The sequence below is a fragment of the Mus caroli genome, unplaced genomic scaffold, assembly GCF_978045245.1.
Source record: "Mus caroli unplaced genomic scaffold, Mus_caroli_1 scaffold_12, whole genome shotgun sequence".
NCBI lineage: Eukaryota > Metazoa > Chordata > Mammalia > Rodentia > Muridae > Mus > Mus caroli.
Genome location: NW_028227267.1, coordinates 80333461 through 80477639, shown reverse-complemented (window position 1 = coordinate 80477639; position 144179 = coordinate 80333461). Strand labels below are relative to the sequence as shown.

Here is a 144179-nt window from a genome sequence, read left to right as displayed (position 1 = left end):
ACAAGTTACTTATTATTTAACAAGTTAGAATGGAGGAGCTAGAGAAAAGACCAACGGATCTGAAGGGGTTTGCAGCCCTGTAAGAGGAACAACAATATGAACCAACCAGTACCACCAGAGCTCCCAGGGACTAAACCACCAACCAAAGAATACACATAGAGAGACCCATGGCTCCAGCTGCATATGTAGCAGAGGATTGCCTTGTGGGACATCAATGAGAAGAGAGGCCCTTGGCCTTGTGAAGACTCCATGCCCCAGAGTAGGGGAATGCAAGAACAGGGAAGTGGGAGTGGGTGAGTTAGTGAGAAGGGGGAGGGGGATTGGACGGGGAGAGGGTTGGAGGGGAAATGATGAAAAGGGATAAAATTTGAAATGTATATAAAGAAAATATCTAATAAAAGAAAAAAGAGAAAAAACAGAATGAACGTGCCAATTAAAAAATATATTTGAAATATTTACCACATTTTGTTATTATTACTCTTATTTTTTACAATCCAGTCATTGCCTTGCTCCTGATCCTCCCTCCCACAGTTAATCATCCTACTCCTCCTCCCCTGTCTCCAAGAGGATGCCCCTGGCCAGTCTCCCTCCAGGCCTCCCCACTTCCTGGGACCTCAAGTGTCTTGAGGGTTAGGCACATCTCCCAGAGCAGCCAGACCTGACAGTTCTGTTCTATACATGTGTTGAAGGCCTTGGACCAACTCATGTATACTGCCTGGTTGGTAGGTCGTGTCTGAGAGATCTCAGGGGTCTGGATTAGTTTAGACTGCTGGTCTTCCTATGAGGTTGCCCTCCTCCTCAGCTTCTTCCAGACTTTTCCTAATTCAAGCATAGGGTTCCCCTACTTTACTACATTGGTTGGGTGAAAGTGTCTGCATCTGTCACAGACAGCTGCTGATTGAGCCTCTCAGAGGACAGCCATGCTAGACTCTTTTCTGTAAGTACACCATAGCATCCGTAATATTGTCAGACCTTGGAGCTTCCGCTTGAGTTGGATCCCAAATTGGGCCAGTCTCTTCTCCAGTTTTGTCCTTGTAGTTCTTTTAGACAGCAACAATTTTTTTTTTCTTTTTTTTCGAGACAGGGTTTCTCTGTATAGCCCTGGCTGTCCTGGAACTCACTTTGTAAACCAGGCTGGCCTCGAACTCAGAAATCCGCCTGCCTCTGCCTCCTAGACAGCAACAATTTTGAGACAGTTTTTTACGCTGGGATGGCAACCCTATGTCTCCACTTGAAGCCCTGTATTTCTACTGCAATCTTTTAAAAGTATGATTAAATATGTAACAATGGAAGCCTGTTTTAAAATTAATGGAAGGCTGAGTTTTTCATGAGTTAAGACTTTGATAGAGATGCATTCCTGAGGTGGGAGTGGGTAGGTGGGAGGGGGAGCATCCTCATAGAAGCAGGGAGAGGGGGAATGGGATAGGGGTTTGTGGAGGGGAAACCGGGAAAAGGGATAACATTTGAAATGTAAATAAATAAAATATCCAATAAAACTAACACAAAACAAAACAGAAATAATCCCTACTCATAAAGTTTGAAGGGTGGCCATGTGTTGCAAATGGAAAGTGAATTTCAAAGAGTAAAAATTCAAATTCTAAAACTTGGGAATAATTATTGTTATGGATCTTTACAGCTATTTTGAAATCAGTCCACCTTCTTCATGTGGAATATCTTTTAAAAGTTTCAATTACATTTTTTTTGGATATTGATTCAAACATGATAGGAAAAGTAGGTAACGATACATTATTATGAAAGTCTGAAAAATTACTTAGACTTATAAACACGTTCTATAGCCATTAATATTACCTTAATTTTTATAGCTTGTTTACAAACTTACAACTAGCTTAAATATTAAACGGAATAACATATATATAAATATATTGTGAATACAGCCTCTAAAATTTGGTAGAGAACAATATTTAACATTTTCATTTGCATTCACATGTTTGTACTACTTAATAGATGTGGGTGCAAACTAGATGAGCTGTCTAGAAAGCTCAGCAGTAGAACTATGTGGCTGCAAAGTGTAAGAGCTGTTAACTTTTTATTTGGTTTTATTCATGACCACCTGTTGTAAGTACTTGCTACCTGCACCACGGTTGCTAAAATTTGGAGCACCATATGTGAACTGTATGTGAAGAAATTAAAACCTGGTGAACAAATGGGAACGATGGTATTAATGCTAAAGTTTCTTTTCTTTCCAAGTCTTTGGAAAAAACAATGAAACTCTATTTGAGTTGTATATGCCAGATATCATGGATTCTCAAACCACAGCCTTATCAAAAGTAGTGATAATGGAAATACATGCAAAACTGAATTAAGTTCATTTGTGAAAAGATTGATATTTAAACCCTCACTGACTCCAAACTTTAAATCAATTACAACTTCTGGAAAAGTTCTTTTAAATTGTTGCTTTACATCTTTTGATGAATTACTTCTCTCACATCAAGTACAAGAACCTTGAAGGATCCTGTAATATTCGATATCAAAATACAAATGCAGGCATTCTTATCAAATGCTCCCACATCATGTTCCAGTACTAAGCTGTACCTGATCTGCCTTCTGGGGTTCAGAAGTCTACAGAGGAGATGAAATAGTTTGAATTCTGCCATTGTCTGGCCTTAATCTCTGGAGAATTTACTCTGCAAAGGTTCACATGCTTTAAATATCTTCACTTGTGATGGTGAGACTTCCAAGATTATAACTTCTCTCATAGGGGCCTTGGGTTTCCTATGATGTCATATATACCTATACAGCATACACAGACACACAGACACACACACACACACACACACACACACACACACACACACACACATACACATACACATACACATACACATACACATACACATACACATACATATACATATACATATACATATACATATACATATACATATATATATACAGATGGATGAATAACTCCCTCTTTTTTGTTGTCCTCAGTGACTTCAAAAACTGTAAAAGCTAAGGCTATTTGGGTGAATGCCACGAAACTTTTCCTCCTGGCAACATAATAACTGGTTTATTTCAAAAGGAGAATAAGAAAACCTCTCATAGAAATATAGAAATAAGAAATATAGAAATATAGAATTAAGCTCTTCCAGAATTAGTTCCCATTCTGTAATCTGTTTCAGTGTCCTAAAGGCATGTCTGACAGAGTAAATCATCCTGTCCCTTGATGTGCTTACCTTGAGTGAAAAAAATTCTGTCTAATAGCCAATTACCTCTATAGATTTTCTTTTTTGATCTTATCATTTTAATATATTGTATCTTCTGTCTACTTTCCCCTGAAAGCCATCATGTCTTGCTCAGAGTTTAGTTATGAATAACTCCATCTAAAAACTGCCTGCCAATTTCTAACTGAAAGTGATCTTGCAAAGAATAATTTCAAGATTTATTTTACTTTCTTGCAGTGGGCGTATATGTGTATACCTATGTGTATGTGAGCATACACGTATATGCACACATATGAATGCACCGATTCCTGCTGTAGCTGAGGATACAGGTGCTTGTGAGCTCCCTGAAAGCTCTATTTGGGAAGGATCTCAAGCCCTCAACAGAGGCAGTGGGCATTCTTATCTACAAACCCATTTCTCCAGCCTCTGAAATAATTTGTAATTTTTTCCCTTGTGACCTCTCAGATCATAATGAGTAATTTTAGTTTGATATCACTTGTATATGTGTAAATCAGTTGTATATGTGAAATCAGATATTTTGCATATATGGATGACATGTTTTGAAAATGCTTGGCCCAGGGAGTGAAGCAATTAGGTATGGCCTTTTTAGAGTAGGTATGGCATTTTTTAAAGGAAGTGAGTCACTGTGGCACTAGGTTTTGAGATTCTCCTCCTAGCTGCCTGGAAGACAATAGTCTGCTCCTGGCTTTCTTTGGACAAAGATGTAGAAATTCTCAGATCTTCTAATTGCCACACCAATTGGACACTTCCATGCTTCCTGCCTTGATGATAATGGACTGAATTTGTAAGCCAGCTCCAATTAAATGTCCTTTTGTAAGAGTTTCTTTGGCCATGGGATCTCTTCACAGCAATGAAAATCCTAACTAAGAAGATACAGATATAGATACAGAAATAGAGATATAGATAGAGCTATGTGTAATCATTGTATACATAGGATTGAAATCTGTAGGATTTCACATCCAATAATTTAGAATATTTATTTAACTTTAGGTATATTATGAATAATTAATTAATACAAACAAGAACAGATATTCATAAAAGTGTATAACATTTAAACAAAAATACTCTTATTCTTTCTATAACGTATTTGAAGCATCCTGATAATTTATACAACCTAAAGCTTAATTTTTATTTCTTTTTCTGGAAAGGTCTGGTAAATAACATGAGTTTAAAGGGAAGTGATAAAAATAATAAATTGTACAGTTAGTATATACCAGTGGCCGAATTGTTATTCTACCTTAGACATCATACCATCTCAATTCAAAGGGGATTATATTTATCAAAGGAAAATAATTTATTTATAGCTGATCCTTATTTTTATTGAATAAAATATTTGCCATTTTATGAGAGGAAATGTAATGCACAACAGGGAGACAAGTTTATGCTGTAGGACATGATGATATTCCACATGAAGGACTGCAAAATTCCTGTGATGATACTGGTGTAGGAAAAGTCTGATAAGACACACAGTAATAACTTCAGTCTCTTGTTTTAATTTCAATATAACAAATTAACTTAGCAAAAGAAAGAAGCAACTGTAGCCTTCTGTCTCAAAAATCAGCAATTCATTTGGTAGAACTAACTCCCAGGAAGTTGATAACATTATTGAAAATTGGCTTTGGGACTCCCTACCATCTCTGTTTTTCTTAATAATTGTTGCAAACTGTCTTCTCATATCTTCAAGAATATTTGGTCAGGATGCATACTCATTAATAAATACTACTATAATATTAAGTTTGCTAGGTGAAAATTTCCCAAGGTTACATGGTGTATCTTGTACTAATATAAGACAGAACAGCTGATATGACATAGCACATGCGTTTCATCTCAGTGCTTGGAAGGTAGAGCCAGGCAGATCTCTATGTGTTTAAGGTCAGCCTGCTCTACAGAGCTCCAGGAAAACTAAGGTTTTGATGAGAAACACTGTCTTGAAAAATATAAACAAATAACAAACAAACAAAAAGACCAACAGAAGATGGAAATCTCAGAAATCAATAGAGTGTTAAACAAATAATGATACTCATTACAGATTTCTTTATTAAAACTTTCTACTTGTATTAACAGGCAATACTTTGTTGCTGCTATTTTAAATTAATTTTTATTTACAAAATCCATTTTTGTCAAAATATGCTGATACATTAACATGAATTTATTACTGCTATTTTAAAATTAAATATATTTTATACAAACTTAGTAATTTAGATTTTAGTAGTGAATACACATATCTATATTCCTCATGTACTTCAAGTTGACTGGAGGTTTTACTAGGTAGAGGTATCTAAAAAGCTCCAAAGAGTAAACCCATCAGGATCACTGGGATACCCTGAATGCTCACTAGTAATATGTAAATTTCAGGTGATATTTACTTTTATTGAGGCCCGTAGAATATTTATGCTCCATTTCAAAATACTAGCTATGCATACTCATTTGAGACAACCTGTTACCACAAGTTTATTGTGGTATAGCAGAAAAAGTTGGCCAAGGCAGGAATATCCCTTTCCCTGGATTAATGCACCTACTCGGTGCAGAACAGCAGAACCCGGCTCTTCTCTGATTGTGAATGCAGCTAATGACTTGCCGTGTTGTAGGCTCTGTACTTTAAAAGTGGAGCAGGCAGCAGATGGAACCCCATGTGTTAGAAACCAATCTCTGAATGCTGAAGGTTTTTTCTGTTCTGAAAAGATCACTATAATTACATACACTATTTTGGTTAGTTCTCAGGATGAAAAAAAAATCCAAGTATGTCAAAAAGTACTTCTAATTTTATTTCATTATTAAAACACACGATATTCCTGAAGAAACCTGACCCCATTAATGACATTAAGCAATTGGAATTTTTATGCCTCAGCTTTTCAACTGAACTAATGTACTAAGCTCAATAAAATACAAATATTTAGCTGAGTTACTTCAATGATTATTCATTGTAAGCTTGGTGAAAATGGCCTTTGAACTGCCCAGATTGAGAAAAAAATCAAAATAATACAGAAACTGAGTACAGTAGATAAAAAAGCTAAGCAAAAATGTGTTAGAAGATATGTTTATAAAACCATGTAAATGTTGAAACTTTAAAAAATATGATTAGCACATTTTCAGCTCAATATTTTTATTTATTTTAGTACATTTTTAAAGCAATGTACATAAACTGCCAATATTTTGTTGGGTGCAATTTGTCTAAAACTTAAAATAACAAAATAAGTAGTTGATATATTTTCTCAAAGCTCTCAAGAGAAAAATGGATAATCAGAATATGGTATATAAACACAATGGAATAGTATTCAACTATAATGGAATGTGAAGTCATGAAATGAGCAGGTACATGGGTGGACCTACAAATATTATAGTGAGTGAGGAAATGCAGACTCCAAAAGACAAAGAACACATGTTTTTTCTCCTCTTCCCAGTGCCATGTCTCAGGTAACATGGAAACATAAAATACAAAAAGACCACATGTAGGGGCGAGGCTTGACAACAGAATGGCAGCATATAGGTGATAGGAATTAAACAGGAGAATGAGAAGAAATCTTCAACCGAGGAATAGCGATGAAGTTCAAAGAAGAAGGAGGGGAGAGGAGGGACAAATAACACCAAAGTTTTATGATAAAGCCTCAACAGATCATATTAATTTATATTTACAGTATTTATGTGCATATATATTTACACACATATAAATATGTATATATATCATGTATATATACAATGCGCATAGAAAATTACATATCCATATATAGTCATTTAAATGAAAGGCATTAAAGGCATTTGGGCTGAAAATGTAACAATGTTCTCTAAAGGAACCATAGGTTAATTTTTAAAAAAAAGAAAGAAAGAAACAAACAAACAAACAAAAACCCAAATTCAGTACCAGGAAAAATAAAAATAAAAAAGAACAAAAATCATCCCTTGAATGTTTATTTTACACTACAATCAGCTAATGACTCCCGGCAAGAGGAGATTCACCCTTTCCCAAGGATAAGCCCTTTTACTGATTGTCCAATACAAAGTGGTCAGCCATGAAATAATATACAGAAAACAACAAAAGAGGACTTCTTGACTAATCAGGTTGTAGTTATACATGGTTGTGCTTGTGCATACATATAGTAGACACATACACACATGTATTAATGTAAATATGTAACAATAATAATCAAAGTGCTCTAACCTTGAGAGTGTGGTGGAGACATGGGAGAAATTGAGAGAAGTTAGCTGGGAGGGTATAAGACAGGAAAGAAATAGAAGAAAGTGTAATTCTATTTATTCTTAAAGTTGTTACACTGATGTTTTAAGTGTTCGTATTTATACCAGTAAAGATGCATGTTTCCTTGTTATGTGCAATTTGATTTTAGAAGCAATTTCTCAGTAACATAAGTTAATTATGCATTTAATATTTCTAAGAAAAGTGATTTGGAAATGACATATGATTTTATTGTATCTGCTTTAACAGAGGAAAAAGTCAAATGCGGTATTTCTGAATTGTTCTTTTTTGTCTGATAATATAAAATAAATGAATCTTTTTAAAATGAAAATTAATTATATATCTACATATATCTACATACATGTTTGTGTATGTTATTTTGTGAATAAGTTTTATTGGACTAACTATAAACTGTTATATATCAATGTTGTAAAACATGCATTAGTCACACTCTAACTTCTAACTCTTTGCAATTTAATGTCTATGTTTACTTTTTGCTCTAAACTGTGTTGATACACACACACACACACACACACACACACACACACACACACACATATATATAGAGAGAGAGGGGGGAGAGAGAGAGGGAGGGAGGGAGGGAGGAAGGGAGGGAGAGAGAGAGAGGGGAGGTCTTGCATATGCAGTTTTATGCTTTGAAGATGGTTTTATTGGAGACTTGGGAAGTTTTGAGATGGCATATGGAATTGGGTGTATAATTAGTAGAGGAAGCTGTGACAAGTCTGCTTTACATTAAGAGTGCTATTATCCCACTCAGTGTTTTTGTGTTCATATGCTAGTCAACAAGATGTGAGATGTGCTCAGAAGAGGAAAGTAAATCTCTCATCATATGAGCCAATTATGAGAGGTGTTTTATTGAAATAAACAAAAGAATTTGAAAACCCATTGAACTATACTTGGTGATATTTCCTCTACAATCCTGAAAATTCAAGAAGAGGTTTGCCTGATTAAATGAATTAGAAACTCCAGTTTATTTAGCCTGCATATAGGGAATTCAATAACTTTACTAACTGAAAGAAATGTTTTCTCTCTTCATTAGAATTTGAAAATGCTGAGTTGTTGAATATTATAGCCATCTATGAACAATCAAAAGGCAACTGAAAATCCAAGTACATGGGGATAAGACATAGCAAAGATTTTGAAGAACAAAGAAAAAATGTTTTTAAAATTGTCAGTTTTTAAATGTTGAGGAAAATTTTGCATATTTATAAATGTAAACATATTATCCACTGAATATCATTTGTTTGTCTTATTTCAAGAGATTTGTTATGTTTCTTATGTTTATTGAATTACTTTGCTAGAAAAACCTTATAAACTTTCTATATTTCCCTCCTAGAAATTAGAAGATAGTTTAAAAGAAAGACAGTAATCAGAAACTATTTACTTTCTTCCTTTTTGTATAAAGATAGAGTTTAATATTTAATATTATATTTCAGAGAACATATAAGTGCACAAATCTCTAATATATGTGTGTAAATATATATTCGTAAATATATGTGTGTTCATGTTTATGTAACGAGAGAGAGGGTGGTGGTAAGAGAAACACAGAACCATCAGAGTATAGAGATACAGAGACTCAAAGAAACAGAGATACAGAAGCAGAGAGAGACTAGATGCACGATGGAGCTATATCTCAGGGAAAGCTGACAGACTTTATCAGACAGTTTGTTCAAAATACTGTTTGGAGGTCAACTTCTGTTTTTAGCATCACTGGTTTACTTATTTAACAAGCTGAGACAGACCCACGGCACAGAGAGTATTCTCATTCATATAATCAAAGCCTACAATAACATGTGATCCACAATGACATGTAGAATTTTATGGAAACAGATTTGCAAAAGTAACTTTTATTTGCTAGATGTAATTGTCATCACAGAGAGTTGCCACTGAATAAACTTTCCTGCCCTTTCTAGTTTTTTTCTGAGCCCTAAGTGGCTGGTTCAACGGAGCTGCTATGGCTCAAACCTCTTCTCCAAGCTGACTAATTAAAACTGTTTTCTTCAGCTTCTCACTGAATTGCTCTACTTGGAAAGGCTGCCTTCGTTTTCCACTAACTGAACTGCACTGACTGCATCCAACTGATCCCAACTGCACTCACTGAACTGCCCCCATCCCTGACTCACTCTGTGCTGCTGGTAAGTAACCACTCTTCCCTGTCTTTCCTTATGAATCTTGGGCATATCCTACCTCTGACTCATTTTGTCAATATTTCTTTGATTCATCATTCTGTCTGCCCCTCAATTAGATGTTAGATTCAAATATGGCTTTTTCCTTCAGCAAACTATCTTTACCTTTATTGTACTAAGGGTGTACTCTAGTTGGAGAGATGAAGGAACATCACTTTAGAAGGATCACATAGACCTAGAAAGATTTTGGATGGGATCCTTACCACAGCATCCAAATTGCTGGATTAAAATTCCTCTACACAAATTGATGAAGCAGAGAGATAACATGAATATGATAAAAGAGCATAATACTCAGAGTTAAATGTATCGCTGCCCAGCTCAGTCCCACATGATTGATGAAACATGCCTTTATAGGATACCCTACACACTTGGCAAAATATCCCAACAAAATCTTTCACTCATTAGTTATTTATTTCATTCTTTAAAAAGTGAACTTGTGAGTCTTGTAAGCTTTATCAGGTACTTTGCCCTCCTTTTATTATCATCCATGGTCTTATATCAGTGCATCTTCCTTCCAAGGATGAGAAACTACCCACCACTAGCCTTAAATTTCTGCCATAAAGTAGTTTTAAGAATTCTTGACCACTGAGTGTTCATAGAGATTTCTGGTATTATAAAATATGGTCAGTAAGATGAAGTTTATATATATGTGTACACATTGATATATATATCAATATGAATAGCCAGTCATGTTTTGTGAGGTAAGTAAAGGCTCTGGGATGGGATTTCATTGTTCAACAACAGTAAAAATAGTAAAGCATACATGCTACTGTGAATTTTATTTGATATCATATTGTGTCATGTAAGGTTCTTGTATTGTCTTCCTGCTATAAGGCAACACAAACTAAAATCTTTTTATTTATATCAGTATCATCTGTACTGATCTATTATCTATCATCCATCTATCTGTACTCTATTTTTATCTATCTATCTATCTATCTATCTATCTATCTATCTATCTATCTATCTATCCATCTATCATCTATGTATCATATATCTACCCATCACCCATCATACCCGGGTATACATACCTTTACATGCATATTTTAGTAAACTTCTACAGTACTATGTTTTCAAATCTATTTTTCCAAGGATTTCAGTATTTGTTGTTGCCTTCCATTCTTCCTTCTCTGCCATGATCTCCCATTTTTCTTTTCATTTTACTCTTCCTGATTTATTATTTAACATTTCTTCTGCATTTATCCTGTATTTGTCTTCTTCTCTGAGAATTATGCACCTAATGTCAGCTTACTAATTTGCAGAGTACTTAGGTACATCAATTAAAAAAATACCATATTAATGGTGTGTCAGCTTAAATACACCAGTTGTATCTTTGTTAAGGATACAAAGCTAGCACTGAAATATAAGAAAACAAACAAACAAACAGACAAACAGGTGTTTCTGTTTTTCTGGATCTGATTCACTCTAATATATGGTACAGTTTCTCCCTTAGCCACGAGACTGTATGTCACACTGGAAAATGAGAAAATGTTTCTAACATATTGGACTGGGTAAACCTTTAGGACATCTTATTGATTGACAACTTATGTTGTGGTGCCCTGCTCATTGTGGGAGGTGCCACCCAGGACTGATGGTCTTTGGTGGTATAAAAAAAAATTCAGCCTAAGAAAAAGCTATGGAAAGAAGCCAGTAAGCAATGTCCCACCACCATCTCTACATCAACTCTTGTCTCCAGATTTCCTGTCCTGAATTGTCTAGGTCATAGATTCTAACATGGAATTGTAAGCTAAAATAAACTATTTTTCCCTAAAGTGGATTAGTCATAGTGTTTTATCACAGCAATTGAACCTCAAACAAGACACAAATGTAAATTAAGCTTTTGCTCTCTTACTTTATCTTGCTCTTTCTTCCCTTCCCTCATATCTCCCAGTGCTCATGGCTGGTCTCTATTAATCTACTCCTCTATTTCTTGTCTCTCTTTCTCTTCTCTTCTCTTCTCTTCTCTTCTCTTCTCTTCTCTTCTCTTCTCTTCTCTTCTCTTCTCTTCTCTTCTCTTCTCTTCTCTTCTCTCCTCTGCCTTCCCCTCCCCTCCCCTCCCCTCCCCTCCCCTCCCCTCCCCTCCCCTCCCCTCCCCTCCCCTCCCCTCCCTTCCCCTCCCCTCTCATTCTCTTCCCTTCTTTCCTTCCCCTCCCCTCTCCTCTTCTCTCTCTCTCTTTCTGCCTTTTTCTGACTCTATTAAACTCTGAACTCCCCTCCCCATGCCCTTAATACACTCTATTCTATATATTTTTTTTAAAATAAAAAAAAACATATATTCAACATTTTATTAAAGAACAATGAAAAAATGATGTAATTAAGTTCCTAAGGTCTCATTATAAAATTTTTTTTTATTTCTTTCTTTTCTTTATTTCTTTATTTGGGGAAGGGGGTTATTTGGCTTATCTTGAATCACATACACAGCACATTTATAATATTGTTGTTGTCTTCACATCACCACCAAATTTCAAAGTCCTCTAAGTCCATTTTAATTTTTACAGCTTTATTATTTGATTATACTTGAGCTTTTAGGTGTCTTGTCAAGCTATTAATGTATGCTCTCTCTAGTTTCTTTTTGAAGGCACTCAGAACTATGAGTTTTGCTCTTATAAATGCTTTCATTGTGTCCCATAAATTTGGGTATGTTGTGGATTCATTTTCATTAAACTTCAAAAAGTCCTTAATTTCTTTCTTTATTCCTTCCTTGACCAAGGTATCATTGAGAAGAGTGCTGTTCAGTTTTCACATCAATGTTGGATTTCTATTATATATTTTGTTATTGAAGATCAGCGTTAGTCCATGGTGATCTGATAGGATGCATGGGACAATTTCAATATTTTTGTATATGTTGAGGCTTGTTTTGTGACCAATTATGTGGTGAATCTTGGAGAAGGTACGATGAGGTATATCCTTTTGTTTTAGGATAAAATGTTTTGTAGATATCTGTTAAGTCCATTTGTTTCATCACTTCTGTTAGTTTCACTGTGTCCCTGTTTAGTTTCTGTTTCCATGATCTGTCCATTGGTGAAAGTGGTGTGTTGAAGTCTCCCACTATTATTGTGTGAGGTGCAATGTGTGCTTTGAGCTTAACTAAAGTTTCTTTAATGAATGTGGCTGCCCTTGTATTTGGAGCATAGATATTCAGAATTGAGAGTTCCTCTTGGAAGATTTTAACTTTGATGAGTATGAAGTACCCCTCCTTGTCTTTTTTGATGACTTTAGGTTGGAAGTAGATTTTATTCTATATTAGAATGGCTACTCCAGCTTGTTTCTTCAGACCATTTGCTTGGAAAATTGTTTTTCAACCTTTCATTCTGAGGTAGTTTCTATCTTTTTCCCTGAGATGAGTTTCTTGTAAGCAGCAAAATGTTGGGTCCTGTTTGTGTAGCCAGTCTGTTAGTCTATATCTTTTTATTGGGGAATTGAGTCCATTGATATTGAGAGATATTAAGGAAAAGTAATTGTTGCTTCCTATTATTTTTGTTGTTAAAGTTGGCATTCTGTTCTTGTGGCTGTCTTCTTTTAGGTTTGTTGAGGGATTACCTTCTTGCTTTTTCCATCCTTGTATTGTTTTTTTTTTCCTTTGAAGGGCTGGATTCGTGGAAAGGTAATGTATGAATTTGGTTCTGTTGTGGAATACTTTGGTTTCTCCATCTACAGTAATTGAAAGTTTTGCTGGTTATAGTAGCCTGGGCTGGCATTTGTGTTCTCTTCGTGTATGTATAACATCTGTCCAGGCTCTTTTGGCTTTCATAGTCTCTGGTGAAAAATCTGGTGTAATTCTGATAGGCTTGCCTTTATATGTTACTTGACCTTTTTCTCTTACTGCTTTTAATAATCTATCTTTATTTAGTGCATTTGTTGTTCTGATTATTATGTGTCGGGTGGAATTTCTTTTCTGGTCCAGTCTATTTGGAGTTTGTAGGTTTCTTGTATGTTCATGGGCATCTCTTTCATTAGGTTTGGGAAGTTTTCTTCTATAATTTTGTTGAAGATATTTGCTGAACCTTTGAGTTGAAAATCTTCATTCTCATCTACTACTATTATCCGTAGGTTTGGTCTTCTCATTGTTTCCTGGATTTCCTGGATGTTTTGAGTTAGGATCTTTTTGCATTTTGCATTTTCTGTGATTGTTGTGCCAATGTTCTCTATGGAATCTTCTGCACCTTAGATTCTCTCTTCCATCTCTTGCATTCTGTTGTTGATGCTCATATCTATGGTTCCAGATTTCTTTCCTAGGGTTTCTATCTCTAGTGTTGCCTCACTTTGGGTTTTCTTTATTGTGTCTACTTCCCTTTTTAGGTCTTGGATGATTTTATTCAATTCCATCACCTGTTTGGTCGTATTTTCCTGCAATTCTTTAAGGGATTTTTGTGCTTCCTCTTTAAGGTCTTCTACCTGTTTAGCAGTGTTCTCCTGTATTTCTTTAAGCGAGTTATTAAATTCCATCTTGGTGTCCTATAACATCATCATGAGATATGCTTTTAAATCCTGGTCTAGCTTTTCGGGTGTGTTAGGGTACCCTGGACTGGGCGAAGTGGGAGTGCTGGGTTCTGATGATGGTGAATGGTCTTTGTTTCTGTTAGTAAGATTCGTGATTTTGCCTTTTGCCATCTGGTAATCTCTGGAGTTAGTTGTTATAGTTGTCTCTGGTTAGAGATTGTTCCTCTGGTAATTCTGTTAGCCTCTATCAGCATACATGGGAGACTAGCTCTCTCCTCTGAGTTTCAGTGGTCATAGCACTCTCTGCAGGCAAACTCTCCTCTTACAGGGAAGGTGCAAAGATATCTGGCATTTGGAACTGCCTCCTGGTAGAAGATGAAGGCCTGAAATAGGGCCTGTCCCAGAAGCTGTTAACTTCTATAGTCCACACTCTCACCTGAGCAGACTAGTCTCAGAGGGATCTGGGAACCAAGATGGCACCCCCAGGTGCTCTGGCAAAGCCCTCCTGGGTGGGGTGGACACCTCTCCTCTGGCAGGGAAGGTGCCCTGATGTCTGGAGCCCGAAATGGGGTCTGCCTCAGAAGCTGTCCTCTAGGGACCTTGGGGGTGTCCTCTGACTCCGTGCCCAAGATGGCCCGGTGTGATGAGGACTGGAAGGGATTTGTGACCCTGGTCAGGCTGGCTTTTCTGCTTCCCTAATGTTGTCTCAGGTCCAGCATGATTAGATTGGAACAGAAGTTGTGGTCCTCTCACAGGAGGTCCAAAGATCATGTGGAGAGTCCATTAGGGGACCTTGGGGTTGTCCGCTGACTCCCCACCCAAGGTGACCCAGTGCTGGCACCACCTGGAAGGGATTTGTCAACCCTGGAGGTTTTTGAGACCCAAGGGAGGTCTGGTGGTGTAGGAGGGGGACATACTCTTGGAGACTGGGGTGGGGCATGGGGTTCAGGGGAGGTATGAGATGAGGAATAGAGGGTGGACCTGGATAGGGATTAAGATTGGACTGTAAAAAAAGGATTATCTAATCAATAAAAAGGAATATGACCTCTAGAAGAGTGATTCTGAGAGGATAGGAAGATTGGATGTTAAGAGTATAAAAGGAAGTTTCATAACAGAAATAAAACCAAACGTTTAGATGGAAAGAACAACTTCTGGTCTTCTGAAAGATGTACAATGATTACTGTATTCGATGGTGACTTGGAAGATTAGAGCTTGAAGGAACTGAATATAGAGGGGTATTAATGAAATAAAATTATTCACTATAAGTAAATAAGTATATGTTTTATAAATGTGCTGAAAATTCCATTAATGTCTATAATTACTACATACAAGTAAAACAAACAAACAAACAAAAAGAAATCACAAGGTTTTATACAAATCTATGACCAATAAATATGTTAATTCACCAGTCAAAACTCTCTTTTCTTTCTTTTCTTTTTTTTTTTTTTTCAAAAAGTAACAATTTTTTGAGAAGCCTCCTGGCTGATTTCCAAATTGGCTGTACTCGTATTCATTTAAAGCAATTAGGGATGTATATATGTCATTTGTATTCCTAAGATGACTATTCCAACTGGAGTGATGTGTATTTAAAGTAGTAATTTAATTTACATTCCACTGGCACCAAATGGTGCTGAAAATTCTTTGTATTTCTTAGCAAGTCTGTTCAAATTGTTGATGGTGATTTTTGTTTGTTTTTGTTTTGTTTGAGTTGTTATTTTCCTGCTGTTTTGTTTTTCCTTTTTCCCCTTCCTTTCCTTCAATTTTGTTTTTAGTTAAGATAGATAGCTGCCCGAGGGAAGCAGAAACCTGCCTGAGTAGGGCCACAGGCCTTATCCGGCTGGATCAGAACCCGGGGTAGCTAGAGCGCAGGGTCACCTGACACCCGCCAGTTACCCACGACCCCCGCCACAGGATTTTGAGACTGCTGGTGAGTGGAACACAGCTTCTGCTCCAGTCCAATCACGCGGGAACTGAGACTGCTTTGGTTGGGGAGGGAGAAATCCGGCCTACATAGGGCCACAAGCCTCTTCCGGTCAGAAAAGCACTGGGGCAGCTAGGGCACAGGGTCTGCTGACACTCGCCAGCTACCCACAACACCCGCCACAGGATCTTAAGACTTCTGGTGAGTGGAACACAGCTTCTGCTCCAATCCAATTGCGCGCGGGACCAGAGACTGCATTAGTTAGGGAAGCAGAAAACCGGCCTGAGTAGGACCACAGGCCTCTTCCGGCTGGACCAGCACAGGGGTACCACCAGCTACCCACGACCCCCGCCACAGGATTTTGAGACTGCTGGTGAGTGGAACACAGCTTCTGCTCCAATCTTTAAACAGTGACAACGACAACAACTAACCCCAGAGATTACCAGATGGCGAAAGGTAAACGTAATAATCTTACTAACAGAAACCAAGACCACTCACCATCATCAGAACCCAGCACTCCCACTTCGCCAAGGCCAGGGCACCCCAACACACCGGAAAAGCTACACACGGATCTAAAAGCATATCTCCTGATGATGGTAGAGGACTTCAAGAAGGAATTTAATAACACACTTAAAGAAATACAAAGGAACACTGGTAAACAGGTAGAAGACATTAAAGAGGAAGCACAAAAATCCCTTAAAGAATTGCAGGAGAACACTGCTAAAGAGTTACAAATCCTTAAAGAAAAACAGGATAACCTAATCAAACAGGTAGAAGTCCTTACAGAAAAACAGGAAAACACATCCAAACAGATGATGGAAATGAACAAAACCATACTAGACCTAAAAAGGGAAGTAGACACAATAAAGAAAACCCAAAATGAGGCAACACTGGAGATAGAAAACTTAGGAAAGAAATCTGGAACCATAGATACCAGCATCAGCAACAGAATACAAGAGATGGAAGAGAGAATCTCAGGTGCAGAAGATTCCATAGAGAACATCGGCACAACAATCAAGGAAAATGTAAAATGCAAAAAGATCCTAACTCAAAACATCCAAGAAATAAAGGACACAATGAGAAGACCAAACCTACGGATAATAGGAGTGGATGAGAATGAAGATTTTCAACTCAAAGGACCAGCAAACATCTTCAACAAAATTATAGAAGAAAACTTCCCAAATCTAAAGAAAGAGATGCCCATGAACATACAAGAAGCCTACAGAACTCCAAATAGACTGGACCAGAAAAGAAATACCTCCCGACACATAATAATCAGAACAACAAATGCTCTAAATAAAGATAGAATACTAAAAGCAGTAAGAGAAAAAGGCCAAGTAACATATAAAGGCAAACCTATCAGAATTACACCAGATTTTTCACCAGAGACTATGAAAGCCAGAAGATCCTGGACAGATGTTATACAGACAATAAAAGAACACAAATTCCAGCCCAGGCTACTATACCCAGCCAAACTCTGAATTAACATAGATGGAGAAACCAAAGCATTCCACGACAAAACCAAATTCACACATTATCTCTCCACCAATCCAGCCCTTCAAAGGATAATAACAGAAAAAAACAAATACAAGGACAGGAACCACGCCCTAGAAACAACAAGAAGGTAATCCCTCAACAAACCTAAAAGAAGACAGCCACAAGAACAGAATGCCAACTTTAACAACAAAAATAACAAGAAACAACAATTACTTTTCCTTAATATCTCTTAATATCAATGGACTCAACTCCCCGATAAAAAGACATAGACTAACAAACTGGCTACACAAACAAGACCCAACATTTTGCTGCTTACAGGAAACTCATCTCAGAGAAAAAGATAGACACTACCTCAGAATGAAAGGCTGGAAAACAATTTTCCAAGCAAATGGTATGAAGAAACAAGCTGGAGTAGCCATTCTAATATCTGATAAGATTGACTTCCAACCCAAAGTCATTAAAAAAGACAGGGAGGGACACTTCATACTCATGAAAGGTAAAATCCTCCAAGAGGAACTATCAATCCTGAATATCTATGCTCCAAATACAAAGGCAGGCACATTCATTAAAGAAACTTTAGTAAATCTCAAAGCACACATTGCACCTCATACAATAATAGTGGGAGACTTCAACACACCACTTTCACCAATGGACAGATCATGGAAACAGAAACTAAACAGGGACACAGAGAAACTAAGAGAAATTATGAATCAAATGGATCTGGCAGATATCTACAGAACATTCTATCCTAAAACAAAAGGATATACCTTCTTCTCAGCACCTCATGGTACCTTCTCCAAAATTGACCACATAATTGGTCACAAAACAGGCCTCAACAGATACAAAAATATTGAAATTGTCCCATACATCCTATCAGATCACCATGGACTAAAGCTGATCTTCAATAACAAAATAAATAATAGAAAGCCAACCTTCACGTGGAAACTGAACAACACTCTTCTCAATGATACCTTTGTCGAGGAAGGAATAAAGAAAGAAATTAAGGACTTTTTAGAGTTCAATGAAAATGAAGCCACAACATACCCAAACTTATGGGACGCAATGAAAGCATTTCTAAGAGGAAAACTCATAGCTCTGAGTGCCTCCAAAAGGAAACTAGAGAGAGGACACATTAGCAGCTTGACAACATACCTAAAAGCACTAGAACAAAAGAAAGCAAATTCACCCAAGAGGAGTAGACAGCAGGAAATAATCAAACTCAGGGGTGAAATCAACCAAGTGGAAACAAGAAAAACTATTCAAAGAATCAACCAATCAAGGAGCTGGTTCTTTGAGAAAATCAACAAGATAGATAAACCCTTAGCCAGACTCACTAGAGGGCACAGGGAAAGCATCCTAATTAACAAAATCAGAAATGAAAAAGAAGACATAACAACAGATCCTGAAGACATCCAAAACACCATCAGATCCTTCTACCAAAGGCTATACTCAACAAAACTGGAGAACCTGGATGAAATGGAGAAGTTCCTAGACAGATACCAGGTACCAAAGTTGAATTAAGATCAGGTTAATGATCTAAACAGCCCTATATCCCCCAAAGAAATAGAAGCAGTCATTAATAGTCTCCCAACTAAAAAAAGCCCAGGACCAGATTGGTTTAGTGCAGAGTTCTATCAGACCTTCAAAGAAGATCTAATCGCAGTTCTTCACAAACTATTCCACAAAATAGAAACAGAAGGTACTCTACCCAACTTATTCTATGAAGCCACAATTACTCTGATACCTAAACCACAAAAAGACCCAACAAAGATAGAAAACTTCAGACCAATATCCCTTATGAATATTGATGCAAAAATCTTCAATAAAGTTCTTGCTAACCGAATCCAAGAACACATCAAAACAATCATCCATCCTGACCAAGTAGGTTTCATCCCAGGGATGCAGGGATGGTTCAATATACGGAAATCCATCAACGTAATCCAGTATATAAACAAACTCAAAGACAAAAACCACATGGTCATCTCGTTAGATGCGGAAAAAGCATTTGACAAGATCCAACACCCATTCATGATAAAAGTCTTGGAAAGATCAGGAATTCAAGGCCCATACCTAAACATGATAAAAGCAATCTACAACAAACCAGTAGCCAACATCAAAGTAAATTGTGAGAAGCTTGAAGCAATCCCTCTAAAATCAGGGACTAGACAAGGCTGTCCACTTTCTCCATACCTATTCAATATAGTACTTGAAGTCCTAGCCAGAGCAATTCGACAACAAAAGGAGATCAAAGGGATACAAATTGGAAAAGATGAAGTCAAAATATCACTTTTTGCAGATGATATGATAGTATATATAAGTGACCCTAAAAATTCCACCAGAGAACTCCTAAGCCTGATAAACAGCTTCGGTGAAGTAGCTGGATATAAAATTAACTCAAACAAATCAATGGCCTTTCTCTACACAAAGAATAAACAGGCTGAGAAAGAAATTAGGGAAACAACACCCTTCTCAATAGTCACAAATAATATAAAATATCTTGGCGTGACTCTAACTAAGGAAGTGAAAGATCTGTATAATAAAAACTTCAAGTCTCTGAAGAAAGAAATTATAGATCTCAGAAGATGGAAAGATCTCCCATGCTCATGGATTGGCAGGATCAACATTGTAAAAATGGCTATCTTGCCAAAAGCAATCTACAGATTCAATGCAATCCCCATCAAAATTCCAAATCAATTCTTCAACGAATTAGAAAGTGCAATCTGCAAATTCATCTGGAATAACAAAAAACCTAGGATAGCAAAAACTCTTCTCAAGGATAAAGGAACCTCTGGTGGAATCACCATGCCTGACCTAAAGCTCTACTACAGAGCAATTGTGATAAAAACTGCATGGTACTGGTATAGTGACAGACAAATAGACCAATGGAATAGAATTGAAGACCCAGAAATGAACCCACACACCTACGGTCACTTGATCTTCGACAAGGGAGCTAAAAACATCCAGTGGAAGAAAGACAGCATTTTCAACAAATGGTGCTGGCACAACTGGTTGTTAACATGTAGAAGAATGCGAATCGATCCATTCCTATCTCCTTGTACTAAGGTCAAGTCTAAGTGGATCAAGGAACTTCACATAAAACCAGAGACACTGAAACTTATAGAGGAGAAAGTGGGGAAAAGCCTTGAAGATATGGGCACAGGGGAAAAATTCCTGAATAGAACAGTAATGGCTTGTGCTGTAAGATCGAGAATTGACAAGTGGGACCTCATGAAACTACAAAGCTTCTGCAAGGCTAAAGACACCATCAATAAGACAAAAAAACCACCAACAGATTGGGAAAGGATCTTCACCTATCCTAAATCAGATAAGGGACTAATATCCAATATATATAAAGAACTCAAGAAGGTGAACTCCAGAAAGTCAAATAACCCCATTAAAAAATGGGGCTCAGAACTGAACAAAGAATTCTCACCTGAGGAATACCGAATGGCAGAGAAGCACCTGAAAAAATGTTCAACATCCTTAATCATCAGGGAAATGCAAATCAAAACAACCCTGAGATTCCACCTCACACCAGTCAGAATGGCTAAGATCAAAAATTCAGGTGACAGCAGATGCTGGCGAGGATGTGGAGAAAGAGGAACACTCCTCCATTGTTGGTGGGATTGCAATCTTGTACAACCACTCTGGAAATCAGTCTGGCGGTTCCTCAGAAAATTGGACATAGTACTACAGGAGGATCCAGCAATACCTCTCCTGGGCATATATCCAGAAGATGTCCCAACCGGTAAAAAGGACACATGCTCCACTATGTTCATAGCAGCCCTATTTATAATAGCCAGAAGCTGGAAAGAACCCAGATGTCCCTCAACAGAGGAATGGATACAGAAATTATGGTACATTTACACAATGGAGTACTACTCAGCTATTAAAAAGAATGAATTTATGACATTCCTAGCCAAATGGATGGACCTGGAGGGCATCATCTTGAGTGAAGTAACACAATCACAAAAGAACTCACTCAATATGTATTCACTGATAAGTGGATATTAGCCCAAATCTTAGGATACCCAAGATATAAGATACAATTTGCTAAACGCATGAAACTCAAGAAGAATGAAGACCAAAGTGTGGACACTGTGCCCCTTCTTAGAATTTGGAACAAATCACCCAGGGAAGGAGTTACAGAGACAAAGTTCGTAGCTGTGATGAAAGGATGGACCATTTAGAGACTGCCGTATCCAGGGATCCATCCCATAATCAGCTTCTAAACGCTGACAACATTGCATACACTAGTAAGATTTTGCTGAAAGGACCCAAATATAGCTGTCTCTTGTGAGATGATGCCGGGGCCTAGCAAACACAGGAGTGGATGTTCACAGTCAGCTATTGGATGTATCACAGGGCTCCCAATGGAGAAGCTAGAGAAAGTACCCAAGGAGCTAAAGGGATCTTCAACCCTATTGTTGGAACAACATGATGTACTAACCAGAACCCCGGAGCTCTTGTCTCTAGCTGCATATGTATTGAAAGATGGCCTAGTCAGCCATCACTGGAAAGAGAGGCCCATTGGACTTGCAAACTTAATATGCCCCAATATAGGGGAATGCCAGGGCCAAAAGAATGGGAATGGGTGGGTAGGGAATTGGGGGGCGCTATGGGGGACTTTTGGGATAGCATTGGAAATGTAATTGAGGAAAATATGTAATAAAAATATTAAAAATCAAAAAAAAAGATAGATAGCTGCCCAAGATTTTCTCCCAATTTGTTAGTTGCTTTCTTTCTCAATTCATCCCTTTGTTTTCTGTACAGAAGCTTTTTATTTATGAGACGCTACCTGTAGATTACTTAAAGACCCACTAGTGTTTATGGAGGAACGTGCAGTCAAAGAGTGTTTCTCTTTATAGTACTTTATGAATGCTTGAAGTGTCAATCAATGTCACACCAACTTTGATCCAGTTCATGCTGTGTGAATATAACCTGAAGGACTGAACATCATGTGCAACTATCATTGACCACTTTGATGTGAAGAAAATGCAAGTGCAAGTCATATTTTTAAAGCTATTTATTATATTTGCTCCCACAAAGGCACAGTATTAATGTTTTATCATTCACCACTTTACTCTGATTAATTACATATGTTTATGTAGCCACATTTTTTTCAACTGTGCAACTCATAAAATAAAATCAGTATTTGTTTTAAAATGCATTGTAAAAAAAACCTTAAATATTGAGTATATAAATGAAATACTTCATTCTTTCTTACCAAATTTTACACCATGCAGTGTAATATATGATAGTCATCTCATCATAAATTGGAGATATAAATGATTAAAACAAAGCAAGTGACCCTAAAAATTCCACCAGAGAACTCCTAAGCCTGATAAACAGCTTCAATGAAGTAGCTGGATATAAAATTAACTCAAACAAGTCAATGGCCTTTCTGTACACAAAGGATAAACAGGCTGAGAAAGAAATTAGGAAAACAACACCCTTCTCAATAGCCACAAATAATATAAAATACCTTGGTGTGATTCTAACAAAGGAAGTAAAAAATCTGTATGATAAGAACTTCAAGTCTCTGAAGAAAGAAAGTAAAGAAGATCTCAGAAGATGGGTAGATCTCCCATGCTCATGGATTGGCAGGATCAATATAGTAAAAATGGCTATCTTGCCAAAAGCAATCTACAGATTCAATGCAATCCCCATCAAAATTCCAACTCAATAAATAAACCTGGAAATAAATCTGGTGGTTTTTCAGAAAATTGGACATAGTACTGCCTGAGGACCCAGCTATGCCACTCCTGGGCATACACTCAGATGTTCCAAAATGTAATAAGGACACATGCTCTACTATGTTCATAGTAACCTTATTTATATTAGCCAGAAGCTGGAAAGAACCGAGATGTCCTTAAACAGTGGAATGGATACAGAAAACATCATACATTTACACAATGGAGTAGTACTCAGCAGTTAAAAACAGTGAATTCATGAAATTCTTAATCAAATGGATGGAATTAGAAAATACTATCCTGGGTGAGGTAACCCAATCACAAAAGAACAAACATGTTATGCACTCACCGATAAGTGGATATTAGCCCAGAAGTTTGGAATACCCAAGATACAATTCACAGACCATATGAAGCTCAAGAAGAAAGAAGATGAAAGAGTGGATACTTTGGTCCTCCTTAGAAGGTGGATCAAATTATCCATGGGAGGAGATACTGAGACCTAGTATGGAACAGAGACTGAAGGAAAGGTCATCCAGAGACTCTCCCACTTGGGGATCCATCCCGTATATAGTTAGCAAACCCAGACACTATTGTGGATGCCAACAAATGTTAGCTGACAGGAGTCTAATATAGTTGTCTCCTGAGAGGTTCTGCCAGTGCCTGACAAATACAAATGTGGATACTCACAGCCATCCATTGGACTGAGCACAGGGTCCCCAATGGAGGAGTTAGAGAAAGGATCCAAGAAACAAGGGATTTGCAGCCTCATAGGAGGAACAATAGGAACCTAATACTACCTCCAGAGTTTCCATGGACTAAAACCACCAACCAAAGAGTACACATGGAGGGACCCATGGCTCCAGCTGCATATGTAGCTGAGCATGGCCTTGTGGAACATCAAGGAGAGGAGAGGTCATTTGTTCCGTTAAGGCTCAATACCCCGGTGTAGGGGAATGCCAGGACATGGAAGAGGGGGTAGTTGGGTTAGTGAGCGGGGGTGGGGGGTGGGGGGTGGGGGGGTGGGGAGGATGCAATACGGTTGTTTTCTGAAGGGAAATGAGAAAAGGGGATAACATTTGAAATACACAATAAAAATAAATAAAATACAATTGGCCACATCTTGGGGCACAAAAAATTCTTTATGAATCAGAAAACTTGAAGTAACATTGTGGATCCTACCTGCCCATAATGCCATAAACTTAAAATTACAGCAACAAATTGATATTAAATAAATAAGTTTATGTAGATTTAACAACTTATATTGAATAAAGAATTGGTCATAAAATAACAATTTCCCTGGAATTAAATAAAATTGAACACAGCAAAACAGAATCTATTGGCTACATTGAACACAGTCCTAGGAGAAAAATGTATGGCTCTAAGTGCCTTAATTAAATACTAGAGAAAACATCCCGCCCCCAATGACTTACTGATACAGCTCAAAACCAAGTCAAATCCAAACTTAGTAGATGACCATAAAAATAATGATAATAAAAAGGAAAAGAATCAGTGCAAAAATTAATGAATGTAGATAAATAAAACAATGTAAAGAGTCAACAAATGTAAGGGGTAGTTTTTTAACAAAACTGTAACAAAACTGTACCAGGCTCAACTAGTCAAAAGAAAAAAAAAAAAAAGAAAGAAGAAAAGACCCACTAGTTAGCAAAGAAACATTACAAAAGACCCTAGAGAAATCTAGATTTTTATTAGCAAATAATAAAAAAACTTATATTTCCTTAAGTGGAAAAACTAAAAGGTAATTAGACACATTTCTATATTTAGTGAAACCACAGGGAATAGGTCAAAAAGAGATTGATCACTTCAATATACACATAACAAATGAGGAGAGTGAAATTGTAACAAAAAGCTTTTAGCTAAAATTTTTGATAGTTTATCTATACACCAGCTATAGATAGATTCACAAAATTTTACCAGACATTCAAAAAGCATATCCAGCCAAAATTTCTTAAATTATTTTTTAAAAATTAGAAACATTCAATCAGTATGTTACTCGTGCTATGATGTGCATTTTTACTATATTAATCTTACCAACTTATGAGCATAGGAAATCTGCTATGCTTTTCAACCCTTCTTCCAATCCTTTAAAGTTTAGTCATATAAATCTTTGACTTAAAGTTACTTCAAAATACTTCATATTATTTGTGACTATTGTGAAAGGTGTTGATTTCCTGGTTTCTTTCTTAGTATGTTTATCTTTTGTATATAGGAGGACTACTGATTTGTAGCTTTTGTTGCTTAATGCTGTATAAAGGTACTTCACTGAAAGTGTTTTTTCCACTGTAGGAGTTTCATGATAGAATTTATGGTGTTGCCTTGTGTATTACACATGATTTGTAAGTATTGGAACTTTGACTTCCTTTTCAATTTCTATCTCTTTCATCTCCTTTAGTTGTTTTATTCTTCTAGCTAGAACGTTTAAGTACTATATTAAACCAATGTGGAAAGAGTGGACAGCATTGTCTTGTTCCTGGTTTTAGTTGAATCCGTTTGAATTTCTTTTCATTTAATTTGATGTTGTGTATAGGCTTGCTGCAAATTGCATTTACTATGTTTGTTTATTTTCTTTGTATCCCTAACTTTTCGAAGACTTTCATCAAGAAGTGGTGTTAAATTCTTTCAAAGTTTTATTTGGGAGATATAATGAAATGATCATGTGGGGAATTGTTATTTGTTTTTGTTTGTTTGGTTTGGGTTTGTATTTATTTATTATTTATTTATTTATTTGGTTTATAAGGTAGACTACATTGACTTTACTTTCATTAAATTGAGCTACATGTGTAGGATGAAGCCTACTTAGTCATGATGAAGGATATTTTGAAGTGTTCATGGATTTGGTTTGTGAATATTTTACGAGTGTTTTTGTACCTATGTTCATGAAGAATATTTGTTTGTAATTTTCTTTCCTTGTTGAATCTTTGTGTTGTTTGAGTATCAAGGTGACTGTGGCCTCATAAAACAAAACTTAAAATATTCCTTTTGTTTCTATATTGTGGAGTAATTTGAGGAGTATTGGTCTTGCCCTTTCTTTGAAACTCTTGTAGAATTGTGCAATAAAGTGATTAATCCCTCTGTATTGAGAACCGATTCATTTCTTTAGGATTTTCCCATTTTAGGGCAAACAGGTTTTAAAAGTAAGGCCTAATGATCGTTTCTATCTTTTTTCACTGTCTGTTATCATGTCCTCTCTTTATTTCTGATTTTGTTAACTTGGGTATTCTCTTCATATATTTTAGTTGCTTCAGAGTTGTCTATCTTGAATTTTTTCAGATAACCATGTCTTTATTTCATTTATTTTCTCTATTTCTCTTTGCTTTTATTTTATTGATTTCAGCCACCAGTTTTATTATTTACTACCACATTCCCATTTTAGATGTCCTTACTTATTTCAGATATGCTGTTAAGTTGCTTTTAGAACATCTTACTCTCCTATTTTTTTTTTAATGTAGGCACATAATGCTATCAACTCTTATTACCACTTTTATAGTATCCCATGGGTTTGGGTATGTTGTGTATTCGTTTTTATTGAATGTTAAAATTTTCTTTTTTTTAAAATTTCATTGTTTATTTCTGTCTTGATGCAATTTTCCTTCATTAAAGAGATGTTCATTTTCCATAAGTTTGTAGGATTTGTATTGTTTCCATTGCTGTTGAAATCCAACTTTAATCAGTGGTGGTCTGATAGAATACAGGAGTTTATTTCAGTTTTCTTGTATCTGTGACACTTGCTTTCTTGCTGACTACGTGTTCAGTTTTGTACAGAATTCCATGAGGTGCAGAGAAGAAGGTAAACTCTTTCATGTTTCAGTGAAATGTTCAGTAGATATCTGTTAGGTTCATTTGGTTTATAATATCTGTTGGCTGAGGGGTTTCTCTGGTTAGTTTTGGGCTGGGTGACCTCTAAATTCATAAAAGGGATGTATTGAATTTTCCCACTATCATTGTGGGATGGTCAGTTTGTGACTTGAGCTTTTTAATGTTTCTTTTAGAAACATGGGTGACCTTTCATTCAGAGCAGAGATTTTAAGAACTGAAATATCATCATGGTGGAATTTTACTTTGATGAGTATGAAGAATCCTTTCTAGCCTCTTCTGACTAATTCTGTTTTGATAGCTGTTTTGTTAAATAGTAGAATATCTACACAAGCATTCATCCTGATTCATTTCCTTATAAAATCTGTTTCCAACCCCTTATTCTGAGGTAATATCTATCTTTTGATGTTGAAGCATATTTCTTATATGCAGAAAAATGAGAGATCCTATTTTCAAATTGATTCTGTGGATAAAAAACTGGTAATTAATTCTATTGATATTTAGCAATATCAATGATTATTAATTTCTTTTATTTGGTATTGCTGGTGGTTATGTCTTTGTGTATTTCTCTGTGTTCATTAGTTTGATGGTCAGAGATTATTTATTTCCCATGTTCTCAGGTAGTTAGCCTTTTTGAATTTTTGTTTTGTTTTTGTTTTTGTTTTCTAGTATCATTTTTAGGTTATGGGTTGTAGATAGAAATTGCCTAGAGTTTGAATGCTCAGCCCATAGTATTAGGAGGTGTGTCTTTTTTGGAATAGGTGTAGTCTCGTTGGAGTAAGTGTGTTAACACTTTGAGACTTTGAGGCTCCTATGTTCAGGCTCTGCCAAATATTGAAGAGACCCTCCTCTGGATAGTCTCCTCCTTGTGGATACTTTCAGATCAATATATAGAATTTTCATATTAACCCCACAAACATAGCAATCTGTAGAATTCAAAGACATTTGCAACATTAATGCATTCAAGTTATTAATATTTCTAACATAGCATATTCCTAGAGTTTAAATGATCAATATTCAGCATCACAGATCTAGAAATAAAACGAATTCCCACCATAGAGTTAATTTAAGACAAAATAAATGCATTAAGAGCTTAAACTTTGTTATTAAAAAAAAAAAAAAAGAATTGTCAGCATTCCAAGCACCACATCATCCTGCATGCTAACTTTCTTCCAGTCGTTGTGATAATGGACTAAACCACAGAAACTGTAAGTCATCCCTGATTAAGTGTTCTCTTTATAAGAGTTGCCTTGGTAATGTTTCTTCACAGTCATAAACCCTAACTAAGATATCTTTTTTCCTCCATTTATGGTGATTGAAAGTTTTACGGACTATAATAGTCTGTGCTCACATCTATGGTCTCTTCAAGTCGGCTAGATTTATTCAAGTCCTTCTGACTTTTAGAGTGTTCATCAAGCAGTTGTCTCTAATTCTAAATGGTCAGTCTGTTATTTTTTTCTTTTTCCATTGAAGTTTTTTAATACTCTTTCTTTATTCTGTATGTTTAGTGTTTAAATTATTATGTCGCTAGATGACAAAATTTGGCATTATTTCTGAGAGTAGAGTTGGTTTAACTGGCCTCAAACAATAAATGTAATAAACCACACAGGCTACTTAAATATGAAAAGTACATCATCATTCCAGTAGATTCAGAGTATGAATTTGCCAAAAGCCAACATGCCTTAATAATAAACATCCTAAAGACAGTAGGTTTAGAAGAAATACACTTCAACATAATAATAGCTGTATATGTCATACGTGACATCATTTTAAATGGAAAAGAAACTTAAAGCTATGCCACTGAAATCATGAATGTCACAGGGTTGTCTATGGATCCCAGTGATTTTTAAAATTAGATAGACAGGACCCAGTGAAGGGATGGGGTCACCTTCCCACCTCAAAGTTTTTTGACCCAGAATTGTTCCTAAAAGAAATGCAAGGACAAAAATTGAGCAGAAACAGATGAAAAGGCCATCTGAATCCCATGGGTGGGTACCCATTCACTAACACTATTACTGATGCTATGTTGTCCTTGTAGACAAGAGCCTGGCATGACTGTCCTCTGAGAGACATGTCCTCTACTGAGGCCACAGACCTCCACAATAGAATTAAGGGAAGGATTGAAGGAGTTGAAAGAGATGGCAACTTCATAGGAAGACCTACAATGTCAACTAACCCAAACCCCTTAGAGCAAATCCACCAACTAAAGAGCTGCTAGCTTCCTGTCTGCTTTGTCTGACCTCTATGGGAGAAGCTGAGCTTAATCCTGTAGAGACTTGATGCATCAGGGAAGGAAGATGCCCCACAGGGGGTGTCTCATAGGCAAACTAGAGAGGGAATGAGGTGAAGAACTCTGTGAAGTTCCATGGACTGGAATCAGTCGGCCCCTCAACATGCGGAAGAATCAGGGTCCCAGTACCTAGGTGGGCAAGGAGTCGGTGGGGTGACAAACAGATGCAAACATAAGGGAGTGTTGATCTGAAAATAATTTCTCAAGGCAAGCATCAGACTTATATAACAGAAGAAAACAAGGAAGATAGGTGATACATTTAGGTCATCCAAGGTACATTGAGGTTACCCATTGCAAAATCATTCTTTAAACAAAACAGAGAAATTTATACAAAAAAGCTGACAGGAACCAGGCAGTGTTTACAACTGGGCTAAAAATCAGTGTTTTTAACTGGGATAAAAAGCAGCCCCACCTAAGGTCAGCTTATTTTTAGAAGTCAGAGGCAAACACTCTATTGCCTTGCCATAGTTAATCCATCTTCTCCCTAGGTCATTGTAAATCCCTGTGTATGGGAGTGACTCAGCTGTTATTCTATGTATTTATTTTAGTTTCTTTTTAGACCACAACTTTCCTTCTTTTTAGGCCATTGTAAATTCCTGCACATGGGAGTGACTTGGCTATTATTCCAAGTTTACTTTGTAGAACTAGCCCTGAGATTTCTAGCTCTTTTCCAGTAAATTGTAATGCCTGATTTTTTTCACTCTCTCTGTTAACACTGGAGGCTTTTCATCTGAATGAGTAGCATTCTTACAAAATTCAAAGCCCAAGGTTGGCTCAACGATTTCCAGGGTTATTGGAACACAGGTGGATGCTAATCTAACTTGGCTATATGTCAAAAATCATTCCTTGCAGGCACTCCTAATAAAACAATATTGAAGGAAAGTACACAGATCTGTTCACTGACTGACATAGGGACAAGTTTGGAACATTAGTGCTATGGGATGCCAAGGCTCCAGGAAACTAAGTTTCCATGAAACTTTTTGCCTCAGGACTACATCCAAGCTTTTGGGCTTCCCATACAGACTTCAATGGAGTGGATGTGGCAGTGAGGCAGGACTGAGAAGGGGAAGGAATATTTGGAATGCAAATAAAAATAATTAATCTCAAAAAATTGTGCTTGAAGCACTCACTACCACAAGAAAGACACAGGACGAATATTAAAAGCATAATAATACTTAAAAAGAGATCATATAATCCCAATTTGTAGCTGAAATGAAATTTTATATAAGATACCCACAAATTTCTTCAAGAGCATTTCTAGAAAATATATATTCCAAAACTTAGTAGGATATAAATTCAATTTGTACAAATTAATAGCATATTTATATATAAACTAGAGATATATAGAGAAGGAAATCGTTGACACACTCCCACTGTCAATAGCCTCAAAGAGAATAAGATACCTTGGAATGAGCCTAATAAAGGAGATGAATGACAATTACATAAGTGGAAATATCTTGGTTGGTTGCTGCTTTTCAAATGAATGCACACTAAAATTTGAATATTCACTTATATTTTCCCAATATTTTTTTATTTGGTTATTATGTTAACTTGTTCTGTTGTTAAAAGGAATTGAAAATAGACTCAATGCTAATCACATTATCAAAGATATTGTAAGTAAGCTTATGAAATTATAACTTTATTTTACCCAGAAAATTGTTTTTTTAAATACTGAAAACAAGATGTGCTAGCCTGATCTCACACAACTTCAATTCCAGCATGCAGAGGCAGATGAAAATTAGAGAGTCAGAGAGAGAGAGAGAAAAGCAGAGAGGCAAAAAGATAGAGGGGCACATGAACACAGGGGCACAGGGCCAGAGGATTTTTGTGAATTTGAAGTCATCCTGGTCTGTACTATGAGTTCTAATCCACCGGGGAATAGAGAGTGAGAAGCTCTCCTGTCTCAAATGACAACAACAAAATAATTAACAGTTATGAACATTTATAATGTGTAAGATATAAAGACTGGCAGTAAAACCAATAACAGTTTCCACACTGGTAGATCAATGATTACAATGTTTTCTGTAGTCAAATTCATGTTTTTTTTTTTTTATTTTTTATTCTTTACATAGATTACATCCCCACTGCAGTTTCCTTTACTCCTCTTGGTATGCCACATACCTAGCTGCCCTCTCCATTATATCCTCTTCTCTTCTGTTTCTGTTCAAAAAACAAAACAGAACAAAACAAAAATGAAAACAAAAAATAAAAACAAAACAAAAATGAGATGGACTCCCAGGAATACTAACTGAATATGTTATAAAAATTACAATAACATCAGGCAATAATGCTCACATTATGGAGGATTAGGTGATCCATTCGGAGGAAAAGTGTCCCAAGGGTAGGCAAAAGAGTCAGAGATGCATGCCACTCCAGCTGTTAGGAATCAATAACAACACAATTTTGTCTCTGTTAGTCCCTATGAGCCCTGATTTGTTGATTTTGTGGGTCATGTTTTCATGGTGTCCTTGACCCCTCTGGCTGGTAAAGTTCTTCCTCTCCCTCTTATTTGGGGTTCCTCTGGCCTCAACTAGTGTTTGGCTGTGAATCTGTGCATCTGCTACTCTTAGTTTCTGAATGATGCCTCTCTCATATACAGTTCTCTACTAGTATAGCAGAGTATCATTATGCATTATTTTGGTTTTGTTTACTTTTCTATTAACCTGCTATATATAGTTCTATTCTAGGTCTCTATGATGATCAACTTCTGCTTTCTGGCCATCCATGCAATGCCAGATGGGGGCCCATGGTATCACCTTCACAATGGACCAGTAATTGGTTTACCACTCCTACATGTTCTGTGCTATCATCATCCCATCATATCTTGAAGATATTGCAAGTTGAAGGTTTTAGTGGGCTTATGTCCAGGTACCACTATAATCAGCCTTGGCTGATTATGGAAGATGGTTAATTCAGTTTCTGCATCCCTGTCATTACTAAAAAAGTTCATTAGGGTCACTCTCATAGATTCCAGAGGTTTTCCACTGCACCATATCACCCTTGAGGAATCCCAATCCATTTGTCTCTCCCAGTACTCTTTGCTTCCATTCCTACTCATCACCCCCTCTAGGATGAATAGAATAGATTTTACTGATTGAATGGGGACAAGGTGGAGATGGAAACTATAACTTTAAAAACCTATCACTGAGATTGTAGTAGATTAAAACAATGGTTTTTCAGAACAGCTTGCAGTCACTGGCATAGCAAACATTATCATCCCTCCATATCTTTGTACAAGGAGCGGGAATGCCTACCTAATGAAATGGGTAGGAATTCTGTTCTGTGCACTCATTACATCCCTGGTTGTAATTAAAATAATTAGGTCTCCCATATTAGTAAATGATAAATTAGTAAAATGAGATACAATAAATTTTAAGTATTCACAATATCAATAATACATGGTCAGAGGTATCTACAGCTGAGTAGAAAATGTCTAAACATGCGTGCAATGAAGAGATTAATAAAAAATGGTAACTTTACTATAATACAAATCTGATTAATTGTAATTAAGTTTTAAAATATAAATGTGGAAATAGAAAAATTTGAAAACAAATACAAGCAATAAAGACAGTATAATATATCAATATATTTAAGGAAGAAAATTTTGAATAAATATTAACTAGTGCATTTTTGCCTGTGTACTTTATCCTTCTGTGTTCATAACCCTAGAAAACACTGAAAAAACTGGAATCTGTTCCTCAGCTTTGTGTCACCTAGTTGGGAGAGGATGTGCCTAACCCTGCAGAGACTTGATGTGACATGGTGATAGGGTATGGTGGGCAAACCATCTCAGAAGAGAAGGGAGAAATTCTGTGCAAAGAAAAACTATGAGGGGGCAGCATTTGGGATGTAAATAGATAAATAAACACATAAATGATTAAATAAATAAATAAGCACAAAAATAAATAAACAAATAAATAAGAATTTTCTGTCATTACAAAAAATTTAATCCAGCAACATGGCTGATCTGGTAAGGGATCTTATCCAAAAACCTTCTATGTATTTATAATTCAGAGGGAATCCAGACAAGTTCTGGATTATATTATGATCTGACTGGAATACAGACACTCCCTTAGTACACATTTTTATTCCCTAATAATGAAGTTAAAGCTAGTTTGTAGAAAGATGCAGCCATGTTTGAAAGTGACATCTAATTGAGTGGCAGACAAAGTGATGAATCAGAGAAAGATTTGACAGAATAAGTCAGAGATATGATATCAGGATATGCCCAATTTACAGGAGAACAGTCCAGGAAAAAGAGGCTACTTAATAGCAGCAGCAATATATATGCCTGAAATTAACATATATAACATATATATAATACATGATGTATATATATATACAGAAACAGGTGGCAGAGAACAAGCTAGAAACAAGTGAAAACAGAAGGAACCAGAGAATGAGGCAACTTATTGCTAAAGTTAATTTGAGGCCAATGTGAGCAAGCTGGACTGTGCTAAGGACCAGCCTTGGCTTGGAGAGGGATTCTGAGGAAGGAGTGCCTGGGAATGACAAACAAAAGGCTCAAAGTTAAATCATGGGAATAAGCTGGCAGCCTATAGTCTGCTGGAGACAGCTTTCCAGACTGCTTTCTCTCTGCTATGCATACTCTCTGATAGGTTTTTCTCTGGAGATCTCCAGAAAGTTCTCTCTATATTCTGAGACATATCTCCAAGCAGTTCTCTCTTACTATTCTTAACAATTCTCTCAATAGCTCATCCCCTGCATATCATAATCCCAGTATTTTATTTATGTATCAAAACAGTCATTATCAAACAGTCATATCAAAAAAGTCCAGGTTTCCTTTTCAATAATACTAAAAGTCAGTATCCGATTACCCCAGTCCCTTAATTCTTAGGATACCACAAGCATGTATTTCAATTTTAAACTTGCAAAGGAAATCAGAGATCTTCCTGCCTCTATTTAGCATAGATGCTAAACTATATGGGTGGGACCCAGTTCTGAAATTATCATTTCAACCACACCAGGGTCTAACCTTGCTCACTCCCAGAATTGACCCTGAACTCAGGAATTTGTCTGCCTTTGTAAGCATAAACAAACAAACAAACAAAAACATAGTTGAGTGTGATCTCCTGCAAACACTACTCCCTAAATCTCTTCATTTCCTTCCTTGGTATCTTTTGAAAAATTGGCTCCATAGTGTAGCTGCCTTGGTTCCTTTAGATTTGTGAAGCCCCTCATAATTCATATTGTGTCTTTATATTTTACATAGTTACATATATATATGCTGAACCTATGTTTTTAGAGGTTTTTTCCCCCACAGCATTAAGGGCTGTCCTGAAGATCCCAGTGCTTACCATTTTGCTGAGATATTAGCCATATTTTGACTTCTTGGACTTGTGTTGGCTGATTATCATGGAATTTTTAACATTTACAGGGAGAACATTCCTTTAAGGAGAAATGTAAAATATGTACAATATTTTACAAACAAATCTTATGCTCATGACAGCCATCAATACTCATGGAGGCCCACTTCTGCTGGTCCACCCCCCCCCCAGCCTGTCATTCTTTCCCTTGAAGGCCATGTTGGACTGGGCAGGACTGAATTTGTCTTCTTGGAGGATTAGATAGTATGAACCCTAGAAGCTTCCAGGCCTAGGCTAGGAATAGTTAGAACAGAGAAAGGAACATCATGTGCTCAGCCCAAGACACCTATTCATCCAGCTTTAGTATGGCTCTTATCTCATCTATTCATCAGAGGAAATAAAGAAGACATCTCTTCAGAACTAAAAAGGAGGCCCAAGGGAAGAGGGTATAGGGATAGACCCATACCCTGCCAGAATTTTACCTATTCTCTGGTCTTCAGGCGTGGGAGGGCTGCTATCTACCTTCCACTCATCCCTGGGTGGGCTTCTAAGCCTCTGACCCACTTTTCGAGGGGTGGCAAGGGGCAGCCCTACCTGGGAGTCCAGGAGCTACTTTGCTAAAGCCACCAGGGTAATGGGAAAGAGGGGTGAGGGAAGAGGTTCCTAACACTGATGAGAGTGAGTGCAGCCTTGATGAGCAGAGACTGTCTATGGTTTTAGAGCTTTATTATAGAAAGGCAGGGAGAAAGAGAGAGAGAGAGAGAGAGAGAGAGAGAGAGAGAGAGAGAGAGAGAGAGAAAGAGAAAGAGAGAGAGAGGAAAGGCTAGAGAGAAAGAGAGAGTAAGAGTGAGAGAGGAGAGGAGAGAGAAGAGAAGACAAAGATAGAGGAGAGAGGAGAGAGGAGAAAAGACAAAGAGAGAGGAGACAGTGGGTGAGAGTGAGGGGTAAGAAGCAAGAGAGTGAGAAGAGAGACAAGTAAGAGAGTAAGAGGTAAGAGAGTGAGGTGGGGGCCTAACAGCCCCTTTTATGGTCTTTACTGTTGCTAGGTAAATGGGGAGGAGTTTAGCCTGAAGTTCAGAAGCTTGGGCCATTGCCTATGTGACTACTGACCATGCTTCTCTTGTAGGGGCTGGGGGGTGGGTAACTTAGGCAGGAACCAGAGTTCCAGGAGCATGAGGGAATGCCTACCATGTCATGAAGGTGAATTATCACCCTCCAGGGCTCAGATCTCAGCTCAGCTGGAGACCAGCCTGTCTGTGCATAGCCCAATGCCCCACAGACATTAGCAGCTATCAAATAAACATGCTGGAAGAAAGGAACTAAAATGATGACGAAAAGTACCTTATTCTCTTAGATCCCTTTTAACAACATTTCCTGCTACAGAAAAATTGAAGGATGCTTCTCTGTATTAAAATTAATGCTCCAGCAGGTTTTGATCTATAACAACTCCTTTAGCAGTTTTCCATATTAATTTTCCTCTTGAGTAATTCTGATATTAAATTGATCATTTTTTTTTCACCTCATTGTTGGTTGCATGCTTAATGTCACCCAGTATAAACTTGTCAAATAATGGGCATTATAAACTGATGAATATTTACTCAAGAGGTGTTAATTATTTGTATTTGTATATTAAATAAGATACATTTTGTGTGCTACATTTTTCTTGCAATATGTAATATTTAACCCATGTGATCTGTGTTCAGTAGAATTTGCTTTCACACTAGAAGCATTTTTCATTATTCTTCTGTTTGCTTTATTCCCCTTCTCACCATGTTTAAAATGTGAAAGTCACAAACAAAACATGTTTGCTGTTCATAAAGATGGTAACCAGAAATCAATTTAAGAATGCAACAACAACAACAAAATGGCCCTGATACCAGTCATTTCATCAAGACAACTGAAAGCTCTCTACAAGTAATTCAGAATGATTAACTAACTCTTCCATCAGTTCCAGGAGCATGAACTTGCCATTCCAGTAACTGTAGGTTTTATTCTTATCCTTTCAAACCCTACGCTTTCTTCAAAGGCAAGCAAAATTAACATGATAAGTTTGAAAACTCTGAAAAATATTATATTTTCATCTTAGTTATTGTAATTCAAAGAGCAGAAGTAATTAAGTGTCTGCTTCAATTAGAATTTAATTATCTAGGGTAATGAATAGACACACAGGAATAGTTTGTCAGCAACTTAATAAATGTTGACATATTTGAATATGTAGACATTTTTCCTTTCATTATCTCAAAACTCTCTAATTCATCATCATATCTCTGATGTCAGTCTCAGCATCTCTTATCTAAAAGATAACATAGAACAAAACAAATAAGCACTTATTAATTGTTGCTTCTATAATAAGGGGAATGCAAATATGAAAAAGCCACAGATTTATATTCATTAATTATAATACATATTTCAGCTTATTGTAACAAACTAAAGTAGAAAAAATTAGGCATGTGTTGCATAGATCCTTTATTTTCCACTTTGAAATTTTCTCTAATATGAAATACTTTTAAATTAAAAGGCATTTTTGAAGGAAACTCTAGCAATATCTTAAAATATGCCTTTTTAAAATTAGTTTTTTACCTTTGAGATTATAAAGTGAGATAATCCCCCTGCCATCCCTTTCTTTCTTCTAAACTCGCTCCTTGGACAGCTTTAAACTTACTACATGCTCTTTAAAAATTAATTTTCTGTATTGGTTTAGAAAGAGAGCCACACGTGTGATTTCTAGCACCTTCTTCAGCAGGCATCATGGTGGTCCATTTCCGTATTGATTCTGTCTTCAGCCTTTTCTTTAGCTGACCAACACTGCACAACACAGTTCAATTTTTGGATCTTCTGGGTGTTTAGTTTGTAGCTAATTTTGGAGAGCACTGATTGTCATACAGTAGAAGCAATGAGTATCACTTTAATAGTGTTCCATAATCCTCTAAGTGTCCTCCTTTGACATCTTTCTTCACCTAAATAGAATGTAATAAAAATATTAGAAACTAACAATGGGACATGGTGGAACCCGTGCCCATGAATAGCTGTGTGTAGAACAACTTAGAGTTAGGTGAAAGAGAAAATGATTTTAGATTTTTCAAATCGTTCAGTATGAGAATGGGTAGTTCTATTTGCCAATATGGATACAGTTTTATAATGAAGATTATATCATATTATATATAACTATTATGCTATAATATTTTAAATTATAAATTATAGATATAAACATATATTGTCAAATTTTTATGTTTATTTTATCCAAATCACAATCCTTTACATTTATGGAGTATGCTATTGTCTTTAAACATGTGTTCAATGTGGAATGGTTAAATGAAACTAATTCATATACCCATCTTTTAAGTTATTTAACTTTTCCTTAGTGATGCACTTGAAATTGTTCTTCAACTGCTTTAAAATATACTAACTTTGTTCTTTTTCAGCTATAGAAAAGAGTGTACCCACAGAGGATGCTGGACAAGTGTTCTATCACTGAACTCTCAGTTCTGGATTTATTTATTATTTATCACAGATAAACAATGTTACTTTTTGACTATGAAATATTATTTCATAAAATGTCCTTCAGGTTTATCCCTGTTGTCACAAATAGTATTTCCTTCTCTTTAGTATAATTTTATGGGTGTGAACGTGGTCACTCATGCTATGTATGGGTATCCCATTTGCTGCCCCTTTCTTTGAGGCAAGGTCTTGACACAAGTTTAAAATGGTAACAAACAATTTTTTTTTTCTTCTTCTGCTTCCTAAATACTGGCATTATAAGTCTGCAGCAACATGTATAGTTCCACATACACCCTTGAGATATTGATTTCAATTTCTTTTTGAATGTTAACAGTGGGAGGACTGCTGAATCATGTGTTAGCTGTGCTTAGCATTTTTTAAAATTAAACTTCAGGATTTATTGCTAAATGACTATATTCATTTTAAGCACACAGTTGTTTCATCCACATTCTTTTCAATTGTTTAAATTTAGACTTTTGATACTAAGTGATAATGACCTGAAATTTAGACACATGTAAGAAAACAGGAGATAAATGAGACAGCATTTTGAGTAGAGAACTTACAGTGAAAAAGAAACAGTTATCAAACTACTTATTCTACATAAGAAATTCACATGTGAAATACAAAGGTAACTCAATCAAGTAACAAAATGAATTAAAACATAACATAATTGAAGCATCAACAAAGGATATGAAAATGAATTTATCAAATAAACACAGAATAATGGATTAACCAGTTTACAAAATATACTTAGTCATTAGGATATACATAATATAATAAGGTAAACTCATAAATTTATTGTCTTTGTCACGAGGTTATTTATTTTATTTCCATAGTATTGATACCTGGTCTGGAAATGTTCTCTCCCAATTATTTATTATCTATAGTAATTATTTTCTTAAACATTGACAAACATTAACATTTAATTTTTAAGTCATATTCCTAATAATTGATTATACATTTTAAGACATTTCAGAGGATTTTTTCTTTATATTTATAGATTCTGATTCTTATAGAAAAACTTGGGGTATTGAATTTTTAAAAGAAAACACATGGATCTAAATATACTTCTTCTATTTCTTTAAACCCAACAAATACTTATTCTTCCTATTTCTAATTAATATAACTAGAAGCAGAGATGCATCCAGGAAAGAGCTTGATATCAACTATGCAATTTAGAAAACCCTCCACAGAATTAAGAAATTGTATAGCTACATGATTTCTAGAGTAGAAACATTTTTTTGTTGTTGTAGACTCATACTTATGCCAATGTGAACTGTTTATGTAGTTCCCTAAACATCTGTTAATTTTTCTTTGTACAACTCCACCGAGAGGAAATAAAGAAAGCTGTTTTGTAATGCAGTTAGCATCCAAATTGAAGCAAATCATTTGCTCTAAGAAAAGTACTTGTGTTAGGGTTTTCTTTCTGTTGTATCCAGGTTTAAGAAAGTAAAAAACAAAACAAAACAAAACGAACAAACAAAAATCCTCCCTGTGAAAATTTTGAAAAAAAAAAAAAAAGATGACACAAATACGTTTAAGTTTCAAGATTAATGACTTACAGGAAAGCTTTCATAAGTACCATGAATATCATGGAAACAAGGTTGTCCCTGTAACAGTAAGAATAATGTATTTTGTTGGAAATTGAATGTGAGATTTAAATCACAACAACAGAATAATTATAAACTTTTTGATTGTATCAATAATGCAAAATCTTATAATGATTTTATTATCAACCATAGTCATGACTCCTGCTATTATTTACTTAAGAATTTATGTTAAAATGCTTTTTGTACTGCTAATAAATGTGAATGACTGAGCAACCAAGTGGGTAAGTGTAAAGCACTTTGTGGATATCATGCTATTAGTAAAACATTCTTTTGTGAGTACATTTGTTTATATATCTAACTCTCTTCCAAAGGCTTATTAAGCATTGTGTCAATAGATCTCATGACAAATGAAGGAATATTTAACCAACACTTATTTAATGATTGTTATATGGACAACATTCAAATCATTTAATCCCCAGAAATCCCTTTAAGGCTGTTTCTGTTGTTTACATGAGGAAACTAAGGAATAGAAAGGTTAAGTGATTTGCTCAAGATTATTTAATTAGTAATTGCCATGACTGGGGTTTAAAACATGCCTATTTTCTTGAAATTTTGTGATTAACTATAATATGTAGTCAATTCATCAACAAAAATAAATTTTATTTTCTGGGACTTGACTGTAATCTGGTTTTATTTATTGATTATAAATAAATTTACAGTTCTTGTGCCTTGTGGTTAAAGCTGCTTGTTCTATCAAATGACTTGACTTCTATCCTTAGTACTCATATGGCAGGACTCAAGACATGATTGTCATAGGTTGTTTTCTGATTTTTAAGGGGGCTGTGGTGCCTGTGTCCACACATCTACACAAAATAAGTATTGTTTGAAGAGACAGTAAATATGTTATTATATTGCATATAGCTATTATTATAACAGTATCTGCATAGAAGAAATTTTATTCATAAAATATCAATTCAAAGTAATTTTTCATATTATGGTATTATGGATTTGGCTTATTGCTTCTATTATGTCAGTTGGGTTACCAAAATTACAGGGGAATTTGCATGTCTGCATGTAAGATACTGAGGGATCCTGCTCCCAGTTGGCTTTGATGGGTGAATAAAGTTGTTGGCAGCCAATGGCTTGGCAGGGAGACAGAAGCAGGACTTTTAAGATTCCGAGATAAGAAACGCTGATGGGAAAGAAATCAGAATCTCAGTGCCAGAAAAAGAATAAGATGCAAGCTTGAGAGTTACAGAAGAGAAAGCATACAATCATGTAAGAGCCAGGCAAGAGTGGTACACTGGGGGATGAGGGGCCATTGGGTCTAGTGTAGCAACAATGGAATATAGATTTCATAAATTTTAATTAGTAATAATATAATTTGTGAGTGTCAGAAGGAAGGCATTAGCAATGTGAAACTTTGACAATGACCCAACCATTGAGCTGATTAAGATTTATTAAATATAATGCTGCGTGTAATATATATGTTTTTCATTAGAGAATCTGGAGCATTGGGGTGGATAGTGAGGAACTTGCACCACTGTCCCCTGGGAGATTAGATTAATCTAATCTAATCTAATCTAATCTAATCTAATCTAATCTAATCTAATCTAAACTAGTGGATTAATCAACTACTACAACATTATGGTATATTCTTAAGCATGATTTTTATTCATCTTTTAAAGTTATTAAATTAAAAAAGGAATGTTTCTATATTAGTATGTAAAAATAAGATATATTATTAATATATCCGTTTATTTTAAATTGAATGGTTTTTAGAACTTAATAGTCATTCTTCTGTCTTTAAAATTTGTCTCTAAAAGTCTCACAGTAAACCAAAAGGCATACAGTATGTCTGCATGATTATAGAAAAACATGTACTGATTTTAATAATGTCAAGGAGAGTTTGCTAGATCACAAATTATTTTCCATATTTTGTATTTAAAATATATTGAATGCAACATAAAATAGGAAGAGTTGATATAAAATTAAAACTTAAAGCATTAAAAATATAACAAACAAACAAAATCCAGAATCAGTATAAAGACTTCCCAGGAAGTGTACATAGTTGGTGAATTAACTCATATCATCTGATGGCTCTGATGAATCTCTGTGAAACATAGTAGTCATCTTCTCTCCTGTAATAAATTTTCCTGGAAGTTTCACCTTTACCACCAGAACCAACACTAATTTTTATACAAAGAAACAAATGCTTTCAGAAAAAAACTGTAACTTAAATTAGAGGAAGGTATATCTGAAAGCCAGAATTGTAATCTCTGGTGACAAAGATGTTTTCCATCATCAAGGGCTGGATCACAGGTATGCCCCCCCATTTCTAGATTGTAATTTATTCCAGACTAAAAGTCAACATGACAACAATAAGGAGGAAATAATAACTCCTCACATGGCAAACTGTCTCTTGTTCAATTACAAACACATAAATAATAAGTTAGGTGGGTAGGATCTTGCCTCAAGTTACCACTCTTAATTCCATTTAATATCCTTGACCACTGGATCCAGCTCCATTCCACTTCTTGGTTCCCCTTTACTCTTAGCCAAACCTTTTGGGTTGTTTGTTTTTGTCTTTTTCTAAATTTATTAATTAATTCATTTTTTATACTCCATATTTTATCCCCGCTTCGTCCACCTTCCAGTTGTTCCACATCCCATACATCCTCCCCCTTCCCCTGTTTCCACTTGGATATCCCCACCTCCCATCCCACCTGACCTCTAAACTCCCTAGGGCCTCCAGTGTCTTGAGGGTTAGGTGCATCATTTCTGAATGAACATGGACCAGGGAATTCCTCTACTCTGTGTGTGTTGGGGGACTCATATCAACGTTGTATGCTTCCTGTTTGGTGGTCCTATGAGTGCTCTTGGGGGTCCAGATTAATTGAGACTGCTGTTCCTCCTACAGGGTCGCTCTTCTCTTCAGCTTCTTTCCTTTTTAACGTGCTATGTCTGATCAAAAGACTCTTCATAAGAATGATCCAGGGATCCATCCCAAAATCAGCTTCCAAATGCTGACACCATTGCATACACTAGCAAAATTTTGCTGAAAGGACCCAGATATAGCTGTCTCTTGTGAGACAATGCCGGGACCTAGCAAACACAGAAGTGGATGCTCACAGTCAGCTATTGGATGGATCACAGGGCCCCCAATGGAGGAGCTAGAGAATGTACCCAAGGAGCTAAAGGGAACTGCAACCCCATAGGTGGAACATTATTATGAACTAACCAGTACCCCAGAGCTCTTGACTCTAGCAGCATTTGTATCAAAAGATGGCCTAGTCGGCCATCACTGGAAAGAGAGGCCCATTGGACTTGCCAACTTTATATGCCCCAGTACAGGGGAATGCCAGGGCCAAGGGATGGGGGTGAGTGGGTGGGGGACTGGGGGGGGTGTATTGGGGACTTTTTGGATAGCATTGGAAATGTAATTGAGGAAAATACCTAATTAAAAAAAAAAAGGTAAAAAAAAAAAAAAAAAAAAAAAAGAATGATTCACAGGAAAATCCTTGCTAGTTTGCTTTGAACATTCGTCTTCAATGCAACCAATCTGAATCTCTTCACTTTAGCTTCAGGCAGACTCCCAGGTAGAGGGAAAAAAGCAGGCACATTCTTCACCAAAACATCTCAAGATTGCTCTCTAGGCAACAAATTAAAATTCTTCTCAAAGAGTTTAAATCAGCATCAATTCAGCTCTCTTCCATTTTCCTTAGGACAGCATATTAAGCCCGACTTAAAGGTTTATACTGCTCTCCAAATCTGAAATCCCCCAATTCACATTCCTCCAAACAAAATCATGGTCAGGATTATCACAACAATATCCCACTCCTGGTAGCAACTTTTGTCTTAATTAGAGTTCCACTGCTATAAAGAAATACTATTACCAAGGTTGGTTATGAAGAAAATATTTAATTGGGGACTATGTAAAGTTTCAGAGGTCTAGTTCATTATCATCATGGCAGGAAGAATGGCATGGTTCTGGACGAGCCTAGAGTTGTAAGTCTTCAACAAAAGGCAGCTAGGAGAAGTTTGTCTTCTGTAGGCAGTCAGGAGGAGTCTCTCATCCATATTGGGCAGAGCTTGAGCTTAGCAGCTCTCCAAGACCTGTATACACAGTGACATACATCTTTCAACAAAGGAACACCTATCCTAACAAGGCTATACCTCTTAACTATAGTGTCACTTCCCATTGACCAGTCATATTCAAACTGCCATGGAAGGGAAACTAGTAATTTTTACAAATGCAAATAAGTAAATTATTGCTGAAAATTCAGTGCAATTTAAAAACAATATAAATTTCAGTTTTAATTAAAACCTAATGTTATCTTATATACACTTAACTTGAAATGGTTTGAATATTTTATTATGATGACAACACAATTCACAAGTATATGAAACATCTGTTCATAGCACATACCTAGACTAAACTTTGACTGATACTTAAGGCATATATGGTCATGAAATTGTAGTGGGTAGTATGCACAGTGAGAAATAATTCAAAATTTTAAATATTTTGTTTTGAGCTGTACAAAGGAAAACAATTGGAAATCTTTAATAGATTTAGAAAAACTTAGTTACACAAAAAGGAGGGGGATTTCAGAAAAATTACAGAATTTCATCAAATAATGTATGAATGCTCAAATATTTAACAGAATAGCATTTCTATTGACTTCTAATACTATTTATATTTGTATAATAGACGTATCAAGTAGTTGAAGACATGTATAATTTTCTTTCACCAATTAACATACTTTTATTTAAGTAGAAATTTAAATTCAACCGAGTTTGGTGGTACATGACTTTAGTCCCAACATTTAGGAAAAAGAGACAGGGTGATCTCTGAGCATGAGGACAGCCTGATTTACATAGTGATTTCTGGAAAGCCAAAGCTATAGCCATGTGAGTGTTCCTATGTCTGCCTAAATTTCCAAATAATGACACAGAGACTTATTTATTTATGAATTAATGTCTAGGCTTTAAGCTAGGCTTGTTCCCAACTAGCCTGTAACACTACCATCTTGTTTATATGATTAAATGTCTGCCACATGGCTGGTTATGTCTCCTCAGTTTTATACATCCAACATTATCTAAAACTTGGTAGCAAATCTTTTTGCATGTGACTCCCAGAATTCTCTCTGCTAGATGTTCCATCTTCTATTCTGCTTTTTGATATAGGCCAATGGCTTTTTATGTTAACCAATTAGAAGGTGCCTTAAGGATAGGAAGAGGCATATCCTCACGTACTACATAAAACGTTATCCCTACATCTCCCAGTTTAGTCCAATAAGACTCTTTCTCTAACATCAATAAAATATATAAAATGAGAACAGTTATGGAAACTACTAGAATTAAAACTACAAGAATTAAATTCACAGTGTCCAGTTCATATGTATTTGGCAACTTTAGAGAAAGTATTATGCTATCTATTCTATCTTGGTGAGTAAAAATTTTTATAACTTAATTCAATTACTATAAGTTTCATTTATTAACCTAAAATATCTTTTTAGATCTTAAATCATTTTTCAATTTTTTATTAGATATTTTCTTCATTTCCATATCATTTTCTTAAATCCTAGACAACTTAAACTGTTTTCTTTGTTTTTCCTTTTTTATTAGGTAATTTTTTTCTTTTTTCTTTTTTTCTTTTTTCTTTTAGTATTTATGTGGTGTTTTATTGCTCTTGTGATCCTATAGTCTTTTTTTTCCTTTTTTAAATTAGGTATTTTCTTCATTTACATTTCAAATGCTATCCCAAAAGTTCCCCCATACCCTCCCCCCCCTACTCCCCTACCCACCACTCCCACTTCTTGTTCCTGGCATTCCCCTTACTGAGGCATATAAAGTTTGCAAGACCAAGGGGCCTCTCTTCCCAATGATGGCCGACTAGGCCATCTTCTGATACATATGCAGCTAGAGACATGAGCTCCGGGAGTACTGGTTAGTTCATATTGTTGGTCCACCTATAGGGTTGCAGACCCTTTTAGCTCCTTGGGTATTTTCTCTAGACAATTTTTATTAGCATTTCAAATGTTATCCCCTTTCCCAATTTCCCATTACACCAAAAAACCCTTATCCCACCCCCCAACCCCACTGCTTCTATGAGGGTGTTCCCTCACCTACTCACTCCTGCCTCACCACCCTCACATTTCCCTACACAGGGGCATTAAGCCTTCACAGGACCAAAGGCCTCTCCTCCCATTGATGTCCATCCTCTGCTACATATGCAGCTGGAGCCATAGGTCCCTCCATGTGTACTCCTTGGTTGGTGGTATAGTTTGTGGGAGGTCTTGGGGGATCAGGATAATTGATATTATTATTTTTTTCTATGGGGTTGCTAACCCCTTCATCTCCTTTAGGCCTTTCTCTAACTCCTCCATTGGGGACCCAGTGCTCAGTCCAATTGTTGGCTGCTAACATTCACCTTTGCATTTGTCAGGCTCTGGCAGAGCCTCTCAGGAGACAGCTATAATAGATTCCTGTCAGCATGAACTTCTTGGCATCCACAACAGAGTATGTGTTTGGTAACTGTATATGGGATGGATCTTTAGGTGAGGCAGTCTTTGGATGGCCAATTTTTTTAGTTTCTGCTCCACAATTTGTCTCCATGTAAACTATGAGTATTTTGTTAATCTTTCTAAGAAGTACAGAAGCACCCACATTTTTGTCTTCCTTATTCTTGAGCTTCATGTGGTCTGTGAAATATATCTTAGATATTCTGAGGTTTTGGGTTAATATCCACTTATCTGTGAGTACATACCATATATGTTCTTTTGAGATTGGGTTACCTCACTCAGGATGATATTTTCTAGTTCCATCCATTTGCCTAAGAAGTTCATGAATTAATTGTTTTTAACTGTACCCTGTTTTCTGTATTCATTCTTCTGTTGAAGGGCATCTGGGTTCTTTCCAACTCTTGTATATTATAAATAAGGCTGCTATGAACATAGTGGAGCATGTGTCCTCCTTATATATTAGAGCATCTTTTGGGTATATGCTCAGGAGTGGTATAGGTCAGTCCTCAGGTATTACTATGTCCAGTTTTCTGAGGAACTGCCTGATTGATTTCCAGAGTGGTTGTATACAAATAATATAAAATACCTTAGTGTGACTCTAACCAAACAAGTAAACTGGTCTCAGTAATAAGAACTTCAAGTCTCTGAAAGAAATTGAAGAAGATCTCGGAAGATGGAAAGATCTCCCATGCTAATGGATTGGCAGGATTAATATAGTAAAAATGACCATCTTGCTGAAAGCAATCTATGGATTCAATGCAATCCCCATCAAAATTCCAACTCAATTCTTCATAGAATTCGAAAAAGCAATTTTCAAATTCATTTGGAATAACAAAATGCCCAGGAGAGCAAAAACTGTTCTTAACAATAAAAAAAAAAAAAAGCTTCTGGAGGAATAACTGTCCCTAACCTCAGGCTGTATTTCAGAGCAATAGTGAAAAAACTGCATGGTATTGGTACAGTGGCAGGCAGGTAGATCAATGGAATATAATTGAAGATCTAGAAATGAACCCACACAGCTATAGTCACTTGATTTTGACAAAAGAACTGAAACCAGTGGAAAAAAAGACAGCATTTCAAAAAATGGTGTTGGTTCAACTGGGGGTCAGCATGTAGAAGATTGTAAATCGACCCATTCTTTTCTCCTTGTACAAAGCTGAAGTCCAAGTGGATCAAGGAACTCCACATAAAACCAGATGCAATGAAACTGATAGAGAAGAAAGTGGGAAAGACACTCGAGCAGATGGGCACAGGGGAAAATTTTCTGAACAGAACACCAATAGGTCATGCTCTGAGATGAAGAATCGACAAATAGGACCTCATAAAATTGCAAAGCTTCTGTAAGGCACAGGACACTGTCATAGGACAAAACGGCAACCAACAGATTGGAAAAAGATCTTTACCAATACTACATCTGATAGAGGGCTAATATCTAATATATACAATGAAATAGAAAAGAGAATCAAATTGCCCTATTTAAAAATGTGGTACAGAGCTAAACAAAGAATTCTCAACTACAGAATACTGAATGGCTGAAAAGTACCTAAGTATATGTTCAGCATTCTTAGTCATCAGGGAAATGCCAATCAAAACAACTTAAACTTAATTGTGAGACCATAATTATCTAGAATTCAACTCCATCAGAGACCTGAGAAGGGTAAATATTATCTGAGAAACAGAAAGTACAGAGAAAGGAGATTCCAAATCTATAGAAATAACAGATGTTCCTGGCTATCTGGACAGCCTCTTAAAGTTTCTCTGCAACACTGGAGTATCCATTTGCAGCCTCCTGGTGCAGTATATATATATGCAATAGAAGGTATACGTTAAAGTAGAAAGTAGAAAGCACTGTGAGGAAAGCACTCTGGGAGCAGTCAAACAGAGGTAGGTTTTTACCCAGTAGCTAGGTTTGCTTCATTTGAAACAAACTCCATGTGGAGGTTCTTTGATGCCCATCATATTCTTTGAAGTTGTGTGTGGGTCCTACTAGACGCAGGCACGTCTTACTGTAATAAAAATCCTATGTTAATTAAACATATTTAAGTGCTGTATTTAGTAGACTATTGAGGCTTTTTTGCATTTATGAGATTTAATTTTTTCGTGTTTATACATTTTGCTAGTATTTGGTTATTAGTATATCTTTTTTCTTTTTTTATTAGATATTTTCTTTATTTACATTTCAAATGTTATCTGCTTTCCTGATTTCCCCTCTGAAAACTCCCTATCTCCCCCCGACCCTTCTCATCAACCCACCCACTCCTGTTTCCTTTCCCTGTCATCCCTCTACACTGGGGTGTACAGCCTTCACAGGATCAAGGGCCTCTCCTCCCATTGATGACCGACAAGGCCATCCTCTGCTATATATGTAGCTGGTACTATGAATCCCTCCATGCGTATTCCTTGGTTGGTGGTTTAATCCCTGAGAGCTCTGTCAATCTATGGATAGTATGTTCCTAGTTTCTAGATATTTAATGTCTGTTTAACTTTGAAATCATCTACAGGAGGGTAAATAAATTTTAATTTTGTAATTAACTAAACCAGTATCTAACATGAGCAACTACTAACTTAGAGTTCTTGATTATCCTAAACAATTCATAATTGTAGCTTTCTTTTTTTTAATTTTTAATATTTTTTATTACATATTTTCCTCAATTACATTTCCAATGCTATCCCAAAAGTCCACCATAGCGCCCCCCACTTCCCTACCCACCCAATCCCATTCTTTTGGCCCTGGCATTCCCCTATATTGGGGCATATAAAGTTTGCAAGTCCAATGGGCCTCTCTTTCCATTGATGGCCGACTAGGCCATCTTTCGATACATATGCAGCTAGAGACAAGAGCTCCGGGGTACTGGTTAGTTCATCATGTTGTTCCAACTATAGGGTTGCAGATCCCTTTAGCTCCTTGGGTACTTTCTCTAGCTTCTCCATTGGGAGCCCTGTGATCCATCCAATAGCTGACTGTGAGCATCCACTCCTGTGTTTGCTAGGCCCCTGCATAGTCTCACAAGAGACAGCTATCTTTGGGTCCTTTCAGCAAAATCTTGCTAGTGTATGCAATGGTGTCAGCGTTTAGAAGCTGATTATGGGATGGATCCCTGGATACGGCAGTCTCTAGATGGTCCATCCTTTCATCACAGCTCCAAGCTTTGTCTCTGTAACTCCTTCCATGGGTGTTTTGTTCCCAATTCTAAGAAGGGGCACAGTGTCCACATTTTGGTCTTCATTCTTCTTGAGTTTCATGCGTTTAGCAAATTGTATCTTATATCTTGGATATCCTAAGTTTTGGGCTAATATCCACTTATCAGTGAATACATATTGTGTGAGTTCCTTTGTGATTGTGTTACCTCACTCAAGATGATGCCCTCCAGGTCCATCCATTTGGCTAGGAATTTCATAAATTCATTCTTTTTAATAGCTGAGTAGTACTCCATTGTGTAGATGTACCATAATTTCTGTATCCATTCCTCTGTTGAGGGACATCTGGGTTCTTTCCAGCTTCTGGCTATTATAAATAGGGCTGCTATGAACATAGTGGAGCATGTGTCCTTCTTACCGGTTGGGACATCTTCTGGATATATGCCCAGGAGAGGTATTGCTGGATCCTCCGGTAGTACTATGTCCAATTTTCTGAGGAACCGCCAGACTGATTTCCAGAGTGGTTGTACAAGCTTGCAATCCCACCAACAATGGAGGAGTGTTCCTCTTTCTCCACATCCTCGCCAGCATCTGCTGTCACCTGAATTTTTGAACTTAGCCATTCTGACTGGTGTGAGGTGGAATCTCAGGGTTGTTTTGATTTGCATTTCCCTGATGATTAAGGATGTTGATCATTATTTCAGGTGCTTCTCTGCCATTTGGTATTCTTCAGGTGAGAATTCTTTGTTCAGTTCTGAGCCCCATTTTTTAATGGGGTTATTTGACTTTCTGGAGTCCACCTTCTTGAGTTCCTTATATATATTGGATATTAGTCCCCTATCTGATTTAGGATAGGTAAATATCCTTTCCCAATCTGTTGGTGGTTTTTTTGTCTTATTGATGGTGTCTTTTGCCTTGCAGAAGCTTTGCAGTTTCATGAGGTCCCACTTGTCAATTCTCGATCTTACAGCACAAGCCATTGCTGTTCTATTCAAGAATTTTTCCCCTGTGCCCATATCTTCAAGGCTTTTCCCCACTTTCTCCTCTATAAGTTTCAGTGTCTCTGGTTTTATCGAAGTTCCTTGATCCACTTAGACTTGACCTTAGTACAAGGAGATAGGAATGGATCGATTCGCATTCTTCTACATGAAAACAACCAGTTGTGCCAGCACCATTTGTTGAAAATGCTGTCTTTCTTCCACTGGATGGTTTTAGCTCCCTTGTCGAAGATCAAGTGACCGTAGGTGTGTGGGTTCATATCTGGGTCTTCAATTCTATTCCATTGGTCTATTTGTCTGTCACTATACCAGTACCACGCCGTTTTTATCACAATTTCTCTGTAGTAGAGCTTTAGGTCCGGCATGGTGATTCCACCAGAGGTTCTTTTATCCTTGAGAAGAGTTTTTGCTATCCTAGGTTTTTTGTTATTCCAGATGAATTTGCAGATTGCACTTTCTAATTCGTTGAAGAATTGAGTTGGAATTTTGATGGGGATTGCATTGAATCTGTAGATGGCTTTTGGCAAGATAGCCATTTTTAAAATGTTGATCCTGCCAATCCATGAGCATGGGAGATCTTTCCATCTTCTGAGATCTTCTATAATTTCTTTCTTCAAGACTTGAAGTTTTTATTATACAGATCTTTCACTTCCTTAGTTAGAGTCACGCCAAGATATTTTATATTATTTGTGACTATTGAGAAGGGTGTTGTTTCCCTAATTTCTTTCTCAGTCTGTTTATTCTTTGTGTAGAGAAAGGCCATTGATTTGTTTGAGTTAATTTTATATCCAGCTACTTCACCGAAGCTGTTTATCAGGCTTAGGAGTTCTCTGGTGGAATTTTTAGGGTCACTTATATATACTATCATATCATCTGCAAAAAGTGATATTTTGACTTCATCTTTTCCAATTTGTATCCCTTTGATCTCCTTTTGTTGTCGAATTGCTCTGGTTAGGACTTCAAGTACTATGTTGAATAGGTATGGAGAAAGTGGACAGCCTTGTCTAGTCCCTGATTTTAGAGGGATTGCTTCAAGCTTCTCACCATTTACTTTGATGTTGGCTACTGGTTTGCTGTAGATTGCTTTTATCATGTTTAGGTATGGGCCTTGAATTCCTGATCTTTCCAAGACTTTTATCATGAATGGGTGTTGGATCTTGTCAAATGCTTTTTCAGCATCTAACGAGATGACCATGTGGTTTTTGTCTTTGAGTTTGTTTATATACTGGATTACGTTGATGGATTTCCGTATATTGAACCATCCCTGCATCCCTGGGATGAAACCTACTTGGTCAGGATGGATGATTGTTTTGATGTGTTCTTGGATTCGGTTAGCAAGAACTTTATTGAGGATTTTTGCATCAATATTCATAAGGGATATTGGTCTGAAGTTTTCTATCTTTGTTGGGTCTTTTTGTGGTTTAGGTATCAGAGTAATTGTGGCTTCATAGAAAGAGTTGGGTAGAGTACCTTCTGTTTGTATTTTGTGGAATAGTTTGTGAAGAACTGGGATTAGATCTTCTTTGAAGGTCTGATAGAACTCTGCACTAAACCCATCTGGTCCTGGGCTTTTTTTGGTTGGGAGACTATTAATGACTGCATCTATTTCTTTGGGGGATATAGGGCTGTTTAGATCATTAACCTGATCTTGGTTCAACTTTGGTACCTGGTACCTGTCTAGGAACTTCTCCATTTCATCCAGGTTCTCCAGTTTTGTAGAGTATAGACTTTGGTAGAAGGATCGGATGGTGTTTTGGATGTCTTCAGGATCTGTTGTTATGTCTCCTTTTTCATTTCTGATTTTGTTAATTAGAATGCTTTCCCTGTGCCCTCTAGTGAGTCTGGCTAAGGGTTTATCTATCTTGTTGATTTTCTCAAAGAACCAGCTCCTTGATTGGTTGATTCTTTGAATAGTTCTTCTTGTTCCCACTTGATTGATTTCGCCCCTGAGTTTGATTATTTCCTGCCCTCTACTCCTTTTGGGTGAATTTGCTTCCTTTTGTTCTAGTGCTTTTAGGTGTGTTGTCAAGCTGCTAATGTGTGCTCTTTCTAGTTTCTTTTTGGAGGCACTCAGACCTATGAGTTTTCCTCTTAGAAATGCTTTCATTGCGTCCCATAAGTTTGGGTATGTTGTGGCTTCATTTTCATTGAACTCTAAAAAGTCCTTAATTTCTTTCTTTATTCCTTCCTTGACCAAGGTGTCATTGAGAAGTGTGTTGTTCAGTTTCCACGTGAATGTTGGCTTTCTATTATTTATTTTGTTATTGAAGATCAGCCTTAGTCCATGGTGATCTGATAGGATGCATGGGACAATTTCAATATTTTTGTATCTGTTGAGTCCTGTTTTGTGCCCAATTACGTGGTCAATTTTGGAGAAGGTACCATGAGGTGCTGAGAAGAAGGTATATCCTTTTGTTTTAGGGTAAAATGTTCTGTAGATATCTGCCAGATCCATTTGATCCATAACTTCTGTTAGTTTCACTGTGTCCCTGTTTAGTTTCTGTTTCCATGATCTGTCCATTGGTGAAAGTGGTGTGTTGAAGTCTCCCACTATTATTGTATGAGGTGCAATATGTGCTTTGAGATTTACTTAAGTTTCTTTAATGAATGAGGCTGCCTTTGTATTTGGAGCATAGATATTCAGGATTGATAGTTCCTCTTGGAGGATTTTACCTTTGATGAGTATGAAGTGCCCCTCCCTGTCTTTTTTGATGACTTTGGGTTGGAAGTCAATCTTATCAGATATTAGAATGGCTACTCCAGCTTGTTTCTTCATACCATTTGCTTGGAAAATTGTTTTCCAGCCTTTCATTCTGAGGTAGTGTCTATCTTTTTCTCTGAGATGAGTTTCCTGTAAGCAGCAAAATGTTGGGTCTTGTTTGTGTAGCCAGTTTGTTAGTCTATGTCTTTTTATCGTGGAGTTGAGTCCATTGATATTAAGAGATATTAAGGAAAAGTAATTGTTTCCTGTTATTTTTGTTGTTAAAGTTGGCATTCTGTTCTTGTGGCTGTCTTCTTTTAGGTTTGTTGAGGGATTACCTTCTTGTTGTTTCTAGGGCATGGTTCCCGTCCTTGTATTGTTTTTTCCTGTTATTATCCTTTGAAGGGCTGGATTCATGGAGAGATAATGTGTGAATTTGGTTTTTCGTGGAATACTTTTGTTTCTCCATCTATGTTAATTGAGAGTTTTGCTGGGATGTATTCTGCCCTGCATAGGAGCCGTCTGCCTCAGGAGCAGGGAGCACATCTTGGATCCAGGACTCCTCTGAACTTAGGAACGTAGTCTGCACAGCTGAGAGAGTGCACCACAGAAGCTGACAGCTTCTGTGACCTGCCAAAGCAACACAGCATCTGGGAAAGGTCCTGTTTTCGGCCTTCTTCTTTGGCCAGGAGAAGGTCCAAATGCCAGATATCTGTACACCTTCCCTTTAAGAGGAAAGCTTGTCAGCAGGGAGTGCTCTAACCACTGAAACTCAGAGGAGAGAGCCTGTCTCCCAGATCTGCTGACAGACGATACTCAGAATCACCAGAAGAACAACCTCTGAACAGAGACAACTATAACAACTCCAGAGATTACCAGATGGCGAGAGGTAAACGTAAGAATCTTACTAACAGAAACCAAGACCACTCACCATCATCAGGACCCAGCACTCCCACTTCGCCCAGTCCAGGGCACCCCAACACACCTGAAAAGCTAGACCTGGATTTAAAAGCATATCTCATGATGATGATAGAGGACATCAAGAAGGACTTTAAAGAACTACAGGAGAACATGGCTAAAGAGTTACAAGTCCTTAAAGAAAAACAGGAAAACACAACCAAACTGGTAGAAGTCCTAAAAGAGAAACAGGAAAACACATCCAATCAGATGATGGAAATGAACAAAACCATACTAGACCTAAAAAGGGAAGTAGACACAATAAAGAAAACCCAAAATGAGGCAACACTGGAGATAGAAACCCTAGGAAAGAAATCTGGGACCATAGATGTGAGCATCAGCAACAGAATACAAGAGATGGAAGAGAGAATCTCAGGTGCAGAAGATTGCATAGAGAACATCGGCACAACAATCAAGGAAAATGGAAAATGCAAAAAGATCCTAACTCAAAACATCCAGGAAATACAGGACACAATGAGAAGACCAAACCTACGGATAATAGGAGTGGATGAGAATGAAGATTTTCAACTCAAAGGACCAGTAAACATCTTCAACAAAATTATAGAAGAAAATTTTCTAAATCTAAAGAAAGAGATGCCCATGAACATACAAGAAGCCTACAGAACTCCAAATAGGCTGGACCAGAAAAGAAATACCTCCCAACACATAATAATCAGAACAACAAATGCACTAAATAAAGATAGAATACTAAAAGCAGTAAGAGAAAAAGGCCAAGTAACATATAAAGGCAAGCCTATCAGAATTGTAGCTTTCAAAAGGTCCAGAGCTTCACATTATATTTGTAAATGATTTACATAGGTACAATACATAAAATTAGAGTTGAAACATATATACAGTATGTTATAGCAAAATACAGATAATTTTGAATAATATACAAAATTCATATGACATGCAAAATATTAGGCTTATTAATACTCTTTCGTGTAAAAGTAGATTTGATATTACACTGTTTTTCACATCTTTTCCATGCTCCCCCTTTTTTGTTTTCATCCCTTCTCATCTCCCCTAACATTAGATAAGAAAGAATGAAAGGTAGAAAGAAGAAAAAGAAAAGAGAAAAAGAAATCCCCAAATCTAACTTCTTTTACTTCATTTCTTCCATGACCAAGGCCATTAACTGGTATAACTGATATTTTCTCCACAAAATAAATAAGCCAATTTCTGCCAAATTAAACATAAAAAAGCAGGTTTATTTGAGTATGTGTCCTTGGTGAATTTTTCCATCTCAAAAGACAAGACTGGAAAACATCTCAGGCAGACTATGGTATGGAAGGTTTTTTTTTTGTTGTTGTTTTTTGTTGTTTTTTTTTTTTTTTTTTTTTTTTTTTTTAGACTATGCAGAAGGTGCCTCAGGCAAGCAAGGAAGGAAAGTGCATATTAACACATCCGGTGTCACAAAGGAAAATAAAATAAAAGGACAGCCAAGTTCCTGAATGCTATAAGTTGTATGCAGCATTTACAGTAACAAAATAGAACATTTTTGAAATGTTTTATTTTATTTTCTAACCCATGTCTTGTTTCTTTTACTAGAAATGAAATGGAAGGAAATCGTTTTTCTAAATTAATTTTAAATAGTATTATTGTAACTACAGCTTTAAACATCTTTACAAGTTTATGTCTGTAAACATTTTCCATTAGTAATTAAGTCTTATAAGAAGAAATGATTCTCACAAGAAGATAATCTCTAGCACTACATTTTTACCATTACAAATTGAAGTGAAATTTAGATTTTTATGTAATTACTACTTTATTATAGAGAAGCCAATGGGAATAATTTTAATGGTATGTGAAATAATACATAGTTAAATTATTTTTAAGTTGCCAATCTGTTTGGATATAGCCTTTATCATTTATTTCACAGACTAAATGTAGCAACTGCAAAATTCCTTAGTGAGTCAAACCTCAGGTTTTCCATGATAATAAGTGAATAATTTAGGGTGTATATGAACATAAAACGGTCAGTATAATATACTACATTAACAGAACGCAAAACAAAATCTCATAATCCTCTCAATCAATGCTAAAACTGCCTGAAACTATATTAAATAACCTGCATAAATAATGTCTCGCAACAAACTAAAATATACGACAATTCTCATAAAATAATACAAAGCATAAGTAAACAGTTAACAATAGTATATTCAATAGTAACAACCTGAGGGTTTTTTCTCTTTAAGTAGAGAAATGACTTGGTTGTTCATACTAGGTACTTTTACTCCATATTGTACTGAAAATTCTATATGAAGTAAGTATCACAAGTGAAAAAAACTCAACTAAATTAAAAGAAAATATGTTCACAGATAATACATCTTTTCATGTACATTAGAGCTAACAAATTGACCAAAGTTATGCAACATACAAATGAATACTACAATCATATATGTTTCTAGACAGCAATGATGATAAACTTGTTAAGGAAATAGTGTTGGTTTGTTGACAATGTCCCCATAGGCTCAAATGTTTGAATACTTATTCTACAGTTGATGCCATAGTTTGGGTAAGTTTAGGAGGTGTGGTTTTGCTGGAGGAAATATATCCCTGAGGTCAGACTTTGACATTTCAAAACTCCTGGCCTTTCCCAGTTTGTTCGCTATATCCTGTTAGGAATTTAAGAGGTGAGCTCTCAGTTTTCTGTCCCAGTCATACTTCCTACTATCATAGTTCTCCACAGTGATGATCGTAGTCTCTTATCCCTCTGGGAACTTAAACCAAGTGAATCTTTCTTTATGTAAGCTGCCTTGGTCATTACATTTTATCACAGTCATAGAAAAGTAACTTGTACACAGTATAGATGCACAAAGGAAAAATATATTTTTCTTAAATATATATGTAAATAATAAAATTAAGTATAATTATATCAATCAATGCTCTCTCTGCTTTCAACCTTTTCCATCCCTCTCATTGATCTCTCTAAAACTTTTGGACTCTTTGATTTTAATGATTGTTCACACACACAAACACTCACACACACACGCGTGGGGAGAGAGACAGAGAGAGAGAGAGAGAGAGAGAGGAGAGAGAGACAGAGACAGAGAGACAACCTGCTAAATCTGCTTAGTACTGCTTGTATAACACTAGATTCTATGACCTATTTCCTCCAAGTTCCATGGTCTCATATCAAAAGTGCATATGGTCTTCAGATATAGGGCCTTACCTTTAACTTCTGTATGATAATCAAAGTCAACAGTAATAGCATATGTTGTTTTGGAAATATGGTGGAGTTCTCAGACAAACATATTTATTTATAACTGAATAAATTATAAAATTCTGATGAATAAACTTAGAGAATAGGTAAGACAAAGGATATAGTGTAAACTATGACATATTATTAAATATATCAGATAATTCTTTAAGTTACATAGTTTCTTTTGAACACAATTAGATCAAATAGAAATAATTGTTTTATAATTTGGATTAGATTAATTAATATTTAGAAAATGATTGCTAGATGTGTCTATTATTTAAACAGATTTAAGAGGCTCAATATAATTCCTGTCAGTAATCTTATCAGTTATTTTTATAGACATAAAAATTAATGTCAACATTTATATGATATCACATAGGACCTTGAACAGACAAAATCAATTTTGATAAAATAAAAAAGCAAATAAAACCAACATTATACCTCCTAACTACAGAGATTAGTCCATAGTAATCAATGTATAATGTACTGTCAAATGGAGACTGTGATCAGTGTGCCAATACCATAATACAGTGAAAGAATATTGCTTTATTACCTTATTTGAAGAAATTAAGATATGTGTATATGCAAAAAAAATTAGCAATAAATGTCAACAATGACAGCAAGTCCAAATCACCTAAAATTAGCACAGGACTTGAGGAGACATTATCTGAAAGCACATATATATTGTCCAGAAGTAACATGAAATTTAATCACATCACCAACAATAAAAAAGGCATGAAGTTGGAAGGGAGCATGATGAGGTGATATATAAATGGAGTTGCAGTAGGAAATGGCTGTTATATATGATCATATTTCATTATATACATGTATGATATTTTTAAAATAAAAATTTAAAAATATCAATACTTTAAAATGGAAACTATAATAAGATATCAGCTAGTACTTATTTTGAAAATAACTGACAAAAACTGAGTATAGAAGCTTACCCCTAACTTACAATTACATATACACTTATTATCAAGTATTTCATTTCAATGGCTATAATGGAAAGCAAGAAGATGAAGAAATATTTACATATAAAAATATCCAGTAACCATCCCAACATTACTCATAATAGCCATGTAGTAAAAGCAACTTATTTACCAACATCTTAATAGTTAAAATTAAAATTATAAATATTTAAAATCATATATATGTATATATAAAACCCTATATTTATAGATATATTATATATAAACACACACATCTCTCTCTATATATACACATATACAGGATTATATATATATATGTGTGTGTGTGTGTGTGTGTGTGTATTTGTATTGAGCCTCCAAGAAGAAGGACAATTACTATAAAATGATTGATTTTTGAAAATAAAACCTTTTTATTATTTAAGGAATAATTATTTAAAGAGTACTGTTTAAATAAATTCTCATTTATATTTCAAGTTTATGTTTACTTATATGTCTCAGTCAGGGTTTCTATTCCTGCACAAACACCATGACCAAGAAGCAAGTTGGGGAGGAAAGGGTTTATTCGGCTTACACTTCCATGCTGCTGTTCATCACCAAAGGAAGTCAGGACTGGAACTCAGACAGGTCAGGGAGCAGGAGCTGATGCAGAGGCCATGGAGGGATGTTACTTACTGGCTTGCCTCCCCTGGCTTGCTCAGCCTACTCTCTTATAGAACCCAAGACTACCAGCCCAGGGATGGTCCCACCCACAAGGGGCCTTTCCCCCTTGATCACTAATTGAGAAAATGCCTTACAGTTGGATCTCATGGAGGCATTTCCTCAACTGAAGCTCCTTTCTCTGTGATAACTCCAGCTGTGTCAAGTTGACACACAAAACCAGCCAGTACAATTGACCCCTTGTCAACTTGACACACAAACACATCACTAGTAAGCCTCAACCCTTACATTCTTATTCATCCCCAAGATCTAAATAACTTTAAAAGTCCCACAGTCTTTACATATTCTTAAAATTTCAATCTCTTTAAAATATCCATCTCTTTTAAAATCCAAAGTCTTTTTACAATTAAAAGTCTCTTAACTGTGGGCTCCACTAAAACAGTTTCTTCCTTCAAGAGGGAAAATATCAGGGCACAGTCACAATCAAAGCAAAAATCAATCTCCAACCATCCAAGGTCTGGGATCCAACTCACAATCTTCTGGGCTCCTCCAAGGGCTTGGGTCACTTCTCCAGCCATGCCCTTTGTAGCACACACGTCCTCCTCTGGGCTCCAGATGCCTGTACTCCACTGCTGCTGCTGCTCTTGGTGGTCATCTCGTAGTACTGGCATCTCCAAAACACTGTGTGACCCCTTCAGTCCTGGGCCTTCAATTACAACTGAGGCTGCACCTTCACCAATGGCCTTCCATGGCCTCTCACAGTGCCGAGCCTCAGCTAATCTGTATGACCCCTTCATGCCTTCAAAACCAGTACCACCTGGGTGACCCTTACACATTACCAAGTCCCGAGGCAGAAGGAGTTCAACCTTGCCTATCTCTGGAACACAGCCTCTTTGTGCTTTCAGAAAACACTTCCCAGAAGATGTCACCTCAATGATGCTGGTCTCTTCTTAATCACCGCTAATTTCTTAGCTCCAGCTAACCAGCATCAATAGTCCCAGTAATGCAAAGTTTTTGCTTTAGTAGTCCTGGTATCTTGTTAATCACAGCTGATTCTTCAGCCCCAGCTAACCAGAACTACAAAATCTTCAGAATCAAAACAGCAATGGCCCTGAAAAGAGTCTTTAATTTTCCCCCTGAAATTTCACAAACCAGGCCTCCATCTTCTGCACTGTTCTCAGCATTATCTTCCAAGCTCCTACACAACATCTGACAGAGCTCTTAACAACGAATGGATCTTCAAGCCCAAAGTTCCAAAGTCCTTCCACAGTCCTCCCCAAAACATGGTCAGGTTGTCACAGGAATACCCCACTCTGCTGGAACCAATTTGTCTTAGTCAGGGTTTCTATTCCTGCACAAACACCATGACCAAGAAGCAAGTTGGGGAGGAAAGGGTTTATTCGGCTTACACTTCCATGCTGCTGTTCATCACCAAAGGAAGTCAGGACTGGAACTCAGACAGGTCAGGGAGCAGGAGCTGATGCAGAGGCCATGGAGGGATGTTACTTACTGGCTTGCCTCCCCTGGCTTGCTCAGCCTACTCTCTTATAGAACCCAAGACTACCAGCCCAGGGATGGTCCCACCCACAAGGGGCCTTTCCCCCTTGATCACTAATTGAGAAAATGCCTTACAGTTGGATCTCATGGAGGCATTTCCTCAACTGAAGCTCCTTTCTCTGTGATAACTCCAGCTGTGTCAAGTTGACACACAAAACCAGTCAGTACACTTATATAACATTAAAATGGAGACAGTAAAACTATGTCAACTTTACTAGAATTTCTCTATGGGACTGTTGATTTTACACTAATTATTTCCTTGTTCCAAGAAAGGACATGTTGATATATTCACATGCACTTTAATATAGTTGATTCTATAAGGAATCTCAAAGTTACATATCTGAATGCAAGTGTTCTTAATATTACAAAGAAAATGTAAAGTACTTGTAGTTTCCATTAAGTGTAATTCTTACCCCTCTCATTAAAGAAGCATTCCTTTGCATAGATGGTGACAATTACAGAAACTCTAACTGATCAGAATGCAGAGAAGAGATCACATGTTGCCTATTCCCAAACTGAAACATCTACAACCCAACTATAGCACCCAAGGCTCAAGAAACATTGTGTAAGGGGGGCAGAATGCTTCTAAGCACCCAAGGAGCAAGGAGGTCTTGCTTGTTTATTTCCCTCTGTTTTGTCTTTTTGTATGTTCCAGGTTATGTGTACTAAAATATTAGAGGGGTATACTCATGAAATCGCATCATAATTGTTATCTAACCAAGTCCTGACCAATGATTACTTCAATTGATCCTTAACCTAGTGGAAGGACATCTTACTTGTCTCCAAATACATGCAAAGAACTACAGGCAAAGGAGAATGCTGTGATCAGGAAAAAACATCCAGTTGCTTATATAATAAAAAGTGGTCAGCCTCAGATAATACACACATAGGTTATGTAGACTGATCTGGTTATAATTGTTTTAGGAATACATATGTGCGCGCACACACACACACACACACACACACAGAGTTATGTTTATATGAAACAATAATTAAAGATAGGACATGAATTTGAGAAAAAGCAAGAGTGGTTCATAGCAGGGCTTTGAGCACAAACATGAAAGGAGAAAATGAGGTAATCATAATTAAAAATAAAAATATTATTAAAATAATTGTGGAATCATTATTAATCATTCTCCTTTGAATAACTATATGTATTTTTATGGATTGTTGCTTTCTTAGAACATGATATTTTTACTCTTATGAAATTTAATCAACAATCAAAATTTGATGGTATTATTCATTTTATAATGAAAATAAGCTGAAATCATTAGAAGATGCTCATTACACGTCTTTTACTAAAATGTCTCTTAAAGGCCCCTTTTCATACATTTTCATGTTTCTTTTCAACTCTGCTATTAATATAATTTCTACTGAAAATGAATTTAGGAGAATAGACACAAACCCAGGTCTAGTGCTTGAGGGCACTGTGTTTCTAAGTGGCCTGTTCACTATAATTATGAGCAAATAATTCTTCAGTATTTCAAAGGAGGGTTAATTTTTAAAGGTTATTTTATTAACTCCACTATCAGTCTACTTTTAGTGCCTTGCATAGTGTGGTCACAAAAAAATAATTCTGTGAGTTATTACAATAATGTTAGAAAGATATTTCAAAAAGTCTGGCGAAATACTAAATAATTATAATATAATGTATATCTTAGGCCTTTAGAGCAGTGTGTATTTAACTTACAATTTCTGAACTCAGGTTACTTCTGAGACACCAGTCTTTTATTGACAAAGGCACTAGAAATATTTGCAGATATTTATGAGTTTGTGTTAAAGTAATCATACCAATAGGTTTCATTATTAAATATTCAATAATTCTATCTATCTATCTATCTATCTATCTATCTATCTATCTATCTCATATTTTCTTCTTATTTACTTCTTGATGTTCCTTTGAAAACCCATGCCCAGTGGTTCCATTTCTCTTCCTAAATTCTTCCTTCTATTTTCATTTCTTTTAAAGAATTAAATGCCACAAATTGAAACTAGCTTTATTTATTTTTCCTTTAATAAAAATTGATGTTTTCATGAAGTCATTGTTATTTATAGAGAGTAGTATTCCTCTGAGTAAACATACTACATTTTCTGCATCTATTCCTCTGTTGAGAGACATCTGGGTTCTTTCCAGCTTTTGTCTATTATAAATATGGTTGCTATGAACATAGTGCAGCATGTGTCCTTAATATATGTTGGAGCACCTTCTGGGTATATGCCCAGGAGTGGTATAGCTGGGTCCTCAGGTAGTACTATGTCTAATTTTCTGAGGAACCACCAGACTGATTTCCACAGTGGTTGTACAAGTTTACAATCCCACCAACAATGGAGGAGTGTTCCTCTTTCTCTGCATCCTTGCCAGCATCTGATATCACCTGAGTTTTTTATCTTAGCCATTCTGATTGGTGTGAAGTGGAATCTCAGGGTCGTTTTGATTTGCAGTTCCCTGATGACTAAGCATGTTGAACATTTCTTTGGGTGCTCCTCGGCCATTCGAGTATCCTCAGTTGAGAATTCTCTGTTTAGCTCTGATCACCATGAAATTTTCAGGCTAATGGATTGAACTAGAAAATATCATTCTGAGTGAAGTAACCCAGTCACAAAATAACACACATCATATGCAATCATTGATAAGTGGATATTAGCCCAAAAGGTCAGAATACCCACAGACCATATGAATTTCAAGAATAACGAAAACCAAAGTGTGGATGCTTCAGTGCTTCTTAGAAGGCAGAACAAAATGCTCACAGAAGGAATATGGAGACAAAGTGTGGAGCAGAGACTGTAGGAAAGGCCACTCAGAGACTGCAGACCTGGGGATTCATCCCATATACAGTCACCAAACACCAACACAATTGTGGATGCCAACAAGTGCTTGCTGACAGGAGCCTGATATAGCTCTCTCCTGAGATGCTCTGCCAGAGCCTGAGAAATACAGAGGATGCTAGCAGCCAACCATTAGATTGATCATGGATTCTCTAATGGAGGAGTTAGAGAAAGGACTAAAGGAGCTGAGGGGGTTTACAGCCCGTGGATGGAGGAACAGTGTCAACAGGCCAGATCCCTGAAGCTCCTGGGAACTGGACCACCAACCAAAGAGTATACATGGAGGAACCCATGGCTCCAGCTGCATATATAGCAGAGGATGGCCTTGTTTGGTATCAATGGGAGGAGAGACCTTTGGTCCTGTGGCGTTTGATGCCCCAGTTAGGAAATGCCAGGGCAGGAAGGCAAGAGTTGGTGGGAGGCTGGGGGAACACCCTCATAGAGGCATGGAGAGGAGTGATAGGATTGGTTGTTTTTAAAGAGAAGATCTAGAAAGGGGAGAACATTTGAAATGTAAATAAAGAAAATATCCAATAAAAGAAAAAAATTGTTTTTTTTAATTTATGATTTATTTCACTTACTGTGATGATTTCCAAATCTATCATTTTTATGTGTGGTGTGATTTTATTCTTCTTTATGGTTGGTGAAACTTTGTGGTACAGATTACCACCTTTTCTTCGTTCAGTTATATCTCATGCATGGTACAGTTACTGCTACTAATGACTGAATAAATTTATATTTGCAGACATGCTTTGTTGTGTTCACATAGATTCTTTTGTGTCTATACACATGGGTATTATGTTTGGGTCATATTATAGTTCTCTTTTTAGTATTTTCTGGAGAAAAGTTTATGATTATACTGTGTCTTAAGTAATCACAACCTTTATGCTGAAATTGAAATTCAATAATAAAGATGTTTGAGAAAGCAACTTACATTTATTAGCTGAGATGAAAATTTCTGTAATGTGAATAAGAAAATAGTTCTTTTTTTCATTGTAAACAAAGAAGGCGAAAATATTGATTCAAAGGTAGATAAATACATATCACACTTATTAACAATTCAAATTCACCTATTCATAGACACACACACACACCACAGACACACACCTGCACACATATTCATTGCACCTGTGGAAAGCATAGAGAAAAGAATACAAATAAAGTTTTGGTATTGTTAAAGTGGTTCTATTCATATCATTTGTCTAAAGATAATAAACAAATTGACTGAGGCTTCTATTTCTTGGAGTAAATTTTTATCTTTCTCTTTGTAATAAAATATTTATACTTTTATGTCTCAGTCCTCATTCAAGAGAATTAGAGGGAACAGATACCAACATTCATATTGTGACGTATGTTTCCATTTGAAAATGTTTCTTATTCTTTGTAAAGTCAATTCTTTTTTTCTCAACCTGGAACACACATTCATATTCATTATTGTTTCTATTATTATTATTATTATTATTATTATTATTATTATTATTCTTTAATCTCTTTTAAAGTCCTGTCATTATCCCCCTCCAGGTCTTCCTCCTGACTCTTCCTCATCCCATGACTGCCTACCCCAGTCTCCAAGAGGATCTTTCCACCCCACTTCCATCCCACCATGCCTCCCCAATCCCTGGTGCTCAAGTCTCTCAAGGGTTAGATGTTTCTTCTCTCACTGAGGCCAGACCAGACAGTCCTATGCTGCTAAGCTTCCAAATAATCATTATTCTGTCCATTGCAAACATATCTGTTTATTAACTTTTCATATCATATTCAGTCCTCAATTGCTTTTTAATTAGAAAGGCTAATAATATCTTTCTATTCTTTAAAAATGATTTTCAGCTATATTTATTTCTCCTGTAAGATCTTTTAATATTTTATGCATGTACTTTAATTTTATGAGACATATTTTTGGGTGACATTAAGCTTATAGAGAATACAGGAGTTCCTCCCTCTCCTTTGCCCCTCTCCCAGTTTCTAGATTTAAAATTTGTAATTATGTAGTAAAGTTCTACAACTAACAAGAATTGATGTATTATGATTAATTATATTCTGCCTTTGTCATTAAAATTCACTCATAACATTGATCATTCAATGTATTTTCATGAATGTTAGTACTTGGTCTCACTGTCACTATATCACTGTTAATAGTGTCCTGGCACTAATATCCCTTAAACATCACTTATACAATTTTATTTCATTTCAGATCCTGTACATACACTGACTGTTTTATTGTCTCTATATTTCTGTTTTTCCCAGAATTCTGCTTTGTCAAATTTGTATAGTATATGCCATTTTGAGATTAGGTTCTCTGATTTGTCAATGTCCTTTGAGATCTAAGGTTTTTCTCAGGTTTGATATTTTATTTATGTCCATTACTGAGTAATGTTATACTGCATGAAGGTATTGCAGCTTGTTCACAAACTCTTATCATCAAAAATCCCTGAAATCCTTTAGAGCATGAGGAAAAATTACTGTGGGTTCATTTTTTGGCCTAGGATACGAAGAGGTCCAGGTTAACACAATGGGAAATTGTCTTGAAACAAAGCAATGAAAAACCAAACCAAACCAAACAAAAACAAAAAACAAAAACAAAAAACAAACAAACAAAACAAAGCATAAGAAATGGTGAAAAGTTGTTCCTCCCATATTATGGAATTTTGAATAAAATACTGTTACAATATTTACATGAAGCTATGTTTAAATTATGTATGCACTTTTATAAGGGATGGATTAAATAGTTTAATTTTTATTAATATACATTTTTATTTAATCTTTTTTTACATTCCAGTTTTTTCCCTCTCCCAGTCTACCCTCTGACTGTTTCACCTCCCATACCATCTCCCCCAATCTCTACAAGGATGTCCCCACTCCTGTACACTCCAGCCCACCAGACCTCCCTTCTCCCTGGGGTCTACCTTCTTTTTAGTGTTTGGTGCATCTTCCTGAGTCCAGACCTGGCAGTCCTCAGCTGTATATGTGTTTGAGGCCTCATATCAGCTGGTATATGCTACCTGGTTGGTGGCCAGTGTTTGAGAGACCTTGGAGGTGGGAGATAAAGTTTAATTGAGAAGGCTGGTCCTCCTACAGGGTTGTCTTCCTCCTCAGCTTCTTCCAGCATTTCCCTAATTCAATCACAAGGGTCAGCAACTTCTGTTTATTGGATGGGTATAAATATCTGCATCTAACTCTTTCAGCTGGTGATGGGTTTTTCAGAAATAAGTAATGATTATTTTTTTAATACCTGTACAGGATTTTCTTTTCGGTTTTTATTAGATATTTTCTTTATTTACATTTCAAATGTTATCCCTTTTCCTCGTTTCTCTTCTGAAAGCACCCCATCTCATCCCCATACCTCCTGCTCACTAACCCACCCACTCCTGCTTCTCTGGCTTGGCATTCCCCTACACTGGGGCATAGAGCCTTCACAGGTCCAAGGACCTCTCCTGTCATTGATGTCCCACAAGCTCATCCTCTGCTATATATGTGGCTGGAGCCATGGGTCCCTCCATGTGTACTCTTTGGTCAGTAGTTTAAACCCTGGGAGCTCTAGAGTTACCAGTTGGTTGACATTACTGTTCCTCCTATGGAGCTGCAAATCCCTCAACTCCTTGGGTCCTTTCTCTAGCTCTTCCATTAGAGACCCTGTGTTCAGTCCCATGGATGGCTGTGAGTATCCACTTCTGTATTTGTCAGCCACTGGAAGAGCCTCTCAGGAGACAGCTATCAGGGTCCTGTCAGCAAGCAGTAGTTGGCATCCACAATAGTGTCTGTGTTTGGTGGTTGTATATGGGATGGATCCCCAAGTGGGATAGTCTCTGGATGGCCTTTTCTTCAGTTTCTGCTTCACACTTTTTCTCTGAATCTCCTCCCATGGTTATTTTAATCCCCCTTCTAAGAGGGACCAAAGTATCCACACTCTGGTCTTCCTTCTTCTTGAGCTTCATGTGGTCTGTCAAGTGTCTCTTGGGTATTCCAAATTTCTGGACTAATATCCACTTATCAGTGAGTGTATATCATGTGTGTTCTTTTGTTATTGGGTTACCTCACTCAGGATGATATTTTCTAGTTCCATCCATTTGCCTTAGAATTTCATGAATTCATTGTTTTTAATATCTGAGTAGTACTCCATCTCTTCCCTTGGTGATCATAATCTGTTAATAGATGAAAAATTCAAACAAAATTTCTTGTTGTTCTACCTTGTCATCTGCAGTTATTGTTACTTTTCTTTTATTCATTCATTTTTTTCACTCACTCATTCATTTGTTTACCTTTAGGCCACCATTAGCCATTATTCTTCTTTTATGTTTTTTTTTTTCTTTATTGAACATTTCTTCAGTCACCCGTTTGTAGTCCATACTATCTTGAGAAGTATAGTCAACTTCTGTCTTATGAAAAGCTTCTTCTTTGGTATCTCATAAACATACATGTTTTCCAGTACACTGTTACACAGGCTCTTCTCAAGAGAAGATACATACATACATGTACACACATACACACACACACACACACACACACACACACGCGCGTGTGTGTGTGATGATCTTAATCATTGTCATTGCAAATACAGAAAGAAAGAAAGAAAGAAAGAAAGAAAGAAAGAAAGAAAGAAAGAAAGAAAGAAAGAAAGAGAGGAAGGAAGGAAGAAAGGAAGAAAGGAAGACAGGAAGAAAGAAACTTTTATTGTAACCTTCACTGAATTTTTCCTTAAAACATTAGATTCTCTAATACAGCCCCATTGTCTTATTACAGAGGAGTCACTAGCACACTATCAATAGGATATTCTTTTCATCAACTGCATTTTTATATGATTACTAATATGATGTGTGGATACCTTCACTCAGCAATTTGTGTATATCCTTACTCTTAATTCTATTAGTTCTATACTGAAATTATATATTATATTTATACTTTGCCCTAAATTAATTAATACTTTCTTCTTTCCTTCAAGATATATTCAAAAAGCAGTATATTTTACTGAGATTTCTAGTCATTCTATTTATGTTTTTATCACGATGTAAACACTGGCAAAAAGTATGCCTTTTCAGCTATAAGATCTAATACAGACAACTGTGGTCTCCACATAGAACTTTTTATTTTTGCCTTGAAGGAGTGAAATAAATTATATAATGACCAAAGGCCTAATAGAGTTGATTTAGTAAATGTCACAAAATACCTTCAGCTTCAAAAGCAGTTAGATTACTATATTTTTCACTGATGGAAGAAAATAAAGAAAAATGCATGCAATTAGAAAAAAATACTTGAAAGTTTTTGCCCTTTCCTGGTTTGAAAGGTCATACATGATATGTACTTCTATTTCATAGGATCTGTGAAAGAGAAAATATTTCTTTCATAGACAGAGAAAAATGCAACTGGTTTCTTTTAAAAGTAGAAAAAATCAATAGATTGTTTTGTAAAATGATATGTGTCAAGAAAGTCTAAAAGTAGAAATGTTACAAAGAAATAGTAACAAGATTTAAAACATATTGAATGACCAAAATATAAGCAATGGATTAAAATATTTTGATTAGGTATGATTAAAAAATAAGTATATTTAAATCTCTGAGGTTACAGCTTGTTTTCAAATGCACAGTACTTACTAAATAGGTACATAAGTCGTGAGTTTAAGTTTAGATTAAGTATGAGTAAAATTAGCTTTGTATATGGTTTTATATTAAATTCTACTGCAACCTATTTAGTTCCTTTATGTAGGCCAGAATTACACTATAAAATCTTTAAATTGTCTCTAATATTGTTCAGAAATTTAATTGCTATTAGATAAAGATTCTAAGTAGTGTTTGTTAGTTGTGCTTTTTAGAGTAGTATGTTAGGATGAATCAATTATTAATGTGGAAACAAAAAAAAAAAAACTTGTCCTTTTAGAAGTAAAAATGTGCATAAAAGAAATAAGGGTATAATAGCCAGAAGCTGGAAAGAACCCAGATGCCCCTCAACAGAGGAATGGATACCGAAAATGTGGTACATTTACACAATGGAGTACTACTCAGCTATTAAAAAAATGAATTTATGAAATTCCTAGGCAAATGGATGGACCTGGAGGGCATCATCCTGAGTGAGGTAACCCAATCACAAAAGAACTTGCACAATATGTACTCACTAATAAGTGGATATTAGCCCAGAAACTTAGGATACCCAAGATATAAGATACAATTTGCTAAACGCATGAAATTCAAGAAGAACGAAGACCAAAGTGTAGGCACTTTGCCCCTTCCTAGAAATGGGAACAAAACACCCATGGAAGGAGTTAGAGAGACAAAATTTGGAGCTGTGACGAAAGGATGGACCATCTAGTGATTACCATATGCAGGGATCCATCCCATAATCAGCTTCCAAACGCTGACACCATTGCATACACTAGCAAGATTTTGCTGAAAGGACCCAGATATAGCTGTCTCTTGTGAGACTATGCCGGGGCCTAGCAAACACAGAAGTGGATGATCACAGTCAGCTATTGGATGGTTCACATGGCCCCCAATGGAGGAGCTAGAGAATGTACCCAAGTTGCTAAAGGGAACTGCAACCCTATAGGTGGAACAACAATATGAACTAACCAGTACCCCGGAGCTCTTGTCTCTAGCTGCATATGTAACAAAAGATGGCCTAGTCGGCCATCACTGCAAAGAGAGGCCCATTGGACTTGCAAACTTTATATACCCCAGTACAGGGAAACCCCAGGGCCAAAAGGGGAGTAGGTGGGTATGGGGGACTTTTGGGTAGCATTGAAAATGTAAACAAGGAAAATACCTAATAAAAAATAAATAAAAAAAAAAAGAAATAAAGGTACATTTTTATGTGTTGCATCTCCAGAGATGAGTGACACGTTCCTTGCTGAAAGTATGTTCATTACCTAGTGATCATAAGAAGAGAATATTTCCAAGTAGTGTCATGATTTGAAAACCAAAGACATAAAATCAATTCTTTGGTGTTGGAGAGTTAGCTCAGTTGTTATGAGAGTAGTTTCTGCTTTTACAAAGGACCTTAATTAGTTCTTAGAATTCCCAGGGCAGCTTCCAATCCCCTGCAACTCGAGTCCCAAGGATCCCAATGCTTTTCTGGGCACGCCTATGGCATCACATGCTCATGTGGTACAAACACATTCATGCACTCATACACATAAAAAGATACAACCTAAAATGTTTAATAAAACTCACGTTAATTTGCTTTAAGGGTTTATTATCTACAAGTGTCCTTCAAAATGTTTGAAATGCTTTATAATTAATTGAATAGTATACTAATGTTTTTGAGTGGCTAAAGAATTATATAAAATGTATTTCGATTTGAAAAGTAATAAAATTGCTGTCACTTGGCTACTTTTTAGGAGAATACATTTGAAGATATACATGAAGGTATTCCACAGATATGATGACTCTTCAGTGTTTGATGTAAATTCTAATTATCTGTTTCAAGGGATGGTATATATTTTCTTTAAAGCCATAACTTGAATTCCTGGATGCCATAATACTTTAATACATGTTGTACTGACACCCAAACCGAAAAAATTATTTTTTTTGCTACGTCATAACTGTTACTTTCTACTGGTATGAATTGTAACACAAATATCTGTGCTATAATGGTCTTAGGTAACCCCTATGAAAGGGTCACTTGGTGTTCAATGTGGTTACAACTCATTCTTTGAGAACCATTGCTCCAACTGCTCAACTTGTAAATGCTTTAGACTTATAGAATTATTTTGTTTCTGTCATAGCTGCTAGTGCTGTAGAATGTGTGAGAAGATATATAGAATTTATTAGTACTGAGTGCAACTGTTTTTAAAGTAAAATTTTACTCCTAATAATAGGTTAATTGTGGTTCACAGTTCTAAATACTTCTTGTTGGAAGGTTATTATAACAAATTCTACCAAGAATTACAGTTTAGAAAAAGAAGAGAGTCATGGTCATTACGGAAGCCTTCCTCAATATATTTTTTATTTTAAAATAATTTTATAAACACAGAGTATATAAACAGATGAGCTGTCTGACTTATAGATAATGACTTCAATAGAAAACTAAAAAAATAAGCCCAGGCAGGATGTGGATTCTGTAGTTGCTGTTGTCCATTCTGTCTTCAGTACTCAACACTGAGGTCTTCTTTCCATTGATATCTATTTAATACAAATGTGGATTTCAAAAACATGAACATCCAACAGTCTATAAGGATCTATGATTCACTTTAAGGTATTATTTGAATCTTTGGGTATATCTCCTTTAGTAATTTACTTGAAAAAAATATTACCTTTAGACAAGATGGCCATTTTTTACTATATTAGTCCTGCCAATCCACAAGCTTGGGAGATCTTTCCATCTTCTGAGGTCTTCTATTTCTTTCTTCAGAGACTTGAAGTACTTTTTGTACAGATCTGTACCTTGTTTGGTTAGAGTCACTGAAACTAATGAGTGGAAAAGAACCTCAAGAACATGGGCACAAGGGAAAATTTCCTGAACAGCACACCAATGGCTTATGATCTAAAATCAAGAATTGACAAATGGAACCTCATAAAATTACAAAGCTTCTGTAAGGCTAAGTACACTGTCAATAGGATAAAACAGCAACCAACAGATTTGTAAAAGATCTTTACCAGTCCTATATCCAATAGAGGGCTAATATCCAATATACATATAAAGAACTCAGGAAGTTAGACTGCAGAGAAGCAAATAACCCTATTTAAAAATGAAGTACAGAGCCAAACAAAATTTCAACTGAGGAATACCAAATGGCCGAGAAGCACCTAAAAAAAAAAAAAAAAAAAAAAAGTAAACATCTTTAGTCATCAGGAAAATGCAAAACAAAACAACCCTGAATTTCCAGTTCAACCAACCAGAGTGTCTAAGATCAAAATCTCAGGTGGCATAAGATGCTGGTGAGGATGTAGAGAAAGAGGAACATTCTTTCATTGTTAGTGGGATTGCAAGTTGGTACAACCACTCTGGAAACCAATATGACAGTTCCTCAGAAAACTGAACATAGCACTACCTGAAGACCCAGCTATACCACTCCTGGGAATATACCCAGAAGATGCTCCAACATGTAATAAAGACACTTGCTCCACTGTGTTCATATCAGCTTTATTTATAATAGCCAGAAGCTTGAAAGAACCCAGATGTCTTTCAACAGAGGAATGGATACAGAAAATGTGATACTAGTCAGCTATTAAATACAATGAATTATTGAAATTCTTAGGCAAATGGATGGAACTAGAAAATATCATTCTGAATTAGATAACCCAGCCACAAAAGAACACACATGATATGCACTCATTGATAAGTGGATATTAGCCCAGAAGCTCAGAATACCTAAGATACAATTCACAGACCAAATAAAGCTCAAGAAAAAGGAAGACCGAAGTAAAGATCATTAATTCCTTCTTAGAAGGGGGAACAAAATACCCACGGTAGGAGATACAGAGACAAAGTGTGGAGAAAAAACTGAAGAAAAGGCCATTCAAAGACTGCCCCCACCTGGGGATCCATCCCATATACAGTTGCCAAACCTAGACACTCTTGTTGATGCCAACTAGTGCTTGCTGACAGGAGCCTGATATAGCTGTCTCCTGAAAGGCTCTGCCAGTGGCTGACACATTCAGAGGTGGATACACTCAGCCAACCATTGGACTGAGCACAAGGTCTCTAATGGAGGAGCTAGAGAAAGGACCGTAGGAACTGAAGGATCTTGATACACTTAGCCTCATAGAAGAAACAGCGATATTAACCAACTCATGACTCCAGAGCTCCCAGGGACTAAATCACCAACCAAAGAGTACACTTGGAGGGACCCATGGCTTCAGCTACATGTGTAACAGAGAATGGCCTTGTTGGATATCAGTGGGAGGAGAGGCCCTTGGTCCTGTGAAGGCTAGATGCCCCAGTGTAGGGGAATCCCAAGAGAGGGAAGCAGGAGTTGCTGGGTTTGTAAGCAGTGGGAGGGGAGCTGGGTTATGGGGTTTTTGGAGGGGAAACCAGAAAAGGGGATCACATTTGAAATGTTAATAATGAGATTATCTAATTAAAAAAAATGAATATTTCCCTGGTTACATAGCTCTCTGTTAAATGTGTGTCCGTAGTGAATTTTTTACAAGTAATTGATGGCTGAAAAAAAAAGGGATACAACCCTTTGTTCCTCTGCTTGATCCTCACCTTAGCAAATTCCTTTAATGTGTGTAAATGGATTCTATTAGAGTATCTGATACTGTCCTACATGCATGAAACTGGAAGAACCCAATCATCTCAATTTTAACCCAGAGTGCTCATTTTAAATTTATAAAGATTTGGAAATTCTAATGTCTTTCCTTTATTCTTTCAGTTCTAGGATTATAGCAGTGAACTGCCATTGATTAACCAAGGGAAAAAGGTTTCTCATATCTTTTCTGTATTTTCCACTCTTCAATAACTAGTTAGAAAGTCTTTATATTTGATTATCTTTGCTAGAGTAATTTCTGGGGATTCTATACTCATATTGAATTATAAATAATGCAGAGAACAGTATAAGTAAGCCTGTACCAAGTGAACACAAAATAATGCAAGTTGAAATAATTTAAAGAGAAAAATATGTTAGAAATTGAAAGAAGTATAGATGCTTGGCAGCCCAACAATATAAATAGTAAGGATTTGAAAGAGATGGGTATAAAGGTCCCGAGTAAAACACAAGGATGTGAAATAGATGGAAATGTTTACTGTATGTAGTGGAATGTGGATGATGGCAACTCTTTACAGTATATAGTAGACTGTGTGGGTGGGGAAAACTAAATCTTACATAGTGGGGTGTGCTTGAAATATATATGTTAGTGTGTGCACAGGAAACACAGCAAGCCAGGCTCTCAGGATGAATGATGCCAGAGAACCAATCTCTGCTCTAACTTTACAGCCTGAATGAACCAGAAAGCATCCTTAAAGTTGTGGAAACCTCTGTATGCTGTGAAGATCTGACATTAGGGGATCAATTATATTAACATAACTGGGTAATGCTCAAATATGCTCAGAAAGCTGTCATAAAATATTAACAAAAAAACTGGTTTATATTTCAGGGTAATATGGTGGGTTTTGTGTTTTTATTTGCTCGTTTTATGTTTGTTTCTTCATTTTCATTTTTTTTTGCTTTGTTTTCCATTTTCGATAGACCCTAGATAAAGAACTGCCTTGAATTATTAGAGAAATATTATTAGATAATGGAAAGGAGGAAGAAGTTGCTATAACTATGGATTTAATACTATGCCTTGGAGCAAAGGTTGAAGTAAAATAATTTCTGCTGGGGTGGTTGCTGCCTCGCAGGGTCTCACAAGCTGGAACATTGCCCCCACCGTGCCATGGCTGAGTGACTTGAACACTGTGTTGATGGTGAGCAAGAAGGGCCCCACAGCAGCATAGGTCAAGTCTAAGCAGGCCATCATATCAGCGATGCGATGAGGAGATGTAGAGATATCCAAGAAATGGGCTGCTGGCCAGAACACACAGCCACGCATCATGACCTTGGAGGTGGGCAAAGTGATCCAACGGGGACAGCAGAGCAAAGGCCTGACCCAGAAGAACCTGGCCACAATGAGAAAATGAAAATCAATGAGAAGCCGCAAGTCATTGCAGACTATCAAAGTGGATAGGCCATTCCAAATAACAGGCTTTGGACAAAATTGAGAGAGCACCGTGGCTTCAAGCTCTGGGGAAGGACATTGGGAAGCCTATTGAGAAAAGGCTGAAGGTGAAATGAACACAAAGCCTTGAAGCCAGTGGTTCCAACTGAGCTCTTCTGGCTGGTCCGCCAGGACCACCAGTACTGCCTTGGGTCAAAGGGAACATGGAGGTCAGGCCTGTGTGCCCCCTCAACCCACAACTGCTTTCAAAGCAAAACCTTGCAAAGTGAAAAAAAAGTTGTCCTGGCTAGTCTTATATTAATTTGATATAAGTTAGAGTCATCTAAATGCAAGGAACGAACCTCAGTTGAGAAAATGCCTCTATAAGATTCAATTCTAAGGCATTTTCTTAATTAGTGATTGATGGGGGAGAACCTTATGTGTGGGACCACTCCTAGGCTGATGATCCTGGGTTTTGTAAGAAAGCAGGCTAAGCAAGCCATGGGAGAAAGCCAGTAAGTAACTCCTCCACACTCTGTCCTGTCTGAGTACCTGTCTTGTTCCCTTTGGTGATTAGCAACCATATGGAAGTATAAGCTGAATAACCTTATCTTCCCCAAGATGATTTGGCCACAGTGTTTTGTTACAGCAGTAGTAACTCTCACAGAGAGAAGTAACACAGAATAGTTGACTTGTGAATATGGACTATAAACTGAAAGCAATCATTATCCTCCCTGAAATAATTTGGTAGGCAAATGCTACTGAATGATGAAGGAGGTTTTCTGCTATGATGGGCATGATAGAAAGTCATGAAGTGCATTGTAAACACAGACTGAAGTAGCTGTTGAATGAATGTGTAAGGTGAGTTAGGAAGAAAAAGAGTACACCGTCACAAAGAGCCTTCAAATTTAGTGACAGTGAGTCAGATAATCCATTCCCCAAGAGTCAAAGTTCAAGAGGATAAAGGAAAACTGCTTGTTTCATAATTGGTAATATATCTATTATGTGAAGGACTTTTTTTTGACGATTCAAAACTGAGGCTAATTGGTCAATTAGCTGGAACTTTAACAGCAAAGAATGTATTTTAATATTTTTCTGTAGATATGTGCTACATTATTTTTCTTTAATTAATTTACTTAATTTTCTTTTTCCAAGATAATACAATTTTTTATTAGATATACTATTTATTTGCATTACAAATATTATTCCCTTTCCCGGTTTCCCCTCCAGAAACCCCCTATCCTATCCTCCCTCCGCCTGCTATGAGGTTGCCCCCCTCCACCCAAACACTCCCCCTTCCCTGTCCTAGTATTCCCCTACACAGGGGCATTGAACCTTCCTAAACCAAAGGCCTCTCCTCACACTGATGTCGAACAAGGCCATCCACTGCTACATACTCCTCTGGAGCCATGAGTCTCTCTATGTGCACTCTTTGGTTGGTGGTTTAGTCCCTGGATGCTCTGGGAAGTCTGGTTGGTTAATATTGTTATTCTTCCTATGTGGTTGCAAACCCCTTCAGATCCTTAAGTTCTTTGCCTAACTCCTTCATTGGGGTCCTAGTACTCAGTCTGATGGTTGGCAGCAAGCATCCACCTCTATATTTGTCAGGCTCTGGCAGAGTCTCTCAGGAGACAACTATATCAGGGTCCTGACAGCAAGCACTTCTTGGCATCCACAATAGTGTCTGATTTTGGTATCTGTATATGGGATGGATACCCAGGTGGAGCAGTCTTTAGATGGCCTTTCCTTCTGTCTCTGCTCCACACTTTGAATCTGTATTTCTTCCTTGAGTACACTTAGGTCTTCCTTCTTCTTGAGTTCAAGTGGTCTGTGGATTGTATCTTGGGCATTCCAAGATTTTGGGCTAATTTCCACTTATCAGTGAGTACATACCATGTGTGTTCTTTTGTGACTGGGTTACCTTACTCAAGATATTTTCTAGTTCCATCCATTTGCCTAAGAATTTCATGAAGTCATTGTATTTTAATAGCCGAGTAGTACTCCTTTGTGTAAATGTACCACATTGTATTTATCCATTCCTCTGTTAAAGGACATCTAGGTTCTTTCCAGCTTCTGCCTATTATAAATAAGGCTGCTATGAACATAGCAGATTATGTGTCCTTGTTATATGTTGGAGAATGTTTTGGGTATATGCCCAGGAGTGGTACAGCTGGGTCCTCAGGTAGTACAATGTCCAATTTTCTGAGGAACCACCGACTTATTTACAGCATGGTTATCCTATCTTGCAATCCCACCAACAATGAAGGAGTGTTCCTCTTTCTTCATATCCTCACCAGCATCTGCTGTCATCTGAGTTTTTTTAATCTTAGCCATTCTGACTAGTGTAAGGTAGAATCTCAGGGTTGTTTTGATTTGCATTTTCCTGATGACTAAAGATGTTGAACCTTTACCAGTCATAGCCTTCAACCTCCTCTCCCCCCAGAATCACAATTAAATATCCCTCCCCATATTACCCTTCTTCTCCTCAGAGAAAGAAGCCCCTCGTTTTGGTACCTCCCACCCTGGGACATCCTCTTCCACTGAGGCCCAATCATGTATTTCAGTAAGGGAAAGGGATCCAAAGGAAGGCTGTCGTTGGTCCTCCGAGCTGGCAGTGACACTAACGACAGGGACATCAAGGCCGGTTCATGCAACAGCTTCTTTACTTCAGGCTTTTTCCCCTAGAGCTCTTTTCCCCAGCAGCCTCTTCTTCTACTCCTTTTCCTAAAATAGCTTCTTATACTTAGGGCAAGGGCTAAAACAACTCCTATTACCACAGCTTCTCTTACTACTACTTCTTCTACTCTTGGCAAGGGCTCAAACTATACTCTTGGCAACTCACCTCCTTCTAGCTCCACCCCACCTCATTCGATCAGAATTCACACAGGCTCCAGGTACGAGCTCATATCGTTCACAGATAGGCTGACAGGTCTGGATCACGAGGAACTGTCCAGTCTGTTGGGCACCCCACACATGCAGCCTCACTGCGCATGTTTGGGCAAGGCAGTAAACAACTTGGCCCTTGCAGCCACACCTGCTTCCTGCAGAAGGCATCAATGTCAGAGACAGTATCAGCTCCAATAGTTATGAGGCCCGCATGAAGAAAAAGCCACCTTCTCTCTTCAGGTGGGACTTCAAGCCAAGGAAAGAGGATATCAACCTACCCACAAAACAATCAGCTCCAGATTTGTTCTGCTTACAAGATACATAGGCATAAAGATTGATCAGAGATTGAGGGAATGGCCAAGCAATACCTGGCCCAATTTGAGAAAAAGCTCGTGTAAGAGAGCCAATTTGTAACACTCTTTTTTTTTTTCACTGTTTTTTATTATTACATATTTTCCTCAATTACATTTCCAATGCTATCCCAAAAGTCCCCCATTCCGCCCCCCACTTCCCTACCCTCCCATTCCCATTCTTTTGGCCCTGGCATTCCCCTATATTGGGGCATATAAAGTTTGCAAGTCCAATGGGCCTCTCTTTCCATTGATGGCCGACTAGGCCATCTTTCGATACATATGCAGCTAGAGACAAGAGCTCCGGGGTCCTGGTTAGTTCATCATGTTGTTCCAACTATAGGGTTGCAGATCCCTTTAGCTCCTTGGGTACTTTCTCTAGCTTCTCCATTGGGAGCCCTGTGATCCATCCAATAGCTGACTGTGAGCATCCACTCCTGTGTTTGCTAGGCCCCTGCATAGTCTCACAAGAGACAGCTATCTTTGGGTCCTTTCAGCAAAATCTTGCTAGTGTATGCAATGGTGTCAGCGTTTAGAAGCTGATTATGGGATGGATCCCTGGATACGGCAGTCTCTAGATGGTCCATCCTTTCATCACAGCTCCGAACTTTGTCTCTGTAACTCCTTCCCTGGGTGTTTTGTTCCCAATTCTAAGAAGGGTCACAGTGTCCACATTTTGGTCTTCATTCTTCTTGAGTTTCATGCGTTTAGCAAATTGTATCTTATATCTTGGGTATCCTAAGTTTTGGGCTAATATCCACTTATCAGTGAATACATATTGGGTGAGTTCCTTTGTGATTGTGTTACCTCACTCAAGATGATGCCCTCCAGGTCCATCCATTTGGCTAGGAATTTCATAAATTCATTCTTTTTAATAGCTGAGTAGTACTCCATTGTGTAGATGTACCATAATTTCTGTATCCATTCCTCTGTTGAGGGACATCTGGGTTCTTTCCAGCTTCTGGCTATTATAAATAGGGCTGCTATGAACATAGTGGAGCATGTGTCCTTCTTACCGGTTGGGACATCTTCTGGATATATGCCCAGGAGAGGTATTGCTGGATCCTCCGGTAGTACTATGTCCAATTTTCTGAGGAACCGCCAGACTGATTTCCAGAGTGGTTGTACAAGCTTGCAATCCCACCAACAATGGAGGAGTGTTCCTCTTTCTCCACATCCTCGCCAGCATCTGCTGTCACCTGAATTTTTGATCTTAGCCATTCTGACTGGTGTGAGGTGGAATCTCAGGGTTGTTTTGATTTGCATTTCCCTGATGATTAAGGATGTTGAACATTTTTTCAGGTGCTTCTCTGCCATTTGGTATTCTTCAGGTGAGAATTCTTTGTTCAATTCTGAGCCCCATTTTTTAATGGGGTTATTTGACTTTCTGGAGTCCACCTTCTTGAGTTCCTTATATATATTGGATATTAGACCCTTATCTGATTTAGGATAGGTAAAGATCCTTTCCCAATCTGTTGGTGGTTTTTTTGTCTTATTGATGGTGTCTTTTGCCTTGCAGAAGCTTTGCAGTTTCATGAGGTCCCACTTGTCAATTCTCGATCTTACAGCACAAGCCATTTCTGTTCTATTCAAGAATTTTTCCCCTGTGCCCATATATTCAAGGCTTTTCCCCACTTTCTCCTCTATAAGTTTCAGTGTCTCTGGTTTTATGTGAAGTTCCTTGATCCACTTAGACTTGACCTTAGTACAAGGAGATAGGAATGGATCGATTCGCATTCTTCTACATAATAACAACCAGTTGTGCCAGCACCATTTGTTGAAAATGCTGTCTTTCTTCCACTGGATGTTTTTAGCTCCCTTGTCGAAGATCAAGTGACCGTACGTGTGTGGGTTCATTTCTGGGTCTTCAATTCTATTCCATTGGTCTATTTGTCTGTCACTATACCAGTACCATGCAGTTTTTATCACAATTGCTCTGTAGTAAAGCTTTAGGTCTGGCATGGTGATTCCACCAGAGGTTCTTTTATCCTTGAGAAGAGTTTTTGCTATCCTAGGTTTTTTGTTATTCCAGATGAATTTGCAGATTGCACTTTCTAATTCGTTGAAGAATTGAGTTGGAATTTTGATGGGGATTGCATTGAATCTGTAGATTGCTTTTGGCAAGATAGCCATTTTTAAAATGTTGTTCCTGCCAATCCATGAGCATGGAAGATCTTTCCATCTTCTGAGATCTTCTAGAATTTCTTTCTTCAGAGACTTGAAGTTCTTATTATACAGATCTTTCACTTCCTTAGTTAGAGTCACGCCAAGATATTTTATATTATTTGTGACTATTGAGAAGGGTGTTGTTTCCCTAATTTCTTTCTCAGCCTGTTTATTCTTTGTGTAGAGAAAGGCCATTGATTTGTTTGAGTTAATTTTATATCCAGCTACTTCACCGAAGCTGTTTATCAGGTTTAGGAGTTCTCTGGTGGAATTTTTAGGGTCACTTATATATACTATCATATCATCTGCAAAAAGTGATATTTTTACTTCATCTTTTCCAATTTGTATCCCTTTGATCTCCTTTTGTTGTCGAATTGCTCTGGCTAGGACTTCAAGTACTATGTTGAACAGGTATGGAGAAAGTGGACAGCCTTGTCTAGTCCCTGATTTTAGAGGGATTGCTTCAAGCTTCTCACCATTTACTTTGATGTTGGCTACTGGTTTGCTGTATATTGCTTTTATTATGTTTAGGTATGGGCCTTGAATTCCTGATCTTTCCAAGACTTTTATCATGAATGGGTGTTGGATCTTGTCAAATGCTTTTTCTGCATCTAACGAGATGACCATGTGGTTTTTGTCTTTGAGTTTGTTTATATACTGGATTACTTTGATGGATTTCCGTATATTGAACCATCCCTGCATCCCTGGGATGAAACCTACTTGGTCAGGATGGATGATTGTTTTGATGTGTTCTTGGATTCGGTTAGCAAGAACTTTATTGAGGATTTTTGCATCAATATTCATAAGGGATATTGGTCTGAAGTTTTCTATCTTTGTTGGGTCTTTTTGTGGTTTAGGTATCAGAGTAATTGTGGCTTCATAGAATGAGTTGGGTAGAGTACCTTCTGTTTCTATTTTGTGGAATAGTTTGTGAAGAACTGGGATTAGATCTTCTTTGAAGGTCTGATAGAACTCTGCACTAAACCCATCTGGTCCTGGGCTTTTTTTGGTTGGGAGACTATTAATGACTGCTTCTATTTCTTTGGGGAATATAGGGTTGTTTAGATCATTAACCTGATCTTGGTTCAACTTTGGTACCTGGTATCTGTCTAGGAACTTCTCCATTTCATCCAGGTTCTCCAGTTTTGTTGAGTATAGCCTTTGGTAGAAGGATCTGATGGTGTTTTGGATGTCTTCAGGATCTGTTGTTATGTCTCCTTTTTCATTTCTGATTTTGTTAATTAGAATACTTTCCCTGTGCCCTCTAGTGAGTCTGGCTAAGGGTTTATCTATCTTGTTGATTTTCTCAAAGAACCAGCTCCTTGATTTGTTGATTCTTTGAATAGTTCTTCTTGTTTCCACTTGATTGATTTCGCCCCTGAGTTTGATTATTTCCTGCCGTCTACTCCTCTTGGGTGAATTTGCTTCCTTTTGTTCTAGTGCTTTTAGGTGTGTTGTCAAGCTGCTAATGTGTGCTCTTTCTAGTTTCTTTTTGGAGGCACTCAGACCTATGAGTTTTCCTCTTAGAAATGCTTTCACTGCGTCCCATAAGTTTGGGTATGTTGTGGCTTCATTTTCATTGAACTCTAAAAAGTCCTTGATTTCTTTCTTTATTCCTTCCTTGACCAAGGTATCATTGAGAAGAGTGTTGTTCAGTTTCCACGTGAATGTTGGCTTTCTATTATTTATTTTGTTATTGATGATCAGTCTTAGTCCATGGTGATCTGATAGGATGCATGGGACAATTTCAATGTTTTTGTATCTGTTGAGTCCTGTTTTGTGCCCAATTACGTGGTCAATTTTGGAGAAGGTACCATGAGGTGCTGAGAAGAAGGTGTATCCTTTTGTTTTAGGGTAAAATGTTCTGTAGATATCTGCCAGATCCATTTGATCCATAACTTCTGTTAGTTTCACTGTGTCCCTGTTTAGTTTCTGTTTCCATGATCTGTCCATTGGTGAAAGTGGTGTGTTGAAGTCTCCCACTATTATTGTATGAGGTGCAATGTGTGCTTTGAGATTTACTAAAGTTTCTTTAATGAATGAGGCTGCCTTTGTATTTGGAGCATAGATATTCAGGATTGATAGTTCCTCTTGGAGGATTTTACCTTTGATGAGTATGAAGTGCCCCTCCCTGTCTTTTTTGATGACTTTGGGTTGGAAGTCAATCTTATCTGATATTAGAATGGCTACTCCAGCTTGTTTCTTCAGACCATTTGCTTGGAAAATTGTTTTCCAGCCTTTCATTCTGAGGTAGTGTCTATCTTTTTCTCTGAGATGAGTTTCTTGTAAGCAGCAAAATGTTGGGTCTTGTTTGTGTAGCTAGTTTGTTAGTCTATGTCTTTTTATCGGGGAGTTGAGTCCATTGATATTAAGAGATATTAACGAAAAGTAAATGTTGTTTCCTGTTATTTTTGTTGTTAAAGTTGGCATTCTGTTCTTGTGGCTATCTTCTTTTTGGTTTGTTGAGGGATTACCTTCTTGTTGTTTCTAGGGCGTGGTTCCTGTCCTTGTATTGGTTTTTTTCTGTTATTATCCTTTGAAGGGCTGGATTCGTGGAGAGATAATGTGTGAATTTGGTTTTGTTGTGGAATACTTTGGTTTCTCCATCTATGTTAATTGAGAGTTTGGCTGGGTATAGTAGCCTGGGCTGGAATTTGTGTTCTTTTAGTGTCTGTATAACTTCTGTCCAGGATCTTCTGGCTTTCATAGTCTCTGGTGAAAAATCTGGTGTAATTCTGATAGGGTTGCCTTTATATGTTACTTGGCCTTTTTCTCTTACTGCTTTTAGTATTCTATCTTTATTTAGAGCATTTGTTGTTCTGATTATTATGTGTCGGGAGGTATTTCTTTTCTGGTCCAGCCTATTTGGAGTTCTGTAGGCTTCTTGTATGTTCATGGGCATCTCTTTCTTTAGATTTGGGAAGTTTTCTTCTATAATTTTGTTGAAGATGTTTGCTGGTCCTTTGAGTTGAAAATCTTCATTCTCATCCACTCCTATTATCCGTAGGTTTGGTCTTCTCATTGTGTCCTGTATTTCCTGGATGTTTTGAGTTAGGATCTTTTTGCATTTTCCATTTTCCTTGATTGTTGTGCCGATGTTCTGTATGGAAACTTCTGCACCTGAGATTCTCTCTTCCATCTCTTGTATTCTGTTGCTGATGCTTGCATCTATGGTTCCAGATTTCTTTCCTAGGGTTTCTATCTCCAGTGTTGCCTCATTTTGGGTTTTCTTTATTGTGTCTACTTCCCTTTTTAGGTCTAGTATGGTTTTGTTCATTTCCATCATCTGATTGGATGTGTTTTCCTGTTTCTCTTTAAGGACTTCTACCAGTTTGGTTGTGTTTTCCTGTTTTTCTTTAAGGACTTGTAACTCTTTAGCCATGTTCTCCTGTAGTTCTTTAAAGTCCTTCTTGATGTCCTCTACCATCATCATGAGATATGCTTTTAAATCCAGGTCTAGTTTTTCAGGTGTGTTGGGGTGCCCTGGACTGGGCGAAGTGGGAGTGCTGGGTCCTGATGATGGTGAGTGGTCTTGGTTTCTGTTAGTAAGATTCTTACCTTTACCTCTCGCCATCTGGTAATCTCTGGAGTTGTTATAGTTGTCTCTGTTCAGAGGTTGTTCTTCTGGTGATTCTGAGTATCGTCTGTCAGCAGATCTGGGAGACAGGCTCTCTCCTCTGAGTTTCAGTGGTTAGAGCACTCCCTGCTGACAAGCTTTCCTCTTAAAGGGAAGGTGTACAGATATCTGGCGTTTGGACCTCCTCCTGGCCAAAGAAGAAGGCGGAAAACAGGACCTTTCCCAGATGCTGTGTTGCTTTGGCAGGTCACAGAAGCTGTAGGCTTCTGTGGTGCACACTCTCAGCTGTGCAGACTAAGTTCCTAAGTTCAGTGGAGTCCTGGATCCAAGATGTGCTCCCTGCTCCTGAGGCAGAGGGCTCCTGTGCAGGGCAGATCACTGTCTTCCAGCTAGGAGAGTGCCGGATGTCTTTGGCCCCAAAAGGGTGCTGCCTCAGCGGCTCTGTAGCTCCCGCCTGTCCTAGAAGCTGTCTGCCTCTGTGGTCCTCACTCTGACCTGTACAGACTAAGTTTGGTGGAGTCCCGGAGTCAAGATGGCGCTCCCTGCAGGGCAGGTCACTGTCCTCCAGCTGGGAGGGTGCCGGATGTCTGCAGCCCCAAAAGGGTGCTGCCTCAGCGGCTCTGTGGCTCCCGCCTGTCCCAGAAGCTGTCTGCCTCTGTGGTCCTCACTCTAACCTGTACAGACTAAGTTCGGCGGAGTCCCGGAGCCAAGATGGCGCTCCCTGCAGGGCAGGTCACTGTCCTCCGGCTGGCGTAACACTCTTAATGATCATCTGCTGTGCTTCAGGCAGAAATCTAGCATAACTGTCTCCTGAGAGGCTTCATCCAGCGACTGATGGAAACAGATGCATCAATCAATAGCTAAACATTAGGTAGAGTAGTTCTATGGAAGAGGGTGTCAAAGGATTGAGAAAGCTGGAAGACTCAAAGTTACTACAAAAGATCTCCAAAGTCAACTAACCAGGTCCCATGGAGACTCACAGAGACTGAACAACAAACTAAAAAACACACAGGAGCTTGATATAGGCCCCCTACACATTTGTAGTAGATTGTTATATTCTTGTTTGAAATTCTAGCAAACAGTGATTTTATTCATTTGAATTCAGTTTTTGGCCACACATGGACTTAAAATCTGTATTGAGTTAAAACACACTTCTCTGATATGTCAACCTTGCTGATGTTCTGAAAGTCACTCTTGCCCTATTCTCTCCATTGTTACTGGGGAGTTCTGTTCTTGTCTTTCACACTCTGTGGAATCTTTATTTGTCCTTCTTTCTAAATACTTGGTGTCATATAAGACTTTTTTAATGTGTCCTTTTCAAATGTCAAATTATTGCAGAAACCTCTTCAGGAACATTATAGAAAATACTATGTCACCACACCAATGTCCATTCTTCTTTCATATTTGACTTTACTTTCCAGCTGTGATCAATGAATTATTCATTTGTTTATTGTGTGTTGATCCTCATTACACTGTGAGCTCCATGAAAACAGAACCCAAGTCTGTTTATTCTCCATTGTGTCCCTGGTGTCTAGCATATTATAGCTACTTAATAAATATTTATAGAAGAACAAATGTGAGCTAAATATTTTAATACTACAGAACAGCTCCCTTTAAGTATAGTGATAACTTTAGCTTACAATATATTTTGTATCATACTAATATAGCCCACTGATTCTCAAATGGAAATAATTATGTAAATCAAAAGATCATTTTTATTGTCTAAATGTTTTTTGGTTGACAAAACATAGATTTGAGAAGACTATTTCCACCTATTACACAGAGGTGAGGAAATATCTATATAGTCTCCAAACACTCATAGAATAATCTTGTCTCACATATTACTAGCATTACTCTATGGACATCCTTCACATAGTCAATATAAATTTATTTTGCATTCCACTTTCCCCATGTTACACACTTCACTTTCAATCTTTACTGGGATCTTTAATAAAGTTGTCTGGACTAAGGCTTTAAATTTGAAATCCATTTATATAAACATATTATGTCTGAAATACTTAAAAAATGCATTATCGACCTATTTTCTATGTGTTTTTCTTCTTTCTTCAATGCATTTTTAAAATTGATGTAGAAATCTTGGAGTAGTATTTTAATTGTCAAATTTCCAAACCTTAGTTCAAAGACAAATGTCTACAAGTCAGTGTATTTTCATAAAATCAAGCCACACACATATGTGGAGTTCTTAAATTAGAGAAAAATATTACAATTACTCCAGAAGTCTACATGCCCTTTTGGACTCTCAAAACTCAATATAATTCTCTCTTTAGGTTTTAGGCAGCACAGATATATGTAGCATGTATGTATGTTATACATATGATATATATATATATATATATATATATATATACATATATATATGGTATATGATATATTTATATGGTATTATATATGATATATTTATATGGTATAATATATATACATATACATGCTACATATGTATATATGTAATTTAATATATAATATATGTATATATTATACACTTCACATGTGTATTACATTTACAGATTTTTAGATTCTTTTCTCCTAAATTGTATTCAACTCTATGACTATAATAATGAAATCTTTTTTCTTTTCTTTTCTTTTCTTTTCTCTTCTTTTCTTTTATTTTTTTATGAAACAATTATTTACTGGGGAAGAATGCATCATAAATCCTTCTCCATAGCTGCCAGAAGGTTGGTCAGATCCTACCACTTTCTCTTGGCATGGATGTGCATGCCCACCCTCTTCTTGATGAACTTGAGTGTGCGCTTGTCTTTAAACACTTTGAGCAATGCCATGGCACACTGGTATGAACCCACCCACCTCTCAGATCATGCCCATAAAGAACTTGCTTGGTGAGGCTCCCATAGTAGCAACTGTATCGGGGCCTGCTCATGTTCTTGTAGCCCTCATTGAGGCCCAAAGTCATGGGGTAGTGCAGGGTCCTGGCTGCTGCTGTTTCATGGAATACAGGACAAGATACAAATAATTCTTTTTCTAAATAATTACAGACATTCATTTTAATGCCATTACTGGGTTATTATGAAAGTAACTGTTTGTTTTGCTTTGTTTTGTTTTATTTTTGTTCATTCTATGATTGTTAGGTACAAAGGTTAATTTTAGCACCTATATCTGGATTAAAAGATATGAAGACATATGGCATAACTTTATTTCTACGTGTAAGTTTGGTGGGGACTCTAAAGGAAAATGTATGTAATATGTGCATGTAGGAATATGCACCCTTCACATGGATGGACAGTTTAATGTGTGGGGATTTAGGATAACAAAAAAGTAAATGAATGACTACATCTTGCTTCCTCTCTTCCATAGCAAAGAAGCCATTTGTCTCCTGATATTGAATGTCAGTGTTTATGGCTGATGGTCCCTGGGATTGATATCCCAATGCAGTCTTACTTCTACATTGTTAGATTCTATCATCACTGTTAGCTACTGTCAATGAGAAACTGCTAAAGCAATATGTATTAACATGGATTTTTGGAAGTATAAGAAATGAGATTGCTAGCTAAATAGACTATAAAATAACTATTTTTCTTATTTGTCTTATATTTTACTCAAATGCTTAGGGTAATCTATACTTTATTATTATATATCTAAGTCATTACGTTTTACAGTATAAATATAATAAAAAATTTAAATCATAGTTATTGCAAGCTCTAATTCTACGTAAAAGGTTTTTCTAGATTTGAAGGTATTTTGTTTGTTTGTTTGTTTGTTTGTTTGTTTGTTTTAACACTTAAAATATGGAAATACTTAAGAGTAACTTCAATGTATGGATAATATCTAAATTCTATTTAAATTGAAATTATTTTATTTTCATGAAAAGGAAAAATACATAATTGTTTGTTTTTGGTTTAGAGTAACACATGTAAAAATTAAAGTGCATGTGAATGGAAAAGAAATTGATTCTCCTCTGATAAAAGAGTAGTTGTGTTTGGGACACAGTATGATTTCAGGTTTATCAAGAGGAAGCTCTGAGGTATAAGAAAATTTTGTTCCCTTTATTTTTCTATTTATTCACTTCACATCCAGACTGCAATCTCCTTTCCTCCACTTCTTCCAGTACCAATCCCCCACACACCCTCCTCCCAAACACACATCTGTCTCCTTTGAGGAGGGATGGCCTCCCATGAGTACCAGTCTGCCATGGTATGGAGTCACAGCAGGACTAGGTATACAAGGCAGCCCAGCTAGGAGAAAGGGATATAAAGTGAGGCAACAGAGTCAGAGATAGCCTCCCTCCCACTCTTAGGGGACCACTTATAACTGCACATCTACCACATACGTGTATGTGGCCTAGGTCAAGCCCATGGATGTTCTTTGGATGGTGGTTCAGTCTCTGTGATCCTCATGGGCCAAGGTTAGTTGACTCTGCAGGTCTTTTTGTGATGTCCTTGAACTATCCAGGTCTCCGCTTACTCAGTCCTTCCTCCTAGGCTTCCACAAGACTACCCAAGCGCCACCTAATGCTGGCTATGGATCTCTGTATTTGTTTCCATTAGCCACTGGAGGAAGCCTCACAGGAGACAGTTATGTCAGGCTCCCGTCTATAAGCAGAACAGGTTATTGCTAATAGTGTCAGGAGTTGGCTCTCTCCAATGGATGCGTCAGTCTTTGACTGGTCATCCCCTCGCTCTCCACTCCATATTAATGCCTTCGCATCATGTAAGTAGGACAAATTTTGGGTTGAAGGTTTTGTTGGTGGGTTGATGTCCCCTTGAGAACCATGAACTTGGCTTTAAAGGAAGTAGTACTAGGTTGACTCCTTGTGTGTTAATAGGATCCTCCAGTAGGCCATAGCTGGGTGGGTAAATTAACTACATATTCACATTTCTAAAGGAAAATTCACAGTATTTCCCTGCAAGTCATTATATTACTGTTTTAGAGTCTAACCTATAGTTAATATTTTTGTTTCATGGATAAAGATTTATTATCTGACACCCAAAGTCCAGGGTTGCATTTCATTCTGAAAAACTGAGTTTGAAAGTACGTACAATGGATTATGGGTATATTTTAAATATCAACTAGTACAGATTTACTAAAGGATGTGTTTCATCATTACAGACATGTTTAGGTCAATCCTATTGGGATTATGTCTGAGACAATATTAATTTGTTGAAATTGATCCTATCACTTAGCAGAGATGAAAGCTGTAATATTTTTTTAAATTAAATCCTGGTTTAAATTCCAAATGTAGTCCTAAAATATTATTGTAAATGAGTAAAAACAAATAGATTCGTAGGAATAGATAATGGTTTGAAGGGGAAAATCTGTGAAGAGTACTTACTAGGAAAATAGGTGATGCAGTCATAAATTATTCTAATAGACACCATGTGTTCATACTGGTTATACCATATGGAGAAAGTGCCAGCAAACTAACCTTCAATTCAGATGGAAAGGCATTGGTGTGTGTTAACATGACCAGTGGTTAACAATTCAAACACTGTACTAACTTCTTGTTCACATCTTCTTTGTAGTTTATATTATAAACAATCAAGTATACTATAAAATATTTGGGAAAAGCAGTTACAGATGTCTTCTGTTTTGGTCTGAAACAATGTCTACATATGTAATTCCTTCTGGACCTGTGACTTTTCTGAGTTAGCAGGCTGCACCAAGCCCGACTTCATACATTTCCTGTCATTCACAAGGGATCAAATGTAATAAATAGCAGAAGCAAATCTCCATGTTTTATAAATATGACACTAGATGGCTCTGAATCTTAATTTAAAGTATCGACTTTGCCTCTTCTTATTTTACATAATTAAAATTTGTAAAGAACATTATATGCTAGATTCTAAGAATATTTAGGTCAGTTTCTGAGGAAACTCAGACCATCCTCTGCAGTTACTTACAGCAACTTTTATGGGTTTCCCTTCTCCCAGGGTAGCGCATTAGAATGCATCACTTTACTCTAAAAGATTTATTGTAAAAAACGTTTAGAATTTTAAAGATGTTTTATCCCAGACACATCTGCTTAAGCCTTTCCACTTTTCCAAGGGCAAAGAATGCCATGTATTTATGATGTTTTGCATGCTTTGCAACTTAGCTGTAATAAAAAAAAAATCATTCATTTTTTAAATGGAGAAGTAAAAGAAGAACCTGATTAGGAGATATACCAAGTGAGCACAGAAGCAAAGCATTACACCAAGGGATGTATTTGCAGAGCAGAGAAAAGAGATAGAAAAACTGCATCTTAGATAAACACCTTTAATATTACATTTAAAATTGGATACTTGAAAACTACTTACAGTATAACTTCAGTGCTTGCAATATAAAAGGATGCCAACACTGTGAGGTATTTGATATGTTATTTAGTTTGAATATGGGGAACCTTAACCCATGTATGTAAATATATATAATATACACCTATATGTACATACACACACCTTAAATAAAAGTATTCTATTTCTTTATTATACATAACAAAGACTGAGAAAATATAAAGCAAGATCTCTTTTCAACTGCATCAGAATAGGAATTGAACTTTATTCTTCTCTAGTAAAAGAATAGATTTTTTTTTTTTTTTTTTTTTTGTGGGATGCAATATACTTCTGGTTACTCAAGTGGAAACTATCTCTCCAGATATTTGACTTCATTCAATTACTGGTTTCTTTCATAGAAATCCATAATAAATATTGATATTTTAAATTATAAGTAATGAAAACCAAATGAGGAAATAAAAGCTCATTATATCACATTCATATTCATAATTCAATAATTTAAATATTATTTATTTAAATATTTTGAATATAAATGGGGTTACAGGTATTAAATTTACTTTAAATCCTTGTTATTTGTGAAAAATAATGGCCTAAATCCTAAATTAAATATCAAGTTATTTTGAAAATATCTTATGCCTTGTCCAGTATGACTTGTGTCTCATCTCAATTAACAACAGAAACACATTGCATTTTTCCTTCAATGTTTATTTACTGAACTGCAAAACAGATTGATGTTAAAATATGAGTGAGTGACTCTGTGAACTGGATGGTTTGAATGAAGGAATACATAGGTTCCACAGCTGTGATTGTTGATCTTAATTACTGAGATTTACTTGATCTACAGACACACAATCTTGAATCCCTATGAGGGATTTTCTTGACAAGATTACTTCCCAAGGGAATCCCCAGTCTAACCATGGATTGAACCTTCTGGTGGCAGCCTAGACAAACTGGAAGAAGAACATGTTTTTATATTCTGTCTTCTCTGTCTGTCTCTCCTTTTATTTAATTAACAACGAGGAAGTTTTATTTTCACTCGTAAAATTGGAAATACTGAAACTAGTTAGTTTTTGTGGAATATATTATGATTACAATCTCTGTCCCCTAAATCTTTCCAGGTGCTCTCGAACTTCCCTTTACCTAAATACAAACCCCTTTTCTCTTTTTCATTAGAAAACAAGCAGGCAGCTACAAACAAACAAACAAATCAGAATAGGACAAATAACAGCAAGTCCATCTCTCCTGTGATTGGGAAGAAAAGCAAATCTTCAGTCCTCCATAATTTCAGAGCCTGAACCACTCTTGAGTTCTAAGTCTGTCCAGGATTTGATAAGCATTGCTTGACTTTGACTATCCAGACCATATCATATAAGTCAATCTAACAACTCCCATATCTATATTTAGAATTACTTGTATGAATGTGTGTGAGTGTGTATGTATATGTATATGTATATGTATATATATATATATATATATATATATATATATATTCTGTCAGTTCTGCCTTATAGAGAACTCCAACTAATATAGTTTTTTGTACCATCAGTACTGCTCTGATGTGTCTGACTATATTGGTTTTGGGAGAAGGACTATATGATATGCCTGGAAATTTCTATTAGAAATACTAAAAGCTTTTAAGATTTTTGAGTTTGTATAGGAACTTGAAAGACAGAAGTGCTGTGGAACATAAAGACAATAGAGACCTGACTTGTAACGTTTCAGAGAAAAACAAATATTATTAGAGCCACTCATGTGATATATGGTAAGAATTTGTAGTTACTGACTAGCTGAAACAGAAGAACCAGCTGTAGTACAAGTGGGCCAGAGTTATATCTCAAGCTGAGCACTGATCTTAGCCATGTATAGGAGTCACATATTTGGTAGTCTTTGAACATATAGAAAAAATATTGACAGGGTCATCGGCAGTGGTTGGGGCCTGTCATCGTCTTGCAGGGCTGAGTTTTCATGAAGTGAGGGAAGAGGAGATCATCTGGCAAAATTTCAACCTTAGCCGTAGTAGAGATCCTGAGGTAGTAAATATGCTAGGACATTCATCAAGAAAAAGAAAGAATTTGGGGATATATTTGCGTGATTTCTTTTCTGCTTTGTCTTATTTGAAGAGAATATTACTTTATATCAAGTTCATTTTTGATACTATAAAAAACTATAGCTGAAAAGTAAAATTTTCCTGACTTTCAGTTATGGTAAAAACACTGCAGTGTGAGTGAATGGAGAGGTTCATTTGAGACTTACAGTAAATGTTTTGTAACTAAATATATATATATATATATATATATATATATATATATATATGCACAGGTAATCTTATTTTGCAAGGCCAACATACATTTAGTTTGTATTTAGCTTTTCTTTATTACTGAGGCTCTGCTCAGCAATACCGCCCAAGCCAAATAGCTGCCATTTTCATGTTTAAAGCTCTGCCTACTTTAAAAGATAAATGATAAATAAATAAATGATAAAAGTAAAATTATTCCCAAACTTGATGATTTTAACTGTTCATTCAAAGAAGGGCCCTCCTTTGAGCATTTAACCAGTCCTCCCAACCTAACACACAATTCTGCCCTACTTGCACACAGCCTGGTCTTTGATAGAACAAAATATGTGTGGTTAAAATGACCAAGGAGAGGAACCTCATCTTATGTGTCTGTAGAGAAAGCCACAGTTGTTCTGAGTGAAGAATTTACAGTGTAGTTGCCTCCAGGATGTCCTTACCACAATTGGTCACCTACATTCTATAAATACGCCTTACAATCTATATTAGGAATAGTACCATTGATTAATCCCAGCTTTCTACATAATTATACTCACAACAGGAAGGATTTTTTGTTGAAATAATTATGCCTCATGATATTAAAAAAATATAGTAAAAAGTTAACAGATAAAACTATAAGTACTTTAATAAAAATTACTTGTGCTTAAAGATTAAAAAGGTTTGACATTTTCCCAAAGTGGGACAAACAGCTAAATGAAAGCTTTGAGGACATGACTAAGTCATTTAAGATAGGCAAAAGATTAGATTTTTATAGGTAGTGGCTTGAAAATATAAGTCTAATCAAGATCTATTAAAATCCATGATTTCTGCTCCTGTTTTTTTTTTCATTATTATACAGTGGTTAAAAATGCCCCCATGGGCATCCACCCCATTTACAGTTACCAAACACAGACACTCTTATGGATTCCAAGAAGCGTTTGCTGAGAGAAGCCTGATATTGCTGTCTCCAGAGCCTGACAAATGCATAGGCAGATGCTCACAGCCAACCATTGGACTAAGCACAGGGTCCCCAAGGGAGGAGTTAGAGAAAGAACTGAAAGAGCTGAAGGGATTTGCAACCCCATAGGAAGAACAACAGTATCAACCAACCAGACTCCCCAGAGCTTCCAGGGACTAAACCATGGAGTACACATGGAGGGACCCATGGCTCCAGTTGCAGATGTAGCAGAGGATGGCCTTGTTGAGCATCAATGGGGGAAGATCATCTTGGTCTTTTGAAGGCTCGATGTCCCAGTGTAGGGGAATGAGAGGGTTTGGAGAAGGGAGTGGGTGAGAGGGTGGGTGAATACCAATATAGAAACTGAGAGGGTGGATGGAATAGGGAGTTTCCAGGGGGCAACCTGGGAAAGAGGATAACTTTTGAAATGTAAATAAAGAAAATATCCAATAAAAAAATGCCACATTGCTGTGATTGACCCTCTCAGTGTTTAATAACCATACTTGGAAGCCTAAAAGGCCACCATGTGCTTTGTATGACAGAGCTGAGGAAGTGGAGATAACTATAATCTCTGAAGCAGAGAAGATGACAAGTGAGTCTCAGATGCTTCAATCTGTTTATATCTACTCTGGTTCTTGCCTCTTGGAATAAGAAAGTAAGTAATTTACTTTCTTTATGCCATAGTCCATCAAACTTACTTCCCATATTGGAGTTTAAAATATCAGAAAGAAAAATAGAACAACAGCTAAAATATCACTGAACAAAAGTTTTTTTTTTTTTTTTTTTTATCCCCAGAAAACGATGGAATCTATCTTTATTTATTTAACAAGACTACTTGAGAACCTCAGGAAAGTGACAGTGGTATTGACAAACATGTCTTCTCTCTAGTTCATCTTAAAAGAAATGTGAGAGACTTGAGAGCGATATACAGCACTTTTTTAAGTTGAAGCTGAAGGAATGGTATTGACCAATGCATTCTACAATTAGGAGCACTTAATGGAGACATCACTTATTAGAAAGAAGTGTGTCTACCGCTGTCACAATTAAAACAATATTTTTATGTGACAAGTGTGAAGATTGTAGATCTTCTCAAAGAACCAGCTCCTCATTTGATTCTTTGAATAGTTTTTCTTGTTTCCACTTGGTTGATATCACTCCTGAGTTTGATTATTTCCTGCCTTCTACTCCTCTTGGGTGAATTTGCTTCCTTTTGTTCTAGAGTTTTAGGTGTGTTGTCAAGCTGCTAGTGTGTGCTCTCTCGAGTTTCTTTTTGGAGCCACTCAGAGCTATGAGTTTCCCTCTTAGAAATGCTTTCATTATGTCCCATAAGTTTGAGTATAGTGTGGCTTCATTTTCATTAAACTCTAAAAAGTCCTTAATTTCTTTCTTTATTCCTTCCTTGACCAAGGTATCATTGAGAAGAGTGTTGTTCAGTTTCCACGTGAATGTTGGCTTTCTGTTAATAATTTTGTTATTAAGGATCAGCCTTAGTCCATGGTGATCTGATAGGATGCATGGGACAATTTCAATATTTTTGTATCTTTTGAGGCTTTTTTTGTGACCAATTATATGGTCAATTTTGGAGAAGGTACCATGGGGTGCCGAGAAGAAGGTATATCCTTTTGTTTTAGGATAAAATGTTCTGTAGATATCTGTCAGATCCATTTGTTTCGTAAATTCTGTTAGTTTCACTGTGTCCCTGTTTAGTTTCTGTAAACCCCATTAAAAATGGGGCTCCGAGCTAAACAAAGAATTCTCACCTGAGCAATACTGAATTACTGAGAAGTACCTGAAAAAAATGTTCAACATCCTTAATCATCAGGGAAATGCAAATCAAAACAACCCTGAGATCCCACCTCACACCAGTCAGAATGGCTAAGTTCAAAACTTCAGGTGACAGCAGATGCTGGCGAGGATGTGGAGAAAGAGGAATACTCCTCCATTGTTGGTGGGATTGCAAGCTTGCACAACCACTCTGGAAATCACTCTGGTGGTTCCTCAGAAAATTGTACATAGGAGGATCCAGCAATACCTCTCCTGGGCATATATCCAGAAGATGTTCCAACCGGTAAGAAGGACACATGCTCCACTATGTTCATAGCAGCCTTATTTATAATAGCCAGAAGCTGGAAAGAACCCAGATGCCCCTCAACAGAGGAATGGATACAGAAAATGTGATACATTTACACAATGGAGTACTACTCAGCTATTAAAAAGAATGAATTTATGAAATTCTAGGGAAATGGATGGAGATGGAGGGCATCATCCTAAGTGAGGTAACCCAATCACAAAAGAACTCACACAATATGTACTCACTGATAAGTGGATATTATTCCAGAAACTTAGAATACCCAAGATATAAGATACAATTTGCAAAACACAGGAAACTCAAGAAGAACGAAGACCAAAGTGTGGACACTTTGCCCCTTCCTAGAAATGGGAACAAAACACAAGTGGAAGGACTTACAGAGACAAAGTTTGTTGCTGAGACGAAGGGATGGGCCATCTAGAAACTGCCATATCCGGGGATCCATTCCATAATCACCTTCTGAACGCTGACACCATTGCTTACACTAACAAGATTTTGCTGAAAGGACCCAGATATAGTTGTCTCTTGTGAGACTATTCCGGGGCCTAGCAAACACAGAAGTGGATGCTCACAGTTAGCTATTGGATGGATCACAGAGCCCCCAATGGAGGAGCTAGAGAAAGTAACCAAGGAGCTAAAGGGATCTGCAACCCTATAGGTGGAACAACAATATGAACTAACCAGTACCCCCCCCCCCCCGGAGCTCGTGTCTCTAGCTGCATATGTATCAGAAGATGGCCTAGTCAGCCATCAGTGGAAAGAGAGGCCCATTGGTCATGCAAACTTTATCTGCCTCAGTACAGGGGAACACCAGGGCTAAGAAGTGGGAGTGGGTGGGTTGAGGAGTGGGTGGGGGACTTTTGGGATAGCATTGGAAATGTAAATGAAATAAATACCTAATTAAAAAAAAGATTGTAGATATTCTGATTCTAGTCTTTATCATTTTTATGACTGGGAAATTAAGAAATTCTGGTAAAACAGCAATAAAAATTTTAAAAACAGCCGGGCGGTGTTGAAGCTCGTCTTTAATCCCAGCACTTTGGAGACATAGGCAGGCAGATTTCTGAGTTCGAGGCCAGCCTGGTCTACAAAGTGAGTCCCAGGACAGCCAGGGCTATACAGAGAAACCCTGTCTCAAAACAAAACAAAACAAAACAAAACAAAATTTAAAAACATGGACAGTTTAAAGATGATTTTACATGTTTCTATCATGATGGATAACAGTAGGCAACCCTAGAGGAAGACCAGCAGTCTCAACTAACCTGTACTGCTGAGATTTCTCAGACACTGAGCCACCAACCAGGCAGCATACACCTGTTGATACGAGGCTCCTAACACATATACAGCAGAGGACTGTTGGGTGTGTACTCAGGCAGAGAAGATACACCTAACTTTTAAGAGACTTGGAACCCCAGGGAGTGGGGAGGCCTTGTGGGGTGGGAGCAGGTGGGGACATCCTCTTGGAGATGGGAGGAAGAGGTGTGGGATGTGGAACAGTCCGAGGGTGGATCAGGAGGTGGATAAAGTCTGGACTGCAAAAATGATTAAAGAATAAAGGTGAGTCAAGAAATAAAGTAATTTCCTAAAGTGCATCGATGACTTTATGTTAGGAAATATCTAAAAGTCTGATTACTGGAGGGGTATATTCAATGTTTGGTAATTACATATTTGAGTATGCATTTCTAATTTTTTCTAGTTCTTATGGTTTCCATTTATTAGTTATGCATGTGTGAAAATGTCCCTTATAGCTGTTGTTTGTTTAAATATTTTCTCATACATGTATATACTCTTTACATTTACCCTAGAAGGCAAAAACAAAACCAAAGCAAAATAACTCTTTTACATATAATGAGAAAAAATGTTTCACATATAGTACTATTTTAGAGGCAATTATCTATTGACAAAACCAAACTATGACTGGAGAGATGGCTCAGACTTCAAAATTATTTCCTTCATGTTAATGAGTATCAGAGTTTAGATGCTATACTCATGTGTTCCCCATAAACTTGTAATCCCAGATCTTAGAATTGTGCCACAAGTTCACACAGAAAACCTGGATTAATTGTGAAGGCAGGGAGCATTACAGGACATCTGACACCCTCAGATCCCTGGATATATGCACAAGCCAGCACACCCCCACACACAAATACTTTATCACCCATAAAGACACATGCATTCATTAGCAAGCAAATATAGAGAAGCAAATACCTGTAAAAACTGAACAACAACAACAACAAAAAAAAATACAGAGGGCTTCTAGAGAACCATGAGTTGGAAACTTCCTGTTGTCCTTTTAGTTATGGCCTCATGCATTGAGTAGCAATGAAGTACATAGTAGTAGGCATATGGACAAATGTTTCAAATAATCAGTCTGCATTTTGAAAAAGATAGGAAAATATAGCACAAAAGGATAGTATCCAGTTTCCTTGAGTTTTCAGTTATCAGTTAATGCTTGTTAATGATTTATTTTGTAGCAATTAGTTTGATAATAAATAGAACAAAAGAGACCAGTGACTATTGGATTGAGCACAATAAAGAGAAAGAAGTACTTATAACTGTAATTAGAGGCAAAGGAATAAATATGATAAAAGGATGTATACGGGAGCCTCATAATCAAAGTGTATGTTCTTATACACACATGATGAATATTTTTTAATGTTAGCACAATTTACTACTTATGGAATCAACAATTCTGCATTTCTGCTATACTGTCTAGTTCCTGTCTGGGGAGAGGTCAAACATTCATTTAAGGAACAGCCAATGGATTCTAAAATTTTAACCTGCTAAGAAACATTCATATCCTGAGAACTTGAAATCTCACCCCAAGGTGTAGTTTAAGGGCAATAGTAGATTTATATGCTTGTGGATTTCTCTGAATGCATCACCAAGGCATAATACACTTTACAAAGGCCTGTAATGGTTCTAAATGCTGGTGTTATGTGTAGCTCCAGGTCATATTTTCTATTACAGGAGATATGAGAGCATAAAAGGCTGCATCACATAGCACATCAATAAAAGAGCACTATAGGCTTTGTCTTACCTTACAGAAGTTTTCTTTGAAATTCTATTCTCTCTCTCTCTCTCTCTCTCTCTCTCTCTCTCTCTCTCTCTCTCTCTCTCTCTCACAGGAACTTGAAAAGTTCCTGGTACTTTCTTTCTCTACTATCCTAGTTACTTTCATTTCCTTTTAGGTTGAGCTTTGGACATGATGGGAGATAGCAGGACAGATTTAGGCAGAGGCTCAAAGAGAAGTGAGGGGGCATGGGAACAGATCCCACTGCTGATGATAAAAACAAAGGCAGCTTGTAACAATTGTGCTAAGAGGTACAATGAAGGACAACATTGATTTTGACTGCGATATTGTTTATTCAAGAAGAAAACAATACAATAATTTATTAAAATGTTTCCCAGCTTAACTCCTCAGACATCATATTTTAATAATAATTTCTATGAGCATTGCCAAATAACATATTCTATGGACTATTTACCTCACATGGGGAAGAAAACTAAAAACAAATGAAATGCATTTGTTTTAGCTATCTTTTTTTATTACACCTTTTGTGAATACAACCTGATGAATTATTTACACAGGCTCTATTTTTCCTGCTGGTCTCACCATCCAATCTATTTGATTAACATTTATGCTTGTATGTTTATCATTGGTTCGGAAAAAAGTTTTTCATTAGCATGGAAAGTGCTGGTGACTACTACTAATACCAATAATAATAATAACTGATAGATTACTCCCTTTACTTAATAACATGAACTGAATTATAAGTGAGTCCCAAAAATTAATTAATTTATATCAGAAAGAAATAAAAATGAAATCACAGGAAAGAAGAAGAAAAAATGGTTTTATCTTTATGTGAACCAGAATTACAGCCTGAAACAAGAACATATTGAAAATACTTTGTGAATAAATTTTTCTCTGAGCATTATGAGGAATTTCAAGGTTTTTTATATAGTACTTGCAGTACAAATTAAGGGCAACTGAACAAAAATGCACAAGCAAATTAACATATTTTATTTTGAAACATATATGTAGACTTCACGTGTTATATTATTCCAGGATTTGTAGAAGGACATTAACCTTTACAAGCTAGCAATCTTTGCAATGAACTAGATAAAATAGCAATATGATTTATGGCTATTATTTATATGATACAACTCTTTATTATCTAATAATCAGTTCTGAGAATGCACTCTGGAATTGATACTTACTTTTTAGAATCTATTTGCATTAACAGGAAATTTTCATTTATGTCACACTATCTCCCCTTGTTTTCTTTCTTGCCTTCATCACAAGAACTCTTATTGACATAAACAAACTTTAAAATAAAAACATGTTAAATGGCAAAGAACATCATGTGTGAGATAGTTTGATCAGATAGCTTTGAAGTGTTATTTTGCCGATTAGTTATTTTTACTCACCTACTCCTATATTTCATTGACTAGCTGTGTTTACTTCTTTCTACACTCACAGGCAGAACCCTATTCTGTACTGACAATTACTAAACATGCACACACGTCGGATTATCACAGTATGCACATACCAGCAAATTAACTGAAGGCTTTATAATAAAATTGTGACACAAAACAATTTTGACAAATTCTGATATCAAATTTTATCTTATTTTCTTAAATAGTCCACAAAGAAACTAAATTGAACATGCGCAAGAACTATTTTGGGAAAGATTTAATAAAAGTGCACTGCTAGTTATCCATTTTGATATAGATGCATACTATGGACTGAACTGCTCCCTTCATAATTTATATGTTAAAATCTTAATCTCTCATCTTCTTGTTTTCTGATATCGCACATGACTGACTCAAAGATGAGGTCTGAATGGAAGTGAGGAGGGCCAGTAGCAAAGGATTGGTACTACCTTGAGTCTATGCACAAGAACATGTCCCTTCTGTGTGCCTCCATATCGGTTAATAACGACTCACTGGAACGATAATATCCCTTCACTATCAAAAAGATAAGATGGATGTTAAAGTTGTGTGGTAAGAAAACTAAGCTAGGCTAAGAAAGAAAACATAAACAGTATCTTATTGTAGAATTTACACTTTAAAAGGAAAAGATCATAAAGCAGATTTGGGTTCTATTTAGAGAAAAAGGGGATCTAGTGAAGGAAAAAAGGAAGTTAGTTTGAATAAGATCATAAGATATGATACAAATTAAAGATCAATCTAATGGAACTCATAATGATGGAAATTGAATATTTCTAATAAAAATTTTAAAATGACAAGGAAAATGTCTATATCACCCTGTGTATGGTGTTTTGTTATGGCTACCTGAGCTACTCAGAGTATAATAGATTGAACACCTAGGCAGGATTATACCTGCTTACAGGTGTTTTACATTAGGGAGGCTTGCATTACCTGTTACTAGCAGAACTCATCAAAGATGGCAGCTAAAGGACATTCACTCAAAAATTCTAACACCCATTAAAATATAGTTCTTGTTGGAGATTCATAAAATGTGCTATGTGTTCCTACATAAATTAGAAGATGGCTCTTGGCTCCTGAAATGATGAAGAAATAAAATTAACCATATTAGTTAAAACACCCATCTAAGAATGTAATTGAACTGATAGTTGGAGTTTTACTCAATTCCTAACTAGCAACCTTCTTTACTCTCTAAACTTAGAATGAACAGAGTCATGGACAACAAATTAAGGCAGATGGAGAAAATTTTTGAGTTTTATTGCTTAAAAAAGTGAACAAACGAGCAAAGGACATGGATTAAAAGCACAGCCAAACTAATCTGAGAACATCTCCTAGCATAGACCAACTTATTTACTCAGTCACCAGAAGTGGACAACTGCGGTTTGCTCCAGAAAGCACTGCCAGAGTGTTAAGCTCACCACACAGCTCAGGAAGCCAGCCAGAACACTCTTCATAAGGCCGACTGCTCAAATGGGGAGTTCTTCCAAACTCATTAGTCAGATAATTCTGTTCTTCTGAGAAGGGGACTAATTTGGGAACATGGAAAGGGTGAGCATGAGTAGTTATACAGCAGAAATCCCAGTGGAGCTGAGGAACCAGGGGGAGGCACAGTCCAAATGTAGGAAATGAAACAGAAGGGCAGTGCCTGCTGGAATTAGTCCATGAGTCTGCTGCTGAGTGTGCAGTGCACCTGCCATTGAAAGCCCCTACTTTCAACAAAGTAACTTATTGCAAACTGCCTATTAACAGATATAAAACCCAAAACATACTAATTTATAGCTTATCTTTCATTATGGTGAGTTATCTGGTAAATGTTAGCTTAGTTTTAATTGTTGCATAATAATATACATTTGTGCAATATGGGGCAAAATCCCAATGCAAAATATAAATACGTGATGATTAGCTTTAATGTCAACTTGCCATGACCTAGAAGCATTGGAGTGGGGGCTTTCAACTGAAAAAATTGACCTAAAGGCCTTAATAGATCTGCCAAGATTCCCCTCAGTGTGGGGACCACATTATGGCAGGTACACAGATTTGAAAGGGTATAGAAGAAGGAAGATCATGTGGCTTTGTTCTCTCCTTTCCTGTTCTCCCCTGCATGGCCTCACACTTTGCTACTGCGTTGATTTACTTGGTACTGTTGTTTATACTGTTGGTTCTTATGTTGATATAAGAACCAAATTAACCAGGTAACTATCTTTGGTGAGAACCTGAGGCTGTCCAGAAATGTTCCATATTTTTCGTGCCAGGTTGGTGGTGTTGAGGGATCCAGTATCTTGGATGGAGTAACTCCTAGGTTGTCAGGCTTTCTAGTGTGTGAAATAGCTATTGAAAAGTTTTCTAAAATGAGGAAATTTAATAAATGGTATTACATATAAAAATAAATAAATTGAATATATATATATATATATATATATATATATATATATATATATATATATATGTATATTAAGTCATATTACTGGTTCTTTTCCTTTAAGCAATCTTGAGTAATTCAAGTGAATATAATTGTAATTATCAAATTAAAAGATTTTAAATGTTTTCTTAAGCAAAAGTATTCTAACTTGCCTCAAAATTGTTTTGAAACTTGTAGTAATTTCTTCTTACTTATTGTCAGCACTTACCATCCCAGTATTTATTCTTCTTTTTCTAATGTGTATCTGTATAGAGGAATGTTACTTTTGCAAACAGTATGAAGGTTCTAAAAGAAATATATATATATATATATATATATATATATATATATATATATATATATATATATAAAACAGTTCTACAAGTAGATATATGACTATAGAAGAGAAATTTAATATTCAGAAGGCATCTCTATTTTCATCTGTAACATAACATTATAATAAACAAAATATATACTTAACTAAGGTGCCCATCAACAGATTAATTCATGAAGTAAATTTTCTCATATGTCCTTGGTGGAGGAAATGGTCTTTCCTATGAAAGCACAAACAATTTTGTTGTCTAATAACATAGTCATCTCTGAAAACACACACACACACACACACACATATATATATATATATATATATATACATATATATATATATATATATATATATAAGAATGAACAGGTTTTGACTTGTTTATTTAGAAATCTGTATGTTTGCCTACATGTGTATGAAACAACAATAATGAAAATCCATGAATTTGAAAGGGAGAAAGTTACGATTTAGGGGAAGAAAAGGAAAGGGAGAAAAGATGGAATTATATTATGATCTCAAAATATGAAATAAATGAAATAGAATGTAAAATTGTGCCATTTAGGTAATGTTGGCGGATGTGATGTTTATATGAAATAATCTACACAGAGGCAAAGGTTGAGTATCACATATTCTCCTACACGAGGAACCTCATAAGTGCAGAGCCATCTTTATTTTGAACAGTTACCGCTCTTCTGTCCCTACTACATCCTTCCTCTTGCTATAGTCAATTTATCCAGCTGTGGTTTTCTATCTTTGTACCTTAAGCCCTCCACTTCATCCAACCCAAACATCCTCCACTGTCCTCACCTTGGCTACATCAATAATAGGAGTAAAAGTTGAAATTTACTTTTCTAAAGAGACCAGTTTGTGCTTTTATTAGAAAGAGAACTTTCCTCATATTTCAAGACTCTGCAGCAATGTGGACATCATTGTGCTTTATTCTCTACTGCCTCAGTGACATGAGCTCCTTCTGCCATTTCTGATGTCAAGAGTGTGACAAGAGGTTCATTTCATGCTTCTTTTTTATTGCTGACTAAACAAACAAACAAACACCGCCAAACACTGTGGAAGAGGATGTCATAGCTGAGAATAGAAGTATATATGAGTTAAAGTGTCAATAAAAAGCCAGAAGAACGCACAAGTATTGATATCTCAAATTATTCTCATATGGATTTATACTTATCTTTAAAAAATAAAGGTTAATTCAATACACAATTTGGAAAGAACAGTAAAGGTCAAATTAATAATTGATGACATTACAAAATATACTAGAATTCTTTTCTTTCACATTATGTTTAGCGTAAGACAATGAGTGGTTCCTATATTTAAATTATCTGGTATGAATTGATTTTGTATTTTTCTCCAGGTAGACAGGGGAATTACTTATGTTAAGTCATTATCTTTGGCTAAATATTTCATTGTTTACTCCATGTTCCATTTCTAGTTCTGATTATGAGAACAGTCAGAGTATCACTCCTTTTACCTAGATGTTGATTTTTCAGCAGAGCTGGTAATTACATTTTCATTTCTCAGTCGAATATATTCTCTTAGTTCCTAAGGAAACATATGTCTAGTTATTTTAAAATTTTAACCTCCTTAGAGAAAGTAACAGGGTATCTTACTCCTTCTCCTAGTTCTCCAGTAATTTCCCTAAGGAAAAAATAAAATATTCCTTTACCTGTTAGAATAATAAAACATAGTCAAGCATAAATAATTTATTTTCTTTTTAGAGTGAGTTTTAATACTTTAGTAAAACATTCATTTTATTCTGCAATGGTTAGTAAATAGGTACCACTTAAAAACTAATGACTGTCACCTTCATTGCAGTCAGATCCTCATTCCTTAATTGCAAGGGTGTTAAGATTTGTTTTAAGAGTATGTACTTCTTATGATTCTTTTTCTTTAGAATCATTTGATAATGTAATCTCTGGGGGTAAACTGAGTTATTTCAGACCAAATAGCCTATGTACTAAATTCTTAAAATAAAAGTATATGGATATTGTAGAAAATCAGAGGTGAATGAGAATAAAAGGTTTTTGGTGATAGGAATTTTCATTATGCTTTACTGTATATGCTACCTAGCTGTCTTGAAATGTAGGAGGCCCTAAATCAATTTCAGATAGATTATCTTTATAAAAATATTTTTAGATGTAAACCAATATAAAACAGGGATTAAAAAGTGTTCAAATACTATGTTATATAATATTATTATCAATGTTATTCTCAAAGGAGTTTCTCCAGTTTCAACAAAAACGAAAACTATGCCATTTAAAGATAACCAAATCACATGTCAACACATTACACTTTTGGGTTTGTTGAAAGAAGATTGCTTTCTTGCTTTTTCTAGGGTGTAGTTTCCCTCCTTGTGTTGGCGTTTTCCATCTATGATCCTTTGTAGGGCTGGGATTGTGGAAAGATATTGTGTAAATTTGGTTTTGTCTTGTAAATAAAGAAAATATCTAATAATAAAAAAATTTTTAAAAAGAACATTATACATCTGTAGTGGAATCTATCTCAAATAAGAAATAGTATATAAAAATCATAATATTCCATTTGTGGTGGTGTGTGCTGGTAAGGTTTGCTGAAGAAGGCAGATGTGAAAGGTTAAAGTTTGAGGTTAGCCTGAGCTACACAATTTTTAGCTGAATGATGGTGATGCTTACCTTTAATACTAGCATTCATCAGGCAATATCTGCAAGAGCTCTGTGAGTTCAAGGCCATTCTGGTCTACATAGCAAGTTCTAGAACATGCAAAGTTACAGAAATAAAGTATGCCCCCTTCAAAACAAAACAGAACAAAAACCCAAAAAAGAAAGGGAAGGGAAGGGAAGGGAAGGGAAGGGAAGGGAAGGGAAGGGAAGGGAAGGGAAGGGAAGGGAAGGGAAGGGAAGGGAAGGGAAGGGAAGGGAAGGGAAGGGAAGGGAAGGGAAGGGAAGGGAAGGGAAGGGAAGGGAAGGGAAGGGAAGGGAAGGGAAGGGAAGGGAAGGGAAGGGAAGGGAAAGGAAGGAATATGGAAAAGAAAAATCATATGTATATATACACATGCATTTTAACAGTCCTAATCAATATTTCCCAGGTCAAATAATTAACAAATATTATCTTATAAATTAAATTTATTTCAAAGTAATAACTTAAGAGAAGGCTAGATATAATGTTTAAAAGGAAAGTAATTCTGTAGTTATAAGTCTGTGAATTGCCACCTGAGTATGCAGTTGGTGTAAATTCATCTAGTACACAATCTATCAGCATGGAAAATTTTGAACATTCCAGAACCACTTCAAGCAAATTCTGTCAACTGAAAACGGTTCCAGTTGAAATACCAGAAAGTAGACCTTGGATAAATTACAACACCAATGTGTACCTTCCATATCGACAATCAGTAATAGGAAAAACGGCCAGATGTTCTCTGACAGAAAATAATGTTAAGAACAATTACTTGAATGTAGCATGTGATTATTTTTTGTTTTTGTTGGTTTGTTTTAAATAATACTGGAATTACCCTCAAGACTTTCTCATTCAGAACAGGTCTGAACTATATGGACAGTGCTATATTGGAATTTATACGTGACAAGTTCTATGAAATAATTTACCAAATAGATTGTTATATACAAGAAAGAAAATAGTGAAACAGGTTGCTTACCAGAAGAAATGTAGAGGATCAGGAAATAAATCAGAAAAAGCCTTGCTTGGTATAGATTCAAGAACTCACAGACAAAGTTAACTTTTGAGACAGGTAGAGAAATTTGAAAGTTGACTCTATGATTAATGGTATCAACTAATTATAGTTTTGCAAAGACTACCTGATTTTTAATTTTATAATGTAGATACACCTCTAAAGGGCACATAGTCAGTTATATATTTCTGTCAGTATATCATAAATTATATGTTAGTTATTATCCTCATGGATTAAATTATATTATTACTGATTCATAATTTTCATATTAAAATATTCAATAAGTTGAAAAGTAGCTTTAATATTATGCAGATGAAGGTACCTGTATCAGGATTGTACATATTAAGAGAAGTTAACATGAGCCTTAGTAATAACAGAAAATACATATGATTGCATTCTAACCTGCAGAAACATTGATGAAAACTTTTCTCAATATAATCAATGTTCTTATAATTTTCTTTCCTCTTACTTCTCAATTTAAGAAATAATTTGACAATGCTTTCTTTAACAGGGTTTGAGAAAAATGATAATATATATATTATAGTGTTCTGAATTAATTTATTGGATCCTTGTAATATTACTGCCATCACGGAACAAATAATAAAATGCAAATCTAAACAGAGTACCTAGATTCTCATTCTAGAAGGTAAATTGACTATGCCATGAACTATATATCATATGCAAGTGATAAAGAATGGGAACAATTAGCAAGTGCTTATGACTAAGTAGTGTCTACAAAAACAAAGAGTAAATAGTAAGCAAAATATCAAAATCCAGAATTTCCCTTACAATCCAAATATTTTCGAAATGCTACCATTTTTTTTATTATGAGTATGTTCAAAATAAGTTCATGCTGACATCAGTGAGTTCATAGTTCATTCAAGGATAAAACTGTATTCATTTGTACTTAGTGTTTTGTGCTATCACAAATTCTTTTGTTCTTGTGCTTCTTATTTTGTGGCCATATAGCCATAATTATTATATCTGCCTGATGAGTTTGAAAAAGAAAAGATAGCTATCTAAACATAGTAAACATATTCGTTGTTCTAGTGAAAGTTTTATGATGTCAATATAATAAAATAAAATTCATTATTCCTGATTAAAATAATCCTTTTATTGTTCTTTTAGATGGATTTGCCTTGGCTTTCATAAGAAATAAGTCTCTTTAGAAGTGTTTGGTCCTGAAAGAGAAAAGCTAATACATTCTTAATAAGCCACGTTTCTACAAACTCTTCATGATGGGCTTACCATTTTATGAATTTACTACTGGTCTCAGTTACTTTATTTGTTTCAGAGAATGAAATATGATCATACCATAATACAGTCATAAGAGATTACTCTTCTTTGTAATGAACCTAACAAACACTCTAGCCATATAATGTCATAATTATGAGATATATACTTAATCTGAGTCTTTGTTCTTAGTCTCATATTCTTTTTACCATTGGAATTGTTCCACATGTTATGTTGGCTTTTACTTATACTATTCTTTATCCAGAATTCAGAAAATAATCAGCTACAATCTCTGGAGCTTTTATTTATTATATAAGCTACTATGTAAAAAATGTGGCCATAGCGTAGTTTTTTTTCCTTCCCAGATGCTGGGAAGAATTCTGTACATGTTTTATTTTAATTTGTGAATCTAATGAAAGCCTCCAGTGGTAAGCTACACTTTATGTAGCTTTGCTGAAATAGAATTTTCTTTGTTGAACAGATAGTTAAATAACAGTAACAAAGAGTGTCTCAGTGTTTCATTGCTGTCATCATACACTATGACCAAGGCAACTCTTATAAAGGCAAACATTTAGTTGGGACTGGCTTAGTTGCAGAGATTCTGTCCATTATCATGTTAGTGGGAAGCATGGCAGCTTGCAAGCAGACATGGGGCTGCAAGAGTTGAGAAATTTCAACATCTTGATTTGATGGTAGCCAGAAGTAGACTGATTTCCTGAAGGCAGCCAAAGGGAGTCTCTCTTCTCTACTGGGCAGAATGTGAGACTAGGAAACTTCAAAACCCACCCCCACAGTAACATACTACCTCCAGTAAGGCAACATCTACTGTAACAATGCCAAACCTCCTATTTGACCACTCCCTATTGACCAAGAATATTCAACAACTGCAAATAGGAACGGTCAAGCATTTCTATTATATATTCATCATTCTTATTTTATTTTAATTTTTGTTGGCTATTTTATTTATTTATATTTCAAATGTTATCCCACTTCCCAATTTCCCTCCGCAAAACCCTTATCTTCTCCCCATACCCCAGCTTCTATGAGGGTGCTCCCCCACCCATCCACTCCTGCCTCACTGCTCTAGCATTTCCCTTTGAGGGATCATCAAGCCTCCACAGGATCAAAGGCCTCCTTTCCCATTGATGCCAGAAAAGACAGCCCTCTGCTACATATGTAGATGGAGCCATGGGTTCCTCCATATGTAGTCTTTGGTTGGTGGCTTAGTTCCTGGTAGCTTTGCAAGGTCTGGTTTGTTGATATTGTTGTTCTTCCTATGGGGTTGCAAATTCCTTCAGCTCCTTCAATCCTTCCTCTAATTCCTCCATTGGGGTCCCTGTGCTTGGTCTGATGGTTAGCAGCATGCATCCACATGTGTATTGTTCAGCCTCTGGCAGAGCCTTTTAAAGGACAGTCATACCAGGCTCTTGTCAGCAAGGTTTTTTTGTTTTTGTTTTTTTGGTGTTGTTGTTTTTTTTTTTTTTTGGCATCAGCAATAGTTTTTGGGTTTGGTGTCTGCAGATGGGATGCATCCCTAGGTTGGGCAATAATTACTTCTTTCTACTTGCTTTCTCTTGACAAAACAGTAGCATAAATTTGGACCTTCTATTCTTTCCTTCTTAGTGCTTCGAGCTACCAGTAAATATTCAAATTCTGTGCATATCAATCTCTATTTCTATCTATCTATCTATCTATCTATCTATCTATCTATCTATCTATCTATCTATCGATCTATCTATCTATCTATCTACTTATCTATGTATACAGTTGAAGTAGAATATATATTTTTTCCCTATTTTTGTATCCAGAGATCCATCCCATGATCAGCATCTAAACGCTGACACCATTGCATTCACTAGCAAGATTTTGCTGAAAGGACCCAGATATAGCTGTCTCTTGTGAGACTATGCCAGGGCCTGGCAAACACAGAAGGGGATGCTCACATTCAGCTAGTGAATGGATCACAGGGCCCCCAATGGAGGAGCTGGAGAAAGTACCGAAGGAGCTGAAGGGATCCACAACCCTATGGGTGGAACAACATTATGAACTAACCAGTACCCCGGAGCTCTTGACTCTAGCTGCATATGTATCAAAAGATGGCCTAGACGGCCATCACTGGAAAGAGAGGCCCATTGGACATGCAAACTTTGTATGCCCCAGTACAGGGGAAGGCCAGGGCCAAAAAAATGGGAATGGGTGGGTAGGGAAGTAGGGGAAAGGGTATGGGGGACTTTTGGGATAGCATTGGAAATGTAATTGAGGAAAAGATGTAATAAAAAAAAACTATTGATTTTTGAGCATATCAATATTTTTGCCTGAAATTTTCTGGAAAGTATTACAATAATCTATAATGATAAATAAAGCAAATGATGTTTCAATAACCTATCAATTTTCATAAGCATCATGAAGTGACATCCTAAATCTGTATAAAAATATTATACAATTAGTTACATCTCTTTTAACATGATTTGGTTGGAACATAAAGTGCTTTAACTGTCCTGTTCTTATTCAAACATTCTAGCCTTCCTATAAAACAACTCATTCAACTTGTGAAAAATCGGGCTTTACCATCAACTGGGCCATAATTTCAATACGAAGACTGATCAATTTATATGGGGATGACAAGATACCTATGAAGTCTTAGAAATAGCATTTCCAATAATGTATGAAATATTCATGAGAAACTGCTGGGAACAATGTCTATTTGAAATTACTATTCTGCTTATGGTCACGTATAATTGCTCAAATAAATACAATCAATATATGTTATGTTATATAATCATTCAAAATATCAAGTTTTCCTATAAGTTCAGATTTTTGTAAAATACGTTGGGTTATTTCAGACGTACATAAGTACAATGATGTACAATGTTCACATCATGTATTTTAAAAATACTTTGAAATGACCAAAAGCTGGAAAAAAACATGATAAAAGGCAGAACGATTTTATTACAAGGAAAACTATATGCATATTCTGTCATTGAGTAGTAAATATTTGATATCTTAAAATATTTTAAATAAAATACCACAAAATCAATGAAAACATGCACTAACACGTAATGTTTGACTATGCAGCCTTTGAACTTCCAGAGAGCTAAACTCTCAGTTCGTATCCTTTGTGTTTCTCTCTTCCTTATGTTGTACAATTCCTTGTAGAAAACTTGCTGTAGTGTTATTGGTTTAACAATTACACTTATTCATTTAGTTTGTCTGTGTGTATTCCTGTTTGTGATGTAGTGTGGTTGTGGAAGTCAGAGGATGTACTATAGGCATCAGTTCTTTCCTTCCACCATGTGAATCATACAAGTAGATCTCAGCCAGGTTTGTTGACAATTATCTTTATTCTCTGCTCCTCTTTAGTAAAGTTAAACATACTGATTTTTCAATTGAGAACAACCACCTTCTTGTCTCATAACTATAGGTATTTGTGTTTGCAGATCTGAGAATAAATAATTACATGTTGGAGCATCTTCTGGGTATATGCCCAGGAGTGGTATAGCAGGGTCCTCAGGCAGTACTATGTCCAATTTTCTGACGAATGGCGAAACTGATTTCCAGAGTGGTTGTACCAGCTTGCAGTCCCACCGACAATGGAGGAGTGTTCCTCCTTCTCCACATCCTGGCCAGCATCTGCTGTCACCTGAGTTTTTGATCTTAGACAGGAAAGCAGGAATGGTTGGGTTAGTGAGCAGGGAGAGGAGGAATGGAGTAGAGGGTTTTCAGAGGGGAAAGCAGGAAAGGAAATAACATTTGAGATGTAAATAAAGAAAATATCTAATAAAAATTGAAGAGGAGTACTTACTTTTTTCTCTAGTCATTCAGTATTTATTTATCTTCTATGGTTAGAACAAACAATATTGTATCTAATATACTTAGCACACAGTAGATGCTCAGTGAATGTAAGTTAGAAATCTATTTAAAAATAGGAAAAATAACAATAGTTTATGGGAAATGTGTTTTTGTTTGATTACTGTTGCATAGATAAAACCAGGACCAAAAATAACTAGGGGAAGATAACATTTATTATATCTTACAAGTTAGAGTCCATCATTGATGGAAAGAAAGGGAGGGACCGAGAGACATGAAATGAACCAGAGGTCATGGAGTGACTTTGCTCAGCTTGATTTCTTATACAACCTAAGGTACTTATCAGTGCTGCCATATACACAGGGTTAGGGTGTTTCATGTCATTCATAAATGGAGAAATCCCATGTGCGAATGAGGTTCTTTCTCAATTGAGATGTTTTCTTCCCAGGTGACTTTAATGACAAAAGATAATAAGCACAAATGGAACATTGCTTCATGAAATATCAAACAAGCAGACACGGATTCATATAAAGTAAATAAAAATAAGCAATCAATATACAAAGATTTGCTAATAGGAAATGATTTAAATGGTAATAGCCAAAATATTCAAACAAATGAATTACTTTCCTGACAAAACAGGAAGATTATAAATCATTATCATCATGCTTTGTTTTTTAAATAAGAGAGAATAAATATGATGCAGTGTATTTTACTTAATGTAATAGGAAATAACTAGTAATTCACCCATGATGATTTAAAAAGATTAACTATTAACTAATTAGTAGATAGGAAAATATTAGAATTAAATACTGTTAAATTATAATAAACTGATTATAAAAACTAAAAATGTGGGCTGCAGTGCAGCTTACAGTATTGACAATAAACACCCCAGCAAGATAACCTTAAAGGTACAATAATAGCATACGATTCTTGGTGGTAACCAACAGCTATCTAATTAGCCTTAAGACCTCCTAAACCAGAAGACAATCTTGGCCAGTACTGAAAACCTAGTGAACCAACTCTGGCTACTGATGTTATAACCCTTAGAGGAGAACCTACAACTACCACTTAAGGAAGCCAGAAGAATTCCTAGCTGCATTCAAAATCCACTCACTTGTCCATGGAGTGCTCGCCTTTCATCAAAGAGGCTTATTTTTGCAGCAGAAAGAGACAATTACAGAAATCTCCAACTTGTCATAAGAAAAGTGTGAGATTTTGTTCCTCAACTGCAACTGATGCATCTACAACAATCCCTACACCTAATGGCTCAGATAACATTAAGGAACAGGAAACAAAGATTTTAAGTTCCTGATAACTAAGAATTGTGATGGGAGATTCTGTCCTCTATACAACAAGGGAAGCACCATCTATCAAATCTCAACATTGTGGCTAAATAGATATGACCAGAAAAATGGCTCTACCAGTTGATATGCTAATGTGAATGATGGAAATCAACAGACTCCGTCCACAAATGTAGAGTTATAGCAATTAAAGACTGCTGGGAGAAAGAGGGTTAATCTTCCCAAAGGATGGACTTCTTAAATGATTATCAAATATTAAGTAGCTAGCACTAAATATGCTACTTTCCCACGGGCTTTTAAATAATTTTCTTTACATTTACACTTAATCACCCACTGACATCTCACATGCATAGTGTGATTTTAAGTTACTTTAGCATGATGTATGTTGCTTTTTTCTTCACAGCCAATGAAGGTGCAGCTAATGGTTTTCAGGCTCGCAGTTACATCTGCGATGATAATAAAATTGTCGCACCTATGAATGGACTTTCAATAAGCACATGCTGATTCCAGTGGGAAAAAAAAACTTTATTATCCTATTATTCTATACAAGAACCTGGAGCTATTCCCATGCCTCATCATCACACCCCACAGAGCATTGCTGAACAAGATACTTCATTTTCTGTAAAATGACAATTGCTTCTGAAGAGAATATGCTCTTAAATCAGATACTGTCAAATTATATTTTAAAATATTTTCATGAAAAAAGTACTTCACATATAGTATAAAGTAATTGAGAATAAAGTATTTATCTTACATTCATTTTGCACTGCTTTCTGGGTGCTCTAGGAATGGTTTACCTACACTTAAATTATAAATATATAAAATGTTAAGTGGTTCCTGAGAAAGTGCCACTTTTAACACAGTTTTATATTTGAAATCATAACTTCCTTTTTTTTGTACATAATACTGACAAAGATAACAATTTTCACTATGGTTTTATTCTGATGACAGTATATTGAAGAAATCTTAAGTGATCAAGCAAGGGATTTAGCATAGGACATAAAATAATTTCATAAAATATGAATTGAAATAAAAAACAGTTACTTAAAAATTAGCCTAAATGTCCATTTAGACATTTGTTTGGCTTTATAGAGAAAATTATGTAAAATTAATTTATTATCTCAAATAATACCATGCTCTTTGTACTGATGTTTAGTATGTTAGTGTGAGTCATAGCCTATAATGCTTTAATGTTAAAGTACATAATACTTTAATATTAAGATTAATTTTTTCAAATTTTAGCTATGAAGTTTACATAATGTGACTTGTTCACAAAGTATCAGCTATATATATATATATTTATATATATATATACACATATACATATATACATGTGTATCTATATATCTACATATGTAAATATATATGTACATATATATTTCAAGATTTAAATAACATTTGCAGGTTAAATTACATGCTTAGTGGTTAAATTACATGTTCAGTGGTAACTTTATAGTGGATCTATTTCAAATCCCAATAGTATAGTAAAATAAAATTACAATATAAAATCTTAGCATAAACAATACTTATATTTGAGCCTCAAAAAACTATATGATTCATTTTTAACATTTGAACTGGGAAATAACAAACACTTTCAACCTTAGTTTCTTCTTCTAATGCTGATACAATTCTTAGTGTTTTAAAATACATTAAAATTTAATTTTCCAATGGAGCTAATAACTAGACAATATCATTGAACAGAAGTAGTGAGAACCCATTAGTTTTTGATTTCCAATTTGTAAAACATAAAGTTAATATTCTTCCTGTCATAGGCAACTGAATAATACCAAAGGGGTGATTCTAGAACATAGGATTAAGAATGTAAGAGAATACAAATTCTTAAAGTCTTAATTAAAAAATTGTAGAAAATAAATCAGATTTTATACTATCAAGAGGTACATTATAAACCTGCATTACATTATACTTTATAACTGGATAGTAGTTTATCACCAGAGTTTATATTAATATCTTCTTATATATACATGGTATATGCTCACTGATAGTGGACATTAGCCAAAAAGTTCACAAAAACCATGATACAACTCACAGACCTAGGTGGGAGAAGGCTTGGGGAGGAAAAAAAGGGAAACAGGATCAGGTATGAGGGGAAACAGAAGGGAAGCCCACGGGGCCATGAGAATGAATAGAAATATACGGCAGTGTAGGATGGAATATGGCTGAACCACTAGAAAGTCCCAGACACAAGGAATGTGAGAGACTTCCAGGACCTAATGGCAATTACCTTAGCTGAAATGCCCAACAGTGGGGAAATAGAACCTGAAGAGACAAACATACAGTAGATAAACAAAGACTCCCAGTTCAAGGATGGGGTCACCTATTCATCTTTAATTTTTTTGACCCAGAATTGTTCCTGTCTCAAGAAAATGCAGGGGGGAAATAAAGGAGCAAAGATTGAAGACCACCCCACTTAGGGATCCATTCCATCTGCAGACATCAAACCTTGACACTATTGCTGATGCCAAGATATGCTTGAAGACAGAAGCCTGGCATGGTTGTACCATGTTGGTTCACAGCCAACAATTGAACTGAGCCTGGGGACCCCAATAGAAGACTTAGGGAAAGTACTGAAGGAGCTGAAGGCAATTGCAACCCCATATGAAGAACATCAGTATCAACTAACTGGACCCCTCAGAGCGCCCAGGGACTAAGCCACCAACCAAAGAACATGAATGTGTTGGTCTGTGGACCCTGCTACTGCCTTGTCTGGCCTCAGTGGAAGAGAGATGCACTTGGTCCTGTGGAGGCTTGATGCTCCAAGAGAAGAGGAATGCCATAAGGGAATGTTGGAGTGGGAGGGAGAACACCCTCTTAGAGGCAAAAGAAAGGGGGGATGGTGTGTGTGTGTGTGTGGGGGGGGAGTTGTGCGGGCATCAGGAAGGAAGACAACAATTGAAAGGTAAATATACAAAATAACTAATAAAAAGAACACTTCACATGGGAAGTAACCCAATTTGTCACATTAGAAAACAGTAACCCAATTTGTCTATTCTCTCTTTTTAACATAAACCACATTTTATATATACTGTAATATTTACCTAAAATAGATTGTGATTATTTAATTAGTTTAAAAAATATTAAGAATTGAAAAACATACTTGAAAAAAGTACAGGACACCTTATCTTATTCCTTTGTTTGTTTGTTTGTTTGCTTGCTTGTTTGTTTTTATCTTTAACAGTTTAAATTATTGGATGTTGACATCCAGGAAAGCTTTAGAAGTTGAACCAATTAATTCTGAGCAGCGTATTCTGTTTATTGGTTAAATGACATTCATTGAGAATGTGGATCATTACCCATACCATTAAAAGAAATCTGAGCCCAAGCTCCAATATCAGCCTTTGGGCCAGCACTCTGCCCATTCACACACCAAATGTAGATTTGAGAAGCACTTCAGCTATCCCCTGTGCCTTTCAGAGCTTCTTGCTCAATTTTCAGCTTATTCCGGTGACCTCTTTGATGCTTTTTGAAACCTTCATCTTCTTTCAGACTTGATCTCTTGCTTCATATTCTTGATTCTGGTATCTTCCTCTAGCCCTTGATTTCTTCTTGACTTTGTTCTCTCTAGGCTGGGTTTTCAGTGTATTAACCCCAGATTTTCTGTTAAATGGCATGTTTTCTCATATCCTTTGATTTCAAATTCCTAAAGTCTTTTGTCTTGCTGAGCTAAATCTCTCAGAAAACTGAACCATGTACATTCTTCTCCAAGGATCAAGTTTTAAAATGTAGAAAGAAAGTGCAAATATATATTTTTTCTTAACAAAATGTGAGCTACGCTTAACTTACAAGATATAAAAATAGTATTTAGGAGACCTATCTACAATTGTCATGGTTTAAATGAGAACTATCTCCTATAGGTTTAGGCACTTGAATGTCTGGTACCTAATTGTATTTCTGCTTAGGGGAGTTTAGGAGATGCTGACTTGATGCAGGAGGTGTGTCCCTGGGGAGGGCTTTGAAGTTCATGGTATCTCCTTATTTCAAGTTCTCTCCTCCTCCTCCTCCTCCTCCTTCTTCTTCTCTCTCTCTCTCTCTCCTCCTCCTCCTCCTTCTTCTCTCTCTCTCTGTCTCTCTCTCCCCCTGCCCCTCTCCCTGTGTGTGTGCGTGATTGTGTTTGTGTGTGTGTTCTGTGATAATAGTTAAAGATGTGATCTCTTGTAGTTGCTTGCATTAGGAATGCTAATTATGCTCCAACAAAAATGGCTTGGCTTACCTGAGTGTATTTGTACATAGCTTCTGGGAACTTGCCGTTTGTTGGTTCTGATTGGTAAATAAAGATACCAATAGTTGGGCAGGACAGACAGAGGCAGGATTTTAGGATTTCCCAGGCTTGGGACCAGGAGTAGAAGGAAGAACGAGAGTTCTGCCATGATGTGTGAGTATGGAAGGAAGAAGAGACACCATGCCTGAGAAGACTGCTGGACAGAGAGGCATGGCCACCACTTGAAGGAGTTGAGAGAGCTTGGCCCAGATTGTGACCCAGATAAGCAGTCCTCTGGGTCCAGAATAGCCAAGATAGAACACAGAATTAGTAAGCAATAACTGGGGATGAACCACATGGAGGTTAGGCAGTGGCCCAGCTATTAAACTGATTAAGGTATATTAAAATATAAAGGCTGTGTGAAAGTCTTTCATTTGGGAACATAAAGCAGGTGGTGCATCCACAGCCAGGATTTATTAATAAAAAGTTCAATAATCTCTCAGCTTCCTGTTCCTGATGTCATGCCATCTCCTTGTGGCTGAGCCTTCACAACATGATAGACACCTATCCTTCTGGAACTATGAGTCAAATAAGCTTTTCTTTTATAATTAGCTTTTGATCATTGTGTTTTACTCCAGCAACAGACAAATAACATACATATAGACTTTCAATTCTTTCACAGGCATTTTTTTATTTCAAAAAATATACTTTCTTAGATTATCTAGTTAATGGAATAAAGGGTCATGAAATTACCCATGCCCCAATTCAAATACTTAGTAACTTACATTGAATGTCAAAAGAGCAATTGCAATTGTGATTAAATAAAAGGTTTGAACATGGTAGCCATTATGAGTTACCTATTGATGAATATAAGTGTTTAGCATTTTCTAACTGACCAGAGGTAGATGTGAATGTAAAAATAAGAAACTGGAGATATATATTACTGCTGCTGAAGACAAAGGAAAAAGCTGTCAACCCAAGGAAATTGACCATTCTGAGTCTTCAGAGAGAACAGGGTTCTACAAGCATATTGATTTTTTTTTTATACAGTGAGATTTGTTTGGAACATTTGACCCACGCAAATGCAATCTTGTATGTGCTGTGTTAGAGTAGAGCGTGATACTTGTGGTGACTTTCACAAAAACAATAGGACTCTAATTCAGAAAAAAATCAAGTTCTACTTAAGAGGATGCCAACTCATTTAAAAAAGTTACTGCTAAATGAATATTTAAACTTTAAAATTTTCTGTCAAAAGAGAACTATCAATGCAATCATGTGAGGATGAAGGGGACCCTGGAACTTGATTAGTTTGTGGGGATGGAACACTCCCAAATATTATTAGTATTCTTGTAAGAGAAACGTGAGAGTGGTCTTCACCTAATTGTTTATACCTTGTGAAGGACACAGACAGAAGATGCCCATGTGAAACAAAAAGTAGTCTTTAACCAGATTGCATTGCTCTGTCCACTTGTGTTGAGATATTTTACAAAATTAGTAAGGGGTAATTCTGGTAGAAAAAGGATATCATTATATCCTTTTCTTTTTTTTTAATTTCTTTTTTATTAGGTATTTATTTTATTTACATTTCCAATGCTATCCCAAAAGTCCTCCACATGCTCCCCCACCCACCCACTCCCACTTCTTGGCCCTGACGTTCCCCTGTACTGAGGCATATAAAGTTTGCACGACCAATGGGCCTCTCTTTCCACTGACGGCCGAATAGGCCATCTTCTGATACATATGCAGCCAGAGACCCGAGCTTAGGTAGGACTGGTTAGTTCATATTGTTGCTCCACCTATACGGTTGCAGATCCCTTTAGCTCCTTGGGTATTTTCTCTAGCTCCTCCATTGGGGGCCCTGTGATCCATCCAATAGCTGACTGTGGGCATCCACTTCTGTGTTTGCTAGGCCCCGGCATAGTCTCACAGGAGATAGCTATATCTGGGTCCTTTCAGCAAAATCTAGCTAGTGTATGCAATGGTGTCAGCTTTTGAAAGCTGATTATGGGATGGATCCCCGGATGTGGCAGTTTCTAGATGGTCCATCCTTTCGTCTCAGCTCCAAACTGTGTCTCTGTAAGTCCTTCCATGGGTGTTTTGTTCCCAATTCTAAGAAGACGCAAAGTGTCCACACTTTGATCTCTGTTCTTCTTGAGTTTCATGTGTTTAGCAAATTGTATCTTATATCTTGGGTATTCTAAGTTTTTGGGCTAATATCCACTTATCAGTGAGTACATATTGTGTGAGTTCTTTGTGATTGGGTTACCTCACTTAGGATGATGCTCTCAAGGTCCATCCATTTGCCTAGGAATTTCATAAATTCATTCTTTTTAATAGCTGAGTAGTACTCCATTGTGTAAATGTACCATAATTTCTGTGTCCATTGCTCTGTTGAGGGGCATCTGGGTTCTTTCCAGCTTCTGGCTATTATAAATAAGGCTGCTATGAACATAGTGGAGCATGTGTCCTTCTTACCAGTTGGAACATCTTCTGGATATATGCCCAGGAGAGGTATTGTGGGATCCTCCAGTAGTACTATGTCCAATTTTCTGAGGAACCGCCAGACTGACTTACAGAGTGGTTGTACAAGCTTGCAATCCCACCAACAATGGAGGAGTGTTCCTCTTTCTTTACATCCTCGCCAGCATCTGCTGTCACCTGAATTTTTGATCTTAGCCATTCTGACTGGTGTGAGGTGGAATCTACGCTCAGAATAGATACTATTTATCTGAGTACAAGTAACTCTAAAATAATTAATATTCACATTTACCCATCATAGGTATATTCATTTGTTTGTTTCTCTAAAGTTTCATTTATAACCATGACCAAAAGCACAATAGGATATAAAAGTTTGATTTATCCTACATGTCTTGATCACGGTTCATCATTAAGGAAAATCAAGATATGAACTCATGAACTCAAGGCAGAAAGCTATAGGCAGGAAGTACAACAGATACAATGAAGGGATGTCTCCAAGCTATTCTCTAATGCCTTGCTAAAACAGCTTCATTATATGATTCATGGTCATATTCTTAGGGCTAATACTACTAACAGTAGGCTAACTCTTGCAATATCAATCAATCAAGAAAATATCCCACAATATTTTCTTGTGGCCTATATGGTAGAAGAATTTGGTTATGCTGGATTCCCTTTTCCCAAAATATTTTGTGTCAATATAATGAGCTTCATCTATATTTTCTCTATATTTTTAAGTTTCTAAGACACTAGAATTCTAAGTCTTCTCATTTGTCAGATTTTTAGTCTTCTTAGGAGTTACCAAACTCATAATTATTCTCCACAATTTACCATCACTTTTTCTGAAACCAAAGAAAGGCATCATCCCCACCCCCTCCCATTGGTGAAACTAACAGATGACTTCTAATATTTGTCTTCCATCATTCTAGGAAATTAGAATATGTACTCCAGGCTGTTCAGCTGATCAAGGGAAAAGTAACAGCAACGAGTGTGGGAGGAATAAGTCTGGAATATGCGAAATCCGGAGTGAATGTGAGATTTGGATATAAGCTCCCCATGGAAAGTTTTATAGCCTCAAATCCATGGAAAATTTGAAAACCTACCACACACCACAATCTTCACCTTGTGAGGTTGAGCGGGAAATTGCAAACCTTCCCTTCGGGTCTATGTGTGGATGTCAATAATGTGTTCAAAGTCCATCATAGCTTTCTCCTGGATATTTATGGCCAAAATACTACTTGCAGACAAAGACTGTTCCTATCAAGGTTAATAAATCTGTCTACTTCATCAATAGCTATACCAAAACTCTGTTTCCTTATTTATCTGCATGTAACAACTCTGACTCCTTGACCAACTGTATGCAATAAACCCCCTTTTAATCAACTGTGTATATATATATATATATATATATACACACACACACACATACACACACACACACAATTCCTGTGTGTATTTGAATAGGTATCACTTTTTTCATCATAAACTTGCCATTCGAAGACAGGTATCACTGGAGGCTATCCAAAAGCCTGGGCAAGTGAATTTGCCAAGTGGCTGTAGGGCACCAGGTGTGGGGGAATAAAGGGAGTGGAAGAAAACCAGTGTCCCGCCAGAGTTCCAGTGCTCTGGGCGGGCCGGCCTGGGAGGACTACTGCACACTTTCCATGTGGCCCTGGGTGGGTGTCTGGCTGTGGGAGTTCACGGAACCCAGCCCGTTGAGGGGTGAACTAGGAGCAGTCTGGCGTCTCTGGGCCTCACTGAAGCCAGAGATAACAGGATTTCTGTCTCGGGTATCCCAGATGCTACTGGACACCATTAAAGAGCTGAGAACAAAATGGGGGCCTCAAGGGCCCAAGGGAGGAAAGGACAGGGGAAGATTGGGTGCTGGGTGGTTCCCACACAGATGAGAGTCCTTGGTCCAGTCCATGGCTAGAGGGTAAGATGACCTTCTGGCGGGAGGTTAGACACAGCTCTTTAGAGGAAAACCTATTCCATCATTCAAGCATGGTGGGTTTTGATGAACAGAGACAATCTATGGTTTTAGAGCTTTATTGTAGAAAGGCAGGGAAAAGGAGAGAAGGTAGAAAAAGGAAAACTGGCCATGGCCACCTGGAGAGAAGGGGGAAGGAAGGGAGAGAAAGAGGGCTAGAGATGAGAGTAAGAAAGGCGAGAGCTTAAAGAGAGAGAGGACAAGAGGACTGGCCAAGCAGCCCCTTTTATAGTCAGCTGGGCTATCTTGCAGGGTAACTGTGGGAAGGAGCATACCTGGCTATAGTCAGGTAACTGTGAGGGCGTAGTCTATCTGGAATGCCAGGAGCTTGGGGCTTTGTCTGTGTGACTAATAGTCACAGAATTATGGAGTTGGGGGCTCTGTGGTGTCAGGCACCTGACTCTGGGAATGTGGCTCACTGTTCTGGTCCCTTGTAGAGTTTTCTAGTGGGTCTCCTGAGTAATCCTCATCAACCAAAACAGGCTGCCTTTTACGGCCCCACAAGTGGCTATTTATTGTTTTGTTAGCAAAAGCCAAATTTATTGACACTGGAATATATTGGTTCAAGAATATAACAAAGCCAAAATATTGAAACGGAATAAAGACATTTTAGATTTTTTGTTGTTTATATTTAAAGAAAAATTGAATTTATTTTTTCCCTTGACCAATTACATAATATTGTCTGAATTGACAACATATATTCCTCTGGTTCTTGGCTTCCATATACTTAGTTTTCTCAATTCCTGTGTTTGATGTATGTAGTGTCTTCAGCAATTGATTTAATTTTAAGTTCAGGGTGTCAACTAAGTTGACAGCAGGGGCATACATGTTGAAGGAGTCTTTTTGATGTCCTTGACAAACAATTTGAAAAATTTTAGAAGAGATTTTCAATGTGTGGTATTGTAATTTTGTTCTAATATCTATGACTCTTTGGAAAGCATTCTCACCCTGTGCAGTGCAACTATATTTAGACTACACACACACACACACACACACACACACACACACACACACACATTAAATACACACACACACACATATATAAACACACACACACATACATACACACACACCCGTGCGCGCACACACACACATGCACACACACACATGCACACACACACATGCACACACACATATACACATACTCACATGCACACACACACATTTACTCTTCTGTCTTTATACTACTCATGTTTCCCAGTTATAAAGCCTAAAATCCCAAACAATGACCACCCAAGTAATATAATCCCAATGGTAAAATAAAGGCACTTTTATCTTGGGGGAAATCAACAGCTTCCTAATTAGACTTAAGGCCTGCTCAATTGGAAGTTTTATTGTTGTCTATTTTGCAGCATATAGAAACAGTTCTGGAGACATATAACTCTGATCAAACTACAGAGAATATCCAAACCTAGAGTGCCAAGATCCATTTGGTAGAGCTATAATGCAACCTTTATGTTTAAGGTTCATGGATAATGGAACAAAATATTAGAAGTGCCAAATTATTGGGATAACTCCTGCTAGAGAATGCCTCCTCAACATTAAGGAGATTGTAAACTTGTGGAATCCCAATAATTTGACTTCAGAGACAAGTCCTTCATGCTGAAAACTCTAGTCAACATGATAATGTGGATGGGAGAAATTTCACAACCTCTATCAATTCTCCATCTGAAAAACAGTTTCAGACAATCAATAACCACTGAGAGAGCAAGAATTACTTTTCTTCAACGACTAATCTCCTCAGTCTCCTGATACATGCTCCAATTCCACATATTCTAAATATGTGCATATATAAGCACCTCTCTCTCACTCTTGCTCTCTCCACTCTCTTCATATATAGTCAATGTCATATATATATGAAAAATATGAATAATATAAGCAAGCACACTGCTCATCTACACAATCTCAAAAATTAAGAAAAACCTAAATAAAGAATTGCCTCAAAGAATGGTTTGGAAAACAATTCTAGCCCCCCCCCAAATAAATAAATAGATGAATAAATAAATAAATAAATAAAAATTAAAAGAAAAGAAGAGAAGAGAAGAGAAAAGAAAAGAAAGGAAAAGAAGAGAAGAGAAGAGAAGAGAAGAGAAGAGAAGAGAAGAGAAGAGAAGAGAAGAGAAAAGAAAAGAAAAGAAAAGAAAAGAAAAGAAAAGAAAAGAAAAGAAAAGAAAAGAAAAGAAAAGAAAAAAATCTATAGAACAAAAGCACTAGAGCAATCTAGGTTCTCTAACCTGGATTAGGGAAAGCTCTAACCTTAAAAAGAAATCTTTCTTCAGTCACGTGTACATGACAGCCTAAATTTAACTTAATTTTAAACAAGAGAATTGCATATACCTAATGAGTACTTCAAGGAAGAGGGCCCTCTAATGTGTCCATAGTGGCCCTCTATTGACCCATACTAAATAAGTGTGCTTTAAGTTGTTAAGTTTTAGATATAAGTTAAATGGTAGTTTTTAATCAATGAACATTGTAAAGAAGATTTAAGGAATTCTATGCCATTTATTTCCATTAACATTAAGAATGAATTTGGGACATCATGGCTTGTGATTCCAATGCTATTTTTCTCCTCTTGCTCTCCCCTTTGAAATATTAATTTTACAATTTCTAAAATTACTATAATTCCATATCATTGTGCTTCATATATTTTGTTTTCAAGCGAATTTTCTTGATTAAAGTTGTGAGTTTTTACTGGAATTCTAATACCTTTAATTTCTTAATGAAGATCTCAGATTCTATAAAACTTTCATATGTTGGTTACATAAATGTTAAAGTAATGTGTTAAAACCTATGTTAAAATAATACCAGTCTTCTTGGCCGATCCTTATTTTAAAAGAATATTTTTTGTATTACTCAATAAACTATATTAAAAGATTTACCAGACTTCATCTTCTACATGTATATCAATGATGTACATATTTACCACTTTACATAACTTTATTGTCCAGAACTATGTGGAAGCATGTGCTTTATTATGCTATAGAAATTAGCACTTAGGCCACCTTGGTCTTATTTACATTAACATTTTTAGGTCTTTTTTCTCCTTCACATGAAATCTGACTGCTTTCTTTATATTATCTTTTGCTTTACTTTCATTACATTTTCATCTTTCTATATAATAGAAAATGATACCATTTTGCTGAATCAATGTTATTTTTCTTATGTGATCTTATGATGATTAATAATCCTTCACGTGGGGCTGGTGAGATGGCTCAGTGGGTAAGAGCACCCGACTGCTCTTCCAAAGGTCCGAGGTTCAAATCCCAGCAACCACATGGTGGCTCACAACCATCCATAACGAGATCTGGCGCCCTCTTCTGGAGTGTCTGAAGACAGCTGCAGTGTACTTAAATATAATAAAAATAAATCTTAAAAAAAAATAATCCTTCACATAATATATTATTGTTCTACTGTTTGTTTGGATAATAATAGATAATATATATGAACAGACATGAAACACACAAGTATGTACACTCCAAGTCAGACACACACACACACACTCGCACACACATTTGTATATGTATATATATACATATATTTAATTTTTATCCTTTCAATTTTTGATAGGTACTTAAAATTTTTGGCAACTTTTTTATTGTCTATAGTTCCTTAATGAACTATATATGCATTTATTCCCATTGGATATTGATTCAGTTTGAATTTTACCCCTTAGTTGTATTGTATACACAGGAGTGGTATAAGTGCATCAGATGGTGGTTTGCTGTTTATTTATACTTTTGTGTGTGAACTAGAATACACAATGCAAATAACACATGTAGTTCCATTCTAGATATAGAAAATTTATATTTCCAGCAAAATTATATAAAGAGTCCTTTTATTATCCACATCCTCACAAACTATTGTTTACTTGACAAACACCATTATGTCTGCAGTGAGAAAGAATCTCAATGTGGTTTAGATTTGCATTTCCCTGATGGCTAGACAGACTGTGCAGTTTGTCTTGCATTTATTTGTTATTTTTATGGCTTCATATAAAAAGCATCTGGTCTGTTGATTTGTCCATCTATTGAATGGATTATTTGCTCATTTGGTGATTATTTCTGAGTTCTTACAGATTTTGGATATTAGTACTCTATCAGATGAATGGCTGGCAAAGACATTTTCTCATGGTGTCATCTGTTTCATCACCATGTTGGTTCATTTACTATGTTTGAGCTTCATAATTTATTGAAATCCTATTTGGTAATGTGTGCTATTATTCCCTAAACTATTGAAGTTCTATGGAGTTAATTCATTTATTACAACTATATGTTGACATATTTCCATTTGTTTTTCTCTAGTAGGATCAAATAATCTAAAGTTTCCAATTAAAAAATACTGACTAGTTGACAGAATTGCAAAACAAGATGCAACTATTTGTCATCCCATTTCACCAGCAAAGATACAAATTGTAGATTGAAGATGTCGTTATGAGTAAGTGGTCTTTGGAGGCAAATGAGGAAACTATATTCAAGCGTGATGAAGCTAATTCTAAGCCAAAATTACCCTGCACAGATAAAGTGTAACTATAAAATTGAACATGCTTTCAAGAAGATAAAAGACGTATAAACATACATACATCAAATATTAGTGCATTCAGATTCACTCTACAAATGATAACAAATAGAACTTCTGTAATGCACTGAAGATACTTGAGGTAAGTTTTTATTTGTAACTAATATTAAAATTCAGAGATGTCCCAAATTAATAATAAAATAATTTGTCTAAGGGATAAGGAAAACAAAAACAAAACAAACTCAAAGTTAATGTAATGAAAAAATATTGATGATGAGGAAGATCAGACTCTGTATTTGTGTTCTTAGATCACATCAGAGAAATTCTTGGTGCATGGTGGCTAACATTGAAACTCACATGACTTGGGGATCTACTTCACAAGGGATCTCCAAAGTATCCTTTTCCTTTAATATATATTACACAATAAAATTATAAATATATAAATACAATAATATATATTTATAAAATATTATATATTTTTTTCACTTTACATCCCACTCACTGTCACCCTCCCAGTCACCCTTTCTCATAATCCTTCTCCTATTCCCCCTTCCCCTTCTCCTCTGAGCATGTGTGGTTACCCTGGGTATCCCCCACCTGCATATCAAGTCTCTGCAAGGCTAGGTACTTCCTCTCCCACTGAGAGCAGCCCAGCTAGTAGAACATATCCCAAATACAGGCAGCAGCTTTTAGGATAGCCCCCATTCCAGTTGTTCAGGACTCACATGAAGGTCAAGCTGAACATCTGCTATGTATGAGCAGGAAAGCTTCAGTCCAGCCCATGTTTGTTCTTTGGACCACAGATCAAAGTTTCTTACAGTAAGGCTTTAGCACTATTGCAGAAGAAAGGGAGGAAAGACTGTATGAGACATAGGTCAAGAAGACTAGAGTAAATCATTGTCTTTTAGATGTAACAGTCAACTGAATTCCTAAACTTAAAGAAAGCAGTTGAGATGACCTGGACAAGATCAAGGTATTAGTATTCAAGGATAGAATAAAAGAGGCTCATGAGTATTCCAAAGTGAGGATCTTTGGGCAGATAATGACTACTAAGAAGGGGGTGTCCGTTATTTTTCAGGTTATGCAATATGGTATGCACCACACTCCAGTGTGTGGCCCAAAAGCAGAAGTATAACTTAGCCTACATTACAGTTGGTAAGTTCTTAAATAAAAATTGACAAAACTGGGAGGAAGGGACTTGATCTAGGATGACATAAGGGTTGGAAAATATGATGAAAATACTTTTTATGGAATTCTAAAAAACAAGAAAGGGAAAATATTTATTTAAAAATATAAACAAGATTGGCAAAACTTGATCATGGTTACTCCTTCCCATACTGTCTTCTCTCCCACTCAGGTCGCTCCCTTCTTCTGCTCCCTGTGACTGCTCTCTTCTCCCTCCCAAATAAGACTGAGGCATCCTCACTTGGGTCCTTCAGGTTATTAACCTTCTTGAGTCCTAGAAGTTTTGTCCTGGGTATTCTGTACTGTTTTGTCTAATATCCACTTATTAGTGAGTAATTGTCCTTTTGGTTCTGGGTTACTTCACTCAGGATGATATTTTGTAGTTCCATCCATTTGCCTGCAAATTCATGATGTCCTTGTTCTTAATAATATTCTATTATGAAAATGAACCACATTTTCTTTATCCACTCTTCCATTGTGTGGCATCTGATTGTTTCCAGCTTCTGCTTATCACATATAAGGCCCCTATGAACATAGTGGAGCTAAAGCCCTGAGGGCCAGCAGAAAGAATGGAAATAGGCAACCCCAGGAAAGAGGAGGTTGGGAGACCCTCTAGAATGTACAGAGGTGAGAGACTATCAGGACTCAAAGGGAGGAATCTTGGATGAAGTGCTCTACGGTGCGGAGGGGGAACTTGTAGAGTTCATCTCCAGTGTAGGGACAAGACATCAAGTGGAGGGATAGGGTTGCCATCCCACAGTCAAAAGCTCTGACCCAGAATCGTTTCTGTCTGAAGGAACTTCAGGGACAAAAAACGTAGAAGAGACTGAGAGAAAGGAAGTCCAGTGACAGGCCCAAATTGGGATCCAGCTCAAGGGGAGGCCCATGGCCCTGAGACGATTAGTGATGCTGTGGTATGCTTGCAGACAGGAGCCTAGCATGGCTGCATTCGGAGAAGTCCAATAAGGAGGTGAGAGTGTCAGATGCAGATACTAGCACCCAAACAATGGACAGAAGCCAGTTACCCCTGTGGTTGAATTGGGGAAAAGCTGGAAGAAGCTGAGCAGGAGAGCATCCCCATGGAAAGACCAGCAGCCTCAACTGACCTGAAACTCTGAGATCTCACAGATCCTGAGCCACCAACCAGGAAGCATACACTAGCTGATATGAGGCCTCTGATACATATACAGCAGAAGACTCTTTGGTCTGGCTTCAGTGAGAGAAGATGTACCTAACTCTCAAGAGACTTGAGGCCCTAGGGAATGGGGAGATCTTGTGGGGTGGAGGTGGGGGTGGGTTGGGACATCCTGTTGGAGACTGGGGGTGGGGTGAGGAGGCATGGAAGGGTGTAGAGTAGGGGGACAGACTAGGAAGGGGAGGAAATCTGAAGTGTAAAGAAGGATTAAAGAATGTATATATATATATATATATATATATATATATATATATATACACACACATATATATATGTATATATATATATCAAAAGAAATGAGACACACACACATACACACACACAAACACATACACACACAAACACACACACATACACACACACACACAAGCACACAAGATTGGTCAAACTTCAGATTAATTAGTTAAAAGTTTTCATCGTGCAAATGCATGTTTTAATGCATTATTATGATGGTTTCTTCTACCTACAACCTATAATATATCTAATATCACACTTATTTTGTGTATTTATTTGTAGCAAGTCTTTAAGAGGGAAAGTAAGAAAAAAAGTCAAGAATATTAGTCCTTAATATAGCTTTTCATTTGAATGGCCTGATAAGACATTGCCTGTCACAATTCAGTGTATTTACAAGATATTTTAACTGTCCTGTGAGTAGCTAGAGCCTGGTTTGTGTTGCCAAAAAGAATAGAGAAATAGGAGCTCACTATTAATGAAAAAGACAAATCAAACATAAAAGGTACAATAGGAAATATTCTTATTCCAGATATGTATTCACTGCTAGGAAGTAGTGAACTTTACAAAAAGAATGTGGGATTAACTTAAACCATTAAACACATCCTTACAGTTGAGCTAACTTTGTCCCAAAAGACAATATGTGTCTTCAATTTAAATGGATAGTTTTCAAAAGTAAATTTTGTAACTCACAATATAGGGAAAACATTTATTTTATTTTGACATTTCTATTATTATACACTCTTTTATAGTGCACTAATTAGTGAAGTGTATACAATATCTTATAGAGATAAGAATTCTAGAAATATATTGGGATAAGTGGAATTACAAAGTAAAGACATTTAAGAGATTCTGTATTTAGGTTTATTTCTTGAAGTTTTTATTACACTGGAAAACTGCTACAAGTAAAGAACCTTTACACTTTTTAGTAACGTGGTTCATGACAAAACTTTATCCACAGACCTTTTATACTTTTAATTTTAAAAGACAGAATGACTCTGAACGTCTATGCCCTTCAACTCAATCTGTAGGTTAAGCAGAACTTGAAATTTTAGATATTTCCGCTTCAACCTCCTCAGTAGCTTGGAATACATTTCTGTGCTACCTATGCAGACTTCATTTGTTAAAATTGCTTAGTAACACTTTAAATTTTTTGATTATTTAAAAAATATTATTCACTTCAGTTTACTTTAGTTAGTTTAGTTTAGTTTAGTTTAGTTTAGTTTAGTTTAGTTTAGTTTAGTTTAGTTTAGTTTAGTTTGCTCCTGTGTATTCATATACACTGCCTGTTTTTCTCTTTACAAAGTCAGGAGACAGAATGGGATTCTATGTACCTGGGTGGTGGGCAAGTTTCAGACTTTTCTGTAGGCACTGAGGGTGGGTACAAAAATGTGTTGCTTAACAGTTTGTGTAGCCCTGAAGAAAATCTCTCTCATATACAGAGTTATTATTGACTATAATTTTAAGAAAGAAACAGGATATTATCAGCCTCTCCAATTTTCTTGCTGGAATGCTGACTGGCTCAGTCTTCTGCCTGTGATAACAGATATGCAAACTGATTAAATTACCCCATTGCTGAGAATGACACGTATGCATTGCATTTCAACTCATTGAACAAACAGAAGTCAAGCTTTTGTAAGCATAAAGCATTTACACCTACATGCTAGCATCTTGAGTATAGAAAAATTCTCTGTATGTTACCAAAGAGTAACATAAATACCAAGCCAGGCACAGAGTCTTTGATCTACAATAGGGTTTTATCTGCTAGATCTGCTACGGCAATGGAGGCACAGAGCTTGTGGGAGTAACCAATCAATATGTGATTTAACTTAAAACCTACTCTATGAGATGGGACTCATCGTCAATGCTGCCAGGTGACTATGAAGCAAAGAAGACATAGCCCGGAGACTTAGGTAAGAACTACTGGTCCTAAGGAAAAAAAATAGCAATAAAATGACTCCTAATGACTCCTAGATCAGTGCCTTTCACAGATATAATCAAACCTCCCGCAGCAGCTGAGAACAGATATAGAGACCCACAACCAGGCATTATTTAAAGAGTGAGAGACCTTGAAGTAATTAGTCCTAAGTGGGATGTCTCTATCAAATCCCTTCCCTCAGGGTTCAGAGGAAACTTTTTCTTCTGCTTTGTTTCTATTGCTCCACTTTGATACAAAATTTTTGTTTCATCTTGCTACCTCTAATTTTATGATTATCTGTTGGAAACCCATTTGTCTTCCAGTCAAAGTCATTAAAGGAATGGATTCGAATTGGAGGAGAAGGGGAGAGAAACTAAGAGGAAAACAGTGAGGGCAAAATTGTAACTAGATAATAATAGAAAATATTATGTGAAAATAAAAATTCATTTTCAGTAAATTGAACAAACACAAAAGCAGCAGTAAAAACAATATAATTACTATGTTCTGTTAGGAAGATAAGGTTAAGTATCATTTGACCCTAGCCTTGTTACAGCACTATTATTTTCTCCTCTGTCAGGTGGGTTTCCAGTGTGTCAGAAGTTGTGAATGTGTACCACATTTATGGATATAGATTAGGCAGTGCTGAGAGCAACTCACATGTTTTTAACATTTAATACAGAATTATTTCAAACCATATAGCACATATGTCAAAAATCATGCAGGAGGAAATTAACATTTCTAGTGGGGATATGAATCATGTAATAGAATACCTTCTTTTCCAATACTTATAATTAGGATAACACTAGACGGAAGGAGATATGTCAGATATTTCTGAAAGAGTTCCCTGAAAATTTATGATTATAATTTAGTTATACATACTTCGTCAATCAATCTTGCCTGGAGTTTCTCAGCTCCTAAAATAGAAGTGTAAAATAATTTTGCGTCTCCTTTTATTTTTAATATAATACAAAATAACATATAACATACAGTACATTAATAGTTTCAGGTATTATTTAATATAATTTTTTTTGTAAATAAAATGTATACGTGTTATGCAACATACAAACTACAACATCATATAAGTTACTAAGATATAAATATATTCCATGAACAAGATGAACTATACAATTTTTACATAAAACAGTATTCAAATATTAATAGTATCATTTATAATATCTTAAATGTCAAAAAGTCTCAAATGTACTCTGATAAATATATAAAAGTTTTTGATTCCACTAGTAGGGCATTTCTATATGGTACAATGAGAATATGATTTAAAACATTCTTTTATGTTAAGTATAATTAAAAAAAAAACAGATAAAGCTTGTGATGGGAAAGAGAGTATCTTAGGTAAGAATTTATGAATACAAGCATTCTCCTTAAGGTAATAAAACTGTTGAACATTTTGTTTAGAACATTACAGTTTTATTATTTAAACCCGATCATAAAAATTGTATTTAATGGCTGTAGAGATATCAGGAGTCTATAAATAAGGCCTTGCTCAATCTATTTAGGTATCCTACTGCAAGCTTCTCTCTTAGGATGTTTCTTACTTGTTTAGTAGTGCTCTCTTACATTTTTTATGTGTCCACAATCAATTCACAGTAATATTTGAATACTTCGTGTATTTGCATATTAAGGATTGAATTATTCATTTTAAAGTTGTTAATTTTATGCTCTATGAATTATATCTCAGTAACCAAATTAAGGGACAATATAGCAGTGTCTCTCATAGAATACAGTAAATTTCACCTTTATTAATATCTTACACCTGCACAGTATATTTTTCAAATTAATGAGAAAATATTGAATATGAAAATTACTAATACTTATCTATACCTTTTTCTTTAAGTAACTATCTTTACTCCTAGGATTATATGTTATTTTGAAAAGTTTCATGTATGTTGGGCTATTGTTAACTTTAAAAAATGTTTTGCACTTTTTTTTTTAGGTGTTTTCTTCATTTATATTTCAAATGCTATCCCAAAAGTCCCCCATACCCCTCCCCAGACTCCCCTCCCCACCCACTCCCACTTCTTGGCCCTGGCGTTCCTCTGTACTGAGGTATATAAAGTTTGCAAGACTTTAAGTTTTGATAACCAGCAGTGCTTTTTATGTCTATTATTTGTCACATATTTTAGACTGTCCCTTTTTGATATGTTTTCTCATGGTTAGGCTGCAGTAATGTGTTTTTAAAAGTGGATTACACGGGCAAAGAAACTTGAATGAAACTTCTCCATGGAAGATTAGACACTAACAGAACAGTATTAGGTTCTCAGTCACTGACTTTTTTTTTTTTCTGGTTCTGTTAAGAGTAATAGGCAAGAGTTCATTCTCTTGGATAGATTCCTAACTGCTATCATGAAGCTGTTAATCAACAGTTCAATGTCATAACAGTTGTACCACTATTGCTCCAGTGGGCCTATCTTGTTAAGCCAATCATCATAGTAGCGTTCAAGGTGAATGGCTAAGGGTGCATAAAATCAGAGTATAACTAGGATAGCAACTGCACCCCTGGAAAATGCTATGACCAGCTGTCACTTGTCAATAGGACAAATTAAATGAGATACAGACTTTTTGTTTTGCTTTGACAGATTTTGTTTCATTGGTCTTTTGCCTGTTTAGCTTTCTTTTTCTTTTTTTTTATTTCTATCTTTTTTTCTTTTGGTTATTTTTTACATTATTTATGTGTTTGTTTTGTTTGGCAGTTTTTATGAGACTGTCTAGGTTCTATTGTTGTGAAGAGACACCATGACCAAAGCAACTTTTTTACACAAGGCATTTAACAGGGGCCTTTCTCCCATGTTTTAAAGTTTAATCTATGGTCACCATGGTGAGAAGCAGATGGGCATCATGCTAGAGTAGTGGTTGAGAGCTTTTAATTTTGAATGAAGGTAGCAGTCAAAGCGATGAGCAGGAGATGGGGGGTGGGGGGAAGAAGAGATTCGGTCTGTTACTGGTTTTGAAACCTCAAAGCCTGTCCGGTCCCCATTGACAGTCCTTCCCCAAGTTCACACTTACTCCAATGAGGATACATTTCCTAATCTTTCTCAAATATTTCCACCAACAGAGGACCAAGCCTTTAAATATAGGAGCTTATGGTGGCCATTCTCATTCAAATTACAAGAGAAAGAGAAGAAAACATTAAATGATTTGTGGACAGAGGTATGACATTGAGGAAGGTAAAATGTTCAAATCTTATGAAATATTTTAGTAAAAATTAGATATGATTATTTTGTTGAAATTGAAGATCATGCATGTAGTTAAAAAGCCAAAGAAGTTTTGTAGAGATAAACTAAAATATGAGAACAAATGTCACTATTCATGTTGTAGGCATTATGGATGATCTATAGTTTTAAAATTTCCACATAGAAGTCTGGAAAAATGACTCAGATGTTAATAGTATTCCAAATTTTCAGAGGACAAAGGTTATGTGTTCATCACCACATGACAACTCATAGTTGACAGCAACTTTAGTTCCAGAAAATATGATGCCCTCTTGGGCTTCTGTGAGTACAATATGTGGTAAATAAACATATAAAGATAAAACAATAATAAAATAATAAAATTAAATTAATCTTTTAAAGTTTGAAAATAAGTAGTCAACAGAAAATAGGTAAATGGCAGATTCAACAGGCAGTTAGCATGTAGAAGAATGAGAATTGATCCATTCTTATCTACTTGTATGAAGCTCAAGTCTAAGTGGATCAAAGAACCCCACATAAAACCAGAGAGACTGAAACTTATAGAGGAGAAAGTGGGGATGAGCCTCGAAGATATGGGCACATGGGAAAGATTCCTGAACAGAACACCAATGCTTGTTCTGTAAGATCAAAAATTGACAAATGAGACCTCATAAAATTGCAAAGCTTCTTTAAGGCAAAGGACATTGTCAATAAGACCAAAACACAATTGGAAAAGATCTTTACCAATCCTAAATCTGATAGGGGGCTAATATCCAATATATATAAAGAACTCAAGAAGTTGGACTCCAGTAAACCAAATAACTTTATTAAAAAAATGGGGAACAGAACTAAACAAATAATTCCTAACTGAGGAATACCAAATGGCTGAGAAGCACCTGAAAAAATGTTCAACATCCTAAATCATCAGGGAAATGCAAATCAAAGCAACCCTGAGATTCCACCTCATACCAGTCAGAATGACTAAGATCAAAAACTCAGGTTACAGTAGATGCTGGCAAAGATGTGGAGAAAGAGAAACACTCCTCCATTGCTGGTGGGACTGCAAGTTGGTACAACCGCTCTGGAAATCAGTTTAGCGATTCCTTAGAAAATTGTACCTAGTTTTACTGGAAGGTCCAGCAATACCACTACTGGGCATATATCCAGAAGATACTCCACTGTGTAATAAGGATACATGCTCCACTTTGTTCATGCAGCCTTATTTATAATAGCCAGAAGCTGGAAAGAACCCAGATGTTCCTCAACAGAGGAATGGATACAGAAAATGTGGAACATTTACACAATAGAGTACTACTCAGCTATCAAAAAGAACGAGTTTATGAAATTCTTAGACAAATGGGTGGATCTGGAGGATATCTTCTTGAGTGAGGTAACCCAGTCACAAAAAGAACACACATGATATGCACTCACTGATAAGTGGATATTAGCCCAGAAGCTCAGAAACCTTCTTAGAAGGGGGAAACATATACCCATAGAACGAGTTACAGAGACAAAGTTCAGAGCAGTCTGAAGGAATTATCATACAGAGACTGCCCCACTTGGGGATCCATCCCATAAGCAAAAACCAAGCCCAGACACTATGGCAGATGCCAACAAGTGCCTGCTGACAGGATTCTGATATAACTGTTTCCTGAGGACCTTTGCAAGTGCCTGGCAAATACAGAAGTAGATGCTCACAATCATCCAATGGACAAAGCACAAAGGGTCCCCAGTGAAGGAGCTAGAGAAAATACCCAAGGAGCTGAAGGGATCTGAAGCTTCATAGCAGGAACATCAATTTGAACTAACTAATACCCCAAGAGCTCCTTGGAACTAAACCACCAATCAAAACACAGGGTGGGACATGTGGCTCTAGCTGTATATGTAGCTGAGGATGGCCTAATTGGTCATCAATGGGAGAAGAGGCTCTGTCCTGTGAAGGGTCTATGCTCCAGTATAGGGGAAGGCCACAACTGGGAGGGCTGGGGAACAGAGGAAGGGGGGGGGAAGGGTTTTTTTAAGAGGGGAAACTAGGAAAATGGATAACATTTGAAATGTAAATAAAGAAAATATCTAATAGAAAAGTCTGAGATATCTTATAAAAATGTACCAAATGTGTTCTGCATATAACCTTCACACAAATATTTTATGACTAAATTTTCTGAAATTACTCTTTTGTTCTTTTATCTTTCCCAACAAGCCCCACCATCAAAGTCAATCTACTTCCATTGCATATGTGTGGTTTACCTCTTTGTGTTTTGTGTGTGCATGTGTGTGTGTGTGTACATATACAGATACATGCAGTAACATGACCCACTACATATAATTTGCATAGCATGTAGTATCTAATGACCTTGTCAAGTGAAGTGAGACTTCACTAGAGCATGAAATAGGATGGGACAATGTATATGGCTATAATAATAAGGAATGTCTACCCCTTCTCAGAAACAATTACCTTTCTGTATTTTTCCTGTGGCTAGTAAGGCTTTACAGCATTCTTCATCTATGATGTTATTTCTGACACAGTGTTGTTCAGGTAGCCACTGATTCTGTGCAAGCTTTGCATGGCATCTTTAAGAGAGCAGTTTACAGCACTCTTTCCACTCTCTATTCATAAATTTGCTTACCCTCCTCTTTCCCAGTGTTTAAAACCAGACACTTAAACACAATTCCATAGTTTGAAGTTTTCAAGGATGGCAGTGTAACAATGTTTTGGTTTTCCTGGTGAAAAATAGGTCTTTCATTTAAATAGTGACTTTATTTACATCTATGTTCAGTTAAGGTCTTTTCTTTTTAAATATTGAAGCATTGTTTTAGAAAAATAAACACTTGAAGGTTTTATTTATGAAACTTTCACTTGATTGGGTAGAGTTGTCCCCAAATATTTTATATCGATTGTGGCTGTTGTGAAGGGGGTTGTTTCCTTAGTAGTTTTTAGTTCATTTATCATTTATGTATAGGAGGACTTCTGATTTTCATGAGTTAATCTTGTACCCATCCACCCCACTAAAGAGGTTTATTAGCTGTAGGAATTTCCTGGTAGAATGTTTAGGGTTGTGAATGTGTACTATCCTATCATCTGCAAATACTGATGCTTTGAGTTCTTCTTTTCCAATTTGTATCTCCCTCAGTTGTCTAATTGTAACTGCTGGGACATCAGTTACTATATTGAATAGATATGGAGAGAGTGCATAGCCCTGCCTTGTTCCTGATTTTAGTAGAATTACTTTGATTTTCTCTCCATTTTATTTAGTGTTGGCTATCAGCTTGATGTATATTGCCTTTGTAATGTTTAGGTATGTCCCTTGCATCCCTATTCTCTCCAAGACTTTCTTTATTAAAGTATGTTCTATTTAGTCAAAGGCTTTTTTTCAGTATTCTTTGAGATATCTTAAGTTTTTTTTTAACTTAAGTTTGTTTATATGGTGGATTACATGGACTTACTTTCTCAATGTTGAATTATCTCTAGGACAAAGCCTACTTGATCATGGCACATATGTTTATGACAGGAATTGATCTGTAATTCCATTTTGCTGTTGAATCATTGTGTGGTTTGGGTATCAGGATGACTCTACACTCAAAATCAATTTGGCAATGGACCTTCTTTCTATCTTGCAGAATAGTTTGAAGAGATTTGGCATTAGAAATTGATGAGTAAGTCAGAGGATGCAAAGATCTTCCATGCTCATGGGTTGGTGAGTTAACAAAGTAGAAATGGACATTGCACTGAAAGCAATCTGCAGAATGAACAGGGTCTCCTTCAAAATTCCAACACAATTCATTACAGAGCTTCAAAAGACCATACTTAACTTCAAATGGAAAAGAGTTTCAGGATAGATAAAAACAATTCTGTGCAATAATTTTGAACCCAAAAATATCACCATCCCTGAATTTAAGATGTATTGTAGAACTATTAAAAACTATATTGCATTTTAATAAAAACAGATTCATTGATCAATGGAATTGAATCAAAGGCCTAGACATAGACCCCCTTACCTATGTAAACCTGTTTTTTGATAAAAGAAAAAAAAGTTTAAAAAGAAAACGTAAAAAAGGAAAGCATCTTCAACAAATAGTGCTGGTCTAACTAGATGTTTTCCTTTAAAAGATTACAAGTTAATCCATATCTATCACCCTTCACAAAATTCAACTCCAAGTAAATCAAAGACTTATATATGTAGCCTAATAAAGAGAAAATGGAGAATAGCCTTGAACATATTGGCACAAAAAACATCTTCCTGGACAGAACACCAATAGTCCAGGCACAATAAGCACCTGTCAATAAATGTGACATCATGAAACTTAGATGCTACTGTAAGACAAAGAACACCATCAATAGGACAAAATAGCAGCAAATAGAATGGACAAAGATTTTACCAACTCTACATCTGACAGCTGTATTAAGGACTCAATAAACTAGACATCAACAAACCAAACAAACCAATAAAAGAGTGAGGCACAGATCTAAACAGAAAATTCTCAATAGGAATCTCAGAAGGCTGAGAAACAAACAAATGTTCAGAATACTTATCCTTCAGAAATATGCAAACCAAAACTTCTTTGAGATTCCAATTAATGAAATGGATGGTAGAATGGATAAGATCAAAAAGACAATGGACAGCTCATATTGGCATGGAAGTGGAGCAATGGAGGTACTCCTTAGTTACTGGCAGAAGTGCAAACTCATGCTGTCAGTAAGGAATATGGCAGTCTCTTAGAAAAATTGAGATCGGTTCTACCTCAAGACCCAACTATACCATTCCGTGTAAATAGCCAAAGGAAGCTCTATCCTACCAAATGGACACTTGTCCAACTATCTTCATAGCAACTTTGTTCAAATATCCAGAAACTGTAAACTATCAAGATGCACTTAAGCAAAAATTACTTAAAGAAAATGTGGTACATTTATACAATGAACTGTTATTCAGTTGTTAAGAACAGGGACATCATGAAATTTGCAGGCAAATGGATGGAATTAGAAAAGATCCTCCTGAGAAAGGTAACCTAGACCTGGAAAGAGAAACATGATATAAACTCAGTTATAACAGGACATTAGCTGTTAAGGAAAGAACAATCATGCTATGATCCACAGACCCAAAGATGTTAAGTAAAAAGGAGGGTTCAAAGAAGGACATATCAACCTCACTCCAAAGGGAAAATAGATTTTGCAGGTGGTCTGTAGTACTTGGGGATGGGAACAGAAGGGACCAAACAGAGCAAGAGAAAGAGAGAGAGAGAGAAAGAGAGAGAGAGAGAGAGAGAGAGAGAGAGACAGAGAGACAGAGAGACAGAGAGAGACAGAGAGAGACAGAGAGACAGAGAGAGAGACAGAGAGACAGATAGACAGAGAGACAGAGACAGAGAAACAGAGAGACAGAGAGACAGAGAGACAGAGAGACAGAGAGACAGAGAGACAGAGAGACAGAGAACATGACGGAATTTGAGGGCCAGGTGGTGATGTAGAAACTTATTTGAGTGGGAAATTTCCTAGAATCTTTGAGAGTGATGCTAAGAAAGTCTTATAATGGTAAGTCACATAAACTGAGGAAACATGCTTAGACTCTCTGTGGATCTCTCCTCTGACCTAAGTTCTCTGTATATACATTACTGTTGTGTAGCTTGTTATTTTTTTAGGACTGCCAATATTGGAAATGGGATGTTTCTGACTCTTTTGCCTGTGCTTGGGACCCTGTTCTTCCTAGTGGGTTTGTGTTTCTTCTTATTCTATCTTTAGGCCATATTTGGTGTAAATCCCCTGGGAGATTCCCTCTCCCTCTCCCTCTCCCTCTCCCTCTCCCTCTCCCTCTCCCTCTCCCTCTCCCTCTCCCTCTCCCTCTCCCTCTCCCTCTCCCTCTCCCTCTCCCTCTCCCTCTCCCTCTCCCTCTCCCTCTCCCTCTCCCTCTCCCTCTCCCTCTCCCTCTCCCTCTCCCTCTCCCTCTCCCTCTCCCTCTCCCTCTCCCCCCTCCCCCTCCCTCTCCCCCCTCCCCCTCCCTCTCCCTCTCCCCCCTCCCTGTCTCTCATGTGTTTGTGTGTATATGTGTGTGTATGTGTGTGTATGTCTGTCACATTTTAAGAGAAACAGGAGAAGCTGATCTGGAGGAGAGAGGAAGTAGTGGAGGGAGTTGTGAACAGTGAAGGGAGGGGAAACTGGTCAGTAGTAATAAATGAGAGAATGATAAAAGTAAAACAAGTAAAAATAGTAAGTATTGAAACTCTCACATATTATTAAAAGATCAAACATATTTCATATTAATAACATGTCTATTTCATTGCTAATTTTATTTGAAATATGCTTTTTATGATATTAATATACTTCTAAACATTTTCTATCAATTAGTACTAAGATTAACTGATACTCCTTTCTCTGTGTTTGTGTGTGTGTGTGGGGGGCTACGTATTTTAGATTTTTTTTCCCAACTGTATTTTACCTGGTACTTTCTTTTCTATTTATGTTCAGCCATTGTATAAATTATATCTTTCAAAAATGTTTTCTTTTCTGAAAGGCAGGTTGGAATAATACATATGGTTTATTCACTAATTCACTAGACAGTGTCCATAGAGCAGTTCTTTTATTATAGACCTAGAATCTGACTTTTACAGGTTTTATTTAAATCAGTGATAAAGCTGAGTATTGTGATGTATACCAGCACTTAGAAGATTAGTGGGTATTGTAAATTCATGGCAACAGTGTAAGATCATATCAAACCAACCAATAAACTAACAAACGCCAACACCAATTAAGAATAACATGCAAACAGAAAGGCTGTGTGTCTCTGTATATGGGTCATTCAGATAAGGTGTTTGTGATATTAAATGTTTTATAGTTTTAAAATGTATGGTTGATATTTTTACCCTCATTTATTAATATAGAGTGATCCTGAAAATACTTCATGGAAAATTAACATGAAATCAAATAATATCCTTAGCACAGCCTCCGTGATAGAAATTGAAGTTCAATAGTCCCAGTAACTGCACTGCTTGAATGAATCACCTCAGTTCACATTGCATTTGGAAGTATTAAAGGAACATCTGAATAACAATCGTAACTTAAAAATTAAAATCCATTAGGCAGGAGTGGGTGAGTGGTGGAGCACCCTCATAGAAGCAGGGGGGAGGAGTGGGACTGTGGGTTTTCAGAGGAGAAACCAGAAAGGGGGGGGTTACCATTTGAAATGTACATAAACAAAATATCCAGTAAAAATTTTTTAAAAATAAAATTAAAATCTGCCAGGCATGGTAGCTCACATGTTTAATTCCAGCACTTGAGAGGCAGAGGCAGGAGGATTTCTGAGTTCGAGGCCAGCCTGGTCTACAAAGTGAGTTCCAGGACAGTCAGGGCTATACAGAGAAACCCTGTCTCAAAAAAAAAAAAATTAAAATCTCAAAAAATTTCAGTATCAAACCCATGAGTATTTGAAATTCCTAAACAACTTTTGAATTTAATTGACCTATTGAGATATATTTTTCTCCAGCACTGATTGCTGTGCTGATATGTTTTCCCCTTTTACACCTCCACTTTGGCTTCCAAATTATTTATCCATGCAATCTACTGCTTAGTGATATTGTTCTTAATTAGACTGTACGTGCATCTTGAGTTTTCAGTTAACACAGCAAAAGAAGCCTATACCCCCATAAGTCATTTTCATGACTTGTCCCCTATCATTATAATGTAGCAATTAATTAAGAGCCTAATAAATCTGTACTTTACCTAGATATATGTGAGTCAGCATTTTAATTTGCTAAGTCTCTTTAATTCTTATTAATTATAATGCATTAATTTGCATTGGATAAAAATATTGAAATGGCTTGAATTCCACTAACAAAGTGTTCTTAAGCGATAACATTAATAAATTTTAAGCATGATACTAACCAGCGATCTAACTAAATATCATTTTCATAGTTCCAAGTTGGTGTCTGTCTATACTTTCAAATTTTTAGTATGCTTCCAATTTTCCTAAATTCTTTTCTATTATTTTGCTATGGCATTTCTGAAAATATGTTTTAAAGACAATTCTTATTAATGCAGTCTTTATCAGGTTTAGAAATTCTCTAGTGGAATTTTTTGGGGTCATTTAAGTATACTATCATATCATCTGCAAATAGTGATATTTTGACTTCCTCCTTTCCAATTTGTATCCCTTTGATCTCGTTTTGTTGTCTAATTGTTCTGTCTAGAATTTCAAGTACTATATTGAATAGTTAGAGAGAGTGTGGGCAGCCTTGTCAAGTCCCTGATTTTGGTAGGAATGCTTCAAGTTGCTTTCCATTTAGCTTAATGTTGGCTATTGGTTTGCTGTACATTGCTTTTATTCTGTTCAGGTATGGGCCGTGAATTCCTGACTTTCCAAGACTTTTAACATGAAGGATCATTGAATTTTGTTAAATGAACATATGGTTGTTTTTTGTATGTTTGTTTGCTTGTTTTTTTATGTAGTGGATTACATTGATAGATTTCCATATATTGAACCATCCCTGCATCAACTGGGATGAAACCTACTTGATCATGGTGAATGATCATTTTGATGTATTTTTGGATTCAGTTTGAGAGAATTTTCTTGATTATTTTGCATTGATGTTCATAAGGGAAATTGGTCTGAAGTTCTCTTTCTTTGTTGGGTCTATGTGTGACAAACAAACAAACAAATAAATAAAAGTGTCAATTTAATTGTATTGTGATACAATATTATTATAAGGTAATACAAGTAGGTTATAATAAAAAAAAAGACTCCGTTTATTTTTTTTACTGGATATTTTCTTTATTTACATTTCAAATGTTAACCCTTTTCCCAGATCCTCACACACAGAAATCCCCTATATCATCCCCCTTCCCCTACTTCTATAAAGGTGTTCCCCCAACCATCAAACCACTCTGTCTACCTGCCCTTGCATTTCCCTACATTGGGGTACCTAACCTTCACAGGACCAAGGGCATCCCCTTCCTTTGATGCCAGACAAGGCCATTCTATGCTACATATGAGGTTAAAGCTGTGGATCACTACATGTGTACTCCTTGGTTGGTGGTTTAGTACCTCTGGAGGATCTGGATGACTGATATTGTTGTTCTTCATATGGGGTTGCAAACCCCTTCAGCTCCTTCAGTCTCTTCTCTAACTCTTCCAATGGGGACCTTGTGCTCCGTCCAATGGATGACTGTGAGCATTCACTTCTGTATTCTCCAGGCAGTGGTAGAGCTTCTCAGGAGACAGCTATCTGAGGCTCCTGTCAGCATGCACTTATTGTCAAACAGAATAGTGTCTGGGTTTTGTGACTGTATATGGGATGGATCCCCAGATGATGGCCTTTTCTTCAGTCTCCGATCTACACTTGCTCTCTGTATTTCCTCTCTTGAGTATTTTATTCCCCCTTCTAAGAAGGACTGAAGCACCCAGACTTTGGTTATCCTTTTACTTGAGCTTCTTCTGGTCTGTGAATTGTATCTTGGGTATTCCCAGCTTTTAGGCTAATATCCACTTATCAGTGAGTACATATCCTGTGTGTTCTTTTGTGATTGGGTTACCTCACTCAAGATAAAATCCTCCAGATCCATCCATTTGTCTAAGAATTCCATAAACTCATTGTTTTTAATAGCTGAGTAGTACTCCATTGTGTAAATGTACCACATTTTCTGTATCCATTCCTCTGTTGAGGGACATCTGTGTTCTTTCCAGGTTCTGTCTATTATAAATATGGCTGCTATGAACATAGTGGGGCATGTGTCCTTTTTATATGTTGGAGCATCTTTGGGTATATGCCCAGGAGTTGTATAGCTGGGTCCTCCAGTAATATTATGTCAAATTTTCTGAGGAAATGCCTGACTGATTTCCAGAGAGTTTGTACCAGATCGCAATCCCATCAAAAATGGAGGAGTGTTCCTCTTTCTTCACATCCTCACCAGCATCTGCTGTCACTTGGGTTTTTGATATTAGCCATTCTGACTGATGTAAGGTAGAATCTTAGGGTTTTTTTGATTTGTATTTTCCCGATGACTAAGGAGGTTGAACATTTCTTTAGGTACTTCAAATTCATTCAGTGTTCCTTAGTTGAGAATCCTTTATTTAGATCTATACCCCATTTTTTAATAGGGTAATTGATTCTCTTGATTCTAATTACTTGAGTTCGTTGTATATATTGGATATTAGCCCTCCATCACATATAGGATTGTTAAAGATCTTTTCCCAGTCTGTAGGTTCCTTTTTGACTATTGACAGTGTCCTTTGCCTTACAGAAGCTTTGCAATTTTATGGGGTTTTATTTGTCAATTCTTTATTTTTTAAAAAAAAACAATTTTTATTAGATATTTTCTTCATTTACAATTCAAATGCTATCCCAAAAATCCCTTACACCCTCCCCCTGCCCTGCTCCCCAACCCAACCCATCTTAGGGACAAAGACAGACACTACCTCAGAATGAAAGACTGGAAAACAATTTTCGAAGCAAATGGTCCAAAGAAACAAGCTGGAGTAGCCATTCTAATATAGAATAAAATCGATTTCCAACCCAAAGTTATCAAAAAAGACAAGGAGGGGCACTTCATATTCATCAAAGGTAAAATCTGCCAAGATGAACTCTCAATTCTGAATATCTATGCTCCAAATGCAAGGGCAGCCATATTTATTAAGGAAACTTTAGTAAAGCTCAAAGCACACATTGTACCTCACACAATAATGGAGACTTCAACACCCCAATCTCATCATTGGACAGATCCTGGAAACAGAAACTAAACAGAGACACATTGAAACTTATAGAAGTTATGAAAGAAATGGATTTAACAGATATCTACAGAACATTTTATCCTAAAATAAAAGGATATAACATTTGTCAATTCTTGATCTTTG

The 144179-nt window shown here is 36.5% G+C and overlaps 1 pseudogene; it reads left to right on the top strand.

Moving 5' to 3' along the window:
• The first annotated feature begins 33232 nt into the window (after nt 1-33232).
• On the top strand, nt 33233-74845 carry LOC110308984 (endothelial differentiation-related factor 1 pseudogene; annotated as a pseudogene).
• Nucleotides 74846-144179: the final 69334 nt, after the last annotated feature.